This window comes from Vicia villosa, linkage group LG4, assembly GCF_029867415.1.
Source record: "Vicia villosa cultivar HV-30 ecotype Madison, WI linkage group LG4, Vvil1.0, whole genome shotgun sequence".
In the NCBI taxonomy this organism is placed as follows: Eukaryota; Viridiplantae; Streptophyta; class Magnoliopsida; order Fabales; family Fabaceae; genus Vicia; species Vicia villosa.
This window is the reverse complement of record NC_081183.1, coordinates 12,107,291-12,251,469: the sequence shown is the minus strand read 5'-3', so window position 1 is coordinate 12,251,469 and position 144,179 is coordinate 12,107,291. Positions and strand designations below refer to the sequence as shown.

At 36.3% G+C, this 144,179-nt stretch overlaps 1 protein-coding gene across 1 annotated transcript; it reads left to right on the top strand.

Annotated features, from left to right (window-relative positions):
• Positions 1 to 43,376: 43,376 nt before the first annotated feature.
• Positions 43,377 to 81,608, top strand: LOC131594509 (uncharacterized). Its single transcript, XM_058866659.1, has 2 exons — positions 43,377 to 43,531; positions 79,424 to 81,608. The coding sequence occupies exon 2, from the start codon at positions 79,453 to 79,455 to the stop codon at positions 81,265 to 81,267; it is 1,815 nt and encodes a 604-aa protein (XP_058722642.1). The 5' UTR covers positions 43,377 to 43,531; positions 79,424 to 79,452; the 3' UTR covers positions 81,268 to 81,608.
• The last annotated feature ends 62,571 nt before the right edge of the window (positions 81,609 to 144,179 follow it).

The following is a 144,179-nucleotide window of genomic DNA, read 5'->3' as shown; positions in this document are numbered from 1 at the left end:
GCAAGTTTAACGTACTTCGTGTCTTTTATGTAGTATAGCACACAAAAATCTTCCAAAATACCAAATTTTGTAAGTTTAACAAACTTCGTGACTTTTTATGTAGTATAGCACACAAAAATATTCCAAAATACCAAATTTTGCAAGTTTAATAAACTTTGTGACTTCTATGTAGTATAGCACACAAAAATCTTCCAAAATACCAAATTTTGCAAGTTTAACAAACTTCGTGACTTTTATGTAGTATAGCACACGATAATCTTCAAAATATTAAAATTTGAAAGTTTAAGAAACTTGTTGACTTTTATGTAGTAAAGCACACGAAAATTTTCCAAAAGACTATATTTTGAAAGTTTAACGAACTTCGTGAGTTTTATGTAGTATAGCACACGAAAATTTTCCAAAATACCAATGTATGCAAGTTTAACGAACTTTGTCACTTTTCTGTAGTATAGCACAAGAAAATCTTCCAAAATACCAAATTTTGTAAGTTTAACAAACTTCGTGACTTTTTATGTAGTATAGCACACAAAAATATTCCAAAATACCAAATTTTGCAAGTTTAATAAACTTTGTGACTTCTATGTAGTATAGCACACAAAAATCTTCCAAAATACCAATGTATTCAAGTTTAATGAACTTCGTAATTTTTATGTAGTATAGCACACGAAAATCTTCCAAAACACTAAATTGTGCAAATTTTACAAACTTCGAGACTTTTATGTAGTATATACACACGAAAATCTTCCAAAAGACCAAACTTTGCAAGTTTAACAAACTTCGTGTCTTTTATGTAGTATAGGATACGAAAATCTTCCAAAATACCAAATTTTGTATGTTTAACAAACTTCGTGACTTTTATGTAGTATAGCACACAAAAATCTTTAAAATATTAAAATTTGAAAGTTTAACAAACTTGTTGACTTTTATGTAGTAGCACACGAAAATTTTCCAAAAGACTATATTTTGAAAGTTTAACGAACTTCGTGAGTTTTATGTAGTATAGCACACAAAAATCTTTCAAAATACCAATGTATGCAAGTTTAACGAACTTTGTCACTTTTCTGTAGTATAGCACACGAAAATCTTCAAAAATATTAAAATTTGCAAGTTTAACGTACTTCGTGTCTTTTATGTAGTATAGCACACAAAAATCTTCCAAAATACCAAATTTTGTAAGTTTAACAAACTTCGTGACTTTTTATGTAGTATAGCACACAAAAATATTCCAAAATACCAAATTTTGCAAGTTTAATAAACTTTGTGACTTCTATGTAGTATAGCACACAAAAATCTTCCAAAATACCAAATTTTGCAAGTTTAACAAACTTCGTGACTTTTATGTAGTATAGCACACGATAATCTTCAAAATATTAAAATTTGAAAGTTTAAGAAACTTGTTGACTTTTATGTAGTAAAGCACACGAAAATTTTCCAAAAGACTATATTTTGAAAGTTTAAAGAACTTCGTGAGTTTTATGTAGTATAGCACACGAAAATTTTCCAAAATACCAATGTATGCAAGTTTAACGAACTTTGTCACTTTTCTGTAGTATAGCACAAGAAAATCTTCCAAAATACCAAATTTTGTAAGTTTAACAAACTTCGTGACTTTTTATGTAGTATAGCACACAAAAATATTCCAAAATACCAAATTTTGCAAGTTTAATAAACTTTGTGACTTCTATGTAGTATAGCACACAAAAATCTTCCAAAATACCAATGTATTCAAGTTTAATGAACTTCGTAACTTTTATGTAGTATAGCACACGAAAATCTTCCAAAACACTAAATTGTGCAAATTTTACAAACTTCGAGACTTTTATGTAGTATATACACACGAAAATCTTCCAAAAGACCAAACTTTGCAAGTTTAACAAACTTCGTGTCTTTTATGTAGTATAGGATACGAAAATCTTCCAAAATACCAAATTTTGTATGTTTAACAAACTTCGTGACTTTTATGTAGTATAGCACACAAAAATCTTTAAAATATTAAAATTTGAAAGTTTAACAAACTTGTTGACTTTTATGTAGTATAGCACACGAAAATTTTCCAAAAGACTATATTTTGAAAGTTTAACGAACTTCGTGAGTTTTATGTAGTATAGCACACAAAAATCTTTCAAAATACCAATGTATGCAAGTTTAACGAACTTTGTCACTTTTCTGTAGTATAGCACACGAAAATCTTCAAAAATATTAAAATTTGCAAGTTTAACGTACTTCGTGTCTTTTATGTAGTATAGCACACAAAAATCTTCCAAAATACCAAATTTTGTAAGTTTAACAAACTTCGTGACTTTTTATGTAGTATAGCACACAAAAATATTCCAAAATACCAAATTTTGCAAGTTTAATAAACTTTGTGACTTCTATGTAGTATAGCACACAAAAATCTTCCAAAATACCAAATTTTGCAAGTTTAACAAACTTCGTGACTTTTATGTAGTATAGCACACGATAATCTTCAAAATATTAAAATTTGAAAGTTTAAGAAACTTGTTGACTTTTATGTAGTAAAGCACACGAAAATTTTCCAAAAGACTATATTTTGAAAGTTTAACGAACTTCGTGAGTTTTATGTAGTATAGCACACGAAAATTTTCCAAAATACCAATGTATGCAAGTTTAACGAACTTTGTCACTTTTCTGTAGTATAGCACAAGAAAATCTTCCAAAATACCAAATTTTGTAAGTTTAACAAACTTCGTGACTTTTTATGTAGTATAGCACACAAAAATATTCCAAAATACCAAATTTTGCAAGTTTAATAAACTTTGTGACTTCTATGTAGTATAGCACACAAAAATCTTCCAAAATACCAATGTATTCAAGTTTAATGAACTTCGTAACTTTTATGTAGTATAGCACACGAAAATCTTCCAAAACACTAAATTGTGCAAATTTTACAAACTTCGAGACTTTTATGTAGTATATACACACGAAAATCTTCCAAAAGACCAAACTTTGCAAGTTTAACAAACTTCGTGTCTTTTATGTAGTATAGGATACGAAAATCTTCCAAAATACCAAATTTTGTATGTTTAACAAACTTCGTGACTTTTATGTAGTATAGCACACAAAAATCTTTAAAATATTAAAATTTGAAAGTTTAACAAACTTGTTGACTTTTATGTAGTATAGCACACGAAAATTTTCCAAAAGACTATATTTTGAAAGTTTAACGAACTTCGTGAGTTTTATGTAGTATAGCACACAAAAATCTTTCAAAATACCAATGTATGCAAGTTTAACGAACTTTGTCACTTTTCTGTAGTATAGCACACGAAAATCTTCAAAAATATTAAAATTTGCAAGTTTAACGTACTTCGTGTCTTTTATGTAGTATAGCACACAAAAATCTTCCAAAATACCAAATTTTGCAAGTTTAACAAACTTCGTGACTTTTATCTAGTATAGCACACGATAATCTTCAAAATATTAAAATTTGAAAGTTTAAGAAACTTGTTGACTTTTATGTAGTAAAGCACACGAAAATTTTCCAAAAGACTATATTTTGAAAGTTTAACGAACTTCGTGAGTTTTATGTAGTATAGCACACGAAAATTTTCCAAAATACCAATGTATGCAAGTTTAACGAACTTTGTCACTTTTCTGTAGTATAGCACAAGAAAATCTCCCAAAATACCAAATTTGGTAAGTTTAACAAACTTCGTGACTTTTTATGTAGTATAGCACACAAAAATATTCCAAAATACCAAATTTTGCAAGTTTAATTAACTTTGTGACTTCTATGTAGTATAGCACACAAAAATCTTCCAAAATACCAATGTATTCAAGTTTAATGAACTTCGTAACTTTTATGTAGTATAGCACACGAAAATCTTCCAAAACACTAAATTGTGCAAATTTTACAAACTTCGAGACTTTTATGTAATATATAGCACACGAAAATCTTCCAAAAGACCAAATTTTGCAAGTTTAACAAACTTCGTGTCTTTTATGTAGTATAGCACACCAAAATCTACCAAAATACCAAATTTTGTAAGTTTAACAAACTTCGTGAATTTTATGTAGTATAGCACACGAAAATCTTCCAAAATACCAATCTATTCAAGTTTAATGAACTTCGTAACTTTTATGTAGTAAAGCACACGAAAATCTTCCAAAAAACTAATTTTTGCAAGTTTTACAAACTTCGAGACTTTTATGTAGTATAGCACACGAAAATCTTCCAAAAGACCAAATTTTGCAGGTTTAACAAACTTCGTGTCTTTTATGTAGTATAGCACACGAAAATCTTCCAAAATACCAAATTTTGCAAGTTTAACAAACTTCGTGACTTTTATGTAGTATAGCACACGATAATCTTCAAAATATTAAAATTTGAAAGTTTTAGAAACTTGTTGACTTTTATGTAGTAAAGCACACGAAAATTTTCCAAAAGACTATATTTTGAAAGTTTAACGAACTTCGTGAGTTTTATGTAGTATAGCACACGAAAATTTTCCAAAATACCAATGTATGCAAGTTTAACGAACTTTGTCACTTTTCTGTAGTATAGCACACGAAAATCTTCAAAAATATTAAAATTTGCAAGTTTAACGTACTTCGTGTCTTTTATGTAGTTTAGCACACGAAAATCTTCCAAAATACCAATGTATTCAAGTTTAAAGAATTTCGTAACTTTTATATAGTATAGCACACGAAAATCTTCCAAAACACTAAATTTTGCAAGTTTTATAAACTTCAAGACTTTTATGTAGTATATTGCACACGAAAATCTTCCAAAAGACCAAATTTTGCTAGTTTAATAAACTTCGTGTCTTTTATGTAGTATAGCACACGAAAATCTTCCAAAATACCAAATTTTGTAAGTTTAACAAACTTCGTGACTTTTATGAAGTATAGCACACGAAAATCTTCCAAAAGACCAGTGTATTCAAGTTTAATGAACTTCGTAACTTTTATGTAGTATAGCACACGAAAATCTTCCAAAACACTAAATTGTGCAAATTTTACAAACTTCGAGACTTTTATGTAGTATATAGCACACGAAAATCTTACAAAAGACCAAATTTTTTGCAAGTTTAACAAACTTCGTGTCTTTTATGTAGTATAGCACACAAAAATCTACCAAAATACCAAATTTTATAAGTTTAACAAACTTCGTGAATTTTATGTAGTACAGCACACGAAAATCTTCCAAAATACCAATCTATTCAAGTTTAATGAACTTCGTAACTTTTATGTAGTATAGCACACGAAAATCTTCCAAAAAACTAATTTTTGCAAGTTTTACAAACTTCGAGACTTTAATGTAGTATAGCACACGAAAATCTTCCAAAAGACCAAATTTTGCAGGTTTAACAAACTTCGTGTCTTTTAGGTAGTATAGCACACGAAAATCTTCCAAAATACCAAATTTTGCAAGTTTAACAAACTTCGTGACTTTTATGTAGTATAGCACACGATAATCTTCAAAATATTAAAATTTGAAAGTTTAAGAAACTTGTTGACTTTTATGTAGTAAAGCACACGAAAATTTTCCAAAAGACTATATTTTGAAAGTTTAACAAACTTCGTGAGTTTTATGTAGTATAGCACACGAAAATTTTCCAAAATACCAATGTATGCAAGTTTAACGAACTTTGTCACTTTTCTGTAGTATAGTACACGAAAATCTTCAAAAATATTAAAATTTGCAAGTTTATTGTACTTCGTGTCTTTTATGTAGTATAGCACAAGAAAATCTTCCAAAATACCAAATTTTGTAAGTTTAACAAACTTCGTGACTTTTTATGTAGTATAGCACACAAAAATATTCCAAAATACCAAATTTTGCAAGTTTAATAAACTTTGTGACTTCTATGTAGTATAGCACACAAAAATCTTCCAAAATACCAATGTATTCAAGTTTAATGAACTTCGTAACTTTTATGTAGTATAGCACACGAAAATCTTCCAAAACACTAAATTGTGCAAATTTTACAAACTTCGAGACTTTTATGTAGTATATACACACGAAAATCTTCCAAAAGACCAAACTTTGCAAGTTTAACAAACTTCGTGTCTTTTATGTAGTATAGGATACGAAAATCTTCCAAAATACCAAATTTTGTATGTTTAACAAACTTCGTGACTTTTATGTAGTATAGCACACAAAAATCTTTAAAATATTAAAATTTGAAAGTTTAACAAACTTGTTGACTTTTATGTAGTATAGCACACGAAAATTTTCCAAAAGACTATATTTTGAAAGTTTAACGAACTTCGTGAGTTTTATGTAGTATAGCACACGAAAATCTTCCAAAATACCAATGTATGCAAGTTTAACGAACTTTGTCACTTTTCTGTAGTATAGCACACAAAAATCTTCAAAAATAGTAAAATTTGCAAGTTTAACGTACTTCGTGTCTTTTATGTAGTATAGCACACAAAAATCTTCCAAAATACCAAATTTTGTAAGTTTAACAAACTTCGTGACTTTTTATGTAGTATAGCACACAAAAATAATCCAAAATACCAAATTTTGAAAGTTTAATAAACTTTGTGACTTCTATGTAGTATAGCACACAAAAATCTTCCAAAATACCAATGTATTCAAGTTTAATGAACTTCGTAACTTTTATGTAGTATAGCACACGAAAATCTTCCAAAACACTAAATTGTGCAAATTTTACAAACTTCGAGACTTTTATGTAGTATATAGCACACGAAAATCTCCCAAAAGACCAAATTTTTGCAAGTTTAACAAACTTCGTGTCTTTTATGTAGTATAGCACACAAAAATCTACCAAAATACCAAATTTTGTAAGTTTAACAAACTTCGTGAATTTTATGTAGTACAGCACACGAAAATCTTCCAAAATACCAATCTATTCAAGTTTAATGAACTTCGTAACTTTTATGTAGTATAGCACACGAAAATCTTCCAAAAAACTAATTTTTGCAAGTTTTACAAACTTCGAGACTTTAATGTAGTATAGCACACGAAAATCTTCCAAAAGACCAAATTTTGCAGGTTTAACAAACTTCGTGTCTTTTATGTAGTATAGCACACGAAAATCTTCCAAAATACCAAATTTTGCAAGTTTAACAAACTTCGTGACTTTTATGTAGTATAGCACACGATAATCTTCAAAATATTAAAATTTGAAAGTTTAAGAAACTTGTTGACTTTTATGTAGTAAAGCACACGAAAATTTTCCAAAAGACTATATTTTGAAAGTTTAACGAACTTCGTGAGTTTTATGTAGCATAGCACACGGAAATTTTCCAAAATACCAATGTATGCAAGTTTAACGAACTTTGTCACTTTTCTGTAGTATAGCACACGAAAATCTTCAAAAATATTAAAATTTGCAAGTTTAACGTACTTCGTGTCTTTTATGTAGTTTAGCACACGAAAATCTTCCAAAATACCAATGTATTCAAGTTTAAAGAATTTCGTAACTTTTATATAGTATAGCACACGAAAATCTTCCAAAACACTAAATTTTGCAAGTTTTATAAACTTCAAGACTTTTATGTAGTATATTGCACACGAAAATCTTCCAAAAGACCAAATTTTGCTAGTTTAACAAACTTCGTGTCTTTTATGTAGTATAGCACACGAAAATCTTCCAAAATACCAAATTTTGTAAGTTTAACAAACTTCGTGACTTTTATGAAGTATAGCACACGAAAATCTTCCAAAAGACCAATGTATTCAAGTTTAATGAACTTCGTAACTTTTATGTAGTATAGCACACGGAAATCTTCCAAAACACTAAATTTTGCAAGTTTTATAAACTTCGAGACTTTTATGTAGTATATAGCACACGAAAATCTTCCAAAAGACCAAATTTTGCTAGTTTAACAAACTTCGTGTCTTTTATGTAGTATAGCACACGAAAATCTTCCAAAATACCAAATTTTGTAAGTTTAACAAACTTCGTGACTTTTATGAAATATAGCACACAAAAATCTTCCAAAATACCAATGTATTCAAGTTTAATGAACTTCGTAACTTTTATGTAGTATAGCACACGAAAATCTTCCAAAAGATCAAATTTTGCAAGTTTAACAAACTTCGTGTCTTTTATGTAGTATAGGATACGAAAATATTCCAAAATACCAAACTTTGTAAGTTTAACAAACTTCGTGACTTTTATGTAGTATAGCACACGAAAATCTTTAAAATATTAAAATTTGAAAGTTTAACAAACTTGGTGACTTTTATGTAGTATAGCACACGAAAAATTTCCAAAAGACTAAATTTTGAAAGTTTAACAAACTTCGTGAGTTTTATGTAGTATAGCACACGAAAATCTTCCAAAATACCAATGTATTCAAGTTTAATGAACTTCGTAACTTTTATGTAGTATAGCACACGAAAATCTTCCAAAACACTAATTTTTGCAAGTTTTACAAACTTCGAGACTTTTATGTAGTATAGCACACGAAAATCTTCCAAAAGACCAAATTTTGCAGGTTTAACAAACTTCGTGTCTTTTATGTAGTATAGCACACGAAAATCTTCCAAAATACCAAATTTTGTAAGTTTAACAAACTTCGTGACTTTTATGTAGTATAGCACACGATAATCTTCAAAATATTAAAATTTGAAAGTTTAACAAACTTGTTGACTTTTATGTAGTATAGCACACGAAAATTTTCCAAAAGACTATATTTTGATAGTTTAACGAACTTCGTGAGTTTTATGTAGTATAGCACACAAAAATCTTTCAAAATACCAATGTATGCAAGTTTAACGAACTTTGTCACTTTTCTGTAGTATAGCACACGAAAATCTTCAAAAATATTAAAATTTGCAAGTTTAACGTACTTCGTGTCTTTTATGTAGTATAGCACACAAAAATCTTCCAAAATACCAAATTTTGTAAGTTTAACAAACTTCGTGACTTTTCATGTAGTATAGCACACAAAAAATATTCCAAAATACCAAATTTTGCAAGTTTAATAAACTTTGTGACTTCTATGTAGTATAGCACACAAAAATCTTCCAAAATACCAATGTATTCAAGTTTAATGAACTTCGTAACTTTTATGTAGTATAGCACACTAAAATCTACCAAAACACTAAATTGTGCAAATTTTACAAACTTCGAGACTTTTATGTAGTATATAGCACACGAAAATCTTCCAAAAGACCAAATTTTGCAAGTTTAACAAACTTCGTGTCTTTTATGTAGTATAGCACACAAAAATCTACCAAAATACCAAATTTTGTAAGTTTAACACAATTCGTGAATTTTATGTAGTATAGCACACACAAATCTTCCAAAATACCAATGTATTCAAGTTTAATGAACTTCGTAACTTTTATATAGTATAGCACACGAAAATCTTCCAAAACGCAAAATTGTGCAAGTTTTAAAAACTTCGAGACTTTTATGTAGTATATAGCACACGAAAATCTTCCAAAAGACCAAATTTTGTATGTTTAACAAACTTCGTGTCTTTTATGTAGTAAAGCACACAAAAATTTACCAAAATACCAAATTTTGTAAGTTTAACAAACTTCGTGAATTTTATGTAGTATAGCACACGAAAATCTTCCAAAATACCAATGTATTCAAGTTTAAAGAACTTCGTAACTTTTATATAGTATGCACAAAAATCTTCTAAAACACTAAATTTTGCAAGTTTTATAAACTTCAAGACTTTTATGTAGTATATAGGACACGAAAATCTTCAAAAAGACCAAATTTTGCTAGTTTAACAAACTTCGTGTCTTTTATGTAGTATAGCACACGAAAATCTTCCAAAATACCAAATTTTGTAAGTTTAACAAACTTCGTGACTTTTATGAAATATAGCCCACGCAAATCTTCCAAAAGACCAATGTATTCAAGTTTAATGAACTTCGTAACTTTTATGTAGTATAGCACACAGAAATCTTCCAAAACACTAAATTTTGCAAGTTTTACAAACTTCGAGACTTTTATGTAGTATATAGCACACGAAAATCATCCAAAAGACCAAATTTTGCAAGTTTAACAAACTTCGTGTCTTTTATGTAGTATAGGGTACGAAAATCTTCCAAAATACCAAATTTTGTAAGTTTAACAAACTTCGTGACTTTTATGTAGTATAGCACACGAAAATCTGTAAAATATTAAAATTTGAAAGTTTAACAAACTTGGTGACTTTTATGTAGTATAGCACACGAAAAATTTCCAAAAGACTAAATTTTGAAAGTTTAACAAACTTCGTGAGTTTTATGTAGTATAGCACACGAAAATCTTCCAAAATACCAATGTATTCAAGTTTAATGAACTTCGTAACTTTTATGTAGTATAGCACACGAAAATCTTCCAAAACACTAATTTTTGCAAGTTTAACAAACTTCGTGTCTTTTATGTAGTATAGCACACGAAAATCTTCCAAAATACCAAATTTTGAAAGTTTAACAAACTTCGTGACATTTATGTAGTATAGCACACGATAATCTTCAAAATATTAAAATTTGAAAGTTTAACAAACTTGGTGACTTTTATGTAGTATAGCACACGAAAAATTTCCAAAAGACTAAATTTTGAAAGTTTAACAAACTTCGTGAGTTCTATGTAGTATAGCACACGAAAATCTTCCAAAATACCAATGTATGCAAGTTTAACGAACTTTGTCACTTTTCTGTAGTATAGCACACAAAAATCTTCAAAAATAGTAAAATTTGCAAGTTTAACGTACTTCGTGTCTTTTATGTAGTATAGCACACAAAAATCTTCCAAAATACCAAATTTTGTAAGTTTAACAAACTTCGTGACTTTTTATGTAGTATAGCACACAAAAATAATCCAAAATACCAAATTTTGAAAGTTTAATAAACTTTGTGACTTCTATGTAGTATAGCACACAAAAATCTTCCAAAATACCAATGTATTCAAGTTTAATGAACTTCGTAACTTTTATGTAGTATAGCACACGAAAATCTTCCAAAACACTAAATTGTGCAAATTTTACAAACTTCGAGACTTTTATGTAGTATATAGCACACGAAAATCTTCCAAAAGACCAAATTTTTGCAAGTTTAACAAACTTCGTGTCTTTTATGTAGTATAGCACACAAAAATCTACCAAAATACCAAATTTTGTAAGTTTAACAAACTTCGTGAATTTTATGTAGTACAGCACACGAAAATCTTCCAAAATACCAATCTATTCAAGTTTAATGAACTTCGTAACTTTTATGTATTATAGCACACGAAAATCTTCCAAAAAACTAATTTTTGCAAGTTTTGCAAACTTCGAGACTTTAATGTAGTATAGCACACGAAAATCTTCCAAAAGACCAAATTTTGCAGGTTTAACAAACTTCGTGTCTTTTATGTAGTATAGCACACGAAAATCTTCCAAAATACCAAATTTTGCAAGTTTAACAAACTTCGTGACTTTTATGTAGTATAGCACACGATAATCTTCAAAATATTAAAATTTGAAAGTTTAAGAAACTTGTTGACTTTTATGTAGTAAAGCACACGAAAATTTTCCAAAAGACTATATTTTGAAAGTTTAACGAACTTCGTGAGTTTTATGTAGCATAGCACACGGAAATTTTCCAAAATACCAATGTATGCAAGTTTAACGAACTTTGTCACTTTTCTGTAGTATAGCACACGAAAATCTTCAAAAATATTAAAATTTGCAAGTTTATTGTACTTCGTGTCTTTTATGTAGTATAGCACAAGAAAATCTTCAAAAATACCAAATTTTGTAAGTTTAACAAACTTCGTGACTTTTTATGTAGTATAGCACACAAAAATATTCCAAAATACCAAATTTTTAAAGTTTAATAAACTTTGTGACTTCTATGTAGTATAGCACACAAAAATCTTCCAAAATACCAATGTATTCAAGTTTAATGAACTTCGTAACTTTTATGTAGTATAGCACACGAAAATCTTCCAAAACACTAAATTGTGCAAATTTTACAAACTTCGAGACTTTTATGTAGTATATATCACACGAAAATCTCCCAAAAGACCAAATTTTGCAAGTTTAACAAACTTCGTGTCTTTTATGTAGTATAGGATACGAAAATCTTCCAAAATACCAAATTTTGTAAGTTTAACAAACTTCGTGACTTTTATGTAGTATAGCACACGAAAATCTTCCAAAAAACTAATTTTTGCAAGTTTTACAAACTTCGAGACTTTTATGTAGTATAGCACACGAAAATCTTCCAAAAGACCAAATTGTGCAGGTTTAACAAACTTCGTGTCTTTTATGTAGTATAGCACACGAAAATCTTCCAAAATACCAAATTTTGCAAGTTTAACAAACTTCGTGACTTTTATGTAGTATAGCACACGATAATCTTCAAAATATTAAAATTTGAAAGTTTTAGAAACTTGTTGACTTTTATGTAGTAAAGCACACGAAAATTTTCCAAAAGACTATATTTTGAAAGTTTAACGAACTTCGTGAGTTTTATGTAGTATAGCACACGAAAATTTTCCAAAATACCAATGTATGCAAGTTTAACGAACTTTGTCACTTTTCTGTAGTATAGCACACGAAAATCTTCAAAAATATTAAAATTTGCAAGTTTAACGTACTTCGTGTCTTTTATGTAGTATAGCACAAGAAAATCTTCCAAAATACCAAATTTTGTAAGTTTAACAAACTTCGTGACTTTTTATGTAGTATAGCACACAAAAATATTCCAAAATACCAAATTTTGCAAGTTTAATAAACTTTGTGACTTCTATGTAGTATAGCTCACAAAATTCTTCCAAAATACCAATGTATTCAAGTTTAATGAACTTCGTAACTTTTATGTAGTATAGCACACGAAAATCTTCCAAAACACTAAATTGTGCAAATTTTACAAACTTCGAGACTTTTATGTAGTATATAGCACACGAAAATCTTCCAAAAGACCAAACTTTGCAAGTTTAACAAACTTCGTGTCTTTTATGTAGTATAGGATACGAAAATCTTCCAAAAGACCAAATTTTGTAAGTTTAACAAACTTCGTGACTTTTATGTAGTATAGCACACGAAAATCTTTAAAATATTAAAATTTGAAAGTTTAACAAACTTGGTGACTTTTATGTAGTATAGCACACGAAAAATTTCCAAAAGACTAAATTTTGAAAGTTTAACAAACTTCGTGAGTTTTATGTAGCATAGCACACGAAAATCTTCCAAAATACCAATGTATTCAAGTTTAATGAACTTCGTAACTTTTAAGTAGTATAGCACACGAAAATCTTCCAAAACACTAATTTTTGCAAGTTTTACAAACTTCGAGACTTTTATGTAGTATAGCACACGAAAATCTTCCAAAAGACCAAATTTTGCAGGTTTAACAAACTTCGTGTCTTTTATGTAGTATAGCACACGAAAATCTTCCAAAATACCAAATTTTGTAAGTTTAACAAACCTCGTGACTTTTATGTAGTATAGCACACGATAATCTTCAAAATATTAAAATTTGAAAGTTTAACAAACTTGTTGACTTTTATGTAGTATAGCACACAAAAATTTTCCAAAAGACTATATTTTGAAAGTTTAACAAACTTCGTGAGTTTTATGTAGTATAGCACACGAAAATCTTCCAAAATACCAATGTATGCAAGTTTAACGAACTTTCTCACTTTTCTGTAGTATAGCACACGAAAATCTTCAAAAATAGTAAAATTTGCAAGTTTTAACGTACTTCGTGTCTTTTATGTAGTATAGCACACAAAAATCTTCCAAAATACCAAATTTTGTAAGTTTAACAAACTTCGTGACTTTTTATGTAGTATAGCACACAAAAATATTCCAAAATACCAAATTTTGCAAGTTTAATAAACTTTGTGACTTCTATGTAGTATAGCACACAAAAATCTTCAAAAATACCAATGTATTCAAGTTTAATGAAATTCGTAACTTTTATGTAGTATAGCACACGAAAATCTTCCAAAACATTAAATTGTGCAAATTTTACAAACTTCGAGACTTTTATGTAGTATATATCACACGAAAATCTTCCAAAAGACCAAATTTTGCAAGTTTAACAAACTTCGTGTCTTTTATATAGTATAGCACATAAAAATCTACCAAAATACCAAATTTTGTAAGTTTAACAAACTTCGTGAATTTTATGCAGTATAGCACACGAAAATCTTCCAAAATACCAATGTATTCTAGTTTAATGAACTTCGTAACTTTTATGTAGTATAGCACACGAAAATCTTCCAAAACTCTAATTTTTGCAAGTTTTACAAACTTCGAGACTTTTATGTAGTATAGCACGCGAAAATCTTCCAAAAGACCAAATTTTGCAGGTTTAACAAACTTCGTGTCTTTTATGTAGTATAGCACACGAAAATCTTCCAAAATACCAAATTTTGTAAGTTTAACAAACTTCGTGACTTTTATGTAGTATAGCACACGATAATCTTCAAAATATTAAAATTTGAAAGTTTAACAAACTTGTTGACTTTTATGTAGTATAGCACACGAAAATTTTCCAAAAGACTATATTTTGAAAGTTTAACAAACTTCGTGAGTTTTATGTAGTATAGCACACGAAAATCTTCCAAAATACCAATGTATGCAAGTTTAACGAACTTTGTCACTTTTCTGTAGTATAGCACACGAAAATATTCAAAAATAGTAAAATTTGCAAGTTTAACGTACTTCGTGTCTTTTATGTAGTATAGCACACAAAAATCTTCCAAAATACCAAATTTTGTAAGTTTAACAAACTTCGTGACTTTTTATGTAGTATAGCACACAAAAATATTCCAAAATACCAAATTTTGCAAGTTTAATAAACTTTTTGACTTCTATGTAGTATAGCACACAAAAATCTTCCAAAATACCAATGTATTCAAGTTTAATGAAATTCGTAACTTTTATGTAGTATAGCACACGAAAATCTTCCAAAACATTAAATTGTGCAAATTTTACAAACTTCGAGACTTTTATGTAGTATATATCACACGAAAATCTTCCAAAAGACCAAATTTTGCAAGTTTAACAAACTTCGTGTCTTTTATATAGTATAGCACATAAAAATCTACCAAAATACCAAATTTTGTAAGTTTAACAAACTTCGTGAATTTTATGTAGTATAGCACACGAAAATCTTCCAAAATACCAATCTATTCAAGTTTAATGAACTTCGTAACTTTTATGTAGTAAAGCACACGAAAATCTTCCAAAAAACTAATTTTTGCAAGTTTTACAAACTTCGAGACTTTTATGTAGTATAGCACACGAAAATCTTCCAAAAGACCAAATTTTGCAGGTTTAACAAACTTCGTGTCTTTTATGTAGTATAGCACACGAAAATCTTCCAAAATACCAAATTTTGCAAGTTTAACAAACTTCGTGACTTTTATGTAGTATAGCACACGATAATCTTCAAAATATTAAAATTTGAAAGTTTTAGAAACTTGTTGACTTTTATGTAGTAAAGCACACGAAAATTTTCCAAAAGACTATATTTTGAAAGTTTAACGAACTTCGTGAGTTTTATGTAGTATAGCACACGAAAATTTTCCAAAATACCAATGTATGCAAGTTTAACGAACTTTGTCACTTTTCTGTAGTATAGCACACGAAAATCTTCAAAAATATTAAAATTTGCAAGTTTAACGTACTTCGTGTCTTTTATGTAGTATAGCACAAGAAAATCTTCCAAAATACCAAATTTTGTAAGTTTAACAAACTTCGTGACTTTTTATGTAGTATAGCACACAAAAATATTCCAAAATACCAAATTTTACAAGTTTAATAAACTTTGTGACTTCTATGTAGTATAGCTCACAAAAATCTTCCAAAATACCAATGTATTCAAGTTTAATGAACTTCGTAACTTTTATGTAGTATAGCACACGAAAATCTTCCAAAACACTAAATTGTGCAAATTTTACAAACTTCGAGACTTTTATGTAGTATATAGCACACGAAAATCTTCCAAAAGACCAAACTTTGCAAGTTTAACAAACTTCGTGTCTTTTATGTAGTATAGGATACGAAAATCTTCCAAAAGACCAAATTTTGTAAGTTTAACAAACTTCGTGACTTTTATGTAGTATAGCACACGAAAATCTTTAAAATATTAAAATTTGAAAGTTTAACAAACTTGGTGACTTTTATGTAGTATAGCACACGAAAAATTTCCAAAAGACTAAATTTTGAAAGTTTAACAAACTTCGTGAGTTTTATGTAGTATAGCACACGAAAATCTTCCAAAATACCAATGTATTCAAGTTTAATGAACTTCGTAACTTTTATGTAGTATAGCACACGAAAATCTTCCAAAACACTAATTTTTGCAAGTTTTACAAACTTCGAGACTTTTATGTAGTATAGCACACGAAAATCTTCCAAAAGACCAAATTTTGCAGGTTTAACAAACTTCGTGTCTTTTATGTAGTATAGCACACGAAAATCTTCCAAAATACCAAATTTTGTAAGTTTAACAAACTTCGTGACTTTTATGTAGTATAGCACACGATAATCTTCAAAATATTAAAATTTGAAAGTTTAACAAACTTGTTGACTTTTATGTAGTATAGCACACAAAAATTTTCCAAAAGACTATATTTTGAAAATGTAACAAACTTCGTGAGTTTTATGTAGTATAGCACACGAAAATCTTCCAAAATACCAATGTATGCAAGTTTAACGAACTTTGTCACTTTTCTGTAGTATAGCACACGAAAATCTTCAAAAATAGTAAAATTTGCAAGTTTAACGTACTTCGTGTCTTTTATGTAGTATAGCACACAAAAATCTTCCAAAATACCAAATTTTGTAAGTTTAACAAACTTCGTGACTTTTTATGTAGTATAGCACACAAAAATATTCCAAAATACCAAATTTTGCAAGTTTAATAAACTTTGTGACTTCTATGTAGTATAGCACACAAAAATCTTCCAAAATACCAATGTATTCAAGTTTAATGAAATTCGTAACTTTTATGTAGTATAGCACACGAAAATCTTCAAAAACATTAAATTGTGCAAATTTTACAAACTTCGAGACTTTTATGTAGTATATATCACACGAAAATCTTCCAAAAGACCAAATTTTGCAAGTTTAACAAACTTCGTGTCTTTTATATAGTATAGCACATAAAAATCTACCAAAATACCAAATTTTGTAAGTTTAACAAACTTCGTGAATTTTATGTAGTATAGCACACGAAAATCTTCCAAAATACCAATGTATTCAAGTTTAATGAACTTCGTAACTTTTATGTAGTATAGTGTCATACCCCAATTTTTGACCTAAGATACCACCTCATATCATTGCATATGCATCATTTGCATCCCTAACAAATTGCATAGCTTGTGTTTGCTACTTGTGACTCAGCAGGGTTTAATCAAGAGATCACTCATCAGTGCAAGAAACAGTCAATTAGGGTTTTGTTCTCCCTCCATCTCAAAAGAACTATCTTCATCAGCAATCAACATTTGGTCCTCAGAGATTCATTTCAACAAGCTCAAAGGCTCTGAATCGACCAAATTAGGGTTTTGACTGAAGACAGCACACTCCTGACTTTTGCTCAGAATTTGACCTAATGGCTTGGGACATGATATCAAGACCTCAAGTACATCATTTTGACCTAATCCATTGGCTCATAACATCTCCTACACAAAGATTGATCAGACAAATCCTCAGATCAGGGTTTTGAACTATCAGGGACTGAAATCAGGATCACATTTGGGAAACCCTAAAAATCCCCAGGAAGTCAACCAAAGGTTTCAATCATCTTCAAATAATCCCTATGACAATATCCAATGAAGATTACATCTCAATTCAAGATCCACAGTCATCAATTTCATCAGGTCGACAATTAGGGTTTTTGACCTAATTCACCTGAATAACTGACTTTTTTATCAGAACATGGTGCCACAACTCAAACCATGGCTCAATATCCTCTAATTCTTCAATGTGATCCATTCATACCATTCATATGGTGAGGATAGCCTATTTCATTTGAAATCTCCAGAAACGCGATTCGTCTGAAAAAGTCAACTGTACAAGATCACCATTGACTTTTGGGGAATTTTGGTCAACCATGACTTTTGAAGTTGAAAATCATCAATATATGATATATGAAGTCATTTGATCAAGAAAAATCAAGAAAATCAATCAAGAATCAAAAAGTCAAAAGTTTGACTTTTCATACTTAGAAAAATTTCTAAGTGTTTTTCATGGTTTTTTCCAAACTTTGGAAGGGAATTTCTCAAAATTTCACCTACAAACTGAAAAAAACTCCCAACATGAAAGTTGTAGATTTTGATCCAATAAACAACTTTGACACATATAAATTTTTTCCATAAGATCAACCATTTAAGAGATATGGAGCTTCAAAGTTGGCATCTTCGGAAAATTTCACTTGAAACTTCATTTTTCTCAAAGTTCATGGATCTTTTTCACCCACTTCCTTAAGGATCTTGAAGAAACTTTCAACTAGGGTTTTGAAGTGTGTAATATGAGCTTTCCAAAATGTCCAAGAGCATGAAAAAATATGGAGTGTAGCTATGGTTTTGAATTATGCATTTAGTGATCATTTTCACTTGAATTTTCACCATTTTTCACTAAGTTTCAAGACTACATGACCTATAATCCAAGCAATGATGCAAAGAGGCAATAATTGAAGATATTTTCTCTGATTTGAGATCAGAATGGAAGAGGATAAGAAGCTTGAGTTTTAACCATGGTTTGGTCACTTTAACCATTTTGCATTAAATGTAAAAGATTCCTTTTTATCTCTTAAGCCAAATCATCAAACTTTGATCAAGTTGCAAAGCTCTGAGTTCAGACTCTTTGGCCTATAAATAGAGGTCCAAACTCCATTCAAAAACACACCAAAGTCTCACAAATTATAGGCTTTCTCTTTCTTTCTTAGAATGCAAGTTTCTTAAGTTTATAAGAGGTACAAAACTCAACCTCCAAACCCTTGAAGTTATGGCCAAAGTGATGGTTCTAGCAACTCATAAACATCATATGGGATGTGTTTGAACCACTCACACACCCCAAATCACCCCAAAACTCAGATTCACTCTTCAACCTCCATATGAACACATAAAGAGCCTTATCATGCCAATTTTCATTCCAGATCATTTCTGTCCAAATTAACACTTCCCACACCTCACATATATCACATATAAGCTATCTAAACACTCATCACCAACCTGAAACATCAGAATCATAGAGCTCGATTCACACTTAGGCTTGACTGCAGATCGGGTACCTCCAACTACTCCAGGTGTTTTCAATTCACTCCAAGCATCCAGACACCTTCCATAAGGTTCATTGAAGCTGTCCAGATCGAGCAACAACATCTGTAACACCTCCTTCGCAAAATTCAATATCCAGCTTGGCCGTTTTTGAGGTAAGTGCTCATGAACTTCAAACTCTATGAATCATGCATCATAAATGAAATATGAACATACCATCTTGTTTCTGCACCTATGAGGATCATTAACCCTCAATCAATTGCTATTTATCTTGCACATACACGATTTCATGATCAATCTCAGAATTAGGGTTCTTCGTGTTCATCACAAAATTGATCACCTTAGAGCAAAAATAAATGAATTATGAGGGCACCATCATGATCCTTGTGAAAAACCGAGTGAGATAGACCCTTCACTTGATCAATTTGGTTCAGTTTTCAGAAATTTCAAAATCAAATTGAGGATGTGTTCTTGGCGCCATTTTCTGTTCAGGAATTTCAAATACTTGTTTTTAAATATATTTAAATGAGCGTGTATCATTAACAAGCTGCGCGCGCAGCTCAGTTGGTTGTTGTTTTGGCTGATGAGAGAGAGGTCACGGGTTCAACACCCTTAGGGACCAAAACATTTTTTTTAACACTATTTTCTTTCATTTTCTTTTACAACTTCAATTAATTAATTAACACATCAAATTAATTCATTTTTTATTCATTTTTTGTACACTCTTTATTTAACACATATATTTTATGAATATCAAAAAAAATCACAAAAAAAAGATTTATTTAATATACTTTTAATTAGGTTTAAAATGATACATTTTTAAGTGTTTTTAAATACTTTAAATATTGTTTTTCATTTAATTTTTAACCTAATCACTTGTAAATATTTTTTGTGATCAAACCCTAATCATTTAGGTCTTAATTGAGTATTAAAACTTGTTTTAACTTAATTAAGTTGACTTTTGTCAAATTCAAATCATTTTAAGACGAGCGATCGCGATTCTTTTTCAAAACGATAAACCACTTCTTTTTGATTAAATCTTTTTAATTGATCAATTGATTTTCAAAACGAAGTGGGGCCTCTCGAATATTAGAGAGTGTAAGTCCCATTTCTTTTCTTTTTGTACAGTTTTCAAAACAATAAAACTTCTTCAAAACAAAATCTTTTCAAAACAATTTTCAAATCATTTTCAAAACAACAAAACTTCAAAGAAACTTCAAAACTTTTCAAAATACCGCGGGCCTCCACGTAGGTATAAGTCCCAAGCCCCTTTTGTACATACCCATTCCAGTACATGAAATTAGGTATTTCATTGTACGCCTTTTGTACATATCTCAATCAATCTGTTTTTTCAACTGTGAATAACAAACCAAAAATGAAGGTTTCTTTAAATCTTCCCAAAAATACCATGGGCCTCCATGTAGGTATAAGTCCCAAGCCCTTTGTAAATACCTGTTTACATAGCTTTGAATAAACTCAAGTGGACCTCTCCCCGAGTATGAGTCCCGAGCCCTGTGTATACAAATGGATCATGCTTACAGGTATATTTCCTTCATAAACTCCATTATATACACACACTTTGTCATATATGTATAACTGTTCATATCTGTTCATGTACTTGTTCATATTTGTTCGTACTTGTTCATACTTGTGATTGTGTTATATGTGCTTGTTCAACTTAGTATAACACTAGGTTCCCCATAGCCTCCTATTGGGCTTCGTGCAAAGAATCTCCCTAGTTTAGGTTAGGACATAGAGTATGGTTTCCCGGTGAAATCGCTCTAAGAGCTCAAACCAACTATACCATGCCTCCCCTTGGGCTTTGTACAAACGAGTGACCCTCCCATAGCCTCCTCTTGGGCTTACAATGCAAGGACCCTGGATTGTCCCTCCCATAGCCTCCTCTTGGGCTTACAATGCAAGGACCCTCGGATAGCCTCCTCTTGGGCTTCGTACAAGGACCCACGGGCTTCTTATAAGCATCCCCAATATCCAAATCAAATACCCTAGGAGATTAGACATTTATCATCTCTATGATAGGAGTATCTCATCTATATCATCACAAACAATCAATCAATCAATCAATCAATCAAACTTTTTTGCCACAAGGCTGGCTAATCAATCAAACTGTTTTACCACCGTACTGGCTGATTAATCAAAGTTTTTGTCACAAGGCTGACTTCATTGAAACTTTTGCCACAAGGCTGGCTGATTAATCAAAACTTTTTGTCACAAGGCTGACTTCATTGAAAGTTTTTGCCACAAGGCTGGTTAAACAAACAAAAATCAAACAGATGTATGTGATGATATAGATTAGATACATCTAGCATTTAGACGACATTTGTCTATTTTCCTTTGCTTCCACTAGCATAAGTGGGAACTACGATTGCTCTGACTTTCTCAACGTCCCTTTGAGAATACGTAGGCACAAGGTCGATCCTTGGCGAGCAAAACAAAACAAAAAAACCATTCAAACCTTAGCACCCGTAGACCCCGAGCTACAGATGCTCTGATTCCCTCTAAGGGATATGTATGCAGAGGATCGCGATGATCTTTGCGAGCATAATCAAACAAACACCTTAGGTCCCACCTACTTCACAAGAACCTCCACCACAACAAGAATGGAATAAAACAAAATAAAGAAACCTATAGAGTACTATAGATACGTTGGGTGCTAATACCTTCCCTTCGTATAACCAACCCTCTTACCTGGAATCTCTCCCCCACTTATGCATTGCTTTTAGTTTCGGGCTTTGCATCTGTTTTTAGGTTATTGCAGCTTTTTCCCTTTTCCTCCTTTGGAAATAATAAAAAGTTTGGTCGGTACAAAAGAAAAATCATTTTTTTTTTGAGCACTCGAGCCCAAAGAAGGCATCAGGTGTCTCATCCAGAAAAAAGACAACGATTTTTCGCCCGCGACATATAGCACACGAAAATCTTCCAAAACACTAATTTTTGCAAGTTTTACAAACTTCGAGACTTTTATGTAGTATAGCACACGAAAATCTTCCAAAAGACCAAATTTTGCAGGTTTAACAAACTTCGTGTCTTTTATGTAGTATAGCACACGAAAATCTTCCAAAATACCAAATTTTGTAAGTTTAAGAAACTTCGTGACTTTTATGTAGTATAGCACACGATAATCTTCAAAATATTAAAATTTGAAAGTTTAACAAACTTGTTGACTTTTATGTAGTATAGCCCACGAAAATTTTCCAAAAGACTATATTTTGAAAGTTTAACGAACTTCGTGAGTTTTATGTAGTATAGCACACGAAAATCTTCCAAAATACCAATGTATGTAAGTTTAACGAACTTTGTCACTTTTCTGTAGTATAGCACACGAAAATCTTCAAAAATAGTAAAATTTGCAAGTTTAACGTACTTCGTGTCTTTTATGTAGTATAGCACACAAAAATCTTCCAAAATACCAAATTTTGTAAGTTTAACAAACTTCGTGACTTTTTATGTAGTATAGCACACAAAAATATTCCAAAATACCAAATTTTGCAAGTTTAATAAACTTTGTGACTTCTATGTTGTATAGCACACAAAAATCTTCCAAAATACCAATGTATTCAAGTTTAATGAACTTCGTAACTTTTATGTAGTTAGTATAGCACACGAAAATCTTCCAAAACACTAAATTGTGCAAATTTTACAAACTTCGAGACTTTTATGTAGTATATAGCACACGAAAATCTTCCAAAAGACCAAATTTTGCAAGTTTAACAAACTTCGTGTCTTTTATATAGTATAGCACACAAAAATCTACCAAAATACCAAATTTTGTAAGTTTAGCAAACTTCGTGAATTTTATGTAGTATAGCACACGAAAATCTTCCAAAATACCAATCTATTCAAGTTTAATGAACTTCGTAACTTTTATGTAGTATAGCACACGAAAATCTTCCAAAAAACTAATTTTTGCAAGTTTTACAAACTTCGAGACTTTTATGTATTATAGCACACGAAAATCTTCCAAAAGACCAAATTTTGCAGGTTTAACAAACTTCGTGTCTTTTATGTAGTATAGCACACGAAAAATCTTCCAAAATACCAAATTTTGCAAGTTTAACAAACTTCGTGACTTTTATGTAGTATAGCACACGATAATCTTCAAAATATTAAAATTTGAAAGTTTAAGAAACTTGTTGACTTTTATGTAGTAAAGCACACGAAAATTTTCCAAAAGACTATATTTTGAAAGTTTAACGAACTTCGTGAGTTTTATGTAGTATAGCACACGAAAATTTTCCAAAATACCAATGTATGCAAGTTTAACGAACTTTGTCACTTTTCTGTAGTATAGCACACGAAAATCTTCAAAAATATTAAAATTTGCAAGTTTAACGTACTTCGTCTCTTTTATGTAGTATAGCACAAGAAAATCTTCCAAAATACCAAATTTTGTAAGTTTAACAAACTTCGTGACTTTTTATGTAGTATAGCACACAAAAATATTCCAAAATACCAAATTTTGCAAGTTTAATAAACTTTGTGGCTTCTATGTAGAATAGCACACAAAAATCTTCCAAAATACCAATGTATTCAAGTTTAATGAACTTCGTAACTTTTATGTAGTATAGCACACGAAAATCTTCCAAAACACTAAATTGTGCAAATTTTACAAACTTCGAGACTTTTAATACTTTTTATTAATTTATATAAATATAATATATTACATCAAACCTAATATTTATTGTTTTTTTATATATTAAAAAAAGATATTATAATCCGTTATTTGGATATTAGAATTAAATTTAAAAAAAATCATATCAAATTTATTTTTGTAAATATATTATTCGGAAGTCAAAACATAAAATGAAATCTATTATTTTGCTTTTTATATTAATCATTAAACAAAAATTAAAATCACTATATTCTAAATATAGCTTTTAATAAAATTAAATAATATATTTTTGAGTATGTTTTTGAAGTACAATTGGCTCTTCTTGTTTCTATACAAATTTAATGATGAAACGATTATTCTATACATTGGCCTTGGAAATATACTAATTTTACTTGAAAACAAAATAAAACAAGTGGTTAAATATACAATTATACATATTTATGTAGATATAATTAAAATCTACCATGTTATTAATATATGACAGGTGACATATTTTTTAACCAATGTACATAAAACAACTCAAGTGGGTAATGAAGTCTCCTCCAACTTAAGGGAGACAAATCACCTCTTGACACACATTATCCAATATTAAATAAAAAGAGAAAGAAAAATAAAAACTGCGTCTGTCGTTCACCAATCATGTTGGTATAGTGCAGTTATTTAGTTTTGACTTATTCAAGTTTAGAGTTATATATGTTTGTTTCTTAATAAACCTATTCTTTAGGAATATTATTCTTTATTGATTTATTCCTCCCTTAGAAATAGCCATATAAATCATGGTCCCTCCATTTCAGTTTCTGTATTGGCTATAAAGCCATTTATTTACAAGCTTAAGAGCAAATAGCCTATAAAGCCATTCATTTACAATTTTCTGTAGAAATCTCAATCAAACATGAAAATAAACACACGCAGAAATTTCAATCAAACATGAAAATAAACACAAGAGCGAATCGGTACCCTTTCTTTATTTTCTGTGTGATTTACATGTTACAATAATCAAAGGGTAACTGAAATCGTTAATGGACCTACAAGAATACTGTGCCACAAAAACCTGCCTCATTAGAAAGCACCCCCTTTCAAGCTTGTAGAAGAAGTCAAAGATTTAAAGATGATGGCTGCTAAGCTACATTCTGTTAAAGAGTTTGCGGTAAAGTTTGATAACTATTTGTGAACTTTTATTCAAGAATTTCGTTCATGACTATTTGTGAACTTTCATTTGATATGTGTAACTGAGCACATGATAAATTATTGATATTTCCCACGTTGCTTACCATGGATGCAAAATATTATAATATGATTATTCTTTTTGCAAAAAGTTGATTTGATGGGTTGATGAAGTCTGGATTTTAGTGTCTAGTTGTATATGTATATAAAGTCAAAATGAAATGGTTTTTTGTGCATAAAAAATGGTGAAATAAGCTTTTGAAGTTCTTCCTTTGATTTTATTATATAATTATACTCATATTATAGTTGTGGAAGCAGTTATATTCATTCCAATGCCAATGCAATTAACATGTTTAAGAAATTTATAAATTTTGTTTAGAGTTGCCGAGATGTGCTCTAACAACAACATTGTAACTGTGATTCTTAACACAAGAAATGGACAAAAGATGAATGGGGTAATAAATAATACATGAAAAAAAAGAATGATGAGTATTAATGAACCAATAAACCAACCTAATTGGGATAATGCCCAAGCTGACTATCTTGTTCATTTCTTGGGCTTTATCCCAATTTGATTGGTTTATTGGCTTCATTAACATTCATTCTTTTTTGTTTATGTATTATTTATTATAGCACTTATCTTCCGTTCATTTCTTGGGCTAAGAATCACAATTATAATGATGTTGCTTAGCCGCTATATAAACAGTTTACGAATTTCTTAAACATGCTAGTTGCATTGTCGCTGTCATTGGAATGAATATAATTGCTTTCCACCGTCATAATGTGAGAATTGCTATGTAATAAAATAGTATTTATTGAAAATTTAAATATTTGTTTATATGCTAATTGATTTTTTTTGTGTGTTTAATTTAATTAACAGGTCCAGTTATTTACATGGAAGTGGAGCAAATGATAAATGAAATTCTTTTCATGGTTTTATTTTGTATGGCCAAAATGCCCTTTTATTCTTGTTCTCATTGTCTGAAATTTCCTGCCACCAACAGTTTTCCAAGTGCAGTTATGATGTCTGCATGCAGCTATATGAAAAAGAACTTCTGACAGAAAACTCCTACATTCATATATATGGTTTTGTCTCCTTTCCAATGGCCATTCTTTTGAAGCAACTGCTCAACAATTGAAAGAAGGACAAGCCACTACTGCATGTAGTATTTTCAATTATCATTGTTTTAGAATGATTGGGCAGGCATAAATTGTTGTATAAAGCCTTCAGTTAGATGTATTTAAAATTCTGCATAAGTAGTCTTGGTATGATTACAAATTGCTTATTATGATTCATGAACACATTCACATGTTATTGAAAATCCGGCACAAAGATGGGCTGGGTTCTTACCCTTTACAAAGATAATGAAGTTTTTTAATAAAATAGACCTCGTCTTGTATTGCCACCAATCAACTTTCATTTAGTTCATCCCACTCAGTCGCACAAATCAACCTTTTTTTTCTTCATGAAATACAAGTGAATTATCATTAAAAAAATTGGGATCATTTCATTTTACTATTAATCAAAATAGAAATACAAGTGAATTATCATTAAAAAAATTGAGAATAAGAGCTCGGATGCTGGTTGATGATAGTGAAGAAGACATCGGAAGATGATGTTATCATTGACAAGAATGAACCCACTTTTGAAGATCTATGTGATGATGCTACTTTCCATTATTTTTAGATAAATTATTGTTTTTATAAGTTATTTAAAGGGGTTTACAACTTCCGAAATCTGTCTCTTCTTTTTAATATTAACTTTAACTGACGTGGCGTGACACGTGGCGTGCCTATTAGTGGAATCTAACGGGAGGGACTAAAAATAGGGACAAAAATATTACGAGGATCATTGTTTAAAGAATTTTTTTGCAGGGATTAAAATTGAAGGTTGCCATATTTATTAGGATTAAAAACATATTTAACCCTAATAATAATAATAATAATAATAATAATAATAATAATAATAATAATAATGCAATGCGAATACACCAAACTCCTCCTCCAATATGCATGTGGTACCGGGTTTTTAGACATCATAGGTGTGTTACTTATTTATTCTTGTTTCTCGTTCTTTTCTGAACCATGTCTCTCACTAGATATGAGACTGTTGGTTTCTCGCTGAACATGACCTCACTAAACCGAATTTCTACTTGTTGGGTCATGATCGGGAGTATTCACATTGGGTCAAGAGCAAAACATAAGTGAAAGAGACACCATATATTCACCCCAAAACTTTAAGGTGATAGGTGTGTGGGTCTTCTCACTTATAAAGTGCTCAACCTCCACTGTTCCAAGTAATGTGGGACTAATAACTCACACTTGCACACAATACTACTTAACTCCAATATGCATGTATGCGTGATTATGGCAACAACAATCATAAACTCAAACAACAACAAAATTGTTCTAAATAACTCATACTCAAACAGGTTACTGTGTGAACCGTAATTTCTCTAATACAGGCTCACAGTGTAATTCCTCTGAATTACTCAACTCAAAATATTCATATAATTACACATTAATTCAATTCAACTCAACCAACATACTCAAGATCATATATATATATATATATATATATATATATATATATATATATATATATATATATATATATATATATATATATATATATATATATATGGGATGTATCAAATGAGAACTTTAGCTATAATAACTAAGAACTTTTAATAATAACCATACGATTTAAAATCAATGTCTCAGATTTCACTCAAATTTTAAGAGACAATAATTAACAGATAGATTTTGGTTTAAATACATATCACATAAATGCATATCTGAGCATTGATTTTAAATCGTATGGTTATTATTAAAAGTTCTCAGTTCCCATTATAGCGCGAATTTTCGCCGACGCTAACCGCGTCGCCGCTCGTCGCCCATCGCGTGAAATCTCATTGCACTGCAGCGACCTACAAATGCACGCGCCGGCGCCCCGACCGATGACCCCAGTATGCTGCATCGCGCACCCCGTCGTTGCTAAACGTCGACCCTGGCGGTTAGGCCACGCGCCCTTAGTCGCAACCTTTCGGTGCGACTCTCCAACCCTCTTCCGCGATAGTGCAATCACACATATCGCAGTCGTTACGTTGCAGTTTTTTTTGTTAAAATGACATTTTACAAAATTTGGGAACACATATCAAATGGGTTCGATAAAAAATTTACAACATTCCTTAGAGATAACTTAATCATCACAAAAATCATAAAATTTCATAACACAACATTTACATATTCATATATATCTTTCACTACAACAAGATACTCCTTCCGTCCCATATTATAAGCAAATTTCATTTTTAGGTTCATTGAATTATTAATGTATTTGTTATACATATAGACCAGATACATTAATTATTCAATGAACCTAAAAAGTGAAATTTACTTATAATATAGGACGGAGGAAGTATATAACAACTCATCAATAGGTGGTCTTAGAGGTTTTGGCCAACCACCTTTAGCCACAAACAAAAACAAAAACCACATATAATAAAATGACGGAGGTACGAGGGTAAATACATCTCATTATCCTAACTGCATATAATCACCCATGAGTAAAGAAATGCCCCTCTTATCTCGAAGTTTGAAGGTTGATGCATTCTTTCCCTTATTGGTGATCGCTCCAAGTTCTACTCTCTTCAGAATTTTGATCCGCCTCTTTTCTACATTTCCAAAATTTTCATGTAACTTCTCAAGTACATCACGTTAACTATAAATATAACCCTAAGGCTATGTTTGGGAGTTTGGAGGGGAAAGGAGGGGAGGGCTTTGGAAAATATGAAGAATTTGATGAAAAGGATAAAAAGATTTTGGGTAGGAGGGTTTTGGAGTGTTTGTGTTTATTCATAACACCAAAAACCCCATAAAATGGGGAACTCAAAAATTGTATTGAAGGAGGGTTTTGAAGGGTTTTGAAGGGCTTACATAAATATTCCAAATATCTTTTAGGTTGTTATAGTATTCTGAAAATTAAAAATTTACTAATGATAATGACTCTTTTATCATTCTAAACAAAATCATTTTTTCAAAAAATGTCAAATATTTTTCTATATTTTTTTAAAATTTTATTTTTGGAAGCCTTCCCCTCCCCTCCCCTCCAAACTCCCAAACATAGCCTAAAAGTACAAATTGGTACTCACACTCTTTTAAACTACTCACACCCCAAAATATGTAATTTTGGAAACAATATTTTTATTTTATTAAACAAAATTCTATCAATATTTGTTCATAAAAATTATTTTATAATTAAAACTATAAAATATTCATTTTATATTTATATTTATTCAACTAAATTCTCTAATTATCTCTAAATCCTTAAAATATCTAATTATTTATAATAAGTTAAATAATTATATTTTTGTCTTCTTTACTCTAAAATACTTATATATTCTTATTATTAATAAAACTAGTAACAGTCTAACATACTCGTGCGTCCGCACGGGTATACAAAAATTAGTATAGCATTATTTGAATGGTATGAATAATATGAATAAAAAGTAAATAATAAAAATATTTGAAAGATCGAGTATTAATAGATAGGTTTACAAACCATACTACATCAAAATAATAAGTGAAATAAGAAGGCAAAAAAACTTTTACCATACAAAAAGTGAAGTGGAAGAACCAGCAAGGAAATTAAATGATGTTAGGATGAACAAATAATAGAAGAGGTAATTTTATGAAATTGAAATGGAAATTGAATTTAGATATTAAAGTAATGTATAAAGAATAATGATATTCATGCATTTGTATAGATTAAAATAATTTTGTATGATGAATTTAAACTCAAATGCGTATTGCAAGCAATCTTTATCAATAATTTTTTTGTGTGAATTTGATTGATCGTGTCCCGTTACAAATTTAAAATATTATTTGATAATTTTTATATGTGTAAAATATTCGGGACAAGAGAAAATGAATATACACAGTGTTTTTTTATTAATGGAAGTAATTTTATGAAACTTTAGAGTAAATGGATATTAACAAAAAAGACAATATAACTTATGTTTAAATGAGATTTAAAAGTTGTATGAAACTTAATCATAAAAAAAGTGTAGGTTCATGTTGAGAGAAAGGGTGACCAAATAATTTGTTGTTGATATCTTGACTAAGAAGCAATTTCTTATTTTGTTTGAAAAGACTGGGCAATTTTAAAGTTCTGCTAAGCAAATTAGTTTAATATTTCACGTTTGAACAATAAAAAACAACATTTTTTTAAAGTAGAAAGTTGCTTCCCACCAATACATCCATGTTAGGAAATGGCTTGGTTAGTGAAGTTTGAAATTGATTAGCTTGAATATCCATGTTAGGCAATGGCTTGAAACCAAAGTTGTGTGCATAGATAGCTTCTACCTTCTCCAACTCCAAGTGAAAGTGACTAATTTTTTAACCTGGTGTAATACGGTGGGAGAACTGACTTTAAAGAAATGTTGCGGTAAGCAAGAGTCGCCACCGACTTTTATTTTATCCAATTTATAGAAAGGCTAAAAGAACAGAAAAAGATCTTTTGAAAAGATTTTGAGTTCGGGGGGTAAGTTATACAAAGGGAAGGTGTAAGGCACCCTTTGCATCCATGGTTATCCATGGGCTCTTAATTGCTTAGCTCACTTTGTTTTCAAAATGTTTGAATTGTTTGAAAAGATTTTCGAAGAAGGACTTTAGCTTGTAAATAAGCGTAGTCTTTTTTAATTTGATTTTGAAAAGAGGTGTGAAAATTAATTTGAATTTTTAGAGCAAGCAATTAGTAGCAACTACCCTAAGTTTGAAAATTTGTTCTTTTAGTTTTTCAGGTGAAAGGGTCTATCCATACCATAAGAGGGCAGGAAGTCTTTCAATTGGATGTTTGAAGGGTCATCGAGATATCGTTCGCCATAAGACTGTCTCTTGCCATAAAGAGGGCAGGTAGTCTAAGGGAAGGATATAATAGTCATTAATCTTCAGGCAACAGGCAACAAGAAGGGTTACCCTAAAGGTGTGTGGGTGCACAATCACGTGGTTAACTTCGATGATATTTATCTTGTAAATTAGTGAGCTAATTCATTTTAAACAAGGCTTGCACTCCCTAAGATTACTAACCACGCAGTTTAAAATTGCAGAAATTAAAGGCGGAATTTAAAAGTCTTACGCTATTACAATAAACACCTGTGGGCAGACAAATAAAGGCGGAAATACAAACCTAAACTATTACAATAAACACCTGCAGGGAAAATAGAGGAAGAATTGGGCGCGAAAATAAAAGTCAAAATATTACAAACCCTGGACAGTTACAAATAAGAGGATAAAAAATCAGCAAAATATAAAAAATAGAAGGTTTAATAAAAATTAATCCTAACTTAAAAGTCTAAATTAATTTTAATCAATTAAACCTTAATTAATTAATTATTGGTTAAAACCTAATTAATTAAATCAATTTTATTTGGTTAAAAAAACCTAAATTAATTAAATTGGGTAAAAACCTAATCCTAATATTTTGGCCAGATGGTGTGGGAACGGGCAAACCCTAATATTACCTTTCTAGGTTTTTGTGATTTTTTGGTTGATTAAACCTAAATTAAAAATTAAATAATTATTAATTTATATAAAAACTAAAAGATGTTAACCTAAATTAAATTATATTAAAAAAACAAGATCTTTAATAAAAAAAGAAACTAAATAAAGAAGTAAATAAAAAGAAATAAATAAATAAAAAGAAAGTAAAGGAATTTAGAAAAACCAGGGCTTTGATTGAGTGTGGTAGTCCTTATGAGTTCCATGGTAGACTTGCAGGTTTATAGGTGCTGGATCAATCTCTGAGATCATCCAAGGGCCTTGACATGAGGGCACTTCATACACCTCCTTCAGGTAGCACGCACAGGACCTGGAAGTAAATACAAAGAAAAATAATGCAATTACCTGGGATCGAACCCACATTCATGGAGTTGTGGAAGCCTTCTTTGCCAACCGTGCCACAAGCTTTTGTCTGCTATTGAATCAATCAAGAAAACATAAATATGTAAAGATTGATTAAATGGGAAAAAGTCAAACCGGGCCCACACAGAATTGAGCAACGTTGCTGACTAACCAATCGCGCTGCGCCGTGTAGGGTCAAATGGTCCATATCACTGTTCACCGGAAATAGATCCTCTCCTGCTCCTCTCTTATGCCTTCTCTCTCATATTTCATCTAATGGCTGAAAATTGATAAAATTTATTTAGATAAAATGATGTTGCTTTGAAAAGTGTGAAAAAGATAGATGAATGGCTAAGATTGATGGCTGAATGGAAGCAGCAGATAAATTACTGTAGAGGATCCAAATCCCTGTTCACCTTCTTCTTCCTCCTTACAGCCACTTTTTGCTACGATTTTGCCTTGAGTTTGCTACGAATCCTGCTGCCAATTTTTGTAGCCAATTCTGGAGGAATTCAAACCTGCAAAAATCAAAGCTAAAAAGAACAAATAGAACCCAGATACACTAATTAGCATGCTGCGAATTAAATGGTGGCATTATTTTGATCCGAAAACGACGGCAAGTATGGATACGAAGCAACACAAGGTTCGAACCCTAAGCATGGTGTTTCACGATTCTCACGTCCAACCTCTCAAGTAATCATTCAAACCTGCTCTAAATGATCTCAGGAACCCATTAGTATTATCAAATCACATTGAAATACAATAACATGTGAGATACGAAAATTAAAAAATATGAACAAAGTTGTTGATTATGTTATGCGCATTCCATGCATGATCAACGTTTGGAAACTAGCTTGGCCTACCTTATATTCCCTCAGAAAATGAATGGGGTGCTTTGTTGGCTTTGAAACTTGCTGGAACAATGAATTCTTTTGTGCTCTAGTTCTTGAATTTTTTTGGAACTTTGGTAAGGATTATGGAGGCTGCAATTTTCGTCCCCTATTGCTGAATGAATAACACCTATATATAATGAAGGGAATTAGGGTAAAAATAAGCTTTGTGATTGAAGCAATTAGATGAGGTGGAAATTTAAAAAGATTTTGCATTAAATCTTTCTAAATTTGGATACCATGCTATTGCATGCATATTTTACTCTTAACCATGGCCATTGGATGAGATTTGATCAGATTATATCAAGAAAAAAATATGGAGTATTGATCTTATAATTATTTTATGACTTTATTTGATTTTATTTGATTTTAAATGATTAAAATCAAATATAAATATAAATAAAATATTATCATGAAAATAATAATTCTTGACCAATGGACTCCCTATGGGCTTAAATTCACGTGGACCATCCAAATTTTGAGGCCCCATGCTCAAAAGTTTGAACTTTGTCATTTAGGGTTTTATGCAATTTCACAAATATTTCCAACTTCTGAAGATCATAACGCATCCAATATTTGTCCTATGGAAGTGTTCTAGGACGTTTTGGAAACCTCGGGATGTCTTCTATAAGCCACTTTGGAACACTTTTTGCATTTGGTGAATTTATCTTGAAGATATGGCTCCTGACAAAAAATATCTTTTTGCGATCTTCTAGAAGGACCTGTAATATATTGGCTCATATCTCTTATGCGGAAGCATTTATTGACCTTGGGCCCAACATCAAAGTTGTAGAGAATCAAATTTCCTTGAGAATGAGCTTTGGTTGAGGAATTTCTGAGAAAGTATGAGAGAGTTATGGCTGGTCAAAGTTCAGTTGACTTTTACCTAGAAACCCTAAGTTAGCAACTTTGTACTTTTGTGGATTTTTGGCCTTTTCTTGATGAATCATGATCAACCCTTGATCAAATGATGAATGACACTTCAAAATGAGAATGTTGACAAAAAAATCAGGAACTTTGACTGTGATTTGACCATAATTTGACTTTTAGGTCAACTAGTCGATTGTTGATTATTTGAACTGCTGACTGAGCAATCTTATGGATCAAAGCTTGGAACTTGGCATGAGGATCCTTTGAAGCATATGATAGGCCATGGAGTCCACTTGAGGTCTTAGAACTTGATTTTACTTTGAGAGAGTCAAAACCCTAGTTGTAGGTTGATTATTTAGGAGATAAGTGAGTGTGCCCGATTCTTGAGCAATTGAAGATCATATGAGTCAAAATATTTTGAAATATGATGGCCAAATTTTGGGGTATGACACCTGGGGAACTGCTTTTTTTAACAGATCTGGTGGGTTTAGCAGACCTATGTAGTATAGTTTACATTGGAAACCGCTTTTTTAACCATTGAAAGTGACTGATTTTTGTACTCTATTACACTCCAATATACTTTTTTTCTATGCTTAAAACATGAAAGATAGACAATATGGCAATGCTTCCATTCCAGCTTGTCTTCTTGACAGTGACATGCATTTAATGTTATAGGGACTGTTGCAGGTAAAGTATGTAACACCCCAATTCTACCCAAAGCATTTAGGCAAGAAAATATCAGAATATTAAAATTTTATACAACACAATTAGGATGTTACACCAAGTAACCAAAAAACACCTAGAAAACAAAAGGCCATCAACGATGCCAAAAGCATACAACACCTGCCTATAAAACGATACACAACACACGGAAGATATGAACATAAAAATGTACGTATAGCTCTCACTCTCAAAGAGGAGTTTTCCAAAATAAAGTGTTTACAATACACATCAGCACATCATCACATATACATGTTATAAAGAGTCATATACAAATAAACAACAATAGACTCCCAACTCCCCGGTGTTACGTATCAGAGCAACCGACAAGACCAACTGGAGAACTACCTCTTCCAAAAGACTCCCAAAGCGGCTAATCTGCAGGATGCCACTCAAGCATCAAAACAGCAGAAGGGTGAGAATATAATTTATAATGAAGAATCATTATAAATATAGTAATGCCAACAAGTATCATCAAGAATCATACAACAAAGTAATCCACTAAGTCAACCACAATCAATATATAAGTAATGCGACACATGAATGATAACATAAATTATACAGACAGACAATGATGAATGAGACTCGACTATGCATATGCATGTGGTACCAAATCCGGAGTAAACTCCTCCTTGTCATTATGACAAATACACCTTGCCGAGCATTATGCTAGGACTTTATTCCACTCAGGAAGCTCGCAGGCTATTGTCATCGAGCACGTAGCTCCCACTGATGACCTCTTGCCACTCAGGCTAATGTACCTTTACCGAGCATTAAGCTCCTACTGGTAACCAATGCCCGCAGGCCACCTGTTAATAGCATTCTGCCATTAACGTATTGAAATGTTATGATGTGCACAAATATGACTCTATTACATGACAACAACATCATCAACAATATAACACAGTCACATATTCACGTTACACCATTTATATTCTATCCAAAAGGATACATCACCAATTAATAACATCGTTATCAATTATATCACACCATAATTACCACACAGGCATTAATAAGCACACAGCACACATTCACCGTCAAAACATACTGGACACATTGGCATAAATGATCGCATAATTGCATCACATCAAATTAATATTGGCCATCGGCCCACAACTTCATCAATACATCATCAACAAGTTGTAATAACAACAATTCAACAATGATAATACATCATTCTCATAACAACAATTACTTGCCATAAGGCCACACATCATGTTAACAACAAACAACCAAACATCGTCACATATCAAGAATGAACATTCATTAATACATAACATATACGAACATGATTTCATGTTAATCCACACATCAACAACAATTGCAACCAAGCACTATGATTATCTACCAATCATATCGTGCATATAAACAATTATGTGTTTTTATCAACAACACCTCATAACCAATTAATCAAAAGCTAACCAAACCTATACCATCATATAGAACATCCAATTAGCTTCCTAACACTTCGAACGGCGTATAAAGCGGAGTTACGGATCAAAAGTTATGATCGTTACAAAATCTGCCAAAAATTGGAAAAGCTGTAGGTCGACGCATGGAAAACATAGGTCGACGCATTGAACTCCTGTCACCCTCGGGTATGCGCACGCCAACCCAATAGGTCGACGCAAGGATTTCACAGGTCGACGCATTCTGCAGAAAACACAGATTTTTGCCTTTTAGGCTGCACAGGTCGACGCAAACCCCTGTGTAGGTCGACCTAAGCTTCGTAGAAACCCTAAAATAACCATTTCCACCAACCAAACTCTTATAAACATTTCTCAAACACCTATACATCATTATAACATCAATACAACACATACATACCATAAAAACAACCTAACATCAAACTTTTCATGGTTGATTCATCAATCTTTCTCAAAACCTAACATTTTCTTCAAACTCAATCAAGCCATGGAAATGGAAAAGAAAGCATGATCAATCACCATAACACAACAAGGATATGATTCTATACAAAATACCAACCAAAACATGTTTGAATCTTGCTATATCATGAAAACCTCACAATCCACCATTGTTGGTCAAGCATAGAAAATGAACAAGAAGAAGAACAAGAACAAGAACAAGAACAAGACTATAAGAATCATACATTCAAGATAAATTAGATTCACCCCCTTACCTTGGTTTGATTCTTCATCTTCTCCAAAACCCCCTTCTTCACTTTCTCTCCATCTTTGCTCTTCTTCTTTCTCTCTTCTTCTTCTCTTTTCCTTTCTTCACGTTTTCTTCCTCTTATCTCTTTTCTATCTCCCCCCACTACTTACTATTCACACACAAAATATCTCACTTTCCGGTCCAAACTCAATTGCTCAGAAAAACCCGAAAACGCAGAATATTACGTTAATAATATTTCTAGTACCAAAAATATGAAAACCTTCAATTAAATATTAGTCTGTCATCCCGAACTAATACCGACTGAAACGACTCCAAAAACGGTAAAATTCCAATAAACGTCACAAACGTCCAAATTAAGCATATACTTATTTTTCCGGGCGTTACAACTCTCCCCCACTTGGAACATTTCCGTCCTCGGAAATATCCCAAACGCAAACAAACTTGGATACGCTCTCGCCTCCGACTAACCAACTATCAAGCCACGAAAGCAACGACACAATCAGCACTAACAACGAATCACTCTAGCTAAAAGCAAAACAACCAAAACACAACAACGACAACGAGATGCAATGCCCATACAATGAACTCATCGACTAACACCAAAACACAAGAAATAACCAAGACACAACCAACAAGAACAAGATGCAATGCCCATACAATGCACTTGTCAACCAAACCGCAACCAGATTGTTACCATCGCCAAAGGCAACACACCCTTAATCCCCCATCAAAGGAATTAGCTACATGCACTCTAACCATCACCATGGAATCGAGACACCATCCTAGATAAGGACATAAAGTTCCAAGACATATACAACTTCTGAACAGCCTCAACAAAACTAGAATACCAACATCCCAGTCGCACAACATCCAAACAACCATGCCAAGATATAGCAGTCAAACATGTAACCAAAACATCTGGTGGTCTTATCATTCCTACCACGTCCACTGTCCAAAATTAAAACTCTAACAATTCATACACACACATACGAACCGCGTCATTTCACGCTTCCGATGTGCACTCTGATTTCCCACAACAAACAGATTTACCAATTTCATATCCAACTTCCAGCTCTTTCTAGTATTCACCAGAAACTCATTGTTCTCTCTTAACAGACTCAACCTCTTAATCTGTTGTGTCAGCTCGCACACCAGACAAAAGTATTTGTATCATCCGATATAAGGCAAAAAGCTAATCCAAACACATCCTTGTTTCACAACACAAGCCCTCATAGATCTTTAAGTGACCAAATCGTCCTCTCAGTCTGACCATCTGTTTGAGGATTAGACGCCAAACTCAACGCAACTTCATACCCAAAGTACTTTGCGAACCTTCTCAAAATTTCAGAAATAAACCTCGGATCTCAATCTAAATATTACCTTACGAAACGTCATGCAAACAAACAACCTGACCAATATACAACTCGCAAGTACTTCCATCGGTTAATCCATTCTTATCTGAATAAAGTGAGCATATTTCGTCAATATATCCACAATAACCCAAATCACCTCACAATTACTCGAGGTCCTCGGCAAACCAGAAACAAAATCCATAGAAATGTTATTCCGCTTCCACTCAGGAATGGATAAAAGTTACATCAAACCAGACGACTTCTGACAAGTCAAACACAAATAAACAAATCCATTCATATCCTTCTTCATTACCTTGCCACTAAAGATGACCTTCTCAAATCTTGATACATCTTAGTAGCATCAGGATGAATACTCAAATCACTACGATGCACTTCATCCAAAGTCCTCTTTTCAAATCCGAACATTAGGAATACAAACTTGATCATGACATCCCATGACATTGTTCTTATCAATCCGAAGATCACTATCTTTATCTTTGACTAATCAATGTCATCTTATTAACCCATTCAAATCCGATTTCTGACCTTTTCTAATATCATCAAGAATACCATAAGTAAGCTTTCACATATAAAGCTCAACACCTGAAGAAGTCGCTTTACAAACCAAACTCAAATCTCACAACTGTTTCAACAATCACAATACTCGAATCATCAATATAGACGTATGCAATGGTTTCTCATATTCAACTCATTCTGATCAAACGAATACTTCAAACTCTTGTAGTCACTTACACACACAAATCTCGATCCGAATAATTAGTGCCTTCGAATTTCCCAAACAGAAATAACAACTGCCAACTCTAAATCTTGTGACAGATAAATCCTTTCAAAAATCTTAACTCGCATAAAAGCATAAACCACCACTTACCCCTTTCTGCATTAGAACTTCTTGCAAACCCAACAAAGAAACATCCCAAAACACCACAAACAGTTCTAACAGATCCGGGAAAATCAAAATAGGAGTGATAATCAACCCCCTCTTAAACCCTTGAACATTCACTCCACTCAACCAAAAACTCACATAAGGAATCTTAGCAAACAACTTCTTCTCCCCAACACGGACAAAACAATTCTCAAATACTTAGCATGATCATCTTCACACTGATGATACCTATACCTCAAATCAAACTTGCAAAACAAACAAGCTCAAACCAACTTAATCCATCAAAATATCAATCCTCGAAAGTGGATACCTTTCCTTAATTGTCACTTTTCTCAATTGTCTAAAATCGACACAAAGCCTCATAGAACCTTCCTTCTTAACCAACAAAACACATGCACCCTACGGCGACACACTCGAATGAACAAACCTCTTCTTAAGAAAATCCTTAAGTTGACCCCTCAACTCTTTCAACTCATAAGTTGGCATCCGATACGGACCCCTCGACACAACAATAGTTCTAGGAACTAAATCCTTCAAACAGAACTCCAAGACGGAATTCCCCTTTTCGACGATGAATCACTTAAACCTTCAAGAAACACTTATACAAATGTGCAACTATCCGCAATACCCACAATCGCTCTTTCTCAAGAACATCCAAAGTCGTCGACAACATAAACAACGTCGTACCACCTTGCACCGACTCATTCACTTCCAATATTATTAAACTAGCCAGATAAGCCTATCACGTCCAATACGATCCCGTCTACTATCAACAAGAGATTAAGGGTGATCAAGTCCTCAATTTGTCAATAGGTAGCCGACAATCATAATAGAGTATATACTATCAGTACCAACATTAATAATATTCTTTTCCAACTTTTGCTCATATCACAGAAGCACTATGATTCCATAATTCGCAAATCTCCCAAGATCATCTGAACCAGCTAACACCGACGTCTGGTAGCTACGCACCAAAACACTCTTAACAACGTCAATAACTCCTACCACAATACTTTTCTTAATCACTAATCCAACAACGACACCTCACACAAGGCTACTCAAACAACAACTTCACAGTCCATCAGTAGAGTTAGAGCATCACAACTCTCTAAACTCCATTCTTTAGAAATAACCAAAATCTACTCCGAGACACTCCAACTTGATTAACAACCAAAGTCTTAAGTCCAAGTCACCTTCACTTCAGAAAACAACAAATTCCAACAACACTAGTACTGCTGTCCTCAGTAGCATACTAACATCTTGCAACTGAAACATATCCGAGAAGCATATCTTCTCCCCCACTAAGCTTCAAACCACTCCTGCATACAACCGACTAGAGGCACAACAAGTACTGACAGTGCTCCACACACTTATCACATACTGAGGAATTAAACAACATTAGACAACACTAGCCGGACAAACCGACCTGCTCTGATACCACTATTGTAACACCCCAATTATACCCAAAGCATTTAGGCAATAAAATATCAGAGTATTAATATTTCATACAACACAATTAGGATGTTACACCAAGTAACCAAGAAACACCTAGAAAACAAACGACCATCAACGATGCCAAAAGCATACAACACCTGCCTATAAAACGATACATAACACACGGAAGATATGAACATAAAAATGTACGTATAGCTCTCACTCTCATAGAGGAGTTTTCCAAAATAAAGTGTTTACAATACACATCAGCACATCATCACATATACATGTTATAAAGAGTCATATACAAATAAATAACAACAGACTCCCGACTCCCCGGTGTTTTAAATTGACACGCTCGACACAATATACCTATAAGATCTTGAAACAACTTGTCTTCTAAGTTGTTAGAATTCGTGGAAATGAATTCTACTGATGAACTGGACTCGATTTTGGATTGGATGTTGATGACAATCGGTGTGCTGGAAGAAGAAGAAGACGAAGACGACGTCATATTGATGACAAATGAGACATAATCAGTATCTAACAACAACTGTTTTTTTGTTTGTACTTCTAGAGTAGTACCTTTTGCTATATATAAGAAAAAAATAAAAAAAAAATTATACTAATTAAATAAATTTGTTAATTGTCATTAATGTTTTTAAATTTTGTATAAAATATATGTTAAATTAAGTAAAATATTTGTATTGATATTGAATAGAATAAAAATGGTTTAGAATTAAATGAAGGGTATATATTAAGAATATTATTAGAAATGTAAAACTTATTAATTTTTTCCTATACTCAATAAAATTTAAGATTTTTAAATAAAGGAAGGATACACTTTTCAATAAACCAAAGTAAGATTTTTAATTTTTTCCTTTTCTTCAAATTTTGTCCAAAGTAATTTTGTACGAAATCAATGGATATTTGACCGTCTATTTTTCTTCATCGTATCGTATATTAGAAATGAGAAAAGAGTGATTTTGGGTTAATCTTGACCTAAAACCACTCCTCTTGATCTTAATTATTTTTTTCTTCGTTTAAATATTATAGATTATTATGTAATTATTAGTTAGTTTAGTTTCTTAGAAAACCTAATTAGGCAGTTAGAAAGTTTATTAATCCTTTCAATTTCTCTTTTATACCGGTTTATTACATCAACAATATATGTGCAACTTGAAACTTAAGCTTGTAATTCAAGATTTATTTCATTAATAGATGAATGCAAACATTAAGTTATTCTTTCAATCTTTATGTTATTTGTCAGTAATATGGTATCAGAAGAAAGTTGTTAGTTTTCCACAAAACCTAATTTCCAAATTCACTAATCATTCTTCATCTTCTTTCGATCTTTTTCCATTGGAGATTATGATTCTTTCGATCTGACATAATCTTTGTGTGTATAATTACTCTTTTATCCTCATGTATATATTAAACACAAGACATATATCATGTCACCCTTGTCCAATTCAATATTGAATTCCTGTTGATAATCAAGCAAACTCTCTAAAGATGGTATTTAATAATCAATAAGCCTTACCAAGATTCATCAGATAGAAGTAAATTCAAGTCCCAAATAATGTGTTAAAATATTGATGTATCAAGAAAGGGATCTTGATTCTTTAAAGTTGTGAAATTGAGGAAGTGTGAAAGCTCGTCAGGTCCGTATTAAGTGGTATCTATTTATAAAGGTATATGATCTACTCTTGAACTATTAAGGCAAATAACGTGAACACTTTCAAATGAACACAAAGCCTCTCTAACTTTGTTAAAGCTACTAGAAAACCCTTTATGCTTAACTAATGGATTAGGGACTTATAACACTCATATTCAATTAGAGATTTCCATAATCGATTTATGACAATGCCATTTAAAATGTTCGTGTTTTATCTTAGCTAATCTGTTAAACTTAGTTGTTAATCAATTAGTGGCATTAAAAGCCCATGAATTATTTTCATTTTTAGCCACATGTTTTACTATAAATAGAGAGATTCTTTTTTATTTCACTCACACCAAAAAATATATTTTGAATACTATTTCGAACTCTCCACTCTTTTCTCTCTCTCTTTATTTCTTCTTCAATTTTGTCGTGCTTTAAGAGTGGAATTTACATGTAATGTGTTTGCTTCTAGTGTTGGGGCATTTTTTTAAATTGGACATTATGTTTTAAAATAAGATAATTCATCCCCCTCCCTCTTTTGTTTGGATTCACTTGTCCAACAGGTGGCATTGGAGTCTAACTCATATTATAAGACTAATCGTCTCGAGAGAGAGAGAGAGAGAGAGAGAGAGAGAGAGAGAGATAGAGATAGAGAGAGAGAGAGAGAGAGAGAGAGAGATAGAGAGAGAGAGAGTGTGTGTGTGTGGTGTCTACAAACACTTATAATTTTAACAATTGACTTTTCATGAATACAACTCTACCGTTTGACGGTGAAAGGTTTAAATCTTGGAAAACGGGGTTTGAAATTTTTATTAAGTCAAATGATTTTGAAATGTGAGATTCTTTAATTAATGATCCATTTACTCCTACTTTTTGCTTAGATTATAAATTAATAAGTGCCTTGAGCTCTAAGGAATTATTTTACGTTTTTAATTATAATTTTGTCAAGGAAGTGTGGGTCACTTTTGAGATAATATATGGAGTTTCTTCTAAAATCGAACGACAGAGAATAAACACATAAATTCATGAAGTTAGAATGCCAAATGAATACGAAAGTAATCCTCATAGATGATACTCAATTATTGGAACTCTTGGAGGTTATGTTGGGAATTTTGTATCTAACAAATGTCCAAGAATTAAGAGTTGGCATCAGAAATCTAATCCAATATTTAATTCAAATAATAGTGCCTTAGTTGAGTACATGAAAATTCTAGAAAGAAGGAAATTATCAAGAAACTTAAGGACTTGATTCGGCTACTCAAGGAAGAAGAAGAAGATATATCAAACATACACGAAAGATCTCCATTTTCATCGTCGTCATCGTCTTCAAGAATACTCAAAGATGAAAGTGAAAGATTAACACATTAGAAAATAATTTTAACGGATGATCTCAATAGATGAACGATCACCTGAAGAGTCATTGTCTGATAGAAATGATAAAGAAACTTCATCCATTAGATTACATGAAGAAGCATCAATAAGTATAAACTTTAAAATATAAACATTGGAAGAAACGTTTGGAGATTCATCTCATGGAAAAGATGAAAAATCAATGAGATCAATATCAATAAATTCAAATATTTTTAGAGATGTAATTGACGATACATCAGAATAATCTCACGAAGTATTTTCTCAAAAAATGGACTCTGATAAAAAAGATTGTGTGTGCCTCAAAGATTCAAGAGAATATGACATCGAGGTAACATCTCTAACATATGATCAAATATTTAAACTTAGTACTGTTAAGATCAGTAGAGATAATGATAAATTAGAAAAGAGCATTGTTGATCATAAGGGGGCATATTGAATTATTATAAAACATACTGCATAATCGATTACCTTATAGGTCTAATCGATTAGATGTTTCTTGAAATTAAAATTTCAAATTATGTGCCTCATAATCAATTATGATCTTGATCAACATGCCCCCCGTCAATCAGATATCTCTAACCTAAAGTCTTGACCACAATAATCAATTAGATCATGCAAATAATCGTTTATCTATAACTTATAAAAGGTAAACCCCATCTCATATCTCATCATCTCATATTGAATTATCTTCTACTTCCTCTTGTCTCTAATTAAAATTTTTTTACAAAATTATGAGAATTTTACTCTTGGTTCTTGTCCAACATCATGGTACCAAAAGAATTAAAACTTATGTTAATTCTTCCGCTCCAACATACTTTTTAGAATAATTCTTAACTATAAAGAAATTGGTCAGATATAATAGGGAGTATGCACTAGAGAAATCATGCCTTCCTACTTTATGGAGGTGAGTGTTTTCAAATATTATGAATTCTTCAAGATATTTAAAGAAGCGGGTCTGAGAAGCTCTATCTTCGATACACCGATGGATGTTTATCCAACTCTAGTAAAAATCTTCTAAGCTAACCTCATATATGAAAATAGTGTTATCACCTTTGAAGTCAATCAGCCCCAGATTTATCTGACACATGAATAGTTTGCTAAATTATGCAATTTCCCATGCTCCTATCCTAACTACCTGGAAATTGATCTAGGTGAGTAGGAACCGAATTTTGAGCTAAGAACACATTGATAGCCAAAAGGTTTACGAAATCATCATTTTTAGGGAACATTACTACCCTATAGATAAGAAGGGCTAGAACAGCATTAAATGCTTCCCATTTTCCTTATCCTTCTAATATTAAAGCTTTTGCTTCCAATAATTTCCTCGAAAATCCGCTGGATTTCAAATTTGGTGTTATCTCCCTTGCAGTAAGATGTAATGATGCTGCTACATTTTTTGGTGTCATAGTTCCTCCCAAGCTTATGAATGGACTATAATATTTCAAAGGGTTAAATATGTATTCAGTCCCTATAAATATGCGACCCTGCATTTTTAGTCCTTATAAAATTTTTCTTCAATGATTCGTCCTTCTAAAATGTTTATGCATGCAATTTCAGTCCCTGTTATTTTCTAAAATTTTAAAAACTGTTTAATTATCCTTTAATTTTTAAATTTTTGAATAATTTTTTTTTATATATGTTTAGAATACTGGAAAATATTTATTTACCAAGTTTTAGAATTTTTTAAAACGAGAAGAATTAAATATGAATTTTTCAAATTTCAAAAAATAATGATAAAAGTAATGAAAATCCCAACTTAGAAATTAAATTTTAAGTTTCTTTTTTTTCCAGGAACTTTTTAAAACATTATGAACACGTCTGCAAAATAATCATTCTAAAATACATATTGGTTTGACAGTAGGGACTGAAAATAGGTGCATAATAATTTTATAAGGACCATTCATTGAAGAAAAATTTTATAGGGACTAAAAATGCAGGGTCGCATATTTATAGGGACTAAAAACGTATTTAACCCTATTTCAAATAACGACCCAAGATCCTTTCAAATTCTTCTATGGTTAGAGCCATTTGGAAGTTTTGTAAAGTGAAACATCTGAGAGGAGGATCGTAGTATTGGGATAAAGCAACCAAAGCCCCCACATAAGTCTTCAAGGTCAATAATTTCAATATCTTCGCATATCTTTTTCTGAAGCTGTTATGTTTGATTGGAGTTAGCTTAGCACTCGATGCTATGAGATTCTCTACTTTAGACAACCTAAACTTGAGTGGCAACATATTTCTTCTGTCTGAATGCATTTTGTCTTTCAAATGCCCACTACACAACTTAAGCCCTTTTTAAATTCCCTGTAAATAAAAACCATAGATTCAGAATCTCTTTTATGAATATGTAAGCAATGTAATGTCATGCATATTTTGGGTTCATAAGTATTGAGATTGTATGACAGAATAGTTCTGATTGTTTGGCACAAAGTGATTCTCACAAAGGGGTGGCTCTAAGATTTTATAAGGTTCTTAGAGTCACATACCCTATATGAAAGTATTGATACCATTGCAAATAACTTGCAAGTCAACAATACCCTTAAGAGTATCTATTCTAAGTGAGGTATTTGTGTCAACCCAACGAGATAATACAACAAACAGGCCAACACTATGCAACCATCGACTTCAAGGCTTTAGACACGGTTCCTAGAGTCATGGATTGTACTTGAAAATATTTCCACCATCGCAAATAACTTTCAAGACAACAATACTCTCAAGAAAGTTTATTTTGAGTAAGGTTCTTGCGCCAACCCAACTGGACAATATGTCAAGCAGATCAGCACTACACAACCATCAGTCTTGATAGCCATTAGTTTTGGGTTCTACTAAAGGTCCCTAGAGTCACGTACCCCATTTGAAAATATTGCAACCATTACAAATAACTTGCAGGACAACAATACCCTCAAGAGGATCTACTATAGGCGGGGTCTTCTCGCCAACCCAATAAGACATTACGTCAAGCAGGCCAACACTATGAAACCATCCTCTTAAGCTTAAATTTCTCTCAAAGCTTGGTATAAATTATTTCCTCACAATGTATCAATAACCAGAGCGTTCCCACGATACCATACAAGATTATACAATAGTTGAATATACAATGATGAAAACACATAGAGATAAAGAGGAGAAGAAGAAGGCAAGTAAATAAAAGCAAACACTTAACATAAAACAAATAAACTAGGATGAACTCCCTTAGGAGAAAAGTCCTCAGTAGAGTCCCTAGTTGTCGCGACGCGAAAAATATCTAAGTGTATCGCACACTCGAAATACAACAGAGTCGCCACCAGACTTTATATATTCCAAAAGGAAAGGGAAAATATCAATAAAATTCATAAAAGAAAATAAAATGGTTGTCACAACCAAATTAGGGTTCGGGAGTCGGTTATGAAAGGGTGTCGCACGCTCGCGAAAAATGAACAGAGTCGCCACCAATATATTTATCCCATAAGGGAAAGGAATATCAGAAAACCTAGCAAAGGAAGGAACAGGGTCTTGCGACCAGAGAATAGGGTACGGGAGTCGGTTACGCGAGGGGAAGGTATTAGCACCCCTCGCGCCCATCGTACTCGATGGTATCCACCTATGTTTGTTTCTATCTAAAGGGTGTGTACTATGTCTATGTCTACATGTGAAATGAATGCAAAAGAAATACGGGGAAAAAAGGAATATTTACAAATGTGCTCGTTCAAGCCCCGCGACTTGATGCCTACGTATCCTTTTCAGGAATCAGAGCGCCGTAGTTCGGCTCACATGTTTCTGTTTGTTTTTGTGTTTTTTAGTTGGGCGGAGTTAACGCTCGCGCTCTTGCATAAGGGGACAGCCTAGGATGCAATGGAGCGGAGATAACAATGCCCTTAAGAAAAGAGAGAAGAGAGAGAGTTTGAGTGTTTCGAGGAAATCCCTAAAGCAAGGGAAACTCGAGTTACTCTATGGTTTGTGTTTTTTAGAAGTTGGGAACTTACGCCTGAATGGGACCCTAAAGCAAGGGAGATCCAAGCACTCGAACATTCCCTAAAGCAAGGGATGTTCAAGCTTCCATTCCCTTTTTAAGATTTTCACTTTGATTATTAATGTTTTTTAAGTGTTTTCTTTGTATTTTTTATGGGGAATTTATTCAAGTATTTGTTAGGTGGATTAAAGTTGTAAAAAGAAAAGAAATGATAAAGGGGAGACTAGCCTAATTTCTAAGCCTAATTGTTATTCTAATTCTAATAGAAAGGAACAAAATCTATTTAAGCATCTCACAATATAAGAAAAGTATCCACAAAAGGAAAAGAAATGAAATCTAAACTATTCATGAAAATCATTTACAAGCAAATTCGTTTTTATTCATGTTAGAAACTATTTATTTATATGGTTTATCAACCAATTAAAACTCAAAGGAAACAACACTTAAAAGATTCAATTAAAAGAAAATAAAAAAAATCTAAAAGTCTAATTGAATGGAAAATGTTTTTGTCATCATTTTTTTTTAAGTAAAAACTCAATTAGTTGCAAAAAGGAATTAAAAGAAAATCAATTTGATTGTTGTTTTTGTTATAGCAAAGGGGGTACAGAAGTAATTTCAAAATGAACTAAAAATTAATTAAAGCAGACTGGGCCAGGAAAAAAAAAGGGGTGAAGATAGTAGTCTGCGTACAAGCCCAGTCTCACGTGTGGTGGTGCGCTAGCAGTTAGGGTGTACAATCCGGAAAAGTTCCAGGCCCAGCCTGCGCCAAGGCCCAATGCCTTTGGTTCTTCATTTCAGTTATTCTCAATTCTATTTCATTCTATTATAGCATTATTCAATTTTATTACATGGTTTTTTTTATTAATAACGTAACATGCATGTGTATCATGGTGCATCAATTGGTCATGGCTTATTAAAACACTAAATGATAAAAGCTCACCAACCAATCAGAGTAGAGCACGTCACGTTCCAATCATTTGGAGAAAAACAAGATATCACAAAAAACTGGGAAGGACAACCAATACGCATGTGCCACACGAGCAAAACGACGTGAGAAGACTTCAAAGCAAACATACGCCGGAGCAGAGCTCTGATCGTCTTCTCCGGCCAACCTACGGCGGAGACGGACCAAAATTTCCAGAAACTTGCAAGATTACCCTCACTCCACTCAAAATTTCACGCAAAACACGAATATAGCCTCGGTTTTCGTTGATTCTCGCTCTAACAGCCTAAACGAGCCGCATCTCAAAACCCTAAGCAATGCAACTTTCATAGAAACGCACACTGAACATAACCACGTGATTCATATTGCTCATAAAGCTCAAACAAATGACCTTAATCATTCAAACAGCAATTAATTCGAGCAAAACAGATCCAGTTGTTAAGCATATATGAGATGCGTAAGTATGCGATTGCACGACGGTAAACATGCAGAGGAGTTGGAGGAACTACTTACCTGTTCAATTCTTGATCTGAGTAGAGAGTTCTTCACAGCTATACTCCTCCGCTCCCTTTAAATCTTGATGATGAAGTACGTAAATATGGATCCGGAAGCTTGCTCTTCCCAGCTAAGATGTGTTAGCGCTGATAACTCTCGTAAGATAACGGACGAAGGTGCACTGGTGGTGATGATCCAGATCTCTTCGTGTGAGGCTGCGGTGGTGGATGATACAGCGCAGGGAGTGGTTTGGATGACGATGGAAATCGGTGGAGGTCGGCGGTGGTTGTGGTGGTCGTTGATCGGAGTTAGTTACAGAGTTTGGTATGGTGGTTGGTGAAGAGGGAAAGAGGGAGTAGGGAGAATGGGAAGAGAGTATTTGGAGTGAAGGAAAGTGTGAGTGTGAGAGTTTATGAATCGTGAGTGGATTTGGAGAGTGAGGAGAGGGTTTTTGGAATGGGAGAGTGTAAAAATGAGAGCTATGCACAGTTCCTTATATATGGCAAATGATTGGAGCTTGAGCCAGCTTTCTTGAGTGTGGGACTTGAAGTGTAGTTTGCAATAAGTTTCTTTTTCATTTCTTTAATGTGGGACTTCTATGGATGTGTATGTTGTAGTTGTTTCTTTTCAATGCTTAATGAACAAGTATGCCATATGGAGCAAGTCCCTTCATGCCTTTTCATAACTCAGTAGCTTGCATGGCTATGTGTGGCAATGTGATGGTATTTGTGAAACAAAATCATGCATTATGCTGCAGCCATGTTCAGCAACAAAACCATGTCCATGCCCCACTTTATATGCTCATATCTCATACCATGGTCCTTCAATCGGCTCACACTTATGCTCAAATGGAAGAGGTCATGGAGTAGTACAATATTGGTGTTAGAAGTATCTCAAAATGAGGCCTAGGAGTGTGAGAAAAATAGTCTTGAACTCATGCAATTCCCACTGCACACGCCCAGCAAGGTGCTGTCCCGCGCGTACGGTCAGATTGTAACTTTGTGAGGGTGGTACTTTGAGCCTCTCTATCTTGATCAATACATGTCCAAAATTAGTGATACTGGGCTCCATAGACAGAGGACAAGGCAAAGAGTAGTTTAGAACCAAGCTTGTTCAAGATAATGGCTTGTGGAGGAAGAAAAAGGCATTGACATTTGGCCCACCATGTGTTTGCTGAAATGCATGCGTGTGCCTTGAGAATCTGCCTTGGTTGCCTGCAGGATTTGACCAGTGTTGGGGCACTACTTTGAAGGCTTGCATCTCACTCAATACTTGTTCAATTGACCCAATTCTTGTTTCAATGGATAGAGGGGATGGCAAGGAAGAGATACATACCAAGTTTGCATTCATGGCACTTCTGTAGAGCTCTAAAAATGGCTGGAGATTTGGCATGCCATGTGTTTGTGAAAATGCCAGGTCATGACCTGACTTGTGACCTGGAATATGACTTGGTTCAAAAGAGTTTCCAGCAACTTCACACCACTTTAACTCTTCATACAAGCTTCAAGTGAAAAAGTGTCCAACTACAAAGTTGTTCTCCTCCATGAGAGGAACAACTTTGATGTTGGAAATTTTTCCAGAAAATGCCATTTGCCACGTGTAATCTGGTGCTGGAGTGGACTGCTCTCCAAGATTTAGAGCATCAAAATTTTTTCTAAGTGTTGGAAATTGTCTTTTTACTATTTTTCCCAACTTTTTGCCAAACTCCCCATTCCTCGACTTTTCTTGACCGATTTTCCACCAAAAGTCAATATCTGAATAATTCTTCCGATTTTGACCCAAAAGTCAAATGTTCTGATTTTTCCGACTATTGATGAAATTCCCGACTAAATCTCTTCTAGCCAAATCCAGTCACACAAACACATCCACACAGTCAGTATGAGAATCTTTTCACACATAGGAGCCATTCCTGATTAAATGTTGACCAGAAAGTCAACTGGTTGACTTTGGTCAAAGAAACCCTTATTTAAAGAACCAGACGATTTGCAAGCTTGCACTCTTCAATCAATGCCCTGATTTGAAGCAGAGAGACACCCCAATCCAGGGGGACTTCAATGAACATAGAGCCACATGATTATACCTCAGTTTTCTTATTCTCTGATCAAACTTCTTTGCAATGGAGCTTTTTCTTGCTAGCCTTCGATTGATACCAATGGTATGCATGCATGAGTGTGGATTATGACCTAAGTGATGTATGTACATGAATGCAAAGCCTAAGCCAGTTAGAAGTTAAAGGGTAGGACAAATTTGGGGTATGACAGCTGCCCCTATTTGATCGTCTTATACTCGAAAGTGAGATTGGCGCCAGCCTTTCGAACATTCGGAGTAGAAGAAGATTAAATACCAAAGACCTGAAATTTGTCCTGAAGAGAAGATGGTGTGAATGTTATTATTATTTTTGTTTTGATATCTGCTGGGGAAAGAGAATTGTTTTTTTCTTTTTCTGGTGGAGAATATTTACAGTGAATAATGGATTTGAATGGTGGTAGCTTGTAACGTAGCGAGAGGTGCCAATACAAGGTTCCCGAAAGAAATGTTTCATGAAGCAATGACTGGAAGGCAATAGATCTTGTGCGACCTACGACTCAACATCGACTCGACATCAGGAGAGGATCTCGTACGATCTTCAGGACAGAATAGACCTCGTGCGATCTACGACTCAACATCGGCTCGACATCAGGGGAGGATCTCGTACGATCTTCAGGACAGAATAGACCTCGTGCGATCTACGACTCAACATCGGGAGAAGACCTCGTGCGACCTTCGAAACCAGGAAGATATAGATCTCGTACGATCTACGACTCGACATCGGGAGAAGACCTCGTGCGACCTTCGAAAACAGGAAGATATAGATCTCGTACGATCTACGACTCGACATCGGGAGAAGACCTCGTGCGACCTTCAAAACAGGGGGAAGAGTAGATCTCGTGCGACCTACAGGACAAAAGGAGATAGATCTCGTGCGACCTACGACTCAACATCAAGAGGAGATCTCGTACGACCCTCAGGACGAAAAGGGGATAGATCTCGTGCGACCTACGACTCAACATCGACTCAACATCAGAAAGAGGAAAACAAAAAAACTTCGTGGCAGACATTTGTCCGGAATTGAGGACTCCTCGTATCGGCACCACAGCTTAAAAGTGTTTGTAGTATGATCGCAGATATCAGGCAAAGTTTGTACAGGTAACAACTTTGAGAGGATGGGTCATTGTTCTGATTCAACATTGGCTCCTATTATCTGGCTTATGTTTCGCATGCATGTTTGAGTTTTTATGGCGTAATGATCCACTGTAATGGATATGCCACGCTTTTGAGGATGCAATGCTATATGCAATGGATTCTATATGCAAAGAGTGCCAAATAAAGGCCCTTGGTGGAACAGAAGAGTAGGATCATTGGGGTCCGTTGTCTTGTGATCTTGAACCATCATTGTGAATTGATGTTGGAACCCTACAGTACCAAAGATTATTGGTAACCGCGTTGAAGATTGGAACATAGCCCTGCTGGGGATGAAATGACTTCGCTTGACTTTCCTTACATCCTGGAGTGCTTGGAAACGGTGAGCCTGAGGAGCTCTTCTTTGTTTGCCATGGGGACACAGACCTCTTCAGGTGCCCCGAGTTTGCCAGTACCGATGAGCTACACACTTGTGTTCTCACGTGAGATGATGACGATCTTTGTGGCATATCATAAGCCAAGATGATGGCTAGAACCTGCAACCTGCACAGAAAACAACGCTTGGATGCGAATGGTGCCCCTTAGAGCACTTTTATGTTTATGTAACATCATGTTTCGTTTTGATTTTGTGATTATTATCCCCATGTTTTCAATGCAATGTTTAATAACGAATTAAATCACGCTTCGCATGCGGAAAAAAAAACGGGAAATGAAAGAACGCTTTTGCCTGAAAAATCATTTTATTGACGAAATGCCTATGAATAGGATTTTGTACAAAGAAGCAACTCCTAAATGAGGTAGTTGCAAAAGGAAAATAAAAAATGCAAAAAAGCAAAATGGCAAAGAGAAATGCTCGGATTTCCATTAAAACTGATGTTGCTACAGTTCCCATATCCTTGATCCTCTCAATGCTTTGCTTCAGAAGGGTAATGGTTGGATTGATCTGTCCGTTCTGCCAAGGGCGTATAGTGGTCTTTGTGAAGGATATTCAGACTGCAGCCTCTCGCTTTTGATCCCTAACTTTTTCCTGGATCGCCCTTTCGGGTTTTCAATCCAGCGGGATACCCCCTTTTGCCTAAGTCGCCCTTTCGGGTTTTCGACTTAGCGGGTTATTCTTTTTTTTTTTTTTTATCCCTAAATTTTGCCCAAACCCTTTTGGTTTGCCGGGATGCCCTTATTTTTGCCTAGGTACGTCGACCTAGCGGGTCTTTTATGCGTAGTATTTTTTGACTGAGTCTGAATTGACTGGAAGCGGAACGTCTTCCCCATCCATCTTTATCAGGATTAAAGCACCACCTGAAAATGCTTTCTTCACAATGTATGGTCCCTCATAGTTGGGAGTCCATTTGCCCCTTGGATCGGTGTGAATTGGCAAGATCTTCCTTACGACTAGGTCGCCTGTGTGGAACTCTCGAGGCCGAATTTTCTTGTCGTACGCTTTCTTGATCCTCTTTTGGTACAACTGGCCATGGCAGATAGCAGATAAGCGTTTCTCCTCAATTATATTGAGATGATCTAGCCTCGTTTGAACCCATTCTGTTTCATCGAGTTTGGCGTCCATCAAGACTCTCAACGAAGGAATTTCCACTTCGACATGTAGTACGGCCTCCATACCGTAGACAAGAGAGAAGGGAGTTGCCCCAGTTGAAGTACGAACCGAAGTTCTATAGCCGTGCAAAGCAAACGGTAACATTTCATGCCAATCTTTATACGTTCTGACCATCTTCTGGACGATCTTCTTTATATTCTTGTTAGCAGCTTCGACTGCGCCATTCATCTTTGGCCGATAGGGTGATGAATTGTGGTGTTCAATCTTGAACTCTTCACACAACTCTGCCATCATCTTGTTATTAAGATTGGACCCATTATCAGTGATGATCTTGTTTGGAACCCCATATCGGCATATGATCTCTTTCTTGATGAAGCGAGTGACGACTTGCTTGGTTACGTTCTTGTAAGAAGCAGCTTCAACCCATTTGGTGAAGTAGTCGATAGCAACAAGAATAAATCTGTGTCCATTTGAAGCTTGTGGCTCTATCCGTCCAATCATGTCTATGCCCCACATAGAAAAGGGCCAAGGCGATGTTAGAACATTCAAAGGAGTTGGAGGAACATGAATTCTATCAGCATACACTTGGCATTTGTGGCACTTCTTCATGTATACATAACAATCACTTTCAATTGTCATCCAGTAATATCCCGCTCGCAAGATCTTTTTGGCCATAGAATGTCCATTGGAATGAGTTCCAAAAGATCCTTCATGAATTTCCCGCATGATCAATTCTGCTTCGTGTCTATCCACGCATCTGAGCAAAACTGAATCATAGTTTCTTTTGTACAGGGCGTCTCCTGACAAGAAGAATTTGGATGCTAACCTTCGAAGCGTTCGCTTATCACCAATCGTAGCATCTTCGGGATACTTTTGCTTCTCAACATACCTCTTGATGTCATAATACCATGGCTTTTCGTCATACACCCTTTCAGTAGTAAGACAATAAGCAGGGAATACATGGGCAGGCTCTTTGTAACGGAGGATCCTTATATCTGGCACTTCTTTAGGGGAGCTAACTCTGAACATAGCTGCCAAAGTAGCCAAAGCATCTGCCAATTGATTCTCCTCTCGTGGGATATGATCGAAAGTGATTTCCTCGAAAGCGGGCAACAACTCCAAGATATAGTCCTTATAAGGAACTAAATTGGGGTATCTTGTCTCCCAATCACCTCTCACCTGATGTATGACCAAGGCAGAATCCCCATAAACCTCAAGGATCTTGATTCTCATATCAATGGCTGCTTCGAGGCCCATTATGCAAGCTTCGTATTCTGCGACATTATTTGTGCAATCAAAGCATATTCTAGCTGTGAAAGGGATGTGAGTTTGACGAGGAGAAGTCAAAACTGCCCCAATACCATGGCCCATAGCATTTGATGCACCATCGAACGTGAGAGTCCATCGCTCTCCTGGTTCGGGTCCTTCATTATCATCCAGTTTCATGATATCTTCATCAGGAAAGTCAAACTTCATTGACTGATACTCTTCTAATGGCTGATGAGCAAGATGATCTGCAAGGACACTTCCTTTGATGGCCTTCTGTGTGACATACTGGATGTCGTATTCTGATAAAAGCATTTGCCATCGGGCTAGTCTTCCTGTAAGGGCCGGTTTTTCAAAGATGTACTTTATCGGGTCCATTTTGGAGATAAATAGAGTGGTGTGAGTCAGCATGTACTGCCTTAGTCGGCGAGCAGCCCATACCAAAGCACAGCAAGTTTTCTCGAGTAGTGAGTAACGGGATTCACAATCGGTAAACTTTTTGTTCAGGTAATAAATGGCGCACTCTTTTCGACCAGACTCGTCATGCTGGCCCAGCACACACCCCATAGATCCTTCAAGCACAGTTAAGTACATAAGAAGCGGTCTTCCAGGAACCGGAGGCATGAGAATTGGTGGTTCTTGGAGATATTGCTTGATCTTTTCAAAAGCTCCTTGACATTGGTCATCCCAACGGATATCTTGATTCTTGCGCAGCAACTTAAAGATGGGTTCACAGGTGTCAGTGAGATGAGAAATGAACCTGGCTATGTAATTCAATCTCCCAAGGAACCCTCGGACCTCTTTTTCATTCTTTGGTGCTGGCATATTCTGTATCGCTCTTAGTTTATCAGGGTCAACCTCAATCCCTCGCTGACTCACAATGAATCCAAGTAGCTTTCCCGATCGCACTCCAAAAGTGCACTTGTTTGGATTAAGCCTCAACTTGAACTTTCGCAAACGAGCAAACAATTTCTCAAGATATACCAAATGTTCCTCCTCAGTTTGGGACTTTGCAATCATATCATCGACGTATACCTCAATCTCTTTATGGATCATGTCATGGAAGAGAGTCACCATAGCTCGTTGATATGTTGCACCAGCATTCTTAAGACCGAAAGGCATCACCTTATAACAATACGTACCCCACGGAGTGGTAAAAGTAGTCTTGGTCATATCTTCAGGAGCCATCTTTATTTGATTATAGCCAGAAAAACCATCCATGAAGGAAAACACCGAATACTGAGCAGTGTTGTCGACTAGCACATCAATATGAGGCAGAGGGAAATCATCCTTCAGACTTGCCCTATTCAAATCTCGGTAGTCAACACACATGCGTACCTTTCCGTCCTTCTTAGGAACAGGTACTATGTTTGCAATCCAAGGAGGATACTCACACACAGATAAGAAACCAGCCTTCAACTGTTTTTCAACTTCTTCCTTGATTTTCAAAGCCATATCAGGTCGAGTTCTTCGTGGTTTTTGCTTTACAGGCGGACATTCTGGTTTGAGAGGTAGCCTGTGCATAACTATGTCCGTGTCTAAACCAGGCATGTCTTCATATGACCAGGCGAAGATATCAACATACTCTCGAAGCAACTCAATCAACCTTCTCTTTACATCACTTTGCAAAGCGGCACCTATCTTGACCTCTCTTTTTGCTTCTTCTGTACCGAGGTTGATGATTTCTATGGCTTCTTGATGTGGCTGAATAGATTTCTCCTCTTGTCTCAAAAGTCTTGCTAATTCCTCGGGGACTTCACAATCTTCCCCACTATCTTCATCAGCTTGGTCAATTGGATTCTCAAGGATATTAAGACGTGGAACTGTAACATTATCATTTTTGATGGGATTCGAGCCGGATCTGCACGATGGATGATTTATGTCTTAGAATGCAACACATAAAAAGGGAAAAAAGAAAAGCTTTGCCATTTTTTAAAAAGTTTTTAAAGTAAAAACAAAAATGAAAGAAATGGAACAGTAATTGCATGCGAAGATATGATTTTCATTCAATATTAAACAAATTGAAACAACATGGGGGCCCTTCTTTATACAAGTGGTCAAAATGCTTAGGGCGAAGCATATGACTTATCGAAACAAGAAAATTACATCTCCATAAAAGTGACTCTGGGGATGTCCAAGATAGCCCAATTGTTGAGTTCCTGCCCAGGCGCAGCGTGGCAAATGAATCTGGAGAGATCTTCTTCATCATCATCATCCACGGCGAGAACCTGACTTCCAGAACTGGTGCTTGCACTGACGAACACTTGAGAAATGGGGGGAATCACCTTCTTTCCAAGAATTATGCTGAGCTGAGTAGAAGAAGATGGTTGATACCCAAGGCCATACTTGTCTCGCTTCTCATGGACATCAATCAGCTTGCCCCAGGCACTATGGGGGGTACCAGCTTCTAAGAAGGCCTTAGCATCATTTAAAGACGAGAGGGGTGCTCCGAGTTCCTTCTTATTCTCAACCACGGGGAGTTTATCAACCGACACAATCTCTAAGGCTTGGAAAGGTGTCTCTTGTATCTCTCCCTCCACTTCAACATAACGGTATGATGCCAGATTATTGACTATCAAATCCTCTTCACCAGTGATCACAACAATCTTGTCATTCACAACAAATTTCAAACACTGATGGAGGGTAGAGGTCACAGCCCCAGCAGCATGGATCCAAGGGCGACCCAAGAGGAAAGTGTATGAAGGACGTATATCCATAACATAGAAGGCAATATAGAACATGTGAGGGCCAATCAAGACAGGCAGATCAATTTCCCCTTCTACGGACCTTCTAGAACCATCAAACGCTCTAACACTCATGGTACAAGGCCTCATCATAACCCCATCCATACTCAGCTTAAACAAAGTAGTCTTAGGCATCACATTAAGAGAAGAACCTGTATCAATCAGAACTCGAGACAACACAGCATCCAGACACTTGACGGAGATATGCAACGCTTTGTTGTGTGCTCTACCCTCAGGTGGAAGTTCATCATCAGAAAAACCCAAACAATTACCAGCAGCAATGTTGGTCACAACCCCTTCAAACTGAGGCACGGTAATGTCTTGAGTCACGTGAGCGGAAGCCAGAACTTTCATCAGAGCATCACGATGAGCTTCAGAATGCACCAAGAGAGACAAGATGGAGATCTTGGCTTGGGTCTGATCAAGTTGGTCAATCACTTTGTAATCACTCTTCTTAATGATCCTCAAGAGTTGCTCGGCATCTTGTGCATTACGTGTTACAGGAGGGTCTACAGCAACTTGCTTTCCCTTTGCTTGTGCATTAGCGTCCTTATTGGTCTCTTTAGGAGGCGGAGGAGGGGCAGCAAAGATCCGACCACTACGGGTAATGCCACTAGTGCCTGCAATATTTGTGATGCTAGAATTACCCACTGGAGGACAATCATACTTCTTCCCTCGAATATACACAGCATTATAACTCCAAGGAACAGCCTTGGAATTGTTCACAGAAAAGGGAACGAGAGATGAGGTTGAAGGGGTCAAAGAGGCGTCTGGAACCTGAATGACCAACGGAGTTCTCGGAGCTTGAATAACCAAAGGAGTACTCGGAGCATGAATGACCAAAGAAGTGTCCTGAGTCTTTGACACTTCAGCAGGATAGTAAGGGATCTCTAAAGTGGCCACATCTTCACTAGGAACAACCCTTTCCACTCTAAGAACGCCTTCGTCCATCAGCTTTTGAATCTCCTCTCTTAATCTAGCACATTCCTCCGGATTAGAAGAACATTGTAAACAAAAGTCATGTAGCTCACACAAAACCTTTTGTTGCATAAGATAATCTCTGACAACTGCTAGCGGCATCTTAACCTCCTTAACATCATTTACCAGGATCTGATCATCACATAACTCAATAGCATTGGTCGCACCAGCATGCGGAGGCATAGGGTTATTCTGCACATTAGGACCAGTAGGAGTGAATGAGATAAGCTTGTCATCAAGAAGATCCTGAACTTTCAACTTGAATGCTCTACATTTTTCAATAGTATGACCCGGAGCCCCTGAATGGAATTCACATCGAGCATTAACATCATAACCAGGAGGGAGAGGACTAGGTGGAGGTCCAAGTTCACGGAGTTGTACCAATTGACCAGCAAGCAACTGAGGGAGGAGTTGGGCATATGACATTGGAACCGGATCGATACGCCTATCTTGGAATCTTGTTCTTTGTGGGCCCCTTTGACCTGGAGGTCTAGGGTTCTGCTGACGATTCTGAGGAGCAGCAGCTTGTTGTTGTGGTACGAAAGGCTGTTGGGGTGCCATCCATGGTTGTGGGAGAGCAGCAGCATATGCTTGAGGGACATATGGACCAGGAATCGCATAAGGCATCGGATAATAAGGAGGTGGAACAACAGAATATGCAGGAGCCCGGCCTTGGTCAACAGAAGCGGTGCTAGTCTCACCTTCCTTCTTCTTTACAAACCCAGAATACGGCTTCTTACCATTACCACTTGAGGTGCTAGGACTAGTGACGCCTTGAATGGTACCAGCTTTGACACAGTTCTCAACCCTCTCACCGATGATGACCACATCCGAAAAGGAAGGAGAAGTATTACTAACCATGTGCTGAAGATAAGGCCCTTTCAGAGTTCCCATAAACAGATCAATCAACTCTCGGTCCAATAGAGGAGGTTGGACCCGAGCAGCAAGTTCACGCCACCTCTGGGCGTATTCCTTAAAAGACTCTTCAGATTTCTGTGACATATTTTGCAGCTGTGCACGGCTAGTAGCCATAGCAGTATTGTAGTGGTATTGTTTCAAGAAGGCATCAACAAGTTCTCCCCAAGTACCAACATTAGACCTCTCAAGCTTCATATACCACTCTAACGGGGCTCCAGTGAAACTATCCTGGAAGAAATGCATAAGCAGAGGCTCGTTCTCAGCGTGAGCGGCCATCTTACGGCAGTAGGAACGAATGTGAGTCTCTGGGCAAGTAACTCCCTTGTACTTATCAAAATCCGGCACCTTGAACTTCGGGGGAATAACAATCCCAGGTACCAAGCACATAGCAGCAGTGTCGAAACTCGAAGTTTTAGCAACCTCAACGGCCTTAAGGCGTTCTTCAAGAGCTTGGTACATCTTAGCAGTCTCAGTCAACTCACCAGTAAGGTCATGTTCAAGATCAATAACCTCATGGTGGTCATCCACTACTTTAAGTGTCTCATTGATAGGAGTCTCCTTAGTTTTCACCCCTCCATCAACAGAATTGGTGGGAGTATCTTTGATCAACCCAGCAACGCTCTTTCTGAGCTCTTCCTGTCCTTGGACAACGACATGGAGAGTCTCCATAAGTTGGGTCATTCTTTCCCCCATAACATCCATATCTCTACGGAGGGTGGCCTGGTTTTGTTCAAACTGATCCATGATTCTCTCGTTGCTCCTGGTGCGGTAAGGATGTAAGAAAGTCAGCTTCGTCGTCGGAAAAGAAATCTGTGTTGGAAGGGACCCCAATTAGAATCTGATAAAAACCTGTAAATGCAATATGATATGAGTGCATGGGTGCATGTGTGCATGTTTTATTATTTTCAAGCCTTTTTAGCTTTGTCTCAAACCAACAACACAAGATAACGGAGAAGATAGTGGAGCATAAACAAGATAAGCACAACCAAAATAAGCCAACATAATTGATTAATTCTGCAACCAAGTTCTTGAAATACAAAATATTCTGCTCCCATGAGCCAACAAATACATTAATAGAAATAAGAATCCCATCCAACAAGTCTGGTGGTGATTCTACAACAAAGTCAACACTAAGCAGGATCTCCCATGTCCAAATGACGAAGAGGGCTATCTCCAATGTTCTTATAGCTCCAGGTCTTCATTTCTTCAAAAAGCTTTTTAGTCTCAGCACGGGTTGGCCTCTTAATGATTTCTTGAATCAGCAGGTCCTTTCTGAAATGCATTGTTTCCATGTAGCGGTTCTTTAATTCCCAACATCTGGCTTCCTCTTGAGCTTGGGTACTACCTTGACCTTTTTCTTCTACTTGACCCTTCAGCTTTCGGATTTCTTCATAGCACTTTTCTAAGGTCCCTTGGCGTTCCAACAAGAGTTTGTCTACTTTCTTTCGACGAGCCCTTTCTGAATTGGCTTCTTTAGTCTGAATCTGGAGTCTTTCAGTCAAATCTGCCAACTGAGCCTCGTAATGTTCTTTCAGCTTCTTCTCTTGAGTTTCAGTAAATTTAGGGTCTATAGTCACTCTTGACCTTTTCTGAGAAGTGCTTCCTCTAGCATACAATTCTTCAAGCTCTATTTCTCTCATTTTCAACTTATGAAGAGCAGAAAGCTTCTCTTGCCTATCAGTATTCATCTTAACTTGCATTGTTTCCATTTGTTCAGTCAATTTCCGATTTTGCTCAACAGTTCGGTTATAACGGGGCATGGAGACAATGTTGGGTTGTTTACCAGCAGGGGGTATAAAGGATCCTTGGGAGGGAAGGGCATCCCTTGAATAGCAACCACAGATTCGACCCACTTAGTATAATCCTCATAAGTAGCACAATCTCGCTGACCAAAATGTTTCTTATCTCTCCAACAAATACTCTTCCAGGCTTGTACAGCTTCTGCCATCTGCCCATTGTCGGTGGCTGAATGATAGAAAATGTTCTCAGCTATCTCTATTTGCTCAGGTGGACTAATAAAAGCATATCCAAACGTTCTTCTAGCTAGGACGGGGTTATAGTTGATTCCGCCCCTAAGACCCATGAGAGGTACTTTTTTGAATTTTCCGCAACTCATAATAACTTCCCTGTTATCTAAAGCGCTATTATACCAGCAATATCTTTAGCCCTCAGCCCCATAATCCTCTCAGCCCACTTAGATGTGTGCCTACTATCAACGAAAGCGCCGCGCTCAGGCAGATGTGACCTGAACCATCAGTATAACAACGGAGCACAGAATCTAACCAGACCTCCCTTACCTCCCTTCTGACCATTCTTGTGATGAATGGAGTGATAAACATCCCCCAAAAGTGTAGGAACCGGATTCTACAAGATGAATATATGAATTGCATTCATGTCAACAAAGTTAGGAACGTCTGAGAACAACACGATGCCATATATACTTAGAGCCAAGATAGCCCTAAATGTGTCCCATTCCTTTGCTTCAGCAGCCTCACAACCCCTTTTGACCAGAAACTCCGTGCAAAAACCAAAACCTCCTCCCTTCTTAGTGAGATTTGCTTCCACGACCGATTTGCTCAAATAAAGAGCCTTAGCAATTTCAATGGAATCAGGGGCCTTCATGGTGCCATGGTATGGTACTTCCTTTTTTATAGGAACGCCAAGAAATAGGGAATACTCCTCCAATGTTGGGACCAAGAGGTAGTCGGTGAACGTGAAGCAGCGAAGGGAAGGATTATAGAACTGAAGCAAAGTATGAACTCCCTCTTGCTCGTACTTGGTGAACGGCATCTTGAGAAGACTCAGAATGTACCCATATTTTTCTCGGAAATTGGTTGACTCATCTGGCGTAATCTTCTTTGCTAAACACCCAAGAGAATCCAGATTCGGATTCAGGAAAGAATAAGAGGGGTTGCGTCTAACAGTCTTCATTGGTGTGGCCATGTGTTGGTCAGAGACAAAGCCAAAAATTCCTGAAAATAAATGAACATGCATGTTAAATGATATGGCGGAATGCATTTCATTGGGAGAATCCTAAAGTCTTTTCATTATTTCTTTTCTTTTTCTTTTCTTTTTCTTTTCTTTTTCTTTTCTTTTTCTTTTTTTTTTTTTTGCAATCTTTTTTGGAAATAGACTTTAGGATTATCCACGAATGAAGTGAGGTGGATGCAATAGCATGATGTGTCATGTGCCATGTGTGTGATGTAGTGAGAGACTGAATGTCCCTCGCAGCTCTGAATAACTGGGTAATACTGAATGTAGCAGGTTCAAAATTCCGGCTTCAGATTGCAAAATGGAAATCAGGGTATGATGAAGGCTAGTATCCTGTCCCACCCCAAACTCACGGGTATGAATTCTAGACACGGACAGGTGGTCCCTAATGGTCACTAGGGTCTACAGTTCCCATGGGGTACAAAGTGTTTGAGGCAGCAAGGGTGCCAGACACAGTGTTCCATGAAAGAACCTCGCCCAGTTGTGGTACCCCATGTTGAACTCGATCGTAGCAAGGGCCACGGGAGTCAACATGAGCATCCACGCTAATCCTATGTGTCACTGGCCTGGGTAGTGGGCCTTTTACCTCACAAAAACCCCCCACCTGCAAAACAGAGCAGAAAAATATGTGGCCCCCACGGGGACCCATAATATAGTCCAGATGCATGATGTGCAAGCAGAGATAAACATGATATGCAAGCAGAAAATAAACATGCAAACATATATACGAAATATAGACATAAAAAAAACAAATAAACACCCAATAAAATAAAACAAACAAAGGCTAGGATCGACTTGCTTAGGTAATCCCCAGCAGAGTCGCCAGCTGTCGCACGCTCGCGAAAAATGAACAGAGTCGCCACCAATATATTTATCCCATAAGGGAAAGGAATATCAGAAAACCTAGCAAAGGAAGGAACAGGGTCTTGCGACCAGAGAATAGGGTACGGGAGTCGGTTACGCAAGGGGAAGGTATTAGCACCCCTCGCGCCCATCGTACTCGATGGTATCCACCTATGTTTGTTTCTATCTAAAGGGTGTGTACTATGTCTATGTCTACATGTGAAATGAATGCAAAAGAAATACGGGGAAAAAAAGGAATATTTACAAATGTGCTCGTTCAAGCCCCGCGACTTGATGCCTACGTATCCTTTTCAGGAATCAGAGCGCCGTAGTTCGGCTCACATGTTTCTGTTTGTTTTTGTGTTTTTTAGTTGGGCGGAGTTAACGCTCGCGCTCTTGCATAAGGGGACAGCCTAGGATGCAATGGAACGGAGATAACAATGCCCTTAAGAAAAGAGAGAAGAGAGAGAGTTTGAGTGTTTCGAGGAAATCCCTAAAGCAAGGGAAACTCGAGTTACTCTATGGTTTGTGTTTTATAGAAGTTGGGAACTTACGCCTGAATGGGACCCTAAAGCAAGGGAGATCCAAGCACTCGAACATTCCCTAAAGCAAGGGATGTTCAAGCTTCCATTCCCTTTTTAAGATTTTCACTTTGATTATTAATGTTTTTTAAGTGTTTTCTTTGTATTTTTTATGGGGAATTTATTCAAGTATTTGTTAGGTGGATTAAAGTTGTAAAAAGAAAAGAAATGATAAAGGGGAGACTAGCCTAATTTCTAAGCCTAATTGTTATTCTAATTCTAATAGAAAGGAACAAAATCTATTTAAGCATCTCACAATATAAGAAAAGTATCCGCAAAAGGAAAAGAAATGAAATCTAAACTATTCATGAAAATTATTTACAAGCAAATTCGTTTTTATTCATGTTAGAAACTATTTATTTATATGGTTTATCAACCAATTAAAACTCAAAGGAAACAACACTTAAAAGATTCAATTAAAAGAAAATAAAAAAAATCTAAAAGTCTAATTGAATGGAAAATGTTTTTGTCATCATTTTTTTTTTAAGTAAAAACTCAATTAGTTGCAAAAAGGAATTAAAAGAAAATCAATTTGATTGTTGTTTTTGTTATAGCAAAGGGGGTACAGAAGTAATTTCAAAATGAACTAAAAATTAATTAAAGCAGATTGGGCCAGGAAAAAAAAAGGGGTGAAGATAGTAGTCTGCGTACAAGCCCAGTCTCACGTGTGGTGGTGCGCTAGCAGTTAGGGTGTACAATCCGGAAAATTTCCAGGCCCAGCACGCGCCAAGGCCCAATGCCTTTGGTTCTTCATTTCAGTTATTCTCAATTCTATTTCATTCTATTATAGCATTATTCAGTTTTATTACATGGTTTTTTTTATTAATAACGTAACATGCATGTGTATCATGGTGCATCAATTGGTCATGGCTTATTAAAACACTAAATGATAAAAGCTCACCAACCAATCAGAGTAGAGCACGTCACGTTCCAATCATTTGGAGAAAAACAAGAAATCACAAAAAACTGGGAAGGACAACCAATACGCATATGCCACACGAGCAAAACGACGTGAGAAGACTTCAAAGCAAACAGACGCCGGAGCAGAGCTCCGATCGTCTTCTCCGGCCAACCTAAGGCGGAGACAGACCAAAATTTCCAGAAACTTGCAAGATTACCCTCACTCCACTCGAAATTTCACGCAAAACACGAATATAGCCTCGGTTTTCGTTGATTCTCGCTCTAACAGCCTAAACGAGCCGCATCTCAAAACCCTAAGCAATGCAACTTTCACAGAAACGCACACTGAACATAACCACGTGATTCATATTGCTCATAAAGCTCAAACAAATGACCTTAATCATTCAAACAGCAATTAATTCGAGCAAAACAGATCCAGTTGTTAAGCATATATGAGATGCGTAAGTATGCGATTGCACGACGGTAAACATGCAGAGGAGTTGGAGGAACTACTTACCTGTTCAATTCTTGATCTGAGTAGAGAGTTCTTCACAGCTATACTCCTCCGCTCCCTTTAAATCTTGATGATGAAGTACGTAAATATGGATCCGGAAGCTTGCTCTTCCCTGCTAAGATGTGTTAGCGCTGATAACTCTCGCAAGATAACGGACGAAGGTGCACTGATGGTGATGATCCAGATCTCTTCGTGTGAGGCTGCGGTGGTGGATGATGCAGCGCAGGGAGTGGTTTGGATGACGATGGAAATCGGTGGAGGTCGGCGGTGGTTGTGGTGGTCGTTGATCATAGTTAGTTACAGAGTTTGGTATGGTGGTTGGTGAAGAGGGAAAGAGGGAGTAGGGAGAATGGGAAGAGAGTATTTGGAGTGAAGGAAAGTGTGAGTGTGAGAGTTTATGAATCGTGAGTGGATTTGGAGAGTGAGGAGAGGGTTTTTGGAATGGGAGAGTGTAAAAATGAGAGCTATGCACAGTTCCTTATATATGGCAAATGATTGGAGCTTGAGCCAGCTTTCTTGAGTGTGGGACTTGAAGTGTAGTTTGCAGTAAGTTTCTTTTTCATTTCTTTAATGTGGGACTTCTATGGATGTGTATGTTGTAGTTGTTGCTTTTCAATGCTTAATGAACAAGTATGCCATATGGAGCAAGTCCCTTCATGCCTTTTCATAATTCAGTAGCTTGCATGGCTATGTGTGGCAATGTGATGGTATTTGTGAAACAAAATCATGCATTATGCTGCAGCCATGTTCAGCAACAAAACCATGTCCATGCCCCACTTTATATGCTCATATCTCATACCATGGTCCTTCAATCGGCTCACACTTATGCTCAAATGGAAGAGGTCATGGAGTAGTACAATATTGGTGTTAGAAGTATCTCAAAATGAGGCCTAGGAGTGTGAGAAAAATAGTCTTGAACTCATGCAATTCCCACTGCACACGCCTAACAAGGTGCTGTCCCGCGCGTACGGTCAGATTGTAACTTTGTGAGGGTGGTACTTTGAGCCTCTCTATCTTGATCAATACATGTCCAAAATTAGTGATACTGGGCTCCATATGTTAGACGCTGGCCTAAGGATCTAGAGGGGGGGGGTGAATAGATCCAACACAGTTTTTCCGGGATTTTTACAGACTATAGCGAAAGCGGTTCTGAATCGACTTGCGTCTATTCCGGACCGCTATTGCAAAGGGTTATATGTGTTACAAAACCACAAGATATTCGAAATTCCGGATAAGGAGATATGCTATCGAATCAATACTTGTCACAACTGAAAATCAATTAACTTCTAGATTGACAAACTTTGATTTACAATGCAGTAAGGTGAATTAAACAAATAGACAAACACTTGGTGACAATATTCAAATTGATGCTAATTCAAGATGTGGTGAATTGTGATGTTTATGCAGAACTTTTAATTCACAATTTTAACACTTGAATCATTGATCAATTTAGCAATTATACCAATTATGAACAGAATGTAAAATGAAAAAGTAAAAGCGACAAGAACACGATATTTGTTTAGGCAGTTCGTCGATCGTCCTCGCTACGACTACGTCTGCCCCCAATTCCAAATTGAAATTGGGTAATCTTTCATTAATGTTGAAAGTAGTATATACAAAGAAGATAACAAAGCGATAAACGATAAACCAATTATGTCGATCCTTTGATTCTTCTTCCCCCTTAATCTTGACCAAGATCAAGGTTATCCAAGAGCTTCACTTCGATTCCCTTCTGCAGTGTCTTGATTCCTTGAACTCCCCGTTCCTCAATCGTTACACTCAGCCGAATCCTCAATGAACGCCTCTTGATAAAAACCCCCAAGAACCACCCGTCGTGGAGGACAAAACCCGCAGATTTTATTCACCAACAAACCCCACAAACCTTCACCCACTAGGAATCTTCAATTCCGTTCCATGGACGTTATCGAACTCATCACTAACCCGCAACGCAAGAATGATTATGTGTAATTGTGTTGGAGATGATGAAGAACGAAGATGAGAAGCGTTTGTGTATCTTTCAGTCGTTGGTGTGTTGAATAATTACCCTTGCACAATATATATATGATTGCATAACAGTTAGAACCAAGAAAAACTGATTTTTGAACTTTCTTGATCAATTAGGTCGACCACTTGTAGTGCTTAGGTCGACCTAACAGAGCTTGCAGAATTTTGCTCCCAGTTAGGTCGACCTGTTGAAGGAGTAGGTCGACCAGAATCCTCTTCTGATGCATTCTGGGGACATTTTCACAGATTAGGTCGACCTAGTTGATGTGTAGGTCGACCTAACAGGCTGGTATGTGGAATTCATCAATTTAGGTCGACCTAAATGATGTGTGGGTCGACCTAGCAGGAGTATATGAATTTTTCTCCATTTTAGGTCGACCTGGGTTGATGGTAGGTCGACCTAACTGCTGCTTTTCTGCATTCTTCTTGTTTTGCTTGTGTTGAGTCAACCTTTAAACATGTAAACATAATGGGTTGACCTATGAGTGATCAATGCTTGCTTTTCTTTAAGTTTTCTGCTTCCGTCTTGTTGTTTGAATGCTTATTTGAGTTTGCCATGAATCAAAAACATCTTTGAGTGTAATCTTGTATTCACATACTCCCCCTTTTTGATGATGGCAAACCATTCGTCTAAGCTTTGGAAGTAAATGATAAAGACTCAACAGAGCTCCCCCGTACATCCAGCATCTATCTCTCAACAGGGCAATCTCTCAACAAAGCTCCCCCGTACATCCAGCATCTATCTCCCCCTTTGTCAACATCAAAAAGAGAAAACAGGAGAATAGAAGAGTAACAGGAGGACCATAGATAACAATGCTAGCATGTACAGTATAGTAGATAAAAGGTAGTTAATGATAGCATGAGACACATATGTGAGCAAGAACAGTTTTTATGCATGAAGTCACTATAAGCATGTTAATTGATAGCATATTATAGTATCAATATTATTTTTGGAAGTGAACAACGATTACGTTACCGCTTTTTCAATATGACGCCTGGCTTGATGATGAACTACCTTTATGCTAAGAAAAATGTTAGCAAGAAAGATATATATATACATAAAGTAAAGAAATAATATTAAGAGAAAACAAACGTAATTAGCCCAAATTAGAGATATCGAGTATCCCTAATTCCCTACGAATGTTGAAGTATTGCTCCGTTGCTAGAGGTTTGGTGAAGATGTCAGCTAGTTGCTTCTTGCTTTCTACATGTTCAAAAGTAACGTCTCCTTTCTCTACATGATCTCGTAGAAAGTGATGCCTTATTTCAATATGTTTGGTACGTGAGTGTAAGACAGGATTTTTACTCAAGTTTATGGCGCTTGTGTTGTCGCACATGATAGGTATGCGATCAAGCTTAATACCAAAGTCAAGAAGTTGTTGCTTGAGCCATAATATTTGTGCACAGCAGCTTCCAGCAGCTACATATTCTGCCTCAGCAGTGGATAATGCAACCGATACTTGTTTCTTACTATGACAACTTATCAATGAGTTTGAGAATAGATGACACGTTCCACTAGTGCTTTTTCTATCGGATTTGCAGCCGGCAAAATCTGAATCGGAGAATCCTACCAAATGACACTCATTTCCTTTTGGATACCATAGGCCATATGTAGTAGTTCCACGTAAGTATCGCAGAATTCTTTTGACGGCTTTCAAGTGAGATTCTTTTGGGCAAGATTGATATCTTGCACACATACACACACTAAACATAATGTCTGGTCTTGAGGCAGTAAGATACAATAGTGAACCTATCATTCCTCGGTATAATTTCACATCAACCTCTTTACCTTTCTCATCTTTGTCTAGATTTGTATTTGTTGCCATAGGTGTGTCAATTTCCTTTGCTTCACTCATTCCAAATCTTTTGAGCAGCTCCGTACAATATTTAGTTTGATTCACAAACGTTCCATGACTGAGTTGCTTGATTTGTAGGCCAAGGAAGAAATTTAGCTCACCCATGAGACTCATCTCAAATTCACTCTGCATAAGCTTAGAAAAGTCTTTGACAAGTTTTGCATTAGTCGACCCAAATATAATATCATCTACATAAATTTGGACTAAGAGAATATCCTCATCTTTTCTTTTAATAAAGAGAGTAGTGTCAACTTTACCTCTAAAGTACCCTTGACTAAGGAGAAATTTGCTCAAACGTTCATACCAAGCCCGAGGGGCTTGTTTAAGACCGTATAGAGCACGTTTCAGCTTATAGACATGAGTTGGATACATGTAATTTTCAAAGCCGGGTGGCTGAGCAACATAGACTTCTTCATTAATATAGCCATTTAGAAAGGCACTCTTAACATCCATTTGGAATAGTTTGAAGTCTTTAGAACAAGCATAAGCAAGTAAGAGGCGAATAGCTTCGAGACGTGCTACAGGAGCGTATGTCTCTTCATAATCAATACCTTCCTCTTGATTATAACCTTGGGCAACTAATCTAGCTTTGTTTCTAGTAATAACACCGTTTTCATCAAGTTTGTTACGAAAAAACCCATCTAGTGCCTATTACTTGATGATCTCCCGGATGAGGGACTAAGTCCCAAACATCATTCCGTTTAAATTGGTTTAATTCTTCTTGCATGGCCATTAGCAAATGCTCATCAAGTAATGCATCCTTAGCGTTTTTCGGCTCAACTTGTGAAACAAAAGCAAAATGATGACAGAAGTTACTTATCTTTGAGCGTGTTGTAACGCCCCTTGAGATGTCTCCTATTATATTGTCAATTGGATGGTCTTTCACGTTTGTCCAGGCTTTGGGAAGTTCTTCATTGTTTGAGATGCTTTCTTTTTCATTTTCATTGTGAGACTCATCTTTCTCTCTCTCAGCATCTTTCTTTACAATACTTTCATCCTCATCTTCCTTATCCTTGACAATGTCTTCAGTGGATGGACCTGCATCATTAAATGAAAGACCTTTCTCGACATATTTTGCATAAGATTCATCAAAAGAAACGTGTACTACACTTCCTTTACCAAGTATGGCTCCCCGATTGTTATCTCCATAGGTGACATACCCCTTTTTCTTTGCTTGAAACTCAACGAAAAGAGATAGGTCTCCAGTCATGTGTCTTGAACATCCACTATCAAGGAACCACAACCTTTCGGCAATGTCAAGACACTTTTCCTGCAGGATTAATTTAAGGAGGGAGGTCCCCAATTTTCATTGGGTCCTTGGTAGTGAGTACACAATTTGTTGCACTTAGGCAACCATTGAAATACTCCTTTAGGAACTAAAATTCTCCTAAATTTGCATTTTTCAATGGTATGTCCCTTTTTGCAACAATAATGACAGGTAATATGATGAGAATATGGAGTTTTGCTAGTTGATACTTTTGGTACAAAAGTGTATTTACTATATAAAGGAGTATACGATCTTTTGAACTTGTTTGGATCAACCGCAAAAGTCACTTTTGGTTGTAGAGCCTTGTCTAACTTGGCTTTTAGATCTCTCACTTCTTTTTGCCAAATGTGACATGTCTCACAACCAAACCATGATGTGGGATCTATTTCAACTTTATCCTTTTGAATGTCTAGCATAGATTGTTTTAAAGCTTCCATATCCTTTTCGGTTTTCTCAATTTTTGATTCAAGATATGAAAATATTTTCTTATTTGAGGCCAAAAGTTTGAAAGCTTTAATTGCATCTCTATGTAATTCTTCAAAAGCAAGTTTTAGTTGAGAATGAGATACCTTATCTACGAGTTCAGGTTTAAGATGACTTACAGCTTTCTTTTTCTTGTTTTGATGAGCCATGAAACATAGGTTTGCTGATTCTTCTTCATCGCTTGATGAGCTTTCACTAGATGAATCACTTTCCCATGCTATGTAAGCTCTTTTAGATTTGTTATGACCTTTGCTTTGGTTCTTCTCCTTTTCTTTCTTAAGATATGGACAATCCGGTTTGTAGTGACCGGCTTTCCCACAATTGAAGCAAAGACCTTTGATCTTTCCTTTGTTGTCGTCATCTTGTTTGAACATGTTTGATTGCTTTCTATAGTTGATCAAGCCTTTGTCGGAATGTTTTGCTCCATTTTTCTTTAGATATTTGTTGTATCTTCGCACAAACAGTCCCATTTCCTCATCATCGGAGTCTTCGTCATCACTTGTGTCACTATCCTTTGGCTCTCGTTTTGAGGTCTTGGAGCTCGAAGCTTTTAGAGCTATTGACTTCTTCTCTACCTCTTTCTCCATGTTCTTTTCTTTCTTTGTCCTCTTCTCATGCATGTCAAGGCATTTAAGATGCTGTTCATGTTCCTCTAGTTTACCAAAAAGAGTGGTAATGTCTAAAGTGTTGAGATCATTTGCTTCCTTAATTGCTGTAACTTTGGGTTGCCATTCCCTGTTCAAACACCTTAAGATTTTGTTAGTAGCAACTGCATTGGAAACAGGTCTATCAAGAGAATTTAATCGATTTTTCAGGTGAACGAATCTTTTCTGCATACTTTCGATGGTTTCACCATCTTCCATGTGAAAAAGTTCGAACTCTTGAGTTAGCGTATTGATCCTAGCTAGTTTGACATCATCCGTTCCCTCGTGGGCAACTTGCAATGTGTCCCACATAGCTTTAGCTGATCTACAATGGGAAACGCGATAGTATTCATCAACTCCTAGAGCTGAGATTAGAATGTTTCTCGCTTTCCAATCGTATGCATATTTCTTTTCATCTTCAGCATTCCAAGTATCTTCTGGTTTTGGAACAACTGCACCAGCTGCATTTGTCATGGTGATCTGGAATGGACCATTGACAATAGCTGTCCAGATGTTCCTATCAATTGCATTGATATGGACACACATACAATCCTTCCAATAGCCGTAGTTTTCGCCGTTGAAAACTGGAGCTCTATTATGAGCCCCTTTAGGTCCGGAAGCCATCTTTCCAATAAGTGTTTCACGTAGCACGGAATAAACCAGAGCTCTTGATGCCACTTGTTAGACACTGGCCTAAGGATCTAGAGGGAGGGTGAATAGATCCAACACAGTTTTTCCGGGATTTTTACAGACTATAGCGAAAGCGGTTCTGAATCGACTTGCGTCTATTCCGGACCGCTATTGCAAAGGGTTATATGTGTTACAAAACCACAAGATATTCGAAATTCCGGATAAGGAGATATGCTATCGAATCAATACTTGTCACAACTGAAAATCAATTAACTTCTAGATTGACAAACTTTGATTTACAATGCAGTAAGGTGAATTAAACAAATAGACAAACACTTGGTGACAATATTCAAATTGATGCTAATTCAAGATGTGGTGAATTGTGATGTTTATGCAGAACTTTTAATTCACAATTTTAACACTTGAATCATTGATCAATTTAGCAATTATACCAATTATGAACAGAATGTAAAATGAAAAAGTAAAAGCGACAAGAACACGATATTTGTTTAGGCAGTTCGTCGATCGTCCTCGCTACGACTACGTCTGCCCCCAATTCCAAATTGAAATTGGGTAATCTTTCATTAATGTTGAAAGTAGTATATACAAAGAAGATAACAAAGCGATAAACGATAAACCAATTATGTCGATCCTTTGATTCTTCTTCCCCCTTAATCTTGACCAAGATCAAGGTTATCCAAGAGCTTCACTTCGATTCCCTTCTGCAGTGTCTTGATTCCTTGAACTCCCCGTTCCTCAATCGTTACACTCAGCCGAATCCTCAATGAACGCCTCTTGATAAAAAACCCCAAGAACCACCTGTCGTGGAGGACAAAACCCGCAGATTTTATTCACCAACAAACCCCACAAACCTTCACCCACTAGGAATCTTCAATTCCGTTCCATGGACGTTATCGAACTCATCACTAACCCGCAACGCAAGAATGATTATGTGTAATTGTGTTGGAGATGATGAAGAACGAAGATGAGAAGCGTTTGTGTATCTTTCAGTCGTTGGTGTGTTGAATAATTACCCTTGCACAATATATATATGATTGCATAACAGTTAGAACCAAGAAAAACTGATTTTTGAACTTTCTTGATCAATTAGGTCGACCACTTGTAGTGCTTAGGTCGACCTAACAGAGCTTGCAGAATTTTGCTCCCAGTTAGGTCGACCTGTTGAAGGAGTAGGTCGACCAGAATCCTCTTCTGATGCATTCTGGGGACATTTTCACAGATTAGGTCGACCTAGTTGATGTGTAGGTCGACCTAACAGGCTGGTATGTGGAATTCATCAATTTAGGTCGACCTAAATGATGTGTGGGTCGACCTAGCAGGAGTATATGAATTTTTCTCCATTTTAGGTCGACCTGGGTTGATGGTAGGTCGACCTAACTGCTGCTTTTCTGCATTCTTCTTGTTTTGCTTGTGTTGAGTCAACCTTTAAACATGTAAACATAATGGGTTGACCTATGAGTGATCAATGCTTGCTTTTCTTTAAGTTTTCTGCTTCCGTCTTGTTGTTTGAATGCTTATTTGAGTTTGCCATGAATCAAAAACATCTTTGAGTGTAATCTTGTATTCACACCATAGACAGAGGACAAGGCAAAGAGTAGTTTAGAACCAAGCTTGTTCAAGATAATGGCTTGTGGAGGAAGAAAAAGGCATTGACATTTGGCCCACCATGTGTTTGCTGAAATGCATACGTGTGCCTTGAGAATCTGCCTTGGCTGCCTGCAGGATTTGACCAGTGTTGGGGCACTACTTTGAAGGCTTGCATCTCACTCAATACTTGTTCAATTGACCCAATTCTTGTTTCAATGGATAGAGGGGATGGCAAGGAAGAGATACATACCAAGTTTGAATTCATGGCACTTCTGTAGAGCTCTAAAAATGGCTGGAGATTTGGCATGCCATGTGTTTGTGAAAATGCCAGGTCATGACCTGACTTGTGACCTGGAATATGACTTGGTTCAAAAGAGTTTCCAGCAACTTCACACCACTTTAACTCTTCATACAAGCTTCAAGTGAAAAAGTGTCCAACTACAAAGTTGTTCTCCTCCATGAGAGGAACAACTTTGATGTTGGAAATTTTTCCAGAAAATGCCATTTGCCACGTGTAATCTGGTGCTGGAGTGGACTGCTCACCAAGATTTAGAGCATCAAAATTTTTTCTAAGTGTTGGAAATTGTCTTTTTACTATTTTTCCCAACTTTTTGCCAAACTCCCCATTCCTCGACTTTTCTTGACCGATTTTCCACCAAAAGTCAATATCTGAATAATTCTTCCGATTTTGACCCAAAAGTCAACTGTTCTGATTTTTCCGACTATTGATGAAATTCCCGATTAAATCTCTTCTAGCCAAATCCAGTCACACAAACACATCCACACAGTCAGTATGAGAATCTTTTCACACATAGGAGCCATTCCTGATTAAATGTTGACCATGTCATACCCCAAATTTGTCCTACCCTTTAACTTCTAACTGGCTTAGGCTTTGCATTCACGTACATACATCACTTAGGTCATAATCCATACCCATGCATTCATATCATAGGTGTTATTCCAGGGCTAGCAAGAAATAGCTCCATTGCAAAGAAGTTTGATCAGAGAATGAGAAAACTGAGGTATAATCATGTGGCTCTATGTTCATTGAAGTCCTCCTAGATTGGGGTTTCTCTCTGCTTCAAATCAGGGCATTGACTAGAGGGTACAAGCTTGCAAATCATCTGGTTCTTTAAATCAGGGTTTCTTTGACCAAAGTCAACCAGTTGACTTTCTGGTCAACATTTAATCAGAAGTGGCTTCTATGTGTGGAAAACTTCTCATACTGACTGTGTGGATGTGTTCGTTTGACTGGATGCGAGTGGAAGAGATTTAATCGGGAATTTCATCAATAGTCGGAAAAATCGGAACAGTTGACTTTTGGGTCAAAATCGGGAAAATTATTCAAATATCGACTTTTGGTGGAAAATTGATCAAGAAAAGTCGAAGAAGGGATAAAATCGGGAGTTCGACAAAAAGTTGCCAAAATAGAAAAATGACAAAAATGGAGAGTTTCAACACTTAGAAAATATTTTGGCATTTTGAATCTTGATGAGCAGTCCACTTCAGCCCTGATTTACACGTGGCAAACGGAGTTTTTGGAGAAAGGTCCCAACATGAAAAATACTCAGATCATGGCATACTACAACTCTCTAGTTGGAAGTTTTCTCATTAGAGGCTTGGTTGAAGAGATAAAAGGGTTGGAAGTTGGGAGAAACACACTGAATCCAAGTCATGACACTTAGGAAAATTTTGGGCACGCGTGAACATTCCATCAAACACGTGGCGTGCCAAATTCAAGACCGATCATAGAGATATAAAAGAGTCTTTGAAATGCAACATTGGTATGTTTCTATTCTCCCCCATGTGCTTTTTCCAATGAGACAAGAATCGAGTCATTTGGACAAATATTGAAACGATTGCAAGCTTCCAAAGTCACGTCCTCGCAAGACAAATGTTACACATCCGGCTGGGCAGAGATTCAAGTCACGCACGCAACCTTACCACAAACACCTGGCGTGCTACTTTGGACATCAAATTTAAGACTCTACAAATCTTCATCGGGAGTCATCTTGGTATCAAATTGCTCTTTTCCATGAGCTCTTTCCAACGAACCATAAATGGAGACCATTGAATAAGTGTAGTCCAAGATAGGGAGACTCAAAGTCATACCCTGGGCTAGTCACGTTTTTGCCAAGGTCAGAGCCATAGCCAGGTCACACACGCAGATAGTGAGCAGTGGCATGTCACCACTTTGCAAGCAATTTCTGAATAGGCTACAGGGGTATTCTCTCAAAACTTCCAACGTGAAAGGCGCTCTATGCCATGCCCTCTTCGAACTTATACCAAGATTGAAGTGTTTGGTGGTTTGTATCTAGAGTTATTGATGCACAAAGTTGGTGCCATGCAGTTTTTAATGAACAACATATGAGATATCTTGCAGCATATCCATTTCTCCAAATACTACACAACCCTTGTTCAGAAAGATTGAGAAAAGATAAGCTACTACACGACACACCACACCTATCATACACCTCACACACCATTATAAATACCAAGTTCCTTCACAAATCACGACACACTTTCATTTCTCCATTTTCAGTTTTCACATCACAAACTCATACACTCTCTTCTCTCTTCTTCCCATTCTACACTCTTTCTCTTCACATTCTCCCTCTCTCTCAGTTCTCTCTCTTCTCCCTCAACCAACTCCGGCCACCCTAACCTCCCCTCTTAACCAACTCCGGCCACCCTAACCTCCCCCTCAACCACCTCCAACTTCCATAACAAACCGTGAAACTACCACCATCATCACTGTGCAACTACCACCATCATAACCGTGCAACCACCACCTTCACGCCGCGACTACCTCCATCATCATCCTCAAGATTCGGCAATCCATGTCTACACCAACGTTCTGCTGATTTTCAAGTAAGGGAAAGCTGCTTGTAGAGACTTCTTGTTCGTTTGGATTCAAGACCTCATCAGGTGAATCTCTGAAACTTCCTCAGCATCTTAGATCGTGTGTAGTAGATCATGTAGTTGGCTTGCACATATGAGTTCTTGTTACTTCTTGAAGTATTTTCGATTTATATGAAATGCTGGCTGTTGGAATGTTTAAATTGCACATGTGAACTTTGTATGTGGAAGTGATTGTAGCGGTATATTCAGTTTAGGTCGAGATACATTTTCATGGAGGTAGAGTTTATCGTGTACGCTTCGGTTCATGAGTTAGATAGAAAAGCAGAAGAAACTAATTGCAGATCTGAACTCATAGCGAAAAACCGAGTCGGAAGACGTTGGTCTCGTCTTGTTCTGGGCGTTCTTGTTCATCGCCGGTGACTGAGGCGCCGGAGAAGGAGACCGGAGGAATCTCCGGCGGCCGTTGGTTTAGTTTTCTGTTTCAGCGCTTTTGCTTACGTGGCGCTTGATGACTGGTTGTGTTTGTTTAAATAATCCTTTTGTCTTATATGCAATGATTGGGAACGTATGGTGGCTTATCCTGATTGGTTGATGTAGTTTGTGTCCTCACATGACTTAAAAAGGGAATCTGACCGGTTGATAATATTTTGTGCAATAGTCTGTGTCACGTTTTTGTACATGGAAATAAATAAATGCTGATAAAAATGACTGAAGAAGAATGCGTATTGGGCCAGGTACGTTTGGGCCCTCACCATTTTCGGAGTCACACTCCTTCATTGCTAGTATACACGTTTGTAGCTTAGTCTGGGCCTTAGCGCAAGATGTTGTTTCCACCCCCATTTTTAAGCCCAGTTTTGCTTGTACATGATATTAGTTCATTCTGAAAATACTTTTGCACCCCCTCTGCTGTGAATAAACGATAAAAATGATTTTTCTTTCTTTTATTCTTTGGCATATTAATTGTTTTTTCTTCTTAAATAAAATTGATAAAAAAATAGTTTTTGACTAATTAGAATTTTAGGAATATTGTTTTCTTTTAATTAGATTTCTTAATCGGTGATTTCCTTGATTTTTGATTGGTTAATAAACCATAAGAAATAAGTAGTTTTTAGTTTAATTCTTGAAAATAGTTTTACACAAAAGCCATAAAACAAATAATAGTCTTTCTTAGATTAATTCAAATTAGACTCTTGCATAAACAAAAATGATATAGTTTGTGAATAATTCTCATAATTGTTTTGGGTTATTGTATAGATTTAACCCTTTTCTTTTGTGAATATTTCCATTGTGAATTGTCTAAAATGCCCTTGGTCTTTAATTGAGTTTTGATCCATTTAATTGCTTTCTCTTTTAGAATTCATACAACATAGAATATATAAATTAGAAATAGTTCCCCTTTTGCATTCTTTTTCTTTTACAACCATAAAACATTAATAAATACTTGAATAAATTCCCCATAAAAAATACAAAGAAAATACTTAAAACACTAATAATCAAAGTGAAAATCTTAAAAAGGGAATGGAAGCTTGAACACCCCTTGCTTTAGGGAATGTTCGAGTGCTTGGATCTCCCTTGCTTTAGGGAACCATTCGGGCGTAAGTTCCCACTTCTAAAAAACACAAACCATAGAGCAACTCGAGTTTCCCTTGCTTTAGGGATTTCCTCGAAACGCTCAAACTCTCTCTCTTCCCTCTCCTTTCTTAAGGGCATTGTTATCTCCGCTCCATTGCATCCTAGGTCGATCCCCTATGCAAGAGCGCGAGTGTTAACTCCGCCCGACTAAAAAACACAAAAACAAACAGAAAATCTTTAGCCGAGCTACGGTAACTCTGATTCCTGAAAAGGATACGTAGGCAGCGGGGTAGGGCCCGTGCGAGTACAATTCTTTATTTTCCCTACATTCTGCATTCATTCACATAGACATAGACATAGTACACACCCTTTAGATAGAAACAAACATAGGTGGATACCATCGAGTACGATGGGCGCGAGGGGTGCTAACACCTTCCCCTTGCGTAACCGACTCCCGTACCTTGATTCTCTGGTCGCAAGACCTTGTTCCTTCCTTTGTTAGGTTTTCTGGTATTCCTTTCCCTTATGGGATAAATATATTGGTGGCGACTCTGTTCATTTTTCGCGAGCGTGCGACAGCTGGCGACTCTGCTGGGGATGTTGCTAGACCTGTTGCTGGTCCATCCTTAGTGAGTCGATCCTAGCCTGCGTTTGTTTGTTTATTTACTGGGTGTTTACTTGTTTTATGTCTATATCTTGTATATGTGTTTGCATGTTTATTTTCTGCTTGCATATCATGTTTATTTTTGCTTGCACATCATGCATATGGATTATATTCTGTGTTCCTTGGGGTCTTCTGTTCTGTTTTGCAGGTGGGGGGTTTTGTGAGGTAAAAGGCCCACTACCCAGGCCAAGTGACACATAGGATTAGCGTGGATGCTCATGTTGACTCCCGTGGCCCTTGCTACGATCGAGTTCAACATGGGGTACCACAACTGGGCGAGGTTCTTTCATGGAACACTATGTCTGGCACCCTTGCTGCCACAAACATTTTGTACCCCATGGGAACTGTAGACCCTAGTGACCATTAGGGACCACCTGTCCGTGTCTAGAATTCATACCCGTAAGTTTGGGGTGGGACAGGATACTAGCCTTCATCATACCCTGATTTCCATTTTGCAATCTGAAGCCGGAATTTTGAACCTGCCACATTCAGTATTACCCAGTTATTCAGAGTTGCGAGGGACATTCAGTCTCTCACTATATCACACACATGACACATGACACATCATGCTATTGCATCCACCTCACTTCATTCGTGGAGAATCCTAAAGTCTATTTCCAAAATAAAAAAGGATGTGTATACTCTTTTGGCAAAAAAAAAAAACAAAAAAAAAAAAGAAAAGAAAAGAAAAGAAAAGAAATAGTGAAAAGACTTTTAGGATTCTCCCAATGAAATGCATTCCGCCATATCATTTAACATGCATGTTCATTTATTTTCAGGAACTTTTGGCTTTGTCTCCGACCAACATATGGCCACACCAATGAAGACTGTTAGACGCAACCCCTCTTATTCTTTCCTGAATCCGAATCTGGATTCCATTGGGTGTTTACCAAAGAAGATTACGCCAGATGAGACAACCAACTTCAGAAAGGAATATGGGTACATTCTGAGCCTTCTCAAGATGCCGTTCACCAAGTACGAGCAAGAGGGAGTTCATACTTTGCTTCAGTTCTATAATCCTTCCCTCCGCTGCTTCACGTTCACCGACTACCTCTTGGTTCCTACATTGGAAGAGTATTCCCTATTTCTTGGCCTCCCTATAAAGAAGGAAGTGCCATACTATAGCACCATGAAGGCCCCCGATTCCATTGAAATTGCTAAGGCTCTTTATTTGAGCAAGTCAGTCGTGGAAGCAAACCTCACCAAGAAGGGAGGAGGTTTCGGTTTTTGCATGGAGTTTCTGGTTAAAAGGGGTTGTGAGGCTGCTGAAGCAAAGGAATGGGACACATTTAGGGCTATCTTGGCTCTAAGTATATATGGCATCGTGATGTTCTCAGACGTTCCTAATTTTGTTGACATGAATGCAATTCATATGTTCATCTTGCAGAATCCGGTTCCTACGCTTTTGGGGGATGTTTACCACTCCATTCATCACAAGAATGGTCAGAAGGGAGGTAAGGGAGGTCTGGTTAGATTCTGTGCTCCGTTGTTATACCGATGGTTCAGGTCACATCTACCTGAGCATGGAGCTTTCGTTGATAGTAGGCACACATCTAAATGGGCTGAAAGGATTATGGGGCTGAGGGCTAAAGATATTGTCTGGTACAATAGCGCTTTAGATGACAAGGAAGTTATTATGAGTTGCGGAAAATTCAAAAACGTACCTCTCATGGGTCTTAGGGGCGGAATCAACTATAACCCCGTCTTGGCCAGAAGAACGTTTGGATATGCTTTTATCAGTCCACCTGAGCAAACAGAGATAGCTGAGAACATTTTCTATCATGTGGTCACCGACAATGGGCAGATGGCAGAAGCTGTACAAGCCTGGAAGAGTATTTGTTGGAGAGATAAGAAACATTTTGGTCAGCGAGATTGTGCTACTTATGAGGATTATACTAAGTGGATCGAGTCTGTGGTTGCTGTTCAAGGGATGCCTTTTCCTCCTAAGGACCCCTTGTACCCTCCCTCTGGTAAACAACCCAACATTGTTTCCATGCCCTGCTATAATCAAACTGTTGAGCAGAATCGGAAATTGACTGAACAAATGGAAACAATGCAAGTGAAGATGAATACTGATAGGCAGGAGAAGCTTTCTGCTCTTCATAAGTTGAAAATGAGAGAAACAGAGCTTGAAGAATTGTATGCTAAAGGAAGTACTTCTCAGAAGAGGCCAAGAATGACTGTGAATTCTAAAGCTAATGAAACTCAAGAGAGGAAGATCAAAGAGCATTATGAGGATCAGTTGGCGGAATTGACAAAGAGGCTCCAAATCCAGACTGATATAGCCAAATTTGAGAAAGCCCGTCGAAAGAAAGCAGACAAGCTCCTTCTGGAACGTCAGGCAAGGATTGAGGGGTGTTATGAAGAGATTCGCAAGTTGAAGGGTCGAGTGGAAGAAAAGGGGCAGAGTGATGCTCAAGCTCAAGAGGAAGCCAGAGGTTGGGAATTGAGAAGCCGTTACTTGGAGACCATGCATTTCAGAAAAGACCTATTGATTCAAGAAGTTGTTAAAAGACCAACCCATGCTGAGACCAAAAAGCTGTTTGAAGAAATGAAGGCTTGGAGCTATAAGAACATTGGAGATAGCCCACTTCGTCATTTGGACATGGGAGATCCTGCTTAGTATTGGTTTTTGTTATAGAATCACCACCAGTCTTGTTGGATGGGGTTCTTATTTCCATTTTCTGTATTGTTGGCTCATGAGAGCAGAATATGTTGTACTTCAAAAACTTGGTTGTGGAATTAATCGATTATGTTTCCTTATCCTGTTTGCTTATCTCGGTTGTGCTTATCTTGGTTATGCTTCACTGTCTTCTCCGTTATCTTGTGTTGTTGGTTCGAGACAAAGCTAAAAAATCTTGAAAATAATAAAACATGCACACATGCACCCATGCACTCATAGCATATTGCATTTACAGGTTTTTATCATATTCTAATTGGGGTCCCTTCCAATGCTCAGATCTCTTTCCCGACGACGAAGCTGACTTTCTTACATCCTTACCGCACCAGGAGCAACGAGAGAGTCATGGATCAATTTGAGCAGAATCGGGCTGCCCTCCGTAGGGATATGGATGTTATGGGGGAAAGAATGACCCAACTTATGGAGACTCTCCATGTTGTTGTCCAAGGACAAGAAGAGCTCAGAAAGAGCGTTGCTGGATTGATTAAGGATACTCCTACCAACTCTGCTGACGGAGGAGTAAAAACTAAAGAGATTCCTGTTGAGGGGATAGCAAAGGTAGTGGATGACCACCATGAGGTTATTGATCTTGAACATGATCTTACTGCTGAATTGACCGAGACTGCTAAGATGTATCAGGCTCTCGAAGAACGCCTTAAGGCCGTTGAGGTTGCTAAAACTTCGAGTTTCGACACCGCTGCTATGTGCTTGGTACCTGGGATTGTTATTCCCCCGAAGTTCAAGGTGCCAGATTTTGATAAGTACAAGGGAGTTACCTGCCCCGAGACTCACATTCGTTCCTACTGCCGTAAGATGGCCGCTCACGCTGATAACGAACCTCTGCTTATGCATTTCTTCCAGGACAGTCTCACTGGAGCCCCGTTAGAGTGGTATATGAAGCTCGAGAGGTCTAATGTTAGTACTTGGGGAGAACTTGTTGATGCCTTCTTGAAGCAATACCACTATAATACTGCTATGGCTCCTAGCCGTGCACAACTGCAAAATATGTCACAGAAATCTGAAGAATCTTTTAAGGAATACGCTCAGAGGTGGCGTGAACTTGCTGCTCGAGTCCAACCTCCTCTATTGGACCGAGAGTTGATTGATCTGTTTATGGGAACTCTGAAAGGGCCGTATCTTCAGCACATGGTCAGTAATACTTCTCCTTCCTTTTCGGATGTAGTCATCATTGGTGAGAGGGTTGAGAACTGTGTCAAAGCTGGTACCATTCAAGGTGTTACTAATCCTAGCAACTCAAGTGGTAATGGTAAGAAGCCGTATTCTGGGTTTGTGAAGAAGAAGGAAGGTGAGACTAGTACCGCTTCTGTTGACCAAGGCCGAGCTCCTGCATATTCTGCTGTTCCACCTCCTTATTATCCGATGCCCTATGCTGTTCCTGGTCCGTATGTCCCTCAAGCATATGTTGCTGCTCTTCCACAACCTTGGATGGCACCTCAACAGCCTTTCGTGCCACAACAACCAGCTGCTGCTCCTCAGAATCGCCAACAGAATCCTAGGCCTCAAGGTCAGAGAGGTCCACAGAGGCAAAGATACCCTGACAGGCGTATAGATCCGGTTCCCATGCCGTATGCTCAGCTTCTCCCCCAGTTGCTTGCTGGTCAATTGGTACAACTCCGTGAACTTGGACCTCCACCTAGTCCTCTCCCTCCTGGCTATGATGTTAATGCTCGATGTGAATTTCATTCAGGGGCCCCGGGCCATACTATTGAAAAGTGTAGAGCATTAAAGTATAAAGTGCAGGATCTCCTTGATGACAAGCTTATCTCATTCGCCCCTACTGGTCCTAATGTGCAGAATAATCCTATGCCTCCTCATGCTGGTGCGACCAATGCTATTGAGTTATGTGATGATCAGATCCTAGTAAGTGATGTTAATGAGGTAAGGATGCCGCTAGCAGTTGTCAGAGAATATCTTATGCAACAAAAGGTTTTGTGTGAACTACATGACTACTGTTTGCAATGTTCTTCTAACCCTGAGGAATGCACTAGGTTGAAAGAAGAAATCCAGAAACTAATGGATGAAGGTGTTCTTAGAGTGGAAAGGGTCGTTCCTGTTGAAGATGTGGCTACTCTAGAGATACCTTACTATCCCGCTGAGGTGTCAAAGAATCAGAGTACTCCTTTGGTCATTCGTGCTCCGAGTACTCCCTTGGTCATTCAGGCTCCGAGGACTCCGTTGGTTATTCAGGTTCCAAATGCTCCTTCAACTCCTCCGACCCCGTCTCTTGTTCCTTCTCCTGTGATTGATTCTAAGGCTGTTCCTTGGAGTTATAATGCCGTGTATATTCGAGGGAAGAAGTTCGAATGTCCTCCAGTGGGTAATTCGAGCATCACTAATATTACTGGCACTAGTGGCATTACCCGTAGTGGTCGGATCTTTGCTGCCCCTCCTCCGCTCCCTAAAGAGACCGATAAAGAGGCTAGTGCACAAGCAAAAGGAAAGCAAGTTGCTGTTGATCCTCCTGTAACACGTAATGCACAAGATGCCGAGCAACTCTTGAAAATCATTAAGAAAAGTGATTACAAAGTGATTGACCAACTTGATCAGACCCAAGCCAAGATCTCCATCTTGTCTCTCCTGGTGCATTCTGAAGCTCATCGTGATGCTCTGATGAAAGTTCTGGCTTCCGCTCACGTAACTCAAGACATTACCGTACCTCAGTTTGAAGGGGTTGTGACCAACATTGCTGCTGGTAATTGTTTGGGTTTTTCTGATGATGAACTCCCACCTGAGGGTAGGGCACATAACAAAGCGTTGCATATTTCCGTCAAGTGTCTGGATGCTGTGTTGTCTCGAGTTCTGATTGATACAGGCTCTTCTCTTAATGTGATGCCCAAGACTACTCTGTTTAAGCTGAGTATGGATGGGATTATGATGAGACCATGCACTATGAGTGTTAGAGCATTTGATGGTTCTAGAAGGTCCGTAGAAGGAGAAATAGATCTGCCTGTCCTGATTGGTCCTCACATGTTCTATATTGCCTTCTATGTCATGGATATAAGTCCTTCATACACTTGCCTCTTGGGTCGTCCTTGGATCCATGCTGCTGGGGCTGTGACATCTACCCTCCATCAGTGTTTGAAATTTGTTGTGAATGACAAGATTGTTGTGATCACTGGTGAAGAGGATTTGATTGTCAATAATCTGGCGTCATACCGTTATGTTGAAGTGGAGGGAGAGATACAAGAGACACCTTTTCAGGCCTTAGAGATTGTGTCGGTTGATAAACTCCCCGTGGTTGAGAATAAGAAGGAACTCGGAGCACCCCTCTCGTCTCTAAATGATGCTAAGGCCTTCTTAGAAGCTGGTACTCCCCATAGTGCCTGGGGCAAGCTGATTGATGTTCATGAGAAGCGAGACAAGTATGGCCTTGGGTATCAACCACCTTCTTCTACTCAGCTCAGCATAATTCCTGGAAAGAAGGTGATTCCCCCCATTTCTCAAGTGTTCGTCAGTGCAAGCACCAGTTCTGGAAGTCAAGTTCTCGCTGTGGATGATGATGAGGAAGAAGATCTCTCCAGATTCATTTGCCATGCTGCGCCTGGACAGGAGCTCAACAATTGGACTATCTTGGACATCCCCAGAGTCACTTTTATGGAGATGTAATTTTCTTGTTTCGATAAGTCATATGCTTCGCCCTAAGCATTTTGACCGCTTGTATAAAGAAGGGCCCCCATGTTGTTTCAATTTGTTTAATATTGAATGAAAATCATATCTTCGCATGCAATTACTGTTCCATTTCTTTCATTTTTGTTTTTACTTTAAAAACTTTTTTCAAAAAATGGCAAAGCTTTTTCTTTTTCTTTTTACGTGTTGCATTCTAAGGCATAAATCATCCATCGTGCAGATCCGGCTCGAATTTCATCAAAAATGATAATGTTACAGTTCCACGTCTTAATGTCCTTGAGAATCCAATTGACCAAGCTAACGAGGATAGTGGGGAAGATTGTGAAGTCCCTGAGGAATTGGCAAGACTTTTGAGACAAGAGGAGAAATCTACTCAGCCACATCAAGAAGCCATAGAAATCGTCAACCTCGGTTCAGAAGAAGCAAAGAGAGAAATCAAGATAGGGACCGCTTTGCAAAATGATGTGAAGAGAAGGTTGATCGAGCTGCTTCGAGAGTACGTTGACATCTTCGCCTGGTCATACGAAGACATGCCTGGTTTAGACACGGACATAGTTATGCACAGGTTACCGCTCAAACCAGAATGTCCGCCTGTAAAGCAAAAACCACGAAGAACTCGACCTGATATGGCTTTAAAAATCAAAGAAGAAGTTGAAAAACAGTTGAAGGCTGGTTTCTTATCTGTGTGTGAGTATCCTCCTTGGATTGCAAACATAGTACCTGTTCCTAAGAAGGACGGAAAGGTACGCATGTGTGTTGACTACCGAGATTTGAATAGGGCAAGTCCAAAGGATGATTTTCCTCTGCCTCATATTGATGTGTTAGTCGACAACACTGCTCAGTATTCGGTGTTCTCTTTCATGGATGGTTTTTCTGGCTATAATCAAATAAAGATGGCTCCTGAAGATATGACTAAGACTACTTTTACCACTCCGTGGGGTACATATTGTTATAAGGTGATGCCTTTTGGTCTTAAGAATGCTGGTGCAACATATCAACGAGCAATGGTGACTCTTTTCCACGACATGATCCATAAAGAGATTGAGGTGTACGTCGATGATATGATTGCAAAATCCCAGACTAAGGAGGAACACTTGGTATATCTTGAGAAACTGTTTGCTCGTTTGCGTAAATTCAAGTTGAGGCTTAATCCAAACAAGTGCACTTTTGGAGTGCGATCTGGAAAATTACTCGGATTCATTGTGAGCCAACGAGGGATTGAGGTCGACCCTGATAAAGTAAGAGCAATACAGAACATGCCAGCACCGAAGAATGAAAAAGAAGTTCGAGGGTTCCTTGGGAGATTGAATTACATAGCCAGGTTCATTTCTCATCTCACTGACACTTGTGAACCCATCTTTAAGTTGTTGCGCAAGAATCAAGATATCCATTGGGATGATCATTGTCAGGAAGCCTTCGAAAAGATCAAGCAGTATCTCCAAGAGCCACCAATTCTCATGCCTCCGGTTCCCGGAAGGCCGCTCCTTATGTACTTAACTGTGCTTGAAGGATCTATGGGGTGTGTGCTGGGCCAACATGACGAGTCTAGTCGAAAAGAGTGCGCCATTTATTACCTGAGCAAAAAGTTTACCGATTGTGAATCCCGCTACTCACTACTCGAGAAAACTTGCTGTGCTTTGGTATGGGCTGCTCGCCGACTGAGGCAGTATATGTTGACTCACACCACTCTATTGATCTCCAAAATGGACCCGATAAAGTACATCTTTGAAAAACCGGCCCTTACAGGAAGACTAGCCCGGTGGCAAATGCTTTTATCAGAATATGATATCTGTAACACCCCAAATTCTACCCGAAAATATCATGCGTGAAATCAGAGTATTTTAAAAACTATCAACAAGTATTTGGGATATCACATTTACTTCATATTAACAACTCATAAACAGATACATAGCACTTTAATCTCAGATAAGCACAAAACAACTTATAACAGCTCTTAGACAAACCAACTTCATTTTAATATGCAGCGGAATCATAACATTCAGCTTTATAAACAAATCATCTTATTTAATCGGAAACAAATTCAAACATCATAGTACTTCTCAATATCCAATTTGGAACTCAACAACTAAAACATGAACAACATAGAAACAACAATATAGACAACCCCCCGAGTGCTACGTATCAGAGCGACACACCAACTGGATACGATGAACCTACAAACTTCCATAGTTATACTTGAGTACCTGCCCATTTCCCATGGTTGGGGAAACATCAGCAGAAGGGGTGAGATATCAAACATTATAAAGAAAAGTATGATAATACATATAGCAAAGATAAAATCATACACAATTCACCACTTCTCAATATAAGAAATTTGCATCACAACAATAATGTTAACTATCAACTATAACAATGTATTCAAGTTTACAAGTATGTCATTCAAGCACATAATAACATATACTTCATAATCACAACGTAAATTAATACAACTATCAACAATGGCAAAACATGGTTCATATATTCCACATATATACATATATCATTAATACATATATATATATATATATATATATATATATATATATATATATATATATTTGCATTTTCATCATATACGTTTCATTTACATATATCACCAAAATCATGTATCAAACATCACCAAATTTAATTATCACATCTCATGCACACATAACAATCACCTAGTCACATAATTACATATATTCAAACATCACATAACTCCAATGTAACTCAATGCAAGACATGTGACTCTATGCATGTGGTACCCAATATGGACCCAAAGTTCCACCGCTTCCGATTCATATAGAATCTAGCCACACTTCAGATCCGGACAAGACCAAAGCCACCAAATGTAAACATATAGTTTACCGCTTTCCGATTCACTCTAGAATCCAAGCCACGCTTGTGTTTCAAAGCAATTCCACCTATGTTTCAAGGCACACTATGATATGAATGTATGTACAATCTCACAAATATATGCAATTAAGATCATCTCTACCATCTTAACTTTCCACATATCACAACAATTCAACTCTATGAATTATCCACCAATTGTACACAACATTCACAACACACACACATCATTCACATATGAGAGGCCAATTAATCAATTACGATTCATACAATCCAATTAACACTAGTAATCATACTATCTCATGTTAATTCTCATTTTTGTCAATTATACATGAACACACATTTTCAACATCAAGCAATTAGTCATTAGAATTAATGCTAACCAACTAACCATAAAGAATCAATATCAAAACAACATCATTGGCATGACAATATATATTTCTCAACATACATATTCAAGCCAAAACACAATTACAAACAATTTCTCAAAATACCGTAATTTACCGATAAACCGAATAATTGGTCCAAGTCCAAGTATATTCCAATCACATAGACTTATTGGAATCAATTCAACTAATAATTTAACTATCCAATTAATAATTAAACTATATTAATTTCAATTCAACTATTACATTTCTATTCCATTATTTTCCAATTCTATAACAAACCCATTATTTCACTATCAATGGTTTACTCACAACAAACATAACAATCTAATACACATAGATTATCAATTGCACACAACTTATCACATTTATATCATCACATTCCAACAAATCATCAAATACCCAAAATTGCAACATAGAAGAACATGGATATTAAAGTATAGAATTAAACTCACTATAACATACTATCATACAACCCTTTAGCATGAAAGAACCCCACCCTTACCTTGGCAAATATGAACTCTTTCACCATAGCTCTAAGCTTTTCTCCAAAATGAATCCTTCAAACATAATTTGGAGACACACCTAAAAACCAGTTCGGAAATCAGCTTATCAGACGAACTTAAAATCCTCAAAATCAAAATCGCTCCGGTCAGAACTTACCTCTATGAGTCAGGAACGTTGTGTCAAAAACACGCGACGATCCAACGGTTGGATTGAGAGATACATCCGTTTTGCTAAGGTGACTCAATGCTGAAACTTGCTGCGAAAATGAGGTTTCTTCTAGCTTTTCTCTTCCACCATTGTTCTCTTCCCTTTTGCCTCTTTTCTCTTCTTCCTATCTTTTCCCCCAAATGAAAATAGTAACCTCTAAAACCCTAACCTTCTCTTACTATCTCACTTATGTCAATTGGGCTTAACCCACCAATCCATCCATTATGTTTCTATCACTTAGGCCCATTTAGTTATATCTCTCTAATAACTCAATTAAGTCAAACAACACAAACACTCACATAATTAAATACTTAAATAATTATTATATCACATAATAACTAAATAAATAAGTTATTATTAAAAACACCAAACAATATAATTACTAATATAATTAATAAAAAAATTAATAAAAATCGGGATGTTACAACTCTCTCCCACTTAGAATATTTTCGTCCTCGAAAATACCATCGACGCAACCATCTCATCTCCAAAACTACACTTACTCTCCCCAGAATCACACGAACACAAAGGCGTTCCACACCTTCGACCATACAAAGCTTCAAAATACAAGCTCTCAAAAGATCCTCAAGTTACTGAATCGTCTTCTCCGTTTGACCATCAGCTTGCGGATGATAAACAAAACTCAAACACAACTTAATAATCAAAGTACTCTACAAAACTTTCCAAAATCTAGAAGTAAACTTTGGATCTCTATCAGAAACAACACTCGATGGAATACCATGCCAACTCACAATCTTTTCAAAATACAACTTTGCAAGTCTCTCCATCGGATAATCCCTGCTTATCGGAATAGAGTGAGCAAAATTCGTCAATCCATCTACAATGACCCAAATTGCCTCACAATTAATCGATTTCCTAGAAAAACCCAAAACAAATCCATAGAAATGCTATCCCACTTCCACTCAGGAATGGACAACGGTTGCATCAAACCAGACGGTTTCTGATGTTCAATCTTTGATTTCTGACAAGTCAAACACGAATACACAAATTCCGCAATATCCTTCTTCATACCTCGCCACAAAAATAACTTTCTCAAGTCTTGATACATCTTTGTAGCACCAGGATAATTACTCAACCACTTTGATGCCCTTCATCCCAAAAATTCTCTTTTTCAAATCCGAAACATCTGGAATACAAATTCAATCACGACATCTCATGACACCGTTCTCGTCAATCCGAAAATTATCACCTTATCCTCAATCAATCAATTTCATCTTGTCAACCAATTTCAAATCCGATTTCTGACCTTCTCTAATCTCATCAAGAATACCACAAGTAAGCTTCAACATACCAAACTCAAATCTCGAAATTATTCCAACAATTCCAATTCTTGAATCATCAACATAGACATATGCAATTATTTCCTACTCAATGCATTGGCTACAACGTTCGCTTTTCCCAGATGATAATTCAAAGCAAAATCCTAGTCCTTCAAGAATTCCAACCACCTTCTCTGTCTCATATTCAACTCTTTCTGATCAAGCAAATACTTCAAACTCCTGTAGTCACTATACACATCGAATCTCGATCCAAATAAGTATTGCCTTCAAAGTTTTAAAACAAAAACAACGGCGGCCAACTCAAAATCTTGCGTCAGATAATTTCACTCATGAATCTTAAGTTGCTTTGGAGCATAAGCTACAACTTGTCCTTTTTGTTTCAACATAAAGCCTTGCAAAACCTTCCTTCTTCTTAACCAACAAAAACATATGCACCTCTAGACGACACACTTGAACGAATCAACCTCTCCTCAAACAAATCTTCAAGTTGACTCTTCAACTCTTTCAACATCATAAGCAGACATCCTATATGGAGCCCTCGATACAAGACTAGTTCCAGGAACTAAATCGATCGAAAACTCAACTTTTCTTTCTGACGGTAAATCACTTACATCTTCAGGAAATACTTATGCAAATGCGCCAACTATCGATAATCCCCCAATCGTCATTTCCTCATGAACATCCAAAGTTGCAAACAACCTAAACAACATCGCACCATCTTGCACAGACTTATTCACTTCCAATATTATCAAGCTGGTAAGACAAGTCTATCTCATTCCAATACGATTCCGTCTACTATCAACATGAGATTAAGGGTGATCAGTTCCTCAATTTGTCAATAGATAGCCGACAACCATAATGGTAGCGTAAACCATCGTTACTTAACTGCAATAGAATCCTTTACGTCACCAAAAGTACCATACTTCATTAACTCCCAAAATCATCTGAACATGCTAACACACACCTTGTGATAACATTAGAACATAATTCCTTTACACCACTATCAACACTTTTTATTCTTGGAATCATACTCGTCCCTTCGCATTTCTAACTCTGACTTGAACGTTCCAACAACTTCGACAACTTTTCCAATATCTTGCCAAGGATCCCTTGACAAGGTCTACCGTAATTCGTCGCTTAATAAATATTCTTACGTCAACATCCTATGCAACGGTTACTTAAACTGATAACTTCACAGTCCACCAATAATGCTGAATATGACAACTTCCTAAATTCCATCTTATAACAATTGTCCTTATTCCAAGACGTTCCGACTTATTAAACAACCAAAATCTTAAATCCATGTTACCTTCGAATTCGGAAACCAACAAACTTCTACATTGCTTGCTCTGTCTCCTTAAGAAATATATTGCACCAATAACTTACAAGTGAAACATATCCAAGAAGCACAGCTTCTTCCCTACTTCGCTCAAACTAACCCTGCAACAAAACGAACAAGTACCAACAGTGTTTCACACACATGTCGCGTACTAAGGAATAAAACACTAACATCATTCAACTGTCACACAACTCAACTGACTCGACAACTTGGCCGGACGGACCGACCTGCTCTGATACCACTAATGTAACACCCCAAATTCTACCCGAAAATATCATGCGTGAAATCAGAGTATTTTAAAAACTATCAACAAGTATTTGGGATATCACATTTACTTCATATTAACAACTCATAAACAGATACATAGCACTTTAATCTCAGATAAGCACAAAACAACTTATAACAGCTCTTAGACAAACCAACTTCATTTTAATATGCAGCGGAATCATAACATTCAGCTTTATAAACAAATCATCTTATTTAATCGGAAACAAATTCAAACATCATAGTACTTCTCAATATCCAATTTGGAACTCAACAACTAAAACATGAACAACATAGAAACAACAATATAGACAACCCCCCGAGTGCTACGTATCAGAGCGACACACCAACTGGATACGATGAACCTACAAACTTCCATAGTTATACTTGAGTACCTGCCCATTTCCCATGGTTGGGGAAACATCAGCAGAAGGGGTGAGATATCAAACATTATAAAGAAAAGTATGATAATACATATAGCAAAGATAAAATCATACACAATTCACCACTTCTCAATATAAGAAATTTGCATCACAACAATAATGTTAACTATCAACTATAACAATGTATTCAAGTTTACAAGTATGTCATTCAAGCACATAATAACATATACTTCATAATCACAACGTAAATTAATACAACTATCAACAATGGCAAAACATGGTTCATATATTCCACATATATACATATATCATTAATACATATATATATATATATATATATATATATATATATATATATATTTGCATTTTCATCATATACGTTTCATTTACATATATCACCAAAATCATGTATCAAACATCACCAAATTTAATTATCACATCTCATGCACACATAACAATCACCTAGTCACATAATTACATATATTCAAACATCACATAACTCCAATGTAACTCAATGCAAGACATGTGACTCTATGCATGTGGTACCCAATATGGACCCAAAGTTCCACCGCTTCCGATTCATATAGAATCTAGCCACACTTCAGATCCGGACAAGACCAAAGCCACCAAATGTAAACATATAGTTTACCGCTTTCCGATTCACTCTAGAATCCAAGCCACGCTTGTGTTTCAAAGCAATTCCACCTATGTTTCAAGGCACACTATGATATGAATGTATGTACAATCTCACAAATATATGCAATTAAGATCATCTCTACCATCTTAACTTTCCACATATCACAACAATTCAACTCTATGAATTATCCACCAATTGTACACAACATTCACAACACACACACATCATTCACATATGAGAGGCCAATTAATCAATTACGATTCATACAATCCAATTAACACTAGTAATCATACTATCTCATGTTAATTCTCATTTTTGTCAATTATACATGAACACACATTTTCAACATCAAGCAATTAGTCATTAGAATTAATGCTAACCAACTAACCATAAAGAATCAATATCAAAACAACATCATTGGCATGACAATATATATTTCTCAACATACATATTCAAGCCAAAACACAATTACAAACAATTTCTCAAAATACCGTAATTTACCGATAAACCGAATAATTGGTCCAAGTCCAAGTATATTCCAATCACATAGACTTATTGGAATCAATTCAACTAATAATTTAACTATCCAATTAATAATTAAACTATATTAATTTCAATTCAACTATTACATTTCTATTCCATTATTTTCCAATTCTATAACAAACCCATTATTTCACTATCAATGGTTTACTCACAACAAACATAACAATCTAATACACATAGATTATCAATTGCACACAACTTATCACATTTATATCATCACATTCCAACAAATCATCAAATACCCAAAATTGCAACATAGAAGAACATGGATATTAAAGTATAGAATTAAACCCACTATAACATACTATCATACAACCCTTTAGCATGAAAGAACCCCACCCTTACCTTGGTAAATATGAACTCTTTCACCATAGCTCTAAGCTTTTCTCCAAAATGAATCCTTCAAACATAATTTGGAGACACACCTAAAAACCAGTTCGGAAATCAGCTTATCAGACGAACTTAAAATCCTCAAAATCAAAATCGCTCCGGTCAGAACTTACCTCTATGAGTCAGGAACGTTGTGTCAAAACCACGCGACGATCCAACGGTTGGATTGAGAGATACATCCGTTTTGCTAAGGTGACTCAATGCTGAAACTTGCTGCGAAAATGAGGTTACTTCTAGCTTTTCTCTTCCACCATTGTTCTCTTCCCTTTTGCCTCTTTTCTCTTCTTCCTATCTTTTCCCCCAAATGAAAATAGTAACCTCTAAAACCCTAACCTTCTCTTACTATCTCACTTATGTCAATTGGGCTTAACCCACCAATCCATCCATTATGTTTCTATCACTTAGGCCCATTTAGTTATATCTCTCTAATAACTCAATTAAGTCAAACAACACAAACACTCACATAATTAAATACTTAAATAATTATTATATCACATAATAACTAAATAAATAAGTTATTATTAAAAACACCAAACAATATAATTACTAATATAATTAATAAAAAATTAATAAAAATCGGGATGTTACAATATCCAGTATGTCACACAGAAGGCCATCAAAGGAAGTGTCCTTGCGGATCATCTTGCTCATCAGCCATTAGAAGAGTATCAGTCAATGAAGTTTGACTTTCCTGATGAAGATATCATGAAACTGGATGATAATGAAGGACCCGAACCAGGAGAGCGATGGACTCTCACGTTTGATGGTGCATCAAATGCTATGGGCCATGGTATTGGGGCAGTTTTGACTTCTCCTCGTCAAACTCACATCCCTTTCACAGCTAGAATATGCTTTGATTGCACAAACAATGTCGCAGAATACGAAGCTTGCATAATGGGTCTCGAAGCAGCCATTGATATGAGAATCAAGATCCTTGAAGTTTATGGGGATTCCGCCTTGGTTATACATCAAGTGAGAGGTGATTGGGAGACAAGACACCCCAATTTAGTTCCTTATAAGGACTATATTTTGGAGTTGCTGCCCGCTTTCGAGGAAATCACTTTCAATCACATCCCCCGAGAAGAAAATCAATTGGCAGATGCTTTGGCTACTTTGGCGGCTATGTTCAGAGTTAGCTCCCCTAAAGAAGTGCCAGACATAACGATCCTCCGTTACAAAGAGCCTGCCCATGCATTCCCTGCTCACTGTCTCACTACTGAAGATGTGTACGATGAAAAGCCATGGTATTACGACATCAAGAGGTATGTTGAGAAGCAAGAGTATCCCGAAGATGCTACGATTGGTGATAAGCGAACGCTTCGAAGGTTAGCATCCAAATTCTTCTTGTCAGGAGACGTCCTGTACAAAAGAAACTATGATTCAGTTTTGCTCAGATGCGTGGATAGACACGAAGCAGAATTGATCATGCGGGAAATTCATGAAGGATCTTTTGGAACTCATTCCAGTGGACATTCTATGGCCAAAAAGATCTTGCGAGCAGGATATTATTGGATGACGATTGAAAATGATTGTTATGTGTATGTGAAGAAATGTCACAAATGTCAAGTGTATGCTGACAGAATTCATGTTCCTCCGACTCCTCTGAATGTCCTGACATCGCCTTGGCCCTTTGCTATGTGGGGCATAGACATGATTGGGCGGATAGAGCCACAAGCTTCAAATGGGCACAGATTTATTCTTGTTGCTATCGACTACTTCACCAAATGGGTTGAAGCTGCTTCTTACAAGAACGTAACCAAGCAAGTCGTTACTCGCTTCATCAAGAAAGAGATCATATGCCGATATGGGGTTCCAAACAAGATCATCACTGATAATGGGTCCAATCTTAATAACAAGATGATGGCAGAGTTGTGTGGAGAGTTCAAGATTGAACACCACAATTCGTCACCCTATCGGCCAAAGATGAATGGCGCAGTCGAAGCTGCTAACAAGAATATAAAGAAGATCGTCCAGAAGATGGTCAGAACGTATAAAGATTGGCATGAGATGTTGCCATTTGCTTTGCATGGCTATAGAACTTCGGTTCGTACTTCAACTGGGGCAACTCCCTTCTCTCTCGTCTACGGTATGGAGGCCGTACTACCTGTCGAAGTGGAAATTCCTTCGTTGAGGGTCTTGATGGACGCCAAACTCGATGAAACAGAATGGGTTCAAACGAGGCTTGATCATCTCAATCTAATTGAGGAGAAACGTTTATCTGCCATCTGCCATGGCCAGTTGTACCAAAAGAGGATCAAGAAAGCGTATGACAAGAAGATTCGACCTCGAGAATTCCACACAGGTGACCTAGTCGTAAGGAAGATCTTGCCAATTCACACTGATCCAAGGGGCAAATGGACTCCCAACTATGAGGGACCATACATTGTGAAGAAAGCATTTTCAGGTGGTGCTTTAATCCTAACAAAGATGGATGGGGAAGACGTTCCGCTTCCAGTCAATTCAGACTCAGTCAAAAAATACTACGCATAAAAGACCCGCTAGGTCGACGTACCTAGGCAAAAATAAGGGCATCCCGGCAAACCAAAAAGGTTTGGGCAAAAATTAGGGATTAAACAAAAAAAAGAGAATAACCCGCTAAGTTGAAAACCCGAAAGGGCGACTTAGGCAAAAAGGGGCATCCCGCTGGATTGAAAACCCGAAAGGGCGATCCAGGCAAAAGTTAGGGATCGAAAGCGAGAGGCTGCAGTCTGAATATCCTTCACAAAGACCACTATACGCTCTTGACAGAACGGGTGGATCAATCCAACCATTATCCTTCTGAAGCAAAGCATTGAGAGGATCGAGGATATGGGAACTGTAGCAATATCAGTTTTAATGGAAATCCGAGCATTTCTCGTTGCCATTTCGCTCTTTGCCTTTTTACTTTTTATTTTCTTTTTCGCAACTACCTCATTTAGGAGTTGCTTCCTTGTATAGAAGCCTATTCACGGGCATTCCATTAATAAAATGATCTTTTGACGCGAAAGTTTTCTTTCTTTCCTTTCATTTTTCGCATGCGAGGTGTGATTTAATTCATTATTAAACATTGCATTGAAAGCAGGGGGAATAATAATCACAAAATCAAAACGAAACATGATGTTACATAGACATAGAAGTGCTCTAAGGGGCACCATTTGCATCCAAACGTTGTTTTCTGTGCAGGTTGCAGGTTCTAGCCGTCATGATATGTCACAAAGGTCATCATCATCCCACATGAAAGTTCCAGAGTATTATTCATCAGTACTGGTAAGTAGGGAGCACATGAAAAGGTCCATATCCCTCTTCAATATGGTAGACAAAGAATGGTCCCCCAAAGAAATCGTGATTCCCCAAGCGGTATAGGATGCAAGGAAAGTCGAGCAAAGTCACTTCCTTCCCAGCAGAGCTATGTTCTAACCCTCCACCCAGTTGCCGATAATCTGTGGCACTATGAGGTTTCCAGCGCCTATCCGCAATGGCGTTTCAAGACAACGAGCAGTGGACCCCAATGATCTTGCTCCCCTGTCACTAATACCTTTATTTGGCACTTTGCATATAGAATCCATAGCATATAACATTGCATCTTCAAAAGCGTAACATTTCCATTAAGGTGGATCATTACGCCATACAAAAATTCAAACATACATCGATGCATAAGCCAGTTTGTGTGTGCCCAAAAGGTACAAAATAACATATATACTCTCACAGAAGTTGTCATCCGCATAAGCTTCACTTGATGTCTGCTACTCCATCACAAATCCCCTTCACCCATGGTGCCGATACTTGGTTTTACCAATCCCCAGTAAGTCCACCTACCAAGCTTCTCAAACACTCGTATGTGTCATTCTCTCGATACTCGTCTGTATCTCCTTTTGATGCTCGTATGTGTCATTCCTTCGATACTCGTCTGTATCTCCTTTTGATGCTCGTATGTGTCATTTTCTCGATACTCGTCTGTATCTCCTTTTGATGCTCGTATGTGTCATTCCTTCGATACTCGTCTGTATCTCCTTTTGATGCTCGTATGTGTCATATTCTTGATACTCGTCTGTATCTCCTTTTGATGCTCGTATGTGTCATTCCTTCGATACTCGTCTGTATCTCCTTTTGATGCTCGTATGTGTCATTCTCTCGATACTCGTCTGTATCTCCTTTTGATGCTCGTATGTGTCATTTTCTCGATACTCGTCTGTATCTCCTTTTGATGCTCGTATGTGTCATCCCTTCGATACTCGTCTGTATCTCCTTTTGATGCTCGTATGTATCGTTCCTTCGATACTCGTCTGTATCTCCTTTTGATGCTCGTATGTGTCATTCTTTTGATACTCGTCTGTATCTCCTTTTGATGCTCGTATATGTCATTCTTTTGATACTCGTCTGTATCTCCTTTTGGTGCTCGTCTGCGTCATTCTCTCGATACTCGTCTGTATCTCCTTCCGATGCTCGTCTGTATCTCCCTCAAAACAATCGTCTATGTCACCTTATCTTTCTGTCAAACCCACTTCTCTCCCAATCATTTCCATGTAAATACCAATCCCTTTGAGAATCTTGTACTGGCACTTTGGTTACGTTACAAGTTATCACCATCCAGTTACTCACTGTAAATATTTCCATCAAGAAAAACAAAAATTCTCTTTCCCCAGCAGATATCAAAACAAAAATAAGGAAGCAAAAACCACTCCATCTCCTCAGGACAAATTTCAGGTCTTCGGTATTTAATCTTCTTCTACTTCGAGTGTTCGAAAGGCTGGCGCCAATCTCGCCTTCGAGTATAAGACAATTAAATAGGGGCAGCTGTCATACCCCAAATTTGTCCTACCCTTTAACTTCTAACTGGCTTAGGCTTTGCATTCACGTACATACATCACTTAGGTCATAATCCATACCCATGCATTCATATCATAGGTGTTATTCCAGGGCTAGCAAGAAATAGCTCCATTGCAAAGAAGTTTGATCAGAGAATGAGAAAACTGAGGTATAATCATGTGGCTTTATGTTCATTGAAGTCCTCCTAGATTGGGGTTTCTCTCTGCTTCAAATCAGGGCATTGACTAGAGGGTACAAGCTTGCAAATCATCTGGTTCTTTAAATCAGGGTTTCTTTGACCAAAGTCAACCAGTTGACTTTCTGGTCAACATTTAATCAGAAGTGGCTTCTATGTGTGGAAAACTTCTCATACTGACTGTGTGGATGTGTTCGTTTGACTGGATGCGAGTGGAAGAGATTTAATCGGGAATTTCATCAATAGTCGGAAAAATCGGAACAGTTGACTTTTGGGTCAAAATCGGGAAAATTATTCAAATATCGACTTTTGGTGGAAAATTGATCAAGAAAAGTCGAAGAAGGGATAAAATCGGGAGTTCGACAAAAAGTTGCCAAAATAGAAAAATGACAAAAATGGAGAGTTTCAACACTTAGAAAATATTTTGGCATTTTGAATCTTGATGAGCAGTCCACTTCAGCCCTGATTTACACGTGGCAAACGGAGTTTTTGGAGAAAGGTCCCAACATGAAAAATACTCAGATCATGGCATACTACAACTCTCTAGTTGGAAGTTTTCTCATTAGAGGCTTGGTTGAAGAGATAAAAGGGTTGGAAGTTGGGAGAAACACACTGAATCCAAGTCATGACACTTAGGAAAATTTTGGGCACGCGTGAACATTCCATCAAACACGTGGCGTGCCAAATTCAAGACCGATCATAGAGATATAAAAGAGTCTTTGAAATGCAACATTGGTATGTTTCTATTCTCCCCCATGTGCTCTTTCCAATGAGACAAGAATCGAGTCATTTGGACAAATATTGAAACGATTGCAAGCTTCCAAAGTCACGTCCTCACAAGACCAATGTTACACATCCGGCTGGGCAGAGATTCAAGTCACGCGCGCAACCTTACCACAAACACCTGGCGTGCTACTTTGGACATCAAATTTAAGACTCTACAAATCTTCATCGGGAGTCATCTTGGTATCAAATTGCTCTTTTCCATGAGCTCTTTCCAACGAACCATAAATGGAGACCATTGAATAAGTGTAGTCCAAGATAGGGAGACTCAAAGTCATACCCTGGGCTAGTCACGTTTTTGCCAAGGTCAGAGCCATAGCCAGGTCACACACGCAGATAGTGAGCAGTGGCATGTCACCACTTTGCAAGCAATTTCTGAATAGGCTACAGGGGTATTCTCTCAAAACTTCCAACGTGAAAGGCGCTCTATGCCATGCCCTCTTCGAACTTATACCAAGATTGAAGTGTTTGGTGGTTTGTATCTAGAGTTATTGATGCACAAAGTTGGTGCCATGCAGTTTTTAATGAACAACATATGAGATATCTTGCAGCATATCCATTTCTCCAAATACTACACAACCCTTGTTCAGAAAGATTGAGAAAAGATAAGCTACTACACGACACACCACACCTATCATACACCTCACACACCATTATAAATACCAAGTTCCTTCACAAATCACGACACACTTTCATTTCTCCATTTTCAGTTTTCACATCACAAACTCATACACTCTCTTCTCTCTTCTTCCCATTCTACACTCTTTCTCTTCACATTCTCCCTCTCTCTCAGTTCTCTCTCTTCTCCCTCAACCAACTCCGGCCACCCTAACCTCCCCTCTTAACCAACTCCGGCCACCCTAACCTCCCCCTCAACCACCTCCAACTTCCATAACAAACCGTGAAACTACCACCATCATCACTGTGCAACTACCACCATCATAACCGTGCAACCACCACCTTCACGCCGCGACTACCTCCATCATCATCCTCAAGATTCGGCAATCCATGTCTACACCAACGTTCTGCTGATTTTCAAGTAAGGGAAAGCTGCTTGTAGAGACTTCTTGTTCGTTTGGATTCAAGACCTCATCAGGTGAATCTCTGAAACTTCCTCAGCATCTTAGATCGTGTGTAGTAGATCATGTAGTTGGCTTGCACATATGAGTTCTTGTTACTTCTTGAAGTATTTTCGATTTATATGAAATGCTGGCTGTTGGAATGTTTAAATTGCACATGTGAACTTTGTATGTGGAAGTGATTGTAGCGGTATATTCAGTTTAGGTCGAGATACATTTTCATGGAGGTAGAGTTTATCGTGTACGCTTCGGTTCATGAGTTAGATAGAAAAGCAGAAGAAACTAATTGCAGATCTGAACTCATAGCGAAAAACCGAGTCGGAAGACGTTGGTCTCGTCTTGTTCTGGGCGTTCTTGTTCATCGCCGGTGACTGAGGCGCCGGAGAAGGAGACCGGAGGAATCTCCGGCGGCCGTTGGTTTAGTTTTCTGTTTCAGCGCTTTTGCTTACGTGGCGCTTGATGACTGGTTGTGTTTGTTTAAATAATCCTTTTGTCTTATATGCAATGATTGGGAACGTATGGTGGCTTATCCTGATTGGTTGATGTAGTTTGTGTCCTCACATGACTTAAAAAGGGAATCTGACCGGTTGATAATATTTTGTGCAATAGTCTGTGTCACGTTTTTGTACATGGAAATAAATAAATGCTGATAAAAATGACTGAAGAAGAATGCGTATTGGGCCAGGTACGTTTGGGCCCTCACCATTTTCGGAGTCACACTCCTTCATTGCTAGTATACACGTTTGTAGCTTAGTCTGGGCCTTAGCGCAAGATGCTGTTTCCACCCCCATTTTTAAGCCCAGTTTTGCTTGTACATGATATTAGTTCATTCTGAAAATACTTTTGCACCCCCTCTGCTGTGAATAAACGATAAAAATGATTTTTCTTTCTTTTATTCTTTGGCATATTAATTGTTTTTTCTTCTTAAATAAAATTGATAAAAAAATAGTTTTTGACTAATTAGAATTTTAGGAATATTGTTTTCTTTTAATTAGATTTCTTAATCGGTGATTTCCTTGATTTTTGATTGGTTAATAAACCATAAGAAATAAGTAGTTTTTAGTTTAATTCTTGAAAATAGTTTTACACAAAAGCCATAAAACAAATAATAGTCTTTCTTAGATTAATTCAAATTAGACTCTTGCATAAACAAAAATGATATAGTTTGTGAATAATTCTCATAATTGTTTTGGGTTATTGTATAGATTTAACCCTTTTCTTTTGTGAATATTTCCATTGTGAATTGTCTAAAATGCCCTTGGTCTTTAATTGAGTTTTGATCCATTTAATTGCTTTCTCTTTTAGAATTCATACAACATAGAATATATAAATTAGAAATAGTTCCCCTTTTGCATTCTTTTTCTTTTACAACCATAAAACATTAATAAATACTTGAATAAATTCCCCATAAAAAATACAAAGAAAATACTTAAAACACTAATAATCAAAGTGAAAATCTTAAAAAGGGAATGGAAGCTTGAACACCCCTTGCTTTAGGGAATGTTCGAGTGCTTGGATCTCCCTTGCTTTAGGGAACCATTCGGGCGTAAGTTCCCACTTCTAAAAAACACAAACCATAGAGCAACTCGAGTTTCCCTTGCTTTAGGGATTTCCTCGAAACGCTCAAACTCTCTCTCTTCCCTCTCCTTTCTTAAGGGCATTGTTATCTCCGCTCCATTGCATCCTAGGTCGATCCCCTATGCAAGAGCGCGAGTGTTAACTCCGCCCGACTAAAAAACACAAAAACAAACAGAAAATCTTTAGCCGAGCTACGGTAACTCTGATTCCTGAAAAGGATACGTAGGCAGCGGGGTAGGGCCCGTGCGAGTACAATTCTTTATTTTCCCTATATTCTGCATTCATTCACATAGACATAGACATAGTACACACCCTTTAGATAGAAACAAACATAGGTGGATACCATCGAGTACGATGGGCGCGAGGGGTGCTAACACCTTCCCCTTGCGTAACCGACTCCCGTACCTTGATTCTCTGGTCGCAAGACCTTGTTCCTTCCTTTGTTAGGTTTTCTGGTATTCCTTTCCCTTATGGGATAAATATATTGGTGGCGACTCTGTTCATTTTTCGCGAGCGTGCGACAGACCAGAAAGTCAACTGGTTGACTTTGGTCAAAGAAACCCTTATTTAAAGAACCAGACGATTTGCAAGCTTGCACTCTTCAATCAATGCCCTGATTTGAAGCAGAGAGACACCCCAATCCAGGGGGACTTCAATGAACATAGAGCCACATGATTATACCTCAGTTTTCTTATTCTCTGATCAAACTTCTTTGCAATGGAGCTTTTTCTTGCTAGCCTTCGATTGATACCAATGGGATGCATGCATGAGTGTGGATTATGACCTAAGTGATGTATGTACATGAATGCAAAGCCTAAGCCAGTTAGAAGTTAAAGGGTAGGACAAATTTGGGGTATGACAAAGGGTAAGGTATTAGCACCCCTCATATCCATTGCACTCAACAAGACCCATTTAGTTAATTTTGTGAAAGAGTGTTAGCGTGATGTCTACTTGCGATCTTCTAATTATTACGTGAAAAATATAAATAAAAAAGAATGATTTTTAGGGTTTTTATTATTGATTGTGACGAAAGGTTAGATCTTGCTCCTACGTATTCTCTAGTGTGATGTGGAACTCAAGACTACGCAGTTCTTAGTAGAAAAGAAGTGTTGGTTGACTGATTTTAATAAACAATGTTAGGTTCGCATTCTAATGGTATTGGATTAAAAGTTTTGACTACGCCTTAATTTTTGTTCTAAATGAAAATGCACCTGACATTTTTGAATTAAAAAAAATAAAAGGAAAAGTTTTGATTTCGTCTACTTGCACTAAATAATAATTAAAAAAAGTAAACAAATTCAGCAAATCAGTTATGAATAATCAAATAAAAAAGTAAAAATATAGAAGTTATAGTAATTAAATAGTAAAAGTAATAAAAAAAACCAAGGGTGTGAAAAGAGAAATTAAAGGTATAAAGAAATAATGGTTTATTAGAGCCCAACAAAACCATAAAGTAAACCAGCCTCCCCTACCAGGTTTTAGTTTTGACTCATTCAAGTTTTAGAGTTATATGTTTGTTTGTGAATAAACCTATTCTTTAGGAATAGTATTCTTTTTGATTTATTCCTCCTTAGAAATAGTCATTCATTTACCTACAATCTTGGTTTAACAGAGCAAATAGCCATGCAGAAATCTCAATCAAACATGAAAATAAACACAAGAACGAAACGGTATCCTTTACCCTTTTAAACCCGAGCTCTTTCATTATTTTCTTTGTGATTTACATGTTACAAGCATAAAAAATCTAAGGGGAAATTGAAATCGTAACTAACTAGGGTGAAATATTTAGATTGATTTCCAAAGATTGACTTGCCTCATGCAAATCTCAACCAGGGCTAAAGATTTCGTTGTAAATACTTCGAAACTTTGCGTTCATATCTCTCATGCATCGTTCCCATTTGCTCTACTACATCCATATAAACAATTGTACCTTGCAATTGACCTATTAATTAGCATATAACTCACAAACATATATATAAATTTTCACTAAATATTATTTTATTATAAAACTATACGGCTTTCGAAGCAGTTATATTTACTCCAATGCCAATGCAAATGCAATTGGCATGTTTAAAAAATTTATAAACTTTTGTTTAGAGTTGGCAAGAGGTTCTCCAACAACAACAAATTGTGATATAAATTGTGATTTTTAGCACAAGAAATGTACAAAAGATGATTGGCGTAATAAATATAGTACAAAAAGAATAAGTGCTAACGAACTAATAAATTAGCCCAATTGGGATAAATGTCTATTCTTTGAGCTTTATTCCAATTTGACTGGTTTATTGACTCATTAACACTCATTCTTTTTTTAATGTATTATTTATTACACCACTTATTTTCCATTTCATTTCTTAACTAAGAATCACAATTACAATGATATTGCTCAGCAGCTATATAAAAGTTTATGAATTTTTTAAACATACGCTAATTGTATTGTCGCTGCCATTGGAATGAATCTAATTGCTTCCAGAGTCATATTGTGAGTATAACTATGTAATAAAATAGTATTTATTGAAAATTTAAATTTAAATATTTGTATATATGACATCAATTAGCATGAATTTTTTAAACATGCTAATTGATGTTTTTTGTGTGCTTAATTTAATTAACGGGTCATTTATAAGGTACAGTTATTTACGTGAAAGTGGAGCAAATGAAAACGATGCGATAAATGAAATTCTTTTCATGGTTTTATTTTGTATGGCCAAAATAGTTCTTTCACAATTTCCTAAGCTTGAAAAATTCAACCTAAAATAAAAATAACAAACAAAGAGTATGTTATCTTTATTTTCTAAACCAAGCGTCTTGTAATTATGTTATTGTTGATCAGATTTGTCCGACCTTTTCTTGTTCTATATATTATTTTGACAATACAACATGACTGAAAATGACCTTTTATTGTTGCTCTCATTGTCTTAAATTTCATTAAATATGAAAGATACTAAGAGCACACCTAATTTTAGCAAATATAAATTTTCAATAAATATTCCTTTATTATATAACTATACTCACGTTATGGTTGTGGAAGTAGTTATATTCATTCCAATGCCAATACAATTACCATGTTTAAAAAATTTATAAATTTTGTTTAGAGTTGCCGAGATGTTCTCGAACAACAACATCAAAATTGTGATTCGTGGCACTAATAAATAATACTCATTCTATTTTGAATATGTTATTTATTACACCACTTATCTTCCGTACATTCCTTAGGCTAAGAATCACAATTACAATGATATTGCTCAGCAGCTATATAAAAGTTTATGAATTTTTTAAACATACGCTAATTGTATTGTCGCTGCCATTGGAATGAATCTAATTGCCTCCAGAGTCATATTGTGAGTATAACTATGTAATAAAATAGTATTTATTGAAAATTTAAATTTAAATATTTGTATATATGACATCAATTAGCATGAATTTTTTAAACATGCTAATTGATGTTTTTTGTGTGCTTAATTTAATTAACGGGTCATTTATAAGGTACAGTTATTTACGTGAAAGTGGAGCAAATGAAAACGATGCGATAAATGAAATTCTTTTCATGGTTTTATTTTGTATGGCCAAAATAGTTCTTTCACAATTTCCTAAGCTTGAAAAATTCAACCTAAAATAAAAATAACAAACAAAGAGTATGTTATCTTTATTTTCTAAACCAAGCGTCTTGTAATTATGTTATTGTTGATCAGATTTGTCCGACCTTTTCTTGTTCTATATATTATTTTGACAATACAACATGACTGAAAATGACCTTTTATTGTTGCTCTCATTGTCTTAAATTTCATTAAATATGAAAGATACTAAGAGCACACCTAATTTTAGCAAATATAAATTTTCAATAAATATTCCTTTATTATATAACTATACTCACGTTATGGTTGTGGAAGTAGTTATATTCATTCCAATGCCAATACAATTACCATGTTTAAAAAATTTATAAATTTTGTTTAGAGTTGCCGAGATGTTCTCGAACAACAACATCAAAATTGTGATTCGTGGCACTAATAAATAATACTCATTCTATTTTGAATATGTTATTTATTACACCACTTATCTTCCGTACATTCCTTAGGCTAAGAATCACAATTACAATGATATTGCTCAGCAGCTATATAAAAGTTTATGAATTTTTTAAACATACGCTAATTGTATTGTCGCTGCCATTGGAATGAATCTAATTGCTTCCAGAGTCATATTGTGAGTATAACTATGTAATAAAATAGTATTTATTGAAAATTTAAATTTAAATATTTGTATATATGACATCAATTAGCATGAATTTTTTAAACATGCTAATTGATGTTTTTTGTGTGCTTAATTTAATTAACGGGTCATTTATAAGGTACAGTTATTTACGTGAAAGTGGAGCAAATGAAAACGATGCGATAAATGAAATTCTTTTCATGGTTTTATTTTGTATGGCCAAAATAGTTCTTTCACAATTTCCTAAGCTTGAAAAATTCAACCTAAAATAAAAATAACAAACAAAGAGTATGTTATCTTTATTTTCTAAACCAAGCGTCTTGTAATTATGTTATTGTTGATCAGATTTGTCCGACCTTTTCTTGTTCTATATATTATTTTGACAATACAACATGACTGAAAATGACCTTTTATTGTTGCTCTCATTGTCTTAAATTTCATTAAATATGAAAGATACTAAGAGCACACCTAATTTTAGCAAATATAAATTTTCAATAAATATTCCTTTATTATATAACTATACTCACGTTATGGTTGTGGAAGTAGTTATATTCATTCCAATGCCAATACAATTACCATGTTTAAAAAATTTATAAATTTTGTTTAGAGTTGCCGAGATGTTCTCGAACAACAACATCAAAATTGTGATTCGTGGCACTAATAAATAATACTCATTCTATTTTGAATATGTTATTTATTACACCACTTATCTTCCGTACATTCCTTAGGCTAAGAATCACAATTACAATGATATTGCAATAAAAAAGTTTACGAATTTTTTAAACATACCAATTGCATTGTCACTGTCATTGGAAAGAATATAATTGTTTTCCACCGTCATATTGAAAATTTAAATATTTGTTTGTATGACTTGCTAATTGATGTTTTTTTTTGTGTGTTTAATCTTTGTGTGTGTTTAAATATTTGTTTATATGACTTGTTTAATTTAATTGATGTTTTTAGCAAAAGGTATACTATTTTTTTAATAGGCAATTGATATAAGAAATCGCACTAGGGGTGCAACCCTTACAACCAAAAAAACTCTAGTGAGAGTTGCAACTATTAAGGGGTAGCTTCTACCAATCATAGAAAATGAACCTAGACTTAGTGTCACTATTACATAACCATCTCCAAGAGTAGAACATAATGTTAGAAATAACCACTTCAAAGCTAAAGGAAGCGTTTTCAAAAATAATGTTGTTTCTAGTATGCCAAATACTCCAAATAAGTGCCAACCAAATAAGGTTGATTTTTGCTCTATTCTTTGTATTTTTCACCTTCTCTTGAATGCTACCGAAATCCTTGAATTCTTCAAAAGTAAACTCCAAGCCATTTCCCAACCAAAGGTAAATTCTTTCCCAAACCGCTTTCGTAACAAGACATTGGAAGAAGAGGTGTTCCAAAGTTTCCGGATGATTTGAGCAAAACAAACAATCTAGAGAAGGAAGATTAGACAAACCTCGATGAGCCAAAAGATCTTTTAGAGGAAGTCTATCGATAAAGAATCTTCAAGAGAAGATCTTTATCTTTTTCGAAATATTTGCTTTCCAAATAACATCCAACAATTTGATTGTAGAAGTTGGCCAAGCCAAATCCTTAGCATTAGACACCGCCGTAGAAACACTAGATACCGAAAAACAACCGTTGAAGGTAAGGTTCCAATGGAAATCGTCAAAATCGGAGTTGTCCGGCTCATTTCCGTTTAATAAATCCCTCAATTGGGAGGCCCCGACCGAATCACCCCCATAAGAACCCGGAGGTAGCATTCGGTCGTTCCCAACAATGGCATCAATGTTCCACGAAAAAATTCTGTTGTTCCAAGAGATCGCCTCACTAACCGCATAAAGCTTATTGGTTGAAAGATCGAACAAGTAAGAGCTTGATCTCCCAACCAACAACTATGCCAAAAAAGAATCCCTCGTCGGAGCTCTCCTCCTTGAAATCATTAAGAATAACATCCTTCCACCAAGTAGAATCCTCACGATTTAGAACTTCCTCACAAGAGGCTAACACTTTGAGTTTTGGATTGAGATATCTCAAAAGGAGAAATTTACTCCAAATTGCTTTGTCCTCCTTCAAAATTCTCCACTTCCATTTTAAAAGGAGAGCTTTGTTCATTTCACTAACATCTCTTATTCCTAACCCTCCTTTATCTTTGGACTTACAAACATTCTCCCACTTCACCCAATGAATGCATCTCTTGTTGATATTACCATTCCACAAAAAATTACTAAGGAGACTTCTTATTTCTTGTATGCTTTTCTTTGGAGCTTTGTAAAAAGAAAGAGAGAAAATTGGAATAGCATTAAGCACCGAAGTAATTAAAGTCACCCTACCTCCTATCGATATGTTTCTTTCCTTCCACCTTGATAATCACGATTTGATATTATCCACAACATCCTTCCACACTCTATTTCTCCTACCACATTCACCAATCCAAATTCCTAAGGATTTAAATGGGAAACTACCTTTTTTGCAAGAGAGAAAAATAGTGGCCGAATTTAGAAGCCATTCGCCAATGTGGACCCCATAAAAATTGCTTTTATGGAAATTGATTTTCAAACCGGACACAAGTTCGAAACCCCTCAACAATACTTTCAAACTCCATAAGTTGTCACAAGTGGGTTCTCCAATGATGACGGTGTCGTCCGCGAATTGAAGGATGTCCACATAGTCATCTAAACCATATTTGAAGGGCATAAAGTCTCCCACTTCCACCGATTTTTTAGTGAGAGCGGTTAGGCCTTCCATTGCAAGCACGAGTAGAAAAGGAGAAATGGGATCGCCTTGGCGTAAACCTCTTTGAACTTTGAAATCTTTAGTAGCACTTCCATTAACCAAAACGGACATATGGCTAGTGAAAACACAATAGTCCATCCACTTCAACCATCTCTTCCCAAACCCCATTCTCCCTAAAATCCATCTAAGGTAATTCCAAGATAAAGAATCGTAAGCCTTTGCAAAGTCAACTTTTAGAAGAAGACAACCTCTCTTCTTTTTTTTGCCCAATCAAGCAATTCGTTCACTAATAATACACCATCCATCATACTTCTTCTCGGAACAAAGGCGGTTTGATTTGACGAAACCAATTTGTCCAATACACCTTTCAATCTTTCCGCCAAAATTTTCGCAAGAATCTTACATAAGCTCCCCACCAAGCAAATAGAGCGATATTCGGACAAGTTTTGCGGATTCTTGTTTTTAGGAATAAGTGCTAAGAAAGATGAAGTAATGGCTTTGACAAGCGTACCTTTAGCATGAAAATCCTTGCATAACTTCATAAAATATTCTTTAATGAGAGGCCAAAATCTTTTGAAGAAATCCAAAGAGAATTCGTCTGGTCCCGGGCTTTTGCTTCCTTCACAAGACCAAATAGCATTCTTGATTTCGATTTTAGAGAAGGGTTGTTCAAGAACCGACGCGTCTTCAAACGAAAGAGATTTCAAACGGATCCCATGTGCCTCCAGTCTATCACCAACTTCTTCTTTAAAGAAATTTTCAAAATGCTTAAAGATGTGATCTTTAACATCGGTAACCTCTTCCAATCTTCCCATCGAAGTGCCAATTGAACAAAAAGAATTCATTCTTCTTCTATCTTTTAAGGAATTGTGGAAGAATCTAGTGTTATCGTCCCCTTCGGCTAGCCAAAGTTGTCTCGACTTTAACCTTAGTAAACCTTCTTTTTTGTTTAGATTATCCCAAAACTCCTCCGCCGCTTTAAGCCTTTTCTTAACCACCTCTTCCGGAGCATTACCTGCAAAATGAACAAACAAGTTATCTAAAGCATTCATTTCTTTCCCTTCTTTGTCGATTTTGAGGTCTATCCAACCGTAGACCATTTTGTTCCACCAAGAGATGCGAGTTTTTAGAGCTTTCATCTTTTCTACCAAGCAAAAGTCACCTCTCCCTTTAACATTAATCTTATTCCACTCCTCTTCCACAAATGAAGGAAACTCGTCATGCTTAAGCCACAAGTTGTTAAACTTAAAAGGTTTAGGTCCCCAATCTTTTCTATTGTCTTTCAACCAAATAGGGGCATGATCATAAACATCCCTCTCGCCTATATATTGCCCGTCCACCTTCCAATCATCTATAAAACTTTCCCATAGAAGGAATTTATCAAGCCGACTCATAGACTTCCCATTGCTTTTGAACCAAGTGAACTTGCCTCCAATTGTTGGAAGATCTACCAACTCCATATCCTCTATAAACTCATTAAAAGTCCTTATCTCATTGTTATGCCCTCTATTGGAAATTCCAACTCTTTCATCAAAAGAGGAAATAGAGTTAAAGTCTCCACCTATGCACCAAGTACCACCTATGTTGTTGTTTTTGAACTCATTAATCTTTTTCCAAGTTCTCTTTCTAGAAGCATTATCACAAGAGGCATAGACATTAATGAAGTAAATAAGTTTTCCTTCTTTCTCCACACAAAGACCTAGAAAGCCCTCCCCTCTAAAACTAAAGTTGAGAGAAAAAAAAGTCTTTTTTCCACATTGTTAGAATCCCTCCCGATGCTCCATTAGCATCCAAATAAGACCATTCTACATTGTTATCACCCCACAACTCTTTAACTAGAAGCGAATCCAGATCACTAAGTTTGGTTTCTTGTATGAAACAAATATCAACATCACCCTTTTGAATGTGGAAGCCAATTCTCTTTCTCTTAGTCTGGCTCCCTCCTCCTCTCAAATTAAGGGAAAGAATAATCATGGAGGAACTTGAGTTAAAGTCCCCTTTGTCTCCAACACTCCTTTGCTGTCCCGCAGCTCCATAAGTTTCAATCTATGAATCGAATCAAATTTGTCAGAAACATTAGTAATGCCCAATCTTGACATTGAATTCCATAACCCCTACGGAACATTATTCAGCACTCCATTGATAACTCTAAAATTGCAATTCCTGATATCGTTGCTAGAAATGGAATCGCACGTTAACGGGAGTCCCCCCGGAAGGTAATTATTCTTGGCAAATAGGTTAGAAGCTGCGCTAAGATTTGGTTCTATCCATTGATGTTTCCTTTGCTCTACTGGATGAAAAAACGACTCAACCTTCTACCCTAAATCCAACACCTCCCTTATCTTTTTCCTTGTGATTTTTGAGTTCTTAACTTTCTTGCATTGATCATCAAAGCTGAGTTCTTGACTTGAATTGCTACTCTCTTCCCTCTTCTTGTTGTTGATGGTCAGTCTTTTCTTTTTTGTGACCAAGAAAATTCTCTTGGAAATTTTTGAAGATTGGGGGGGAATTTGATTTGATACCGGTTTTACCGTTTTTCCAAGAACTCACAACCTGCTCCAAAGGACAAATTCTCAATTTTCTCTAAAATGGGTCCCACATCGGTTTCAACTCTCTCACTAGTGTTATCCTCCAATATTTTATTGTTTAAAGTGCTAGAAAGAGCAACCATTTGACTTTCACAACTAGCTGTGGGGTCCACGAAGCTAGTATCACTCACGCCACCTTTCTTCTCATTTTTAGATAAGTGGTTTAAAATAATCAGTCCTACTGGCCCCACTTGAGTGACATTAACGTTGTCCTTTATTGAATAAGTTGAATCTACAAAATCCTCCAAGACCAGGTTTCTACTAGGAGATTTCATAGAAATGGTGTCTGTGATGTTGCACTTTTTAGAGAAGGTATTGCATTTATCCTCAAATGTTGTGTTGCAATTAAAGTTTCCCCTTTCCCCTGCTGCTTTTCTTGATCTGTTTCCATCGAGATCTTTCAACCCAGTTGACCCGTCGCCATCATCATCAATGTCCCGTCCCGGATCTCGAGGCGTTGCTGAGCGATGGTTGGATCGGTGCCGAGGTGTGGAATCGTCGTCAACATAGGTCTCCAGCGAAAATGAATTGTCGTCGAAATCAGAAGAAGATCCTTTGTAGCTGAGAGTTCCCTCCGAAACATCCTTGAAGGGCATGGCTTCTTCGATGATGAGCAGATCGAACCAGTTGTCGTCGATACACACCTTAACTTTGTTTCTGATTATTTCCATGGAATCTGTTATACTATTAGTTATTCAATTATTGTATGCAATGTCATAGAAAAAGAATAACTATCGGCTAGCATTAGTTTTTAAACTGTTGATGTGTGTTGCTTCTATGAGATTTCTGCTTGGATGGTTGGTCCTATAATGGAGCTGAAAATATGTCAAACTTAGTTGTAGAGAGAGGAAGATCCAGCACATTTAGCTTTTGAGTTACCTCCATATGCTTTTTATCTTGAGATGAAGTATTTCTGAATGTATCCTAGGAACTTTATAAGTTCATCTCATCATAATTGTTAAATCTTTAATGAAAGGAAACTTGGACGTTAATGATATCTTTGTATTATTTTATTTTATGGACCAAAAAGAAAGATAAAACCATACAAGGGAACAAACCTTTACTTTTAAGGTGGTCCACAATATTTAACCAAAACAAAAGCATGGTTTAATACAAATATAAACAAGGGAAATGCTATATATAATGAGACACTAAGTTATAAATAATTGTTGTTTCTTATTTGCACATGTTCTACTATTATTTGTTCAATTTTTGTATGTAATGTCGTAAAAATAATATTTTTATAAATGTGTTTGGCCAAAATTAGATTTTCAAGAAATGTTTATAAATTTAATTTAATTTAAATAAAAAATTATAAAAATAAAAATTAAATTAAATGTGAGTATTATGAGAATAGAGATGTCGACGGGGCAGGGTATGTTTGGAGAATGCTTCTTCGCTCCCCACTCCATCCCTAAATTTATTCCCTATCCCCAATCTCTGTCACGGGAAAATGATAGGGTGCAGGTATACCCCCCAGTTCACAGAAGACCCAGTTCATTGCAGGCCTTGAAGATCCATATGAGCAGGTACGATCATAACCCATTTTAAAGATCTATGTGGTGATGCTACTTTTCATTTTTTTTATAGATAAATTATTGTTTTTTTAAGTTATTTAAAGGGGTTAAAACTTCCGCAATCTATCTCTTTTTTTAGTATTAACTTTAACTGATGTGGCGTGACACGTGGCGTATTACGATGACCATTGTTTGAAGAAATTTTGTGTAGGGATTAAAATTGAAGATTGTCATATTTATAGGGATTAAAAACATATTTAACCATAATAATAATTATAATAATAATGCAATGTGAATACACCAAACTCCTCCTCCAATATGCATGTGGTACCGGGTTTTTAGACATCAGAGGTGTGTTACTTATTTATTCTTGTTTCTCGTTCCTCCCTGAACCATGTCTCTCTCTAGACATGAGACTGTTGGTTTCTCTCTGAACATGACCTCACTGGACTGAATTTCTACTTGTTGGGTCATCATCGGGAGCATTCACATTGAGTTAAGAGCAACACACAAGTGAAAGAGACACCATATATTCACCCAAACCTTAAGGTGATAGGTGTATGGGTCTTCTCACTTATAAAGTGCTCAACCTCCACTATTCCAAGTAATGTGGGACTAATAACTCACACTTGCACACAATACTACTTAACTCCAATATGCATGTATGCGTGATTATGGCAACAACAATCATAAACTCAAACAACAACAAAATTGTTCTAAATAACTCATACTCAAACAGGTTTCTGTATGAGCCGTAATTTCTCTAATACAGGCTCACAGTGTGATTCTTCTGAATTACTCAACTCAAAATATTCATATAATTAAACTTAATAATTACATTATTTCAAAAAAATTATCAACAATAGAGTAAAACTGTGTTATTACACATTAATTCAATTCAACTCAACCAACATACTCAAGATCATATATATATATATATATATATATATATATATATATATATATATATGTGTGTGTTGTGAAAAATGATACCAATAACAAAGTATAATAGGGAATTAGAGAGGAGAAGAAGAACACAAGAATTGGTTATAACTGCTATTCTTTCACTTTCTCTTAAAACAAGATTACAAATTTACAAGAATAACAAATAACCTCTCTCACCCTAAATTAGGATTTGCAGCTTAGCGATGATGAGAGACTAGTATGTTATTTATAATAAAACCTAACATACTAACTAATGGGCTTTTTCAGCAAGGCCCATTACACAAGCCAACTTAATACACAAGCTAACTTAACAAATTAGGGTTTAAACACTAAAACCTAATTTAACATGCTAACAATAAAAAAGTTCATGCTCAATACCTGGAACTTTGTGACACTCCCGGGCCTGTATTATAATGAAGAAGGTTATTTCTTGATTAGGTTCAGGAATGAGGAAGATAAGAAAGCAGTGCTAATGAGAGGGCCTTATACGATTTACAAGAAACCTATCCTTTTACATGAATGGAACCCCAAATTTACACTGCAAGAGGATATACTGAGAGTACTCCCAATCTGGGTAATGTTCCCACAATTACCTTTGATTTACTGGGGCGATAGGAGTATTGGAAAGATTGCGAGTGCAATTGGAAAGCCGTTATTGACTGATGAATGCACAGCCAAGAAACTCCGAGTATCGTATGCTAGAGTGCTAATAGAAGTGGATGTTACTAAAGAGTTGAAGCATCATATCACGATTAGAGATCCTACCGGAGAGAAAGTTTCACAACAGGTTGAGTATGAATGGGAACCTCCATACTGCAACCAATGCAATATAGTGGGGCATCGATGCAAGCCAAAGAAGGAGATTATCAAGAAGGTTTATGTGCAGAAAGAAACTACAATTGCAGTGGAGAAGGAAGTGCCTACCATTGTAGAGAACACGACACATAATCCAAATATTCAACAAGAGGTGAAAGGAAAGACAATAGCAGTTGAGGAAACTTGGACCAAAGCTAGAACTGCAGGGAAAAACAGAGTCATTAGAGCTAGTCCAACAAGAATAGATTGCACAAATGGATTTGACACCCTGTTACAAGGTAAATGTTCCACATCCTTCCTTGTCCCATGATGAGCTGGAACGTAAGAGGACTCAATAAACATGCTCGATGCAGAGAGGTTGGAGTCCACCTCAAAAATAATCAGGTCAGTTGTATTGTTCTTCTTGAGACCAGAGTCAAAATAAACAATAGGGATCACATTAGGAAAGTCTTGGGGTTAGACTAGAAGTTTGTTGATAATTACGAACATCATATCAATGGCAGGATATGGTTAGGTTGGAATCAACTAGTTTGGGACATTAAAAAACTCGAGACTACTGACGAGTTTGTGCACTGCGAGGTTTACAAGGATAATAGAGATTTTTCACACTACTTGACAGCCATATATGCCCAGAATCAATTGATCCATAGAAGGAAACTATGGGAAGACCTTCAGGATATGGGGAGAGGAATTAATAGACCTTGGATCCTCATTGGCGATTATAATAATGTGTTAAAAATCACTGACAGAATTGGTGGGAATGAAGTACAAGAAACTGAATACAGAGATTTGGAGCAGATGATGGAGAGCCTTGGACTTTATGAACATGAAACTAAAGTTGATCACTTCACTTGGTTTAATAAGCAAAGTCAGGGACCCATTTACTCAAGAATTGATAGATCCCTGTGCAATAGTATGTGGTTTACCAGTTTTCTTGATTGTGAAATGGAGGTTATGAGGCCTCATATCTCAGATCATGCCCCTCTAAAGGTTAAGATGGTGAATCAACTTGGTTATATTAAGAAGAAGAGAAGATTTCAATTCTTGAATTGTGTTACTGAGAGAGAGGATTATATGAACAAGTTGAGGGATAGCTGGCAGCAAACCATGGATGGTAAACCAATGTACAAACTCTGGAGAAAGTTGCTTAGGCTTCAACCTATGATGAAGGATCTCACTAGGACAATTACTGAAGGAATTAAGAAAATCCAGGAATGCAGAGAAAACCTTGTTAAAGCTCAGGATCTGCTCAGCACTGATCTTATGAATGAAGAGTATATTAAAGGGGTGACACACTGGACAGAAGAGGTTTTCAAACAAGCAGAGATCGAAGAGAAAGTCCTTAGACAGAAATCCAAGATTGATTGGATTAAATTGGGGGATGGAAACAATACATACTTTTATGCTAATCTTAAAGAAAAAAACAAACAAACCAATATCATCAACTGAAGGACCGGCAGGGAAAGAGGATCTCTAGTTTTGAGGAATTGGAGAAAGAAGTTTTAACTTACTATGAACAGCTTATTGGGACAGAAGCAAATAGCAGAAGACAGGTGGATATTTCCATACTGAGAAAAGGGGCTCAGCTGGGGTGGACTCACCAGAATATGCTAATACAACCTGTGACTGAGAAGGAAATTTGGGAGGCTTTAAAAGGGATGGGAGATGATAAAGCTCCAGGTTATGATGGTTTCAATGCGAGATTTTTTAAAACAGGATGGAGTATAGTAAAACATGATGTGGTTGAAGCTGTCCAAGATTATTTCCAAAATGATAAAATGTATGCAGCTGCAAATTGTGCCCTTGTAACTCTCATTCCCAAAATAAAAGATGCAAGCAATATGAAGGATATGCGGCCAATTGCTTGTTGTTCCACAATATACAAAATCATTTCTAGGATCTTGACAAGCAGGCTGAGCAGAGTGATAACAGCGGTTGTGCATGATAGTCAGACAGCGTTCATTCCGGGAAAACGATCCATGACAACATTATTATGACGCATGAATTGCTACGGGGATATAACAGAAAACACATCACCCCTAGCTGTACAATTCAAATGGATTTACAAAAGGCATACGATACTGTCAGTTGGGATGCTTTAGAGATGATTATGATCGAAATGAGTTTTCCAATTAGGTTCATTACGTGGATTATGAATGATGTTCGTATTGTATCCTACAGATACATCATCAACGGTCAAGTGAGTGGGATTGTCAAGGCAAAACGGGGATTGAGACAAGGTGATCCTGTCTCACCGTTGCTTTTTGTTCTTGTAATGGAGTATTTACACAAATGCTTGGCTGGACTGAAAGAAACGCCTGGATCTAAACATCACTCGAGATGTGCTAAATTGAACATCACTAACATATGCTTCGTTGATGATTTAATGCTGTTTTCTAAAGGAGAGGTTCGGTCAGTACAGGTGATGATGCAAGCTTTCAAGCTGTTCTCTAAAGCGATTGGACTCAAAGCTAATCCGGTTAAGTGCAAAGTATTCTTCGGGGGGATTGATATGCAGGCTCAACAAGCAATTCTGAGATTAACACAATTTGTGGAAGGGAAACTTCCTGTGAGATATTTGGGGGTTCCCCTATCAAGCCGTAAAATCTCTATTGCACAGTGCCAGCCTTTAATTGATAAAATGACGCAGCGAATACAACATTGGTCAGTCAGGTTGCTCAGTTATGCGGGGCGTCTACAACTGATAAATAGCGTGTTCATGGCCATATCAAACTATTGGATGCAAGCGTTCCCGATCCCAAAGAAAGTGATAGCTAAGATAGAAAGCATTTGTAAAAATTTTCTATGGTCGGCAAAGGCAGAAGGGAGGAAAGCTTATGTGGCTTGGGAAAATTTGTGTGAGCCAAAGAATGCTGGAGGACTTCGTATTCGAGACTTACAGACATGGAATACGACCATGATGATAAAGCTTCTTTGGAATATTCACCAGAAGATGGATAAACTGTGGATTAGATGGCTGGATTCGTATTTTATGAAGGGAACTCCTATTTTACAATGGAATGTAACTAAGACTCGATCATGGATGTTAAATAGAATTTTGAAATGTAGAGAGACGATTCAGAGTTGTGCAGCCTGGAATTTGGCTAATCAATGTGGTTTTCTCAAGGCTGCTAAATTTTATAAAGAGTTAAGGGGTGAGAAAGTGGATGTACCGTGGAAGAAGTTGTTCTTCCAAAACCACGCTCGACCGAGATCAAAATTCATGCTTTGGCTTATTCTGAAAGGAAGATTACCCACGAAGGAAAGGCTAGCAAGATTCGGTTTTATTAATGACATAACCTGCTGGTTTTGCGACCAAACCGAAACCTTGGACCATCTGTTTTTTGCCTGCAGGTGGACAAATAGGATATGGAAAGAGATGTTGGAATGGAATGGGTATGAGAGAAGCATTCGACAATGGCCACAAGAGCTTCACTGGCTGATTCAAGAAATTGGAAAGAAAGGTTGGCGCAGGGAGATACTCAAAGTAACGCTGACGGAGACGATGTATCAATTATGGCTGAGTAGAAATGAAGCGGTCTTCAATAACATCTTTCCAAGAAGTGACATTACTAGGGCCATACAGGATATAGTTGTGTATAGATGCCTTCCACATAGAAAACTAAATCCTCATGTTGCTGGAAATGCTATGAGCCGTAGGTAGAGGCTGTTGATTTTGTGTTTTATTTGACCATCTTGTAGCCTGGATCTCAGGATCGGCGTGTACTTAACTGTTTTTGGATGTTAATAATAAAAGTCTATTTACTCCAAAAAAACATGCTAACAATCCTAGCATCTTCGACATCTGCATGCTAGACCCATCTTCGACTACAACATGCACACTTCGACAACAGCATGTGAACAGCCACTATGCCAAATTTGTCTTTTAGCACCACCCCTACTAAAGCGTTTTTTGGAGAAAGCGCTGGCATAGGTTTCACTAAAAACAAAATAAAAAAACACGCAAAAAAAGCGCTCTTAAAGGGGGGGGGGTACGAAAGCGCTTTCTAAAAGCGCTCTTATAGGGGGGTACGAAAGCGCTTTCAAAAAGCGCTCTTATAGGGGGGTACGAAAGCGCTTTCAAAAAGCGCTCTTATAGGTGGCTTATGAAAGTGCTTTCAGAAGCGCTCTTAAAGGGGGGGTACGAAAGCGCTTTTACCCTAAAAAGCGCTGGTAAAGGCAGGGCTACCAGAGCGCTTTCTAAAAGCGCTTTCATAGCTGTTTCGTCAATTAAAATTTTTAAAATCCAAATAATAGCTGTTTCATAATCCCTAATTTTCTTTCACTGCCATCGCTGCCCAGAACGAAAAAACACTGCCATCTACGAAGAACTCCATAGAATCTCCATAGAAACGCTGCCATCTATTAAGAGAAGACGAAGACGAAGCTTGAACGAATACGAATTCGAGAAGACCGTATCTCATCCTCAAAACCACCCAGAAAAACAAATACGAAGAGAAGACGAAGCTAGAACGAAGCACAACCCTTGCCCAGAAAACGAAGACGAAGGTACACGATTTATTGGTTATTCGCGATATCGCCAATATGTTTTCTTGTGATTTTGTAGTTTTCTCTAGGAATGTGTAACTGTAAAGAATTTGGTTGTGTTTGTGTTCTCCTTAATATTGTTTGTGTTTGTGATTTTTTTACAGTTAATATTGTAGTTTTCTCTTGAATTTGATTATATAAATCCTTATGATTCCACATCGCGAATAAACAAAGTGCTTTTTCCTGAGTATATTATATTAGGTGTTCTCTTCTGCTTCTATGTTGTAACTGGGCATTGATTCAAAGGTGGTTGGAATTTATCTCATGTTTTGAAGTGGAATTAAGTCATATTTTGTATTGATATTATTTGATTTTGATTCTAAAGACATCGTTGAGCTTTGATATTTGAATATGCATGATTTTGGTTGATCGATAGATCTTTTGGCTATGGTTGAGTTTACTTTCTTTCATCTTGAACTTGTTTGAAGTGAATTTTGAGAGCCAATTTATACGTATATCATGGCTGTCCGGGATGTTGGTTTAGGGATTTAGAACTTGTTTTGAACCCAATTTCTCATGGTACAATGTGACTTCTTGCATCTTGTTTCATTTTTGGTTTGAAAATTGTGTTAGTTTGTGAGTTTACTTGAATTTGAATGCATTTGACATAATGATACAATGCTGATTTTTTTAAGCTATGGATTATGACCTAATTTTTATACTCTTCAATTAAGTTTTTTATTTTATATTTTTTAGGAATATCTTTGCTAGATAGGGGTTACTTGTGAAGAGTGAAAGTTTGATCTCATTCAAGAATCTTACATTGTGTGGGTCTAGAAGTTGCTTACTACTATACAGGTAATTAATTGTTCTCTCTCGCCAAAGTAATATGTTGCGTTTTATTGCTTCTGATTCATTCCGTGTATCCTTTGCGTTTTGACAGAAATGCATTATACCGTTCTGTTCCTTAATAATTAGTTGTTTTTGTTTAGCTTAATTAATTAAGACATGAGTGTAATACTCATTATTCCGACATGTGGAATATTCTGTGATTTTTAAGTGATGAACTTACTAACTTTGTAACTTTTAGATTATATTAAGTAATACTCATTATTCCGACATGTGGAATATTCTTGATGTCAATTTCGTTAATCGTTAAGTGATGAACTTACTAACTTTGTGAATTGAATTCGCCATAGGGGTTACTTGTGAAGAGTGAAAGTTTGACCGTTTTTGTTTAGCTAAATTAAGACATGGATAAGACATGGATGAATTCAAACCGATTGTCGAAAGAGTACGAGAAAGGGGTGTGGGAATTCGTTGAGTTTGCGGTTGCGCACTCCGAAGACCCGCTTCGAATGTCGTGTCCTTGCTTGGGTTGCTGTTATGGGGGTAAGGTTGACGGGAATAAGTTGGCATCCCATTTACTACGGTTTGGAATTGATAGAAGTTATACATGTTGGACAATGCATGGTGAGAAAAGTAACGGGAATGCTGAGTCGAGGTGTAATAGGAAGTATGCTTCAAACGACGATTGCACAGACACATACGATTGCGATCGAGTAGAAGAGATTGCAGAAGCGCTTGAAGAAGATCTTGAGGATTGTCCCAAAATGTTTGAGAGGTTGGTAAGCGATGCAGAGAAACCATTGTATGATGGTTGTTCAAAATTCACAAGATTGTCTGCGGTGTTAAAGTTGTACAACTTAAAGGCGGACAATGGATGGTCGGATAAAAGTTTCACAGAGTTATTAGCCCTTATGAAAGATATGCTACCAAAGGATAATGTTCTTCCCAATCGAACGTATGAAGCCAAAAAGATGTTGTCCTCTATTGGCATGAGCTATGATAAGATACATGCATGTCCAAACGATTGCGTTTTGTTTCGAAACGAGTATGCAACGTTGAATGAGTGTCCTAAATGTGGTGCCCCTCGATATAAGAAAAAGTTGCCTCGTGCTAAAGTCTTATGGTATTTTCCTATAATTCCGAGATTTAGACGCATGTATCGTAGTGAGACCGATTCAAGACACTTGACTTGGCATGCAGATGAAAGAATTATTGATGGAAAGTTGCGACATCCGGCAGACTCACCACAATGGATGAAAGTTGATACTGATTATCCTGAATTTGGAAAAGAAGCAAGAAACCTTCGGTTGTCATTGTCTACTGATGGAATGAACCCGCATGGTATTCAAAGTATCTCGCATAGCACATGGCCTGTGATTCTTATGATTTATAACCTACCTCCGTGGCTATGTATGAAGCGTAAGTACATGATGTTATCTATGCTAATTTCTGGGCCTAAACAACCAGGGAATGACATAGACGTATACTTGGAACCCTTAATCAAAGATTTAAGGTTTTTGTGGGAGAACGGTGTGGAGGTTTACGATGGGTATAGGAAGGAAAGTTTCAACTTGAGGGCGATGTTGTTTGGAACAATTAATGATTTTCCAGCATACGGAAATCTATCCGGGTACAGCAATAAAGGTCAAAAGGTGTGTCCTGTTTGTGAAGATGAAACTGATACGACACGATTGGAGCTTTGTCAGAAGAATGTCTTTCTCGGCCATCGTAGATTCTTAAATTCTAATCATCACTACCGTGGGTGGAGAAAAGCATTCAATGGAAAGGCCGAACATCGTACAGCCCCGCCTTTTTTGTCAGGTGATCAAATTTTTGAAAAGGTGAAAGATATGAGCACTCAGTTTGGCAAGCCTTTTGCACATTCACTTGTCAAGGGTGGGTGGAAGAAGAAGTCAATTTTTTTTGAACTTCCATATTGGAAGTCGTTGTACGTAAGACATTTCCTGGGTGTTATGCATATTGAAAAAAATGTATTTGACAGCGTCATAGGTACGTTACTCAATATACAAGGAAAGTCTAAGGATGGCCTTAACATAAGGAAGGACATGGTAAACATGGGAATGAGAACTGAATTGGGACCCGTGACGAAAGGAAGACGAACATATCTGCCACTTGCTGTTTACACTATATCTAGAAAGGAGAAGAAAACATTGTGTAAGTTCCTCAGTGAAGTTAAAGTTCCAGAAGGCTACTCTTCAGATATTAGAAGACTTGTGTCCATGAAAGACCTCAAGTTAAAGAGTTTGAAGACGCATGATTGCCATGTTATAATGGAACATTTTTTACCAATAGGTATACGTTCTATTTTGCCAGAAAAAGTAAGAAGCGCAATAACTAAGCTGTGTTTCTTCTTTAGGTCAATTTGCAGTAAGGTGGTCGATCCCGCGATCTTACCAACATTGCAAAAAGAGATAGTTGTTACTTTATGTGATCTTGAAATGTATTTTCCTCCCTCGTTTTTTGACATAATGGTTCATCTAGTCGTTCATCTTGTGAAAGAGACACAATTGTGCGGACCAACTTATATGAGATTGATGTACCCTGCTGAACGTTATATGAAAATATTAAAAGGGTACGTGAAAAACAGAAGTCGACCGGAGGGTTGTATTGCCGAACAATACGTTGTTGAAGAAGCGGTTGAGTTTTGTACTGAATATCTGTCAAATGTTCAATCAATTGGACTCCCCAAATCTCATATTGTCGAAAAAAAAGAAGGAAAAAGGCTAATTGGAAATAAAGTTGTGACAGTATCAATGGTCGAACGGGATCAAGCGCACTTGTATGTTCTGCACAATGAGATTGAGGTTCAGCCGTATGTTGAAATGCACAAGGTTGTTCTCCGAGATTTAAATCCAAATAGAAATGAGAACTGGATAGTACGAGAGCACAATCGATGTTTCATACCGTGGTTTAGGGATCATATTTATTCAAAGTATCATTCAGATCCTGCTTCAGTAACAGAAAGGTTGAGATGTTTAGCCTATGGTCCAAGTGTAATTGTGCTTTCTTATAGCGCATACGCAATTAATGGATACACATTTTATACCAAAGAACAGGATGATAAAAGTACCATGCAAAATAGTGGTGTTACCTTGGTAGCTGAAGCAATGCACATATCAAGTGCGAAATACTTAAATCCGAAATTTGCAAATTTGTCATATTTTGGGGTTATCGAGCGCATTTTGGTGTTTGATTACGCGAAGTTTCAGATTCCTGTATTTGGTTGCAAGTGGGTTGAAAATAATTGTGGCATACGAATGGATAAGTTAGGATTTTTGCAAGTGGATCTCAATAGGGTAGGGTACAAAGATGAGCCTTTCATTCTAGCCTCTCAAGCTAAACAAGTGTTTTGTGTCAATGATCTGACAAGTACGAAATGGTCTATAGTGCTTTTATCTAACAAAATAGTTGATGAAAACATTGAAGATCAAGGTGATATTGGTGTTGGCATTGAATCTTGTACAAGAAACGATCAAAATGAGAATGATTCTTGTACTAGAAATGATCATAATTGTAACACCCCAAATCTACCCCGCAAATATAATCGGAAATCAGAGTGCATTTAAAAATATTCATCAAAGATGGGATGTCACAATTCGACTTAAACAAACAAACATACTCATATTGTAATCGACAAAGATACATAGCATTCGGAAACAAAACTTTATCCAATAACTTCCAATTTCAAATCATAGACATCTTTCAATTCAACTCAACACAAATATCGTCATAGAATACAACAATCAAGTAATAACTACTAATCCCCCCGAGTGCTACGTATCAGAGCAATGGACACCAACTCGACTTGCCATAAAGCAACATAAAGACTTCACATTAATAACCTCGAACATCCATGACTAATCTTGAGTACCTGCCCATTTCCCATGGTAGGGGAAATATCAGCAATGGGGTGAGATATCTTACAATATAAAGGAATACATGATAAATAATATAGGAGATATAGATCATACATAATTTCACCACTTCACATCACATAACATCTCACAACATATTTTCATCGCAAACCAACTTATCAATATAATACAACTTTCGAAAACGGAAACGATGTCATTAATCACATATTCAAATATACAAGTATGATATCAAATACATCACAACAAACATATCATTATCACGTCACAACAAACACCTCGTCATCTTAACAATCCAAACACAATTCAAATGCAATTCAAATGCGACTCGAATGTGACTCAAACTTATGCATATGCATGTGATACCATTGGAGTAAAACTCCCGTCTTAAACAGTTTGCCATTGGGCCGTCTCAAACATTTGCCACAAGGGCCGTCTCAAACAATGCAATGGATGCGACTCAAATGATGCACATCCACAAACACAACTTAAACCACTTAATCAACTTAAACGACATAATCAACTTGAATGACATAATCAACTTAAACAACATAACCACATAAAATAAACAACATCCACTCAATGCCAAGGTTCTATGGCAATAACCGTATCATAGCAATTTACCACATCTCAATCACATCATCACATCATATCGATATACAACATCTATTCAACTTCATTCTTATCAACATAATACAACTTATCAATAGTGACCATAGGGTCTACGACAACGACAACAATTTCCACATACTAGCGACAATGATAACAAATTCATCATGTTCACAACAACCACAAATCCGTCATATTATAACAAACATCAACGATTCATCATATTGCCAACAACATCAACACATTCATCATATTCCTTAATTCAAGTAATCATCATAATACATTATATTCAATTTCATATATATATATATATATATATATTGTTAAGTCATCGCATGGCATCATCGTCGACTCATACATATCAAATACGCACAATTAATCGCATATAGCATATAACATCTTTATTAATCATGCATATCATCACACACATCATTATCTCATTCATCATAAGGAAGTTACTTATCATCATCTCAATAACATTGTATCATCATAAGAAAACATACATCAAGTTATACTACAACATAGTCATGTCAATTCATCGCAAAGAGCATACTTCATATATTAACACAACATAGTTCACCACTTAATCCTAATAAACATAATAGGAAACAATATCATATGGATCATTTTATTGCATCATGGTATAGTTCATTGCGTTAGCTTTCCAACGCTTCGAACGGCGCCTAAAACGGAGTTACGGATTAAAAGTTATGGTCTTTACAAAATCTGCTCAAAATTGAACCCCTAGGTCGACGCAAACATCTCCTAGGTCGACGTAAACTGCTTTAGGTCGACTCAAAACTCCTCTAGGTCGACCTAACTGAAGGAAAAATAGATTTTTTTGGCTTTCTGTACTGTTTGGTCGACTCAGGTTCTGCATAGGTCGACCTAAGATGCGTGAAAACTCAGATTTCACCATTTTTCTTCCCTAATCCCCTCATAGAACACTCATTAACCCATACACCATCCATACATCATTTGAAAGCAAATTTAGCACATCTGTAAGGTTCCTAAACTTATTTCTAATCATGGGTTCACACACAAACATCAACAACATGATTAATGACACAATTTCATGGATTCTATCATAAACCCTAACAATTTCAAACTCACACATCCATGGAGAATAACATACAATCTAACCCACCATAAACATCATCATGCCAACCCTTAGAGAGTAAGAACCCCACCCTTACCTTAGCAAAGCCTCATCTTCAATGGAGTCATCCCTTTCTTCATGCCATAGCTTTCTTCTCTTCCTCTCTTCTTTCTCTTCTTTCTCTTCTTTCTCTTCTTTCTCTTCTTTCTCTTCTTTCTCTTCTTTCTCTTCTTTTCCACAAAATGAGTTATGAGGTTTAATCTCTAAAACCCTAACTCTTACTATATTTTCCCACTAATGGGCTTAACCCATAACCCACCCATTGTGTTATATTCTTTCCACTTAGGCCCAATTCATAACATCTCTTTAATCACTCAATTAATCCGAATAATACACGTAATTGAATAATCACATAACATAACGAATATTATTCCCAATAATATTCCCCAACTACAGTTGCTCCTTAACTTAATTAATACCAACTCGCAATTGTACTTCTCTGACTAATCCGAATAATAAATCTGACCACAACTTAACTGCTCAAAATAACATATTAATCCAAATTACGCCTTTAGAATAATACCGATAAACCTCGACTCCAACTAATTCCAATGAATAAATCCTCGACCAATTTAATTAAATAATTAATTAAATTCGGGGCGTTACAACTCTCCCCCACTTAGAATATTTTCGTCCTCGAAAATCCATCCGACATAATCGTCCTCAACTTCGCTTCCAAGTCTCCAATTCTCAATTGCGTTAGACAACACTTCGACTACCAAAATAACTCAACCTGACTTAAATCCAGTGTCAATTATTCGACATCTCTACGACATACTCGTTAACAACTTACCAACCATCTCAGGAATCTCTTGACTTATTAATACTTATGGTAGCAACAACCTTAATTCGCTTATACATGGAGATACAATCTCACTTCATTAACTTAGCAACAGAGTCATCACTGCTCAACAATACCTTGACATATGATCCTTAAGGTAGTAACAATCATAATCCTCATATACTTGGGTGTTCAACTCCACACTATCATCGTATTAACAACATTCTCAACACCAGAACGCATACTTACTTCCTTTCTCATAATAATACATGATAATCTTAAACAAACACCAACAACTCTCTCTCCGCCTTGTTGTGTCACTCCTATAGTGATATCAACGTAGCCAACATACTCAACTCAGTCATAGTACAAAAAACCACTTCTTACTTACAGAGTCCAACAACAATATAACGACAACAGAAACCAAATTACTATAGCGTCAACTTAACAAGATTACTCGACGAATACACTCAACTCCACCATCAACTAACATCCCTTATATCATCCTTATAAACTCGGCAAGTATTCACGAGAAAATACCATACTCTGGCACGTCGTCCTTACCTCAACAGCCACCAACTCAAACATGTAGATCAAGACATACCATTCTTCTAGGCTTCTGATACTTGATTTTCTACCTCTAACAAACACACATGCATGACAATTGTGCCACATTACACATCCGCTGCGCAACTCTGATAATCCATCTTAAGTCACCGTCCACGTTAAATCTTTCTATCAATTGTATGGTTCATAACTCTTAATCTAGTTCGGACTTCTTTAAACATCCATCACAAAATCGATGCTCACTCGACATTCTCAATCCTTCACTTTGCGATGCTATCTCGCCTATAAACCAGCTTCTCTGACCTGTTCATTACTTCTCAACTATTCATGGATACTTTTGCGTTAATTCCCACCAACTAGAGAACAACTATCTTCACAACGTAACATTCATCCCTTTATGCACTATCAAGCTAGCAAGACACGTCTATACCATTCAATCACGATTTCGTCTACTATCAACAAGAGATTAAGGGTGATCAAGTCCTCAATTTGTCAATAGATAGCCGACAACCATAATGGAGTATAAACCATCATTACCAACATTAATAATGTTCTTTTCCAACTTGTACTCATATGATCAGAAGTAATATGATTCCGTAATTCACCAATCTTCCAAAATCATCTGAACAAAACTAACACCGACGTCTTGCAGCTACTTCCTTAAGCACCTCTGACGATACATCAGAACAAAATTCATGTACACCATTATCCACACTTCTTATTATTGAAATCATACTCATCTCTTCGCATTACCAATTCTTACTCGCGCTTCAAAAAGTTTCGACAACTTCAACGGCTTCTACTACTGCCTCAATCACTTGCATCAATCTTACAGCAATACTTCTTTTAATCACTGATCCCACATCGACCTCTTATGCAAGTTTGCTCAACCAATAACTTCACAGTCCATCAGCAACACTGGAACATCGCACTTTCTAAATTCCATCTTCTAGAATTTATTCTCATTACTTACAGTTACCTTTAGACATATCAGGAACTTGCACCATGCTCGCATACCAACAACCGCTACATAGCTCCTCATCCTTCGAGAAGTGAACATAAAAAATTCCTGCTCATCCTCTTCCTCGAGATGCTCCACTTAATTAGCAACAAAAATCTTAAATCCAAGTCATCTTCGATTCAGGAAACAACAAACTCCAACAACACTTGCACTGTCGCCCTCAGTAGCATACTACATCCTACAACTGAAACATAACCGAGAAGCATAGCTTCTCCCCCACTTAGCTTCAAACCAACTCCTGCAGACAAACGATCAGAAGAACAACAAGTACCGACAGTGTTTCACACACTCGTCGTGTACACGAGAATAAACATCATTAAACAACATTGGCCGGACGGACCGACCTGCTCTGATACCACTATTGTAACACCCCAAATCTACCCCGCAAATATAATCGGAAATCAGAGTGCATTTAAAAATATTCATCAAAGATGGGATGTCACAATTCGACTTAAACAAACAAACATACTCATATTGTAATCGACAAAGATACATAGCATTCGGAAACAAAACTTTATCCAATAACTTCCAATTTCAACTCATAGACATCTTTCAATTCAACTCAACACAAATATCGTCATAGAATACAACAATCAAGTAATAACTACTAATCCCCCCGAGTGCTACGTATCAGAGCAGTGGACACCAACTCGACTTGCCATAAAGCAACATAAAGACTTCACATCAATAACCTCGAACATCCATGACTAATCTTGAGTACCTGCCCATTTCCCATGGTAGGGGAAATATCAGCAAAGGGGTGAGATATCTTACAATATAAAGGAATGCATGATAAATAATATAGGAGATATAGATCATACATAATTTCACCACTTCACATCACATAACATCTCACAACATATTTTCATCGCAAAACAACTTATCAATATAATACAACTTTCGAAAACGGAAACGATGTCATTAATCACATATTCAAATATACAAGTATGATATCAAATACATCACAACAAACATATCATTATCACGTCACAACAAACACCTCGTCATCTCAATAATCCAAACACAATTCAAATGCAATTCAAATGCGACTCGAATGTGACTCAAACTTATGCATATGCATGTGGTACCATTGGAGTAAAACTCCTGTCTCAAACAGTTTGCCATTGGGCCGTCTCAAACATTTGCCACAAGGGTCGTCTCAAACAATGCAATGGATGCGACTCAAATGATGCACATCCACAAACACAACTTAAACCACTTAATCAACTTAAACGACATAATCAACTTGAATGACATAATCAACTTAAACAACATAACCACATAAAATAAACAACATCCACTCAATGCCAAGGTTCTATGGCAATAACCGTATCATAGCAATTTATCACATCTCAATCACATCATCACATCATATCGACATACAACATCTATTCAACTTCATTATTATCAATATAATACAACTTATCAATAGTGACCATAGGGTCTACGACAACAACAACAATTTCCACATACTAGCGACAATGATAACAAATTCATCATGTTCACAACAACCACAAATCCATCATATTATAACAAACATCAACGATTCATCATATTGCCAACAACATCAACACATTCATCATATTCCTTAATTCAAGTAATCATCATAATACATTATATTCAATTTCATATATATATATATATATATATATATTGTTAAGTCATCGCATGGCATCATCGTCGACTCATACATATCAAATACGCACAATTAATCGCATATAGCATACAACATCTTTATTAATCATGCATATCATCACACACATCATTATCTCATTCATCATAAGGAAGTTACTTATCATCATCTCAATAACATTGTATCATCATAAGAAAACATACATCAAGTTATACTACAACATAGTCATGTCAATTCATCGCAAAGAGCATACTTCATATATTAACACAACATAGTTCACCACTTAATCCTAATAAACATAATAGGAAACAATATCATATGGATCATTTTATTGCATCATGGTATAGTTCATTGCGTTAGCTTTCCAACGCTTCGAACGGCGCCTAAAACGGAGTTACGGATTAAAAGTTATGGTCTTTACAAAATCTGCTCAAAATTGAACCCCTAGGTCGACGCAAACATCTCCTAGGTCGACGTAAACTGCTTTAGATCGACTCAAAACTCCTCTAGGTCGACCTAACTGAAGGAAAAATAGATTTTTTTGGCTTTCTGTACTGTTTGGTCGACTCAGGTTCTGCATAGGTCGACCTAAGATGCGTGAAAACTCAGATTTCACCATTTTTCTTCCCTAATCCTCTCATAGAACACCCATTAACCCATACACCATCCATACATCATTTGAAAGCAAATTTAGCACACCTGTAAGGTTCCTAAACTTATTTCTAATCATGGGTTCACACACAAACATCAACAACATGATTAATGACACAATTTCATGGATTCTATCATAAACCCTAACAATTTCAAACTCACACATCCATGGAGAATAACATACAATCTAACCCACCATAAACATCATCATGCCAACCCTTAGAGAGTAAGAACCCCACCCTTACCTTAGCAAAGCCTCATCTTCAATGAGTCATCCCTTTCTTCATGCCATAGCTTTCTTCTCTTCCTCTCTTCTTTCTCTTCTTTCTCTTCTTTCTCTTCTTTCTCTTCTTTCTCTTCTTTCTCTTCTTTTCCACAAAATGAGTTATGAGGTTTAATCTCTAAAACCCTAACTCTTACTATCTTTTCTCACTAATGGGCTTAACCCATAACCCACCCATTGTGTTATATTCTTTCCACTTAGGCCCAATTCATAACATCTCTTTAATCACTCAATTAATCCGAATAATACACGTAATTGAATAATCACATAACATAACGAATATTATTCCCAATAATATTCCCCAACTACAATTGCTCCTTAACTTAATTAATACCAACTCGCAATTGTACTTCTCTGACTAATCCGACTAATAAATCCGACCACAACTTAACTTCTCAAAATAACATATTAATCCAAATTACGCCTTTAGAATAATACTGATAAACCTCGACTCCAACTAATTCCAATGAATAAATCCTCGACCAATTTAATTAAATAATTAATTAAATTCGGGGCGTTACAATAATGAGGGTATTTGGATCAATCCAACCGTCCGCGTTGTTAAGAGACGCGTAGAACACAATCCTACCAAGAAAAGAAAGAGACGTTAGTGATAAAGGTAATAGTATACATATTCCGACTAATTTGCTTTATTCAATTTGTACCGATTGTTTTATTCAATAGTATAGTACTTATTCAATTTTGGTGCATATTCTCGTTTTGTACATAACTTTTGAACCATGTATCCGTTTGTCGACTTCTTTACATGTAACTATACTATTTTGACGATTCTGGAGCTGCTCATGCACTTATCTTTACATTTCGGGACTATTTTTTTATCGGTTTTGCTTCTGCCCATAATCAAAAGTCGGGCTTACGGTCTGAATTTCGGAAAACCAACTTTATTTTTGAGTCCGTGGGGACGTTTTACCATAGCCATGTAAATTCCGTTCAATTTCGACAACTTTCTTTTTTGACGCTTATTTTGATTTGTACCGATTTCGTTTCCGATTTACTTGTACATGCATGGTTTGACTTCCATTTGACTTGTATAGATTGTTAGCTTATTAATAGTGTACTAATGTGCTTTAGTTTGTTTGATACAGGTTCAATGGCTCCGAATAGAGATGCTCCACCTGAAAACTCACAAGAAAACTCACAAGAAAGAGATGCTCAAGAAAGAGATGCTCCGGATACAAATGCTCCACCTGATACTGAAGCAAAAGAAGTTGCACGAGGCAACACCATTATGAAGGGAATCATTCGACATAGAGACCAAGGATTAGTATACCATTTGGAATGGAATTCTGAAAACTAACCAATTGGTCCTAATTCTGCAAAGTTGACAAGCTACATTGGTACACTTGTTCGTATGCATATTCCAGTCTCCGTAGCTAAATGGAATCTGAAAAGCGAAGAGTTGGATGCGAAAAAAAAAGCGATTTGGGACGAGCTTCAGGTATATATCATATATGGTTGTTGTTATTATCTTGACGATAAATTGTTTAAATTACTTATACTAACACACTATGCGTATGTTTTTTTGTAGAGGACTTTTGAGATACCAGATGATCGTAGACGCTACATACTTAGTTTGGCCGGAAAAAGATATAGAGGGTGGAAATCTTTTTTGACAAACACCTATCTTAAGGATAAAGATGGAAACTTTCTTGAAGAGGCACCGGGACGGCCAAAAAAGTATGAGATCTTCATTGATGAAAAAGATTGGGTTGAGTTTGTAAATCAAAGAGATGAAGATTTTTGGAAAAGGAGTGCCACGAATAGTGCGAGAGCATCCAAACCCGCGTATCCATACAAAAAAGGGCGTTTGGGATATGCACGCTTAGAGGATAAAATTGTAAGTAAATAGAAATGCGTTTTAATTAATTGTCTAAATGTGTTTTATTTGACGATTTTATCATTTGTGTCAATGCATAGTTAGAGGAGACTAAAAGTGAGGAAACTTCACTTCCTGTACATGTGTTGTGGAAGGAAGCTCGTGTGGGCAAGAATCAAGCTGTCGATCCCGATGTTCAGAGAGTTTATACTGAATGTGTAAGTATAATACTGTGTCTTTAATTAGTCAGTTAAGTGTTTTTTAATATATAAATGATTTTTTATCTCCACTAATAATTATTGAAATGTAAATGAATTACAGGAGACCTTGTCGCAATCGGTGTCCACCGGTGAGGACCAGGATGATAGGAGCGTACTTAGTAGAGCACTAGATGCTCCTGAGTATCCCGGTCGGGTGAGGGGTAAGGGTCATGGTGTGACTCCAACCTCTTTTTACAAGCATCCTAGGAGAAGAAATCCTACCAATCAAGAAGTGTTGCAAAAATTGCAGGAATTGCAAGCACAAGTCTCTGAATTGCAAAGAGATAAAGATATGTATATGAGAGAAAAGTGCAATACTGCATCGGTGAAAGAAACTAGTGATAAAGCTAGTTTCAACTGTCAAAGAAAACTTCCCGAGGTAATTATAAATTTCTTTTCCTTACAAATTGTTTTATTTTATTAACGATAATGACTCTATATTTACTATTGGTTTAGGGCATTTCTTCTTGCCAACTATACTTATCGGCACCGTATTATCGCCTAGTTGGCAAGGGAAAAGTGCACAACACTGCGGGAGATTTACTTCACCATAGACCGCTCCCGGATGGACACCTGAAAGTATCAGTTGATGTTGTATTAGATCATGATGCGGTGCTACCGGTACCTAACATGGTCTCAGAGACAACATTGATGCGAGATGCAATAGGGTCATTTGTTGCATGGCCCTCGGAGCTCATTATCATTGGTGATGAGGTATATTCAAAACCATTATGAATCATTTAGTTTTCGAATGTCAATTCTGCACCGTTACGTTAATTATTTTTTACGTTTTAATTTTAGACTGCTCCTACAAAACCCGCAATTAAGGGCAAAGGGATTTTACAGGAGGAGGAGGAGTCTGTTGCATCACTAAAAGAGGTACATTTAAGGAGTTAATATATAATTTGAATCTAAATTGCATGATTTTATATTTTATCGATCGTTATATGATTTTTAGGCATCTGCTCGGGGGTCACAACAAGTGACACAGGAAGTTCGTAGCGTACCACCTAAGGGTCCTCCGAAGCAAGCGGCAAAAAAAGGTGGTGCTTTTGTGGCTCGATACCGGACTACGCTCGGAACACTTGTTGATATGTCCGATTTGAAGGAAGGTGCTCTCCGTCAAATCAATATGGAGGAAGGTATCTTTGGTGTTGAATTCATGTCACATATTGCAATAGATGACTTGGAAGAGATTTTTACGCAAGAACAACTAGGCGTCGCTAATATGCACTCGTACATCCGGTAATATTCACTCATCCGATATATTATTTAATTAGTCGAACAATTTATTTACACATTATGTTTATTATGTTTTTCACTCATCCGGTAATATACACTAATATGCACTCATACATCCGGTTATTCACTCATCCGCTAATATGTTTATAATGTTTTTATTTAAGGTTGTTGCATGACAGAGTGTTGCGTGGGACTGCATTGTCAAACAGATTCTGTTTCGTGTCTTCCGCCCATTGCAGCGGAATAACAATTGCTTCGGAACCGGAATCAGTTAGACAGCGCTTAGTCGATAGATTCATGTCATCCGGCAATACAGAAAGTCTGATTCTTTGGGCGTATAATACCCGACCAGTAGGGTTAGTTTCTCATTCTTGGTTCATCTAATCTCTGTTTCTTTTGTGTATGGCAAAATTTTCATATAACCTATTGTTTTAATTTATAGAGCACACTGGTTGTTGCTTGCTATCAACCCTATAAGAGAAGTGGTGTATTATCTGAATTCGGTAAATGGTGACTGGACCAATTATCCGGCTATGAAGAAAATCATTGATTTGTAAGTGGGATCGTTCTAAATATTCGTGTATATTTAATTATTTGTGAGATTGATCTAAACATATGCTTTTATATATTTGTTAGATCAATACAAGTGTTCCGAAGTCAACGAGACGCACAGGTATCCCGGACTAAATCAAACAACATTACTTGGATCAAAGTGCAGGTACATTATTTTTCACAATTTTGCTTATAATATTTATGCTACTTGATAAAATAAGACAACTATAAAATCTTATTTGTTTTTCTATGTAGTGTCCGATACAGCGGAACAGTTCAGACTGCGGATACTTTGTTTTGAGGTTTATGAAAGAAATCCTTCAAATGAATCAATTAGAGATTCCAATCACGGTATGGATTTATAACTTAATTAGATAACTTCTTATAATTTATTACATTTAACTAAATCATTCATATTATGTTTTTATTCTGTAGTACTTTGACGAATTTTGTAACATCCTATTTTTATTATCATTTTAATTAATTAGGATTATTTGATAATTGGCATTGTTTATGTGTTTATTTAATTATTGTTTGAATAATAATTATTTGATTTTGTGGTAATGTGTTATTTACCTAATTAATGAGTGGTAGAATTTTGTTTGGAATTAGCTAAATGGGCCTAGTTGAGTGAGAAAGAGTATTAGGTGGGTTAAGCCCAAATGAAATAATGAGAGTTAGAAGGTATTTGTGAGTTAACCTAAATTAGATAGAAAGATAGAAAGATAGAAAGAAGAGGAGAGGAGAGAAAAGAGGCAAAAATAGTGGAAGAGACAAGAGAAGAGGATTGTGAGATTCTTGAAGTTAGGAGGAGAAATTCAAGAGGTAAGGGTTTGAATACAAGTTCTTATAGGTTATATGATTGGGTAATGTGTTTTGTTGTGATTATCTCTTCATCTTTGCAATTTCATGGAAAAACATAGAAAGGTTAGGTTTTTATGAACATATGCATAAATTGATGGATTGAAATGTGCTTAGTTGATGTTTGGTGTTGGTATGATGTTATAAGACCCGTAATATGTGTTGTATTTGTGTGTATATCATGTATTCTGTGGTTGTTCGAAATATGCAACGTTTGCCAACATGATTGGGTTAAGTTTGGGGAATTTTGAGTGAGTTTCGTATGCTGTTTTTGGGTTTTGGGGTTTCTGAAAATCGCCAGTCGCGCCGCGATCCCTTGCACGCGCCGCGAAACTCTTGGCAGAAATTTGTGCGCGCCGCGAACCCTGTTTTACAGCACTTTTTCTAAACTTTGAAAGGCCATAACTTTTAATCCAAAACTCCGTTTTATGTGCCGTTTGAAGCGTTAGAAAGCTATTGTGATATTCTATATGATAGTATAGGATCTAATTGCACATGATTGATAAATTGTGACGTTATCATATGGAATAATGTGTAATTATCTTATGTGTAATATGTTAGTATATGATGTATATCCAGTGTTGGAACACTTTGTGTAGATGTAAACATGATGTGTGTGATTGGATAGGTGATGGTTGTTATGCCTTGTTGAATGTGTTAAATTGTGTTGTGAATGTTGTGTACAATTGGTGAATAATTCATAGAGTTGGATTATGGTGTTATGCGGTGAGTTAAGATTGACGAGATAATCTTAATTGCATAATTTGTTGGTATTTGTACATACATTCATAGCATGGTCGGCTTTATTGTGGAAGCGGTGAAACTTGGGTTCACATGGTAAGAGACGTTGATCCTTAATTGGAAATAGGCGTAGAAGACGTGATCCTTAATTGGAGATAGGCGTATTGGCTTTGATCTTGTCCGGATCGGAAGCGTGGCTTTGATTCTAAACATTGAATCGGAAAGCGGTGAAACATTGGATTCACATTGGGTACCACATGCATTGAGTCACATTGTTGCATTTCGAGTCACATTGTGTGTTATGTGATTGCCTTGTATACATGTGATTTGTTTTGGAATAATGATTAATACGTGATATGTGAATTGCCTACTTGAGAAGTGTGATGAATAGTGAAATGTATGCTTGTTTATGTTTACATTTCCCATTATTATGTTTTCTATAAGAAGTTGAATTCTCACCCTTCTGTTTGAATGTTATCCTTCGTTGGTAACGTGCAGGTTCCGACGAGTAGTAGCTTGTCCGAGGATTTAGCCGAGGAGCTCCTGAGTTTGTTATTGGATTAGGTAGCGAGTCATATGCTCTGATCATGTAACACTTGGGGGGATTTTATCGTAGTCTTATACTCATGTTTGGATGTTGCTATTTACTATGTTTTGTTGGATATTCGGATATGTTTGTTTGAGATCTCGGATATGTTGATTAAGGCGATGTAGCCAAAATTGTGGATTGGATGTTAATTCGAATTCGGTAGATGAATATAGTATGGGATATATTCATTGAAATTTTAATAGCAATTCAATTGGTTTCCGCAAGCGTTTATGCATATGTATGGAAGTATGAGATTTACATTGTGTTACAAATATGATCTTTGCATATTAAGAATGTTGGATGTTTTGCTTTAGGTTTTCATTTGTGATGAAAATAACATGTGATGCCCTTTTCCTTTATGCATGTTTACTCTGTTAATTATATGATATATTTGGGGTTAGAAAAAGGGGTGTTACAAATTTCGTGCTGCTACTTACACGAGACTTAAGTTGGAAGAAATCAAAGAGGAATTGTGTCAATTTTATATTCATCAGCTATTCATGTAGTAGGATTTGTGTCGATTTGAAGAGAATATTATAGTACTCTAGGATATATGGTTACTAACTTTGTTCATATTGTTGCCAATTAATATTTGAAGTATAATATTGTTGATGTTAGAGATTTAGTTTGATTGACATAATGATGTATATATATAATTTTGGATATTATAATGGTATTATATTAGTATATATATATAGACCTACCTATGGTTGAAAATATATCGTCGAAAATATATTACAGGTCGAAAATATTACAGGTTGAAAATATATTACAGGTCAAAAATATTACAGGTCGATCTGGGAGGCTGAAATTATAGGCTGCACTTTAAAATATCTCATTTAGCAACGACAGCGCTTTTAAAAAGCGCTCTTAAAGGTCCACATACGAAAGCGCTTTGTTACAAAAAGCGCTGCCAAAGATTAAAAATAAGAAAGAAAAAAAATACGCAACCTACCAAAGCGCTTTTGGAAAAGTGCTCTAGTAGGGGGGGCTACCAGAGCGCTTTTTCCAGAAAAAGCGCTCTTATAAGGGGGTCTACCAGAGCGCTTTTTCTGTAAAAAGCGCTCTTATAGGGGGTCTACCAGAGCGCTTTTAAAAGCGCTTTCGTTACCTACGCCAGCGCTGGCTTTGAGAGCGCTTTAAAGAGTTGTTAAAGGCCAAAAAAAGCGCTTTAGAAGCCCTTCCGTGTTGTAGTGAGCCTTCGACTTCATGCTTAACTCTGTCAAATTGTCAAACTAAGAAGCTACCTTTCGACCATACTAGAGTTTGATCCAATATCTCACAAATCTCCACCTTGGATCTAACTCTACAACATCAAGGGAACAAACTAGCTTTCTTCATGCAGCTTTAGCAACTGCATACAGTGGAAAAACTTGCAACTCGGTAATGTCTTGGTGATCATATCAGCAGCATTGTCTTCAGTCGAAACCTTCAGCACTTGGACTTCTCCACGCTCGATTACTCCTCTGACGAAATGCAGCCTCACATCAATGTGCTTAGTTCGCTCATGATAGGCTGAATTCTTCGACAGGTGTATTGCACTTTGACTATCACATTTAACAGTGATACCTCGACCTTGAAGTTTCAGCTCCTTCGCAAAACCTTCAAGCCACAATGCTTCTTTCACAGCTTCAGTTAATGCAATATACTCCGCTTCAGTGGTTGATAGAGCAACAACCTTCTGAAGTGTTGCTTTCCAACTAATTGTTGTGCCAAACATAGTGAAAACATATCCAGAAATAGATTTCCTGGAATCCATACAACCTGCATAATCAGAGTCAACATATCCTCCAATTGCTGCTTTACCATCTTCACCCAAGGCTCCACCATAAATTAGGACTCTTTTCAGAGACTGATCAGTGCATTTTGATGCACATTCCTCTACGGTTGTACTTATACATTTCCATGGTTTGCTTGTCTTATTTTTGTATTTTATAATGTTTTTATATTTTAAATTATTTTTATTGTTATTTGATTTTCGTATTTATTTTTCAGCTTTAGTAGTCTGCACGGAAACGATCATAACTGGAGTTCCGGGAGTCCGATTGAGGCGTTCTAATAATCGCCGGAAAGCTAAGAAAAAGAACTACAACTTTTATGTTGGAGTCAAAGTCAGAATCGGAACCTATATTTCCCAGAATTGCGTTTAAAGCTGCAGCACTATTTAATTTTCAGTTTTTGGGTCGTTTAGTAGTGGGTCTGGTTTTGTCATTCGACCTAGTTGGGTCATAAACGTTTTTTGGCTGATTCCTAATAGGTCTAGCAGCCGTGTTACTGTTTATCACGTTTTACTATACACAATTTTATTTCAACTCTTTTGCTCTGTACGCTTGAATGGAGAACTAAACATCCAGAGTCGATCTACTGTAATCGAATTCCAAAAGCTTTGAGGTTTTTATTTTATCAATTCAATTTCGTTTCTCTTTCAATTATATTCTATGAATTTGCATTTGCTTAATCTGTTATTTCGTGGAATATTTTGATTAATTTCGTATGATTGTATTCCTAACTGTTAATCGTTGTTTACGTCACTTCGTCGTTAAATTGCGTTTCTATATCGTGTTTGCTTAATTCGCGATTGTATTAATCCGTTTGCTTAATTCGGAATAGGAATCCAATCTGTTTAATATCTTTTGTGCTTGTCAATTGATATTGAAATCGAATAGAGATCGAAGCCGCTTAGGGAATTGGTAAGGTAGAAACCCATGATAAGCCGGAACCGAAAACAGTAGATTGGCTTAATTTTATAATCACTTTTTCAAAACAACTTATTTCATTAATCGCTTTTGATAATCATTTTTTCTATAATTCGAACCTAAACCAACCCCCCTAAATCGATTTACCTTTGGTTAATAATCAACGAGAATCCTTGTGATACGATACGCGAGTCACTTGTCGCTTTCTACGGTTTTATTCAAAACTACTCGTTTTTGATCCGCGCGCGATAGCGGATCAAATTTAAATTAGTATTAGAATAACCTCAAAGCAATGGAACCCATAAGCAGTAGGATTAGTCGTTTAGCTTATTTTGATAATCACTTAATTTACTCTGTTTTATAAATTGATTCTAAAACAAACCCCCATTATCGTTTTTAGTGTTAGTTAATAAAATCAAGAATCCTTGTGAGAACGATATTCGAGTTGTCGTTACCGCTAAACTACGTTTTCAAAATACTCGTTTTTGATCCGTGCGCGACAACGGATCAAATTGACAGCAGATTAAATTGGCGCCGTTGCCGGGGATTCTTGTGAATATTAACTGATAATAGAGTCATAGGTTTAGTGTTATTGCGTTTAGGCCTTAGTTTCCTCACGGTTTTGGCCAATCCGCGTTTAGAGTCGAAAAATTCAGTTTTTGAAAAAATTGTGTTCGATTGTAAAAGGTTTTTGCCTACTGGAAGTAGAAAAATCGTGTGATTAATACTCCCCTACTCTAGAAGAGTAGGGGAATTCGAGCCAAAATTGACAAATTCATCGTTTTTCTATTTTTAATGAATTTTTTACTGTTTTCATAGAGTCAAAAAAATCTAAAAAAATTCTCAAAATTCTTATTTGTCTTAATTAGTTTAATTTTCGTGTTTTTATATTTTTCTGAATTTATTTTAATCATTTTTATTCTTTCTATTCGTTTCTGCATGTATGGGACATAATCGGTGTTTCGGTGTTTGTTGAACCCATGGCTGAACAAAGAACACTAACGCAGTTGGCTGTCCCTAGTGTGAACTATAACGGTTTATGTATTGACTATCCTACGGGTGATGCACCTTTTGAATTGGAATATGGTTTAACACATTTGTTGCCTAGGTTTAATGGTTTTGCAGGTGAGGATCCGAATAAGCATCTGAAGGAATTTCAGGTTGTGTTCTCTGCACCTTCCGAACCTTCACTAGAGGATATTGTCAAACAAATGGCTGCAAATAATCTTCAGTATCAACAGCAAGTAGATTCTACTCTCCAGACTTTGCAAACACAGATTGGACAGCTTGCCACTTTGATGAATGCCATGCAGCAAGCTCAAGGATCAAACCAACAATGCTTGGAAGAGCATTCTATTTTTCAAATAGAGTTTCTTTCTGAAAATGTTGTTGGTATTTGTACTGATTTGTTTGCAGATGATTTTCCATCATTGTCTGGTTTTGATGATGTTTACTCTTGTGATGTTTGTACTGACACTAAAATGTGCTCTGTTTGTACTAAAATTGAGGTTGCCTTGCAAGTTGATATTCTTACTGCAGATGAGGTTGCAAATGAAGTTGTTCATGTAGATGAAGCTCTCGACACCCCGGCTGCCCGGAAAATATCATTTATAGAACAACCACATTCCCAAGAGCTGAAACCAATTCCTCAAAATCTTAAATATGCTTATTTAGAGATGAATGAAAAACTTCCGGTTATAATTTCTTCTAAACTTTATTTTGATCAAGAAAGTAAGTTTTTGCAGGTTTTGAAGAAGCATGACAAAGGAATTGGATGGACCTTGGATGACATTTATGATATTAGTTTGTCCATGTGTGTGCATAGGATCTCACTTGAAGATGCAGCAAAAGTAGTGAGGCAGCCCCATAACCTTTGGTTCCTTGATGTTGTGAAAGATGAGAGCACCTTCACGTGCCCATTTGACACTTTTACTTTTAGAAGAACATTCTTTGATCCTGGAATAAAAGGCGAAGGAGCTAAACCACTTTTTAAGGACGATGAGCATTACCGAAAGCTACTCCATGAGAGCTCCACTTTGGAAGAAGAGAATATAGAAGACCTCTCTTTGGGAAAGGCAGCTTATGTGATCACTTATCCTCCTTGACTACTCGGGTGTGTTCTTTCCTTTCTCTCACTCTTATTTTATATTAATGTTCTTTCATTGAGGACAATGTATGTCTTAAGTGTGGGGGAGAGAATCATTTATTTGTTTTGTTTTCTTTCAATTTTTTTTGTTTTTGTTTTAATTTCAACCAATAAAAAAAATGCATCTTCTTGAAAGCTTTAGGCTATAGACTGATTTGAGTCGAGTTTGCGGAGACGTGGGAAAAATTCACAAGACCGGTATCGTTCTAACACCGTAAGTCTCCTGCATATGGAAATCGATTTGAATTTTTTATTATGTTTTAGCCTTAAATTCTCATTCTTTGACAGCTCTTGAGTAGTTTATTTCAGCAGTCGGCACCATCTCTCACACACTTTACGCAGGAAGCCGATGAATATAAGTGAATGTTTCGAAAAGAAAAGAAAAAAAGAGAAAAGAAAAAGGTAATACACCTGCTAAGTTTGGTGATCCTCACCCGGTCACTTAACCCAACGGTTGTGTAATCTTCAAAAAAAAAAAGTTTTCAAAACTCTTTGTTAGTTGGTTCAGCGGTTTCTGGTGCTGAACTTGGTAGGGAGGATTACGGTCCGATCCCCCGCAACTACATCTGAGTAAGCAAAGGGTTATGCCACGCAAGTACCGGAACCCCGTGCAAAAGGATCAGAGTCACTAACCGGTCGTCCTATTATAAGTGTGTGGAGATAACGGGCTTAATGTGATTGCGCCTGAATGAAAAAAAGCAAAAAGGATGAGTAAGTTAGGCTATGGTATAATAATATGATTTGAATTGGTTTGTGTATTTAGGAGGCTTATGTCTGCATATCTGTGGTTAGTGTTCTTACGATGTCCTTAGTGTGCAAGATTAGTACCTGTCGATGTAAACTTACCGGAAGAAGATTGGTAGCCTAGGATGAGTAACTGTTGATGTATTTCTGCTTTCTTTGTTTTGTTTTTCATTTTGCTCGGAGTGCAAAAGTTCAAGTGTGGGGAAATTTGATCAGTGCATTTTGATGCACATTCCTCTACGGTTGTACTTATACATTTCCATGGTTTGCTTGTCTTATTTTTGTATTTTATAATGTTTTTATATTTTAAATTATTTTTATTGTTATTTGATTTTCGTATTTATTTTTCAGCTTTAGTAGTCTGCACGGAAACGATCATAACTGGAGTTCCGGGAGTCCGATTGAGGCGTTCTAATAATCGCCGGAAAGCTAAGAAAAAGAGCTACAACTTTTATGTTGGAGTCAAAGTCAGAATCGGAACCTATATTTCCCAGAATTGCGTTTAAAGCTGCAGCACTATTTAATTTTCAGTTTTTGGGTCGTTTAGTAGTGGGTTTGGTTTTGTCATTCGACCCAGTTGGGTCATAAACGTTTTTTGGCTGATTCCTAATAGGTCTAGCAGCCGTGTTACTGTTTATCACGTTTTACTATACACAATTTTGTTTCAACTCTTTTGCTCTGTACGCTTGAATGGAGAACTAAACATCCAGAGTCGATCTACTGTAATCGAATTCCAAAAGCTATCAATTCAATTTCGTTTCTCTTTCAATTATATTCTATGAATTTGCATTTGCTTAATCTGTTATTTCGTGGAATATTTTGATTAATTTCGTATGATTGTATTCCTAACTGTTAATCGTTGTTTACGTCACTTCGTCGTTAAATTGCGTTTCTATATCGTGTTTGCTTAATTCGCGATTGTATTAATCCGTTTGCTTAATTCGGAATAGGAATCCAATCTGTTTAATATCTTTTGCGCTTGTCAATTGATATTGAAATCGAATAGAGATCGAAGCCGCTTAGGGAATTGGTAAGGTAGAAACCCATGATAAGCCGGAACCGAAAACAGTAGATTGGCTTAATTTTATAATCACTTTTTCAAAACAACTTATTTCATTAATCGCTTTTGATAATCATTTTTTCTATAATTCGAACCTAAACCAACCCCCCTAAATCGATTTACCTTTGGTTAATAATCAACGAGAATCCTTGTGATACGATACGCGAGTCACTTGTCGCTTTCTACGGTTTTATTCAAAACTACTCATTTTTGATCCGCGCGCGACAGCGGATCAGAGACCCATTTATGTACCTTAAAATCCACTTCAATGCTTGCCAGTGAGCCTTTCCAGGATTCTCCATGTACCTGCTTACAAGACTTAGTACAGACCATAGCATACATCAAAGAACCAACTATATTAGCATATGGGATGCTATCCATATAGGCTCTTTTGACATCAGTACTGGGACACTGATCAATACTCAGCTTGAATTGAGGGTTTGTAGGAGTCACAACTGGCTTCGAATTCTACATACCAAACTTTTCGAGAATCTTTCGTAGATATGCCTCTTGAGATAGGCATA

Coding starts and splice junctions, on each gene's coding strand:
- LOC131594509 (XM_058866659.1), top strand. CDS start 79,453: ATGGCCACACCAATGAAGACTGTTAGACGCAACCCCTCTTATTCTTTC.